The 121,896-nt window shown below is 38.4% G+C and overlaps 1 protein-coding gene across 1 annotated transcript; it reads right to left on the bottom strand.

The window, feature by feature from the left end:
* Positions 1-16,546: 16,546 nt before the first annotated feature.
* Positions 16,547-118,314, bottom strand: LRRC9 (leucine rich repeat containing 9). The gene is made up of 30 exons (XM_081090484.1): positions 117,205-118,314; positions 101,806-101,886; positions 101,323-101,541; positions 100,019-100,159; positions 99,438-99,501; positions 98,804-98,874; positions 94,110-94,292; positions 90,816-90,971; positions 87,952-88,148; positions 86,654-86,785; positions 82,648-82,824; positions 82,209-82,326; positions 75,958-76,090; positions 70,007-70,129; positions 69,264-69,379; positions 65,352-65,564; positions 60,699-60,818; positions 56,869-57,060; positions 55,516-55,641; positions 51,740-51,874; positions 50,548-50,725; positions 47,720-47,940; positions 46,278-46,400; positions 42,250-42,380; positions 40,167-40,275; positions 39,341-39,480; positions 35,524-35,660; positions 31,981-32,198; positions 22,673-22,813; positions 16,547-17,711 (listed from the first exon to the last, which is right to left on the bottom strand). Exons 2-30 carry the CDS (start codon positions 101,851-101,853, stop codon positions 17,415-17,417), a joined length of 4,359 nt encoding a protein of 1,452 aa, XP_080946610.1. The 5' UTR covers positions 101,854-101,886; positions 117,205-118,314; the 3' UTR covers positions 16,547-17,414.
* Positions 118,315-121,896: the final 3,582 nt, after the last annotated feature.

Below are 121,896 nucleotides of genomic sequence, written 5' to 3' on the forward strand. Positions count from 1 at the left end.
CCTTGACATAATGCTAAGTGAAATAAACCAGTCACAAAAAGATGAGTACTGTGTGATTTCATTTATATGAGGTAACTACAGTAGTCAAATTCATAGACAGTAAAATGGTGGTTGCCAAAGGCTTGGAGGAGGGGAGGTGGTGAGTTATTGTTTAATGTGTACAGAGTACCAGTTTTGCAAGGTGAAAAGATATCTAGAGATAAATGGTGTGGTGATGATTGCACAGTGTGAATGTACTTAATGCCAATGAACTGTATGATTAAAAATGGTTCAAATGCTAAATTTTATATGTATTCCACAATTAAATAAAAATGGTTAAAATGGTAAATTTTGTGTTCTGTATATCTTATTAAAAGTAATTTTTAAGTGTTCTTGAAGCTGTGGATGGATTTCTAGATATGTATCAGAAATTGAAAAGAGGGCTAGTTAATAGACTTAAGAGGACAGCCTGGCTGGCATGGCTCAGCAGTTAAGCATTGACCTATGAACTAGGACAGTGATAGTGAACCTATAACACGTGTGTCAGAGGTGACACGTGAACTCATTTTTTTGGTTGATTTTTCTTTGTTAAATGGCATTTAAATATATAAAATAAATATCAAAAATATAAATCTTTGTTTTACTATGGTTGCAAATATCAAAAAATTTCTATATGTGACACAGTACCAGAGTTAAGTTAGGGTTTTTCAAAATGCTGACACGCCGAGCTCAAAAGGTTCGCCATCACTGAACTAGGAGGTCATGGTTTGATTCCTGGTCAGGGCACATACCTGGGTTGCGGGCTCAGTACCCAATGTGAGGTGTGCAGGAGGCAGCTGATCAATGATTCTCTCTAATCATTGATGTTTCTATCTCTCTCTACCTCTCCCTTCCTCTCTGAAATCAATAAAAAAAATAAAAATTCTCTTTAGATTTAAGAGTGCAGTACAATGAAAAAATGAAATGCATAAAGCAATTGGAAAAAATAATTTGGTAATGAATATCACCAAATTCTATTCTGTGTTATTCTAAAATTTATGACTTGAAATCTGTTCTACTTATTTTTCATGCTTTGCTTTTTAAGCACATGTATGTTCATAGTAGCAAAAAATGTTATTGTCAGACTGAAATGAACCTTTAATGTTCATTCACAATTTTAGATTTGAAAGTGATGCTTGTTTGTGTTAAAGGTAAAACAAAACAAAACAGAGATCCAGAGAAGTTAGGATTATACAAATAGGTAATGACAGATCTGGCCAGAATGGTCCCTTGACTTTTATTAGCATGTTATTTAAGCTCTATACCACCTCACTCAGCCAGATTCTAATAATTTGAAAAATTAATCTTATGAAACATTCAATTATTTTCTTTTTATATTTATCTTCATTGTTCAAAGTATTACAGATGCCCCCCTTTTCCTCCCATTGATCCCCTCCATCCTGCTCCTTCGCCCTCCCCAGGCCTCACTGCACTATTGTCTGTCTCAGTGAGGGACTGTTGTCCCTCTGGAGATGGTATTCCCCTCCAACTTGTCAGAAACTGGATAAGTTGGTGACATTAGAGGATAAAACTGAGGAGACCTACATAAGGACACCCCACAAAGATGGGGAGTCACAGCAGATCTATCTCATACATAGAAACAAACACAAAGGTAGCAAAATGGGGAGACAAAGAAATAGGCCCCAAATGAAGGAATAGGGTAAACCTCTAGAAAAAGAGCTAAATGAAATGGAGGCAAGCAACTGATCAGTTATAGAGTTAAAAATAATGGTTATAAGCATGCTCAACAGTATAAAAAAGGACATCCTATATAATAAAAGGCTAATATGCAAATTGTCCCCTTGGGAGTTCGATAGCTCACTATGATGTGTGCTGATCACCAGGGGGTGGTAAAAACAAAGGAAGACCCCAGTCAGCAGCTGGCAGTTGAGTGAAGGTAGGCCCTGGCTGGCAGCCAGAAGGCCCCAATCAGCCCTGATTACTGGCCAGGCCTAAGGACCCTACCCATGCATGAATTTCATGCACTGGGCCTCTAGTTGAAACCATAAAAAGATCAATCAGAGATGAAGAATAGAATTATGAAATGAAAATATACTGCAAGGAATAAAAAGCAGAGGATTAAATCAGTGATTTGGAAGATAAGATAGAAAAAAATACCCAATGAGAGCAGCAAAAAGAAAAAAGAATTCTAAAAAATGAGGATAGTTTAAGGGACCTTTAAGACAACATGAAGTGAAACAGAATCTATATCATAGAGGTACCAGAAGGAGAAGAGAGAGAGCAAGGGATCAAAACTTATTTTAAAAATAATGATCAAAAACTTCCCTAATCTGGTGAAGGAAAAAGACACACATGTCCAGGAAGTGGAGAGAGTCCCAAACAAGGTGAACCCAAAGAGGCCTACACCAAGACAAATCATACTTAAAATGGCAAATGTTGAAGACAAAGATAATCTTAAAAGCTGCAAGAGAAAGACAATTATCTGTCAGCTGATCTTTCAGCAAAAACACTTTAGGCTAGAAGGAATTGGAATGAAATATTCAAAATTATGAAAAGCAAGGACCTGAAACCAAGATGAATTTACCAGCAAGGCTTTCATTTAAAATTGAAGGAGAAATAAAGAGCTTCCCAACAAGGAAAAGCTAAAGGAGTTAGTTATCATCAAAGCAGTATTACAAGAAATGTTAAAGGGCCTGTTTGGAGGAGGAGGAGGAAGAAGATGAAGAGGAGGAGGAAGATAGAAGGAGAAAAATAGAGGAACCAAGTTAAAAGAATAAATGCATACCTATCAATAATCACTTTAAATGTAAATGGTTTACATTCTCCAATCAAATGACATAGGGTAGCTGGATGGATAAGAAAACAAGACAACAAGACCTGTATATATGCTGTCTACAAGAGACTCACCTCAGAATGAAAGATACACACAGACTAAAGTAGAGGGGTGGAAAAAATATTTCATGCAAATGGAAAGGGGAAAAAAGATGGGGTAGATATATATATATATATATATATATATATATATATATATATATATATGAAATAGACTTTAAAACAAAAGCCATATAGTAAGAGACAAAGAAAGACGCTACATAATGATAAAGGGAGCAAACAAACAAGAGCATATAACCCTTGTAAACATTTATGCACCCAAAGGAGCACCTGAATATGTAAAGCAAATCTTGATGGACATAAAAGGAGAGATGGACAGTAATACAGTTGTAGTTGGGGATTTTAACACCCCACTGACATCAATGGATGGATCTTCCAGGCAGAAAATCACCAAGGAAATAGTTGCCTTAAATCAGATGGATTTAAGTGATATATTCAGAGCAGCAGAATAGATATTCTTTTCAAGTGCACATGGAATATTTTCTAGGATAGACCACATGTTAGGACACAAAACTAGTTTCAAATTAAGAATATTGAAATCATATCAAGCATCTCTAACCATAATGATATGAATCTTAAAATCAATCATAGGGAAAACACTGAGGAAACATACAAAGTCATGGAGGCTAAATAACATGTTACTCAACAATGAATGAGTTAACAGCGAGATCAAGGAAGAAATCAGAAGATACCTTGAAAGGAATGATAATGATAATACAACAACCCTAAATCAATGGGATACAATGAAAGCAGTCCTAAGACGGAAATTCATAGAATTACAGATCTACCTCAGGAAACAAGAAAAGTCTCAAACAATCTGACTTTACACTTAAAGGATCTAGAAAAAGAATAACAAACAAAGCCCAACGTGAGTAGCAGGAAGGAAATAATAAAGATCAGAGCATAAATAAGTAAAATTGAGTCCAAACAAACCAATAACAAAGATCAATGAAACCAAGATCTGGTTTTTTGAAAAAATAAGCAAGATTGACAAACTTTTAATGAAACTCATCAAGAAAAATATAGCACCCAGATAAATAAAATCAGGAATGAAGGAGAAGTACCAACTGATACTAAAGAGATGCTAAGGGTTGTAAGAAAATATTATGAACAACTATATGCCAAAAAATTGGATGATCTGAACAAAATGGATAAATTCCTAGAAACATACAATCTTCCACAGCTGAATTAGGAAGAATCAGAGAATCTGAATAGACAGATTACAACTAGTGAAATTGAATCAGTACTTTAAAAACTCCTAACAAAATTTTTGAACTGGACTACTTCACAGGCAAATTTTACCAAACACAGGAAAAAAGATCCAACACCTATCCTTCTCAAACTATCCCAAAAACTCCAAGAGGAGGGAAGGCTCCCAAGCTCATTTCCAAGTCAACATTATTCTAATTCCAAAACCAGATAAAGATACTACAAAGAAAGAAAATTATGGGCCAATATCCCTGTTGAACATAGATGCTAAAATCCTTAACAAAACATTAGCAAACTGGATCCAGTAATAGATTAAAAAGATCATACATTATGATTAAGTGGGATTTATTCCAGGGATGCAACATTGGTGCAATATCTGCAAACCAATAAACTTGATACACTACATAAACAGAATAAAGGATCAAAACCTCATGATCATATCAATAGATGCAAGAAAAGCACTTGATAAAATCCAGCACCCATTTATGATAAATACCCTCAGAAAAGTGGTAATAGAGGGAACATACCTTAACATAATAAAAGCCATATATGACAAACTCACAGACAATATTATATTCAATGGACACAAACTACAAATGTTTCCCTTAAAATCAGGAACAAGACAGGGATGTTCATTTTCATCATTCTTATTCAACATAGTACTGAAAGTCCTGGCCACAGCAATTAAAGAAGAAGGAGAAATAAAAGGCATCCAAATTGGAAAGGAAGAAGTAAAACTGTCATTTGCAGATGACATGATACTATATATAAAGAACCCTCAAGATTCAACCACAAAACTACTAGATCTGATAAATGAATTCAGTAAAGTCGCAAGTTACAAAATAAATATCCAGAAGTCAGCTGCATTTTTATACACCAACTAGAGGCTCGATGCACACAAATTTGTGCACTCGGGGGGTCCCTCAGCCCTGCCTGTGCCCTCTCGCAGTCTGGGACCCCTCGGGGGATGACCACCTGCTGGCTTAGGCCCACTCCCTGGGGATTGGGCCTAAGCTGGCAGTCAGACATCCCTCTGGCAGCCCAGGAGCCCTCAGGGGATGTGCACTTGCCAGTGGGGAGCAGGCCTAAGCTGCAGTCAGACATCCTTAGCACTGCTGAGGAGGTGGGAGAGGCTCCCACCACCATCTCTGTACTGGCAGCCATCAGCCTGGCTTGTGGCTGAGCAGAGCTCCCCCTTGTGGGAGCACACTGACTACCAGGGGGCAGCTTCTGCATTGAGCATCTGTCCCCTGGTGGTCAGTGTGTGTCATAGTGACCAGTCATTCCCAGTGGTTCTGCTGTTAGAGTCAATTTGCATATTACCCTTTTATTATATAGGATAGAGGCCTGGTGCATGGGTGGGGGCTGGCTGGTTTGCCCTGAAGGGTGTCCCAGATCGGGGGGGGGGGGGTCCCGCTTGGGTGCCTGGCCAGCCTGGGTGAGGGGCTGAAGGCCGTTTTCAGACTGGCCACACCCCCTTCAGGGTGGGGATCCCCGTTGGAGTGCCTGGCCAGCCTGGGTGAGGGGCTGATGGCCGTTTTCAGGTTGGCCACACCCCCTTAAGGGTGGGGGGGTCCTGCTGGGGTGCCTGGGCCATTCTGGGTGAGGGGCTGATGGCTGTTTGCAGGCTGGTCAAGCCCCCCAGTGGGGACCCTAACCCCATGAGGTTAGCCTAGGTGAGTGGCTGATGGCTGTTTGCAGGCTGGCCAAGCCCCCCAGCAGGGACTCTCAATCCATAAGGGTGTGGCCATCCTGGGTGAGGGGCTGATGGCTGTTTTCAGACTGGCCACGGCCCCCAGCCACCCAAGCTCCCAGTGGAAGCTGGCTGGAAGCAGGTATCTGGGATTTGTTTATCTTCTATAATTGAAACTTTGTTGCCTTGAGTGGAAGCCACAGCCAGCCAGGGTAGGCAGGAAGCTTGGCTTCCTCCATTGCCAGGGCAACCAAGCCTCCTGCTTGCTCCAGCTTTGTGGCTGCCGGCCGCCATCTTGGTTGGGTTAATTTGAATATAGTCATGCTGATTGGCTGGTGGGCATGGCTTAGGCGTAGCAGAGGTGCAGTCAATTTGCATGTTTCTCTTTTATTAGATTAGATAATGTATTATCAGAAATGGAAACTTAGAAAACGGTCCCATTCACAATTGCTTCAAAAAGAATAAAATACCTAGGAATAAATTTAACCAAGGATGTAAAAGACCTGTTCTTGGAAAATTATAAGACACAGCAGAAAGAAATTGAAGAAGATTCAAATAAGTGGAAGCATCTACCATGTTCATGGGTAGGAAGAATTAACATCATTAAAATGTTCATACTACCCAAAGCAATCTATACATTCAATGCAATGCCTATCAAGATACCAATGGTATATTTCACAGAACTAAAACGAATATTTCAAAAATAAGGTCCCGAATAGCATCAGTGATCTTGAGAAAGAAAAACAAAGTTGGATTCATCACACTACCTGGTATCAAACTGTACTATAATGCCATAGTAATTAAAACAGCATGGTACTGGTATAAAAACAAACATATAGATCAATGGAACAGAATAGAGAGACCAGAAATAAACCGCATTATATGCTCTCAATATACTGAAGCCCCAATATTCTTCCCCCCAATATCCTGAAAAGACACATAAATATTATGAATAAAATTATTTTTATTGATCTTTTGAATATAACTGAAAAAGTAATAGAAATCTATGCAGGATCAAATATTAGAAACAAATTCTAATTTTTAAAGGTTGCTTTTGAGTTACAAGAGAAAAATGGTTCCCAATCAAAACCTTTTTTTCCATTTTTATTTTCTCCACAAAAATAATGCTTTTTTAAAAAATGTTTTGCTTTTATTATTTTTAATAGTTTTTGATGATTTCTGAAATACTCATGCTGTAAGTATGTATTTCTACTCTTATTATAATGCATTAAAATATGAAAACAGCACCATATTAAAACAATTCCATGGTACTAGGCAATCTTCACTGTTCCTAAAGTCTATTGTAGGTGTTTAAATTCTTGATAAAGTCAGTTAATTAGTCAGTTGAGCTAACTCTTAAAAATATTAAATAGGTATTTACAACATTTAATAACAATTACTAAAGGATGACAATTATGTGGCTGACATTCTCATAGTTATTCTTTTTGAGAGTTAACAGTGGCACAGTCTGTTAATATTAACACATGTTTGGGTTTTAGTTTATTTAGTTTCTATGTATAGAGGTTTTAGATATATTTCTATACATATATTTATACCTCTATTCAAAGCATAATATAACAATATAATGATGCTTCCATTCACTGTACATGAAAATATTAGAACTTTCATCTAACTTGAAAAATTATTTCAGTATCTCAGTAGTTGAAAGAACGTACACACACAAAATAAGCCAGAAGACAAAAGCACAAATCAGGGACCTTGGCCATAATCAACTTCCAATGTTATATCCTCAATTCAGGACACATTCTACATTCTTTTCTTTAGCTATATTTTTTTTCTAAAATTGTAAATCATGTACAACTATCAGCCTGAGGCACTATATAAATAATTGAAAATAAAATTTAATTTATTCTACTGCTAAAACAGGAAAGTATATCAATGCATTTAATAAAAGTTTCCCCAAAATCTAGAAAACAAGTCTTCTGATTGACTTCCAGGTAATTAAAAACATTAAGCCAGTCAGTCATCTCAAGGTATCCTATTCTGTGAGTTATATGTGTTATCCAGGTTAATTTTCAAGTTTTTGTAACTGTACACCTGCAACTTTGCCGCTAACTCTAAATTACCCTTTTTTGTTATTGGAGGACGGGAAGTTTGACATACACAGTGCACTGACTGAGATAGACTACAATATTAAATTACCATAGTTATATATGAGACCTTTATATTGTATTTTTACTTCCATGTATTGTGTTTGTATAGCTAGTATGTATATATGAAATTCACAGATGTACACTATGTTGTTGCTTAAAAACTCCAATGGTGGCACTTTAAAGACTATTTTATTATTAATAAGGGCTTAATACCTAAAACTGAACAGAGTCCTTCACAAGATAAATTAACCAGGGAAATATGCCAATTTTGACTTCATTTCCATCCTATTGAATGGCTGCATTCATTCCCTTTAAATTTAAAGCTCTTCATTCTACGGTTCCTCAACACTCTATATAGAATTACAGCTTGCTTTTCACCTATCTTTTAACAGTTTAACAGAGATGGCTGGAACAAGTCCATTGTTCCAATTGTATGTAGCTTAAAAAGCTCTGCAGTATTTTACTCTTTTCATTGTATCTGGCTTCCTTGAGTGCTCTGCTCATTGCATTTTACTTGTACTCTTTCTGTTTTCTAAATCCATTTATGCCTATTCTTTCTGAGACACTTGTTTGTCTGGGAGCTCAAATTGACTTCTCCCCATTCTATTTCCTTAACTAAAAATGCACCATTAAGGTTGATTGAACTCTTTTAAAGCACTTCATAAAAAATGAAAGGCCATAAGAAAGTAGGCTACCATTGTTTGTAAATACCTGTTTTCAGCCAAATTGATAGTAATAAGAAATAATTGGAAACTTTAAAATGTTATTGATATATTTTTTACAGATTAGTCTTTTTTTGTTGTTCTTGAGAAACATACTTGTAAAACATTCAGGGGAAAGGTGGGTTGAGGAGCGGCATTGTGTTATAATTAAAGATGGAACAAATAGAGCCAAACTACTAAAATTATCTGAAATATTTTCTAAAAAATATGTTTTACTATAAGCATGATATACAGATCTATACCTTTTAAACCACATGACCTTATTTTTTTTCTATTTAAGATATAGATACTGTTATTTAAAAATAAATATAACCATAAATAGTTTATATAACCATAAACCATAACTGGTTTACAAAAATAGTTAGGTCATCACTAACCTTTTCTCTTATTTGTAATGTTTAATCATGGAACTCTGCTGGTATAAAAGATTTTTAAGCAAATTGGAAGTTAATTAGAATTATATTAAAAATCAGATGTAAATGTAGAATACTATTTGTAAAAGTATTGCACATTAATTTTTATTTTAATGTTTGATCAAAATGTTATTAACTTAAATAAGTTACCAAACTATATTATCCCAATGAACTTTTATTCAGGGCATATAGAAATACCTTTATTTTTAATTATACAGTATAAGGAAAAATCTATTCTAATTTTTAAATTAGCATTTCAGAATCACAGGTATTTTATATGGAAAATAATGATGTTAATGAATTGGCTTTTTGTTTTACCTAAAAGAGCATATAGTTAAGGTAAGGCCTAATAAATAGGACATAAATGATAAATAATTTTATTTCAGGTAATTAACAGTTTCAAAGCTACTTCTTTTTAAGTTCCTTTGAATGTAGCATTTTCAGGTTACAGCATTTCATGTTTTTGCCAAAAAGTCATTCATTTTATTTTAATTAGAAGGAAAAATAATTATCAAAATAAAATTTTAAAATAAAAATGCACAAATTAGATCTGAGAAATGTCTTTGCAGTAGTCTACAAAACAATTTTATTCACAAATGAAAAAAGGAGTAAGAATAGAATAGTATAATTCATATATTTATAAGATAAAAAAATTGTAGAAATAAAATATTACTAATAAAATAACTGTGTGCTTTTGGCTGTCAGCAAACTAAATTTGCAATTCGGTATAAATTTTCTTTAAAAATATTTCAATAATGGAGAAAAGTGCAGAGAGGAACAGGGAAGGTAATTAAGCACTACAGCATGAGTAACAGTAAGATCTAATGTTTTAAAACATTAAACACTTCACATAATGTATGATACTTATGAATAAGCAGTGAAATGCCATGTTAATTAAATATAAGGATTATTTTAAAACTAGTCATGAGTGCCTGCAAGCACACACAAAAATCTGTTCACAACCATAGTTTATTTTGTATCGTCAGAGAAATCCAGAACTATAAAAATAGAAGTAAGTATAGTTCTTATTGAACAATTAATTATAGTCCATCTTCATATATTAAAATCAAAAGATTACTCTGGCATCACCTATATTCAATTCAGCATAGTAAACACCTAATCTGTAGTTAAAGTGCCCTAATTTTTTAGCTTTCCATGTTGTTTATGGAATTGTCCTTGAATTTAGAACAAGTCATATAATCATGTATATAATCATGCAAAACAAATCCATCAAAATATTTGCTGGGAATAAAATACTAATTTTACTGTAGAAAATTTCCCTAAATACACCAGAAGAAAGTGAATAGTTTACAGTTTTTACATACACTAGGACTCTACAACAGTTGCTTAATGGCACATTAGTAAGAATCAAATGTCAATTTACTTGTAGTAACTGAAAGCCAATGAATTTAGAATTGAAAAAAATCTAGGATTTGGTGTGATATCTGCTCTTTTACTTTTAAAGCCAATCCTATATAATAAAAGGCTAATATGCAAATTGTCCCCTGGACCAGGGGTTCGGGAGTTTGACCAGGGGGCGGGGTTGGCCGCCAACCACCTGTGGCCCGATTCGGGGTGGGGCTGGCTGGACACCACCTGTGCATGAATGCATGCACTGGGCCTCTAGTCTATATATATAAAACCCTAATATGCCAATGGACTGAACGACAGAACAACCAAACAACCAGTCGCTATGACATGCGATGACTACCAGGGGGCATGCGTGGAACATGGCAGGCATCGGCAGCAGGTGGCAGTGTGGAACATGGTGGTCATCGGCTGTGGCAGGATGGTGGAGCAGGTGAGTGGGGGCACCAGACCAAGGTGGGGTGCCAGTCACTGTCATCGGGGCGAGCCTCTGTTGGTTACTGAAAATTCTTCGCTCCCGCGCACCCCGCGCACCATGGTCCCGTCAGGTGCTCGAACCCGTTGCTGGTGCTGGAGCTGATGCTCGCACCCATTGCCGGTGTCCGGCACCAGCCCCAATCACTCTCTAGGTGCCATCAGCGGGTGCAAGCGGCGGCTGCCGGCCCTGATTGCCTCTCAGGGCTTCTCCACCTCCCCCTGCTCCTAAGGGGTGATCAGGACCAGCAGCTGCCTCTCGCACCCGCTGATGGCGCCAGTCCCAATATCTCTGCACCATCAGAGGGTGCGAGCGGGGCCTTCGCTGTCAGTGTGTGGGAGCAGCAGGAGCGGGGCTGCTGGCAGAGAGAGGACCAGGGGCCACAGTGGGAGGTGCTGAGTGGGGGTGCAGAGGATGGGCCAAGTTACATTCAAGGTGCATACATTCGTGCACTGGCCCCCTAGTTTATCTATAAATAAAGACATTTCATATCTACTTCATATGGTTGTTATTGGGATAAACCATGTTAAAACATGGACTAGTGGTTTGTAGATTTAAAGTACTACCTGTCTTTTGTTGCAATGAGTTGTGAAGTGTGTTACAAATAATTTATAACTATAACTTTAAATTTTAGTCTGTGACTTACTTAGACAATTTAGAGCAAATCTAAAGTCACTCCTACAAAAGCATCCCTCATATTCAAGTACATTTTTATTTGTTTGATTGAATAAGAAAGGGTGAAGTTATAGCTATTGTTTTATGAGGTACACATAAACAATGGCTAAACCTATATAGGCATTCCCAGGGGAGTATGTTGTATATTATGTCAGTATCATCTGCCATCAGAATGACTGTGCTAAATTATGTTAGTAATCACCCCTTATAAATAAGTTATTTTATATAAATATTTGTATTAAATTACTCCACATAAATTATTTATTGTATATTTATATTAAATTATTTCTAAGATTGCATTTGTGTCTGTTTTCTGTACTTAGCAATGCTTAAATACATGTTTATTATTACTCTTAGTATGATTATCAAATTATGCAAATTTATCTTCAAGGAGAAATTCAGATGTGTTTTAAAATTTATGAAATAAGATATCTCAAAATTTAATAATGTGTACATAAGAATGAAGTTATATATCTGAAATATAAATTAGTAGGAAAAATAGCTAAAAAAATTTGGCAAATGTTAAGTGGATGCTGAATAATGAGTTAATTTTTTTCCTGCTTTATACTTTTCTATTCTTGTAAAATTTTCTCCAGTGAAAACATGTTACATTTATTTGTCTTACCCAGATTTTTATTTTAAAAAACACACTTTATTATAAAAGTAGAATGTATTTGGTATTTCATTTATACATTATCATAAAAGAAAAAAAGGCAGATGATGCCCGGTTAGTAACTAACAGTGACCAGCAGACCCTTATCACTACACAGTAATGTAAGCAGTTGTCAAAACTAATGGGCAACAAAGACATCTTCTGGACATCTTAAGAACTGCACAGTTGTTTTTTAAACAAAGGATCTTATTTATACCTAAGAATAATAGTTTTTTAAAAACCACACATTAAAAAGTGTAAAATCAATTTGTATTAGGTTTGAAATTTTAAATATTACATGATTTAATTACAAACGTACAGCCTTTAAAGAAGAAAAGATACACAGTTGTTGCATACACATTGAAATTCGTTTCCAAAATATCTTTAAAACTCCAGATAAATTAAAAAATACAAATATTTTAGTAAAATTAATTTATTTTCATGTGAAGAACATAAAATAGTATGAAAACTATCTGCAATTTTGAACCAATACTTGAAAAATTTAAAGAGAATAGGTCATGAATCATGGAGCTCATTTATATTAAAATCTGACTGGTAATTATAGTCATTAATTAATTTGAAGAACTGTATTTAACAAACAAGCACATTGAACATCATATTTGATTTATGATATGTGCTAGTACTATGCAATGTGATATTTTAGAAAAATTATTTCCAGTGAAATATAATTATTAAGTGTCCAAATTTGAATGTCTATTCAGTTTGAACATATGTTCTTTTTAGCCTAAAACTGTTTGTAAAATTATAACACTATAGGCAATTAACAAATTTTGTATATGAAATAGCACTCAGTTATTCTTAGAGCATGAATGACTTGTTGAACTCACAATTAGCCACCTTTAGGAAGAGCTAGCTATTGATGTCCATGTTTGCCTCTAAACAATTCTTAGAGCAAACCCAGTTTGAGGATTTTTTTCCCAAGTATAGTCCTAAAAAACTGATCTGTGATTCAACTGGTTAAACTCAGCTTGCTTTAGTAACAATTGTTTGGTAAGAACTGTATGCTTTAGTTTAAGGTAACTCTAAATGAACATATTTTACAAATGAAAGCATGCTTATTTCCTAAAATTATGTTTCTTAGTATCTTCATATGATAGACCACAACGAGATTTTATAACCAAAGGTTTCCAATACCAGGACTAAATATTTGAGCCTTTGGACTTTTATGTCACTTGTATCTTTTTAAATTGTTGTATGATATAATAGTTAATAATTTTTCTAATATAGAAATCTAATCGAATAATTAAGATAACCATAAAGAAAATTTAAGAGAGAGCCAGTGTTGCTCAGTGGTTGTACATCAACCCATGAACTAGAAGGTGATGGTTTGATTCCCTGCCAGGGCACATGCTCAGGGTGTGGGCTGGATCCCCAGTAAGGGGGCGTGCAGGAGGCCACTGAGCCTTGATTCTCTCTCATTGATGTTTCTATTTCTATCTCCCTCTCCCTTCCTCTCTGAAATCAATAAAAAAATATTTTTAAAAAGTTAGTAAATGAAATTCACTAAGGGTGACAAAGATTACCTTCACATGAAACTGAAGTGCTTTAGTAACATACGTAACATGATTATCTTCCCCCCCTACCCCGACATTATCTGCTAGTTTTTGCACAACTACTAAACAGAAAGAGGTTTCTTGGTGTATGTTCATTTCTCTTTAGGTAGTGCCATTCTATTTGATCTTGGGAAGTGTCTGCCAGGAATTCTGTCAGAAATAAAATATTTGAGTCAAATAATTATGATAAGTTCTTAATGGATCAGCTAACTTAAGATAATTCTGCAGTAAATAATTTCTGTATTTTATATGTGTAAAGTTCAAAAAGATACAAAAGAGAAAATGATCCTAATTTTTGGCTATCTAAAAATTGGGTTGTCCTGAGGACTCAATGAGACATGACTGATTACAGCAGGGAAGTCAGTTCAGCAAGAGCCAGGCCTAAGCTAGATCTGCTGCTGAGTAGGTCCCTCTAATAGATGACCTAGAGCTTGGCCACCAAGAGGCTGGTAGACAGGTAACAATTGGAAATCAAGGCAAACAGGTTTTGAGCAGCAGAGTGAGTTCTTAATGAGAAGTAGCAGGCTCTTAGGCATTGAGCTGGCCTCTAGGGCTAGAGTCCAGAAGGGGGAAGAGCAAATAGGAACTATAAGGAGAGATTTGAAGAATTTACAAAATTCTCAGTCTTTGTGATTTCAGAGAGTTGAAATTATTGTTTAAACGTAAGTGATCTGCTTTGCATATTCAGTGAGTAGAAGTGACTTGGGAGAGAATACAATTAAAAGTAGTTCCCATGTAATTATTTCAATTTTCCCTCACACAAGTACTAGGTGAGCACTCTTCTACCTTGATAGCCATTCTAACTAAGCCTTTTTGAATTATGATGCAAAAATACTGGACTTCAGGAAAGATTTGGTGAATGGGATAAGAAGTCCATGCTATGTGATAGTTTTTCTCAGTTCTCAGAATGAATATGCAATAGCATATAATAATACTTCCTATTTTTATAAATGAGTAGCAGATTTAAGAAAGTTTTTTTTAATGGTGAGAAATTATATTAAAGCACAGAATAGCTTTACCTTCCCTCATCTTGGTTGCTTTGGTACATTTGTGCCGTTGGAGATGCCATATTCTGATGTGATAAAAGAGACGGAGAGAGAGTTATTCCTCTGAGTTGCCGAAAAGCTATTTCTGCATGGATGCTCCGAGGATTATTTGTCAGAATTCCTGCATTCTTGGTTTTTTTTTCTGAAATTAGTAGTTATGAAACAATAGATACATTAAGTAATAAAATAAATGATAAAAATTTGTCCTTCAGCTGAATGTATGCTACACATATTTCATAATATGAATTAAAATTTTTAATAAATATAGAATTGTAATATATTTTTTAGCACTTAATAATGCTTAACTCTCTGAGCTAGTGAATCAATTTGATCCTTTCTAGCTTTTTTAAGTTGAATTTATTGGGGTTACATTGTTCAATAAAGTATATAGGTTACAAATGTACAGTTCTACAGTACATCATCCGCACATTGCATATGTGTTCAGCATCCCAAGTCTAGTCTCCTTCCATCACCATTCATCCCGTTTATCCTCTTCAATCTGCCCTCTCTAGGTAATTTTTAAGAATATAAATATCCAGAGCAGTGTACTATAATAGATGTATAGATAAAATGACCATAATTCTCAAAATAAAAACTGATAAAACATTCTATATAATAAAAGGCTAATATGCAAATAGACCAAATGGTGGAACAACCGGACAACCGAACAACTGGTTGCTATGACATGCACTGACCACCAGGGGGCGTATGCAGAACATGGCAGGTGTTGGCCACAGCAGGATGGTGGAGCAGGTGAGTGGGGACACCATACCAAGATGGGCACCGGTTGCTGTCAATGAGACAAGCCACTGGTGGTTACTGAAAATTCTTTGCTTGCACCTGCTGCTGGTGCTGGCCCCGCTGGCACCCACAGCTGGTGCTGGAGCTGCCACTTGCACCTGCTGCCCGCACCTGGTGCCAATCCCAATCGCTCAGTGCCATCAGCAGGTGTGAGCTGGGGCTGCCAGCCTTGATTGTCCCTGAGGACCTCTCCACCTCCCCCTGCCCCTAAGGGGTAATCAGGGTAGCAGCGGGGACACCATACCAAGGTCGGCACCCACTTGCACCCACTTGCACCCACTGCTGGTGCTGGCCCAAATCACTCTGCACCATCAGCAGGTACGAGCAGGGCTGGTGCCGGCAGCACGTGGGAGTGGCAGCAGTGGGAGCGGGACTGCTGACAGAGAGGGGACTGGGGGCCATGGCAGGAGGGGCCAGGCAGGGACATGGAGGATGGGCTGAGACCCACCCCTGTGCCCACTGTAGCCTCGCAGCCCACAGTTCCTTTCAAGGTGCATGAAATCGTGCACTGGGCCCCTAGTAGAATATAAGAAATCACAGGATCTTTCCAGAAAATCCTAAAAAATAGTTGCACAATGAACCTTGAAGAAAGATATCTGAGAAGGAAGTTATGGAGATGAATCCAGGGTTGAACTAATGCCACATACATTGACTAGAGGCTCAGTGCACAAAATCCATGCACTCGGGGGAGGGGGTCCCCCAGCCCAGCCTGCACCCTCTCGCAGTCAGACATCCTTAGCACTGCCGCGGAGGCGGGAGAGACTCCTGCCACCGCTGCTGTGCTTACCAGCCATGAGCCCCAGCTTCTGGCTGAGCGGCACTCTCCCTGTGGGAGCACACTGACCATCAGGGGGAAGCTCCTGTATTGAGTATCTGTCCCCTGGCAGTCAGTGCGATCATAGCGATGGGTCATTCTGCCATTCGGTCGATTTGCATATTAGCCTTTTATTATATAGGATGACTTTCCTGAAGATGGCATTATCTTGTGAAGGAGCCTAATAATTTGGTACATCCAGTTTTACAGATAGCTCTATTCATTGGATAAAAGCATAAACATTCTAATTATGATTAAAACCTTGAAACCATAAGTATGTAGAAGTATGAACAATAAATTAAAAATAATATCTTTACAGAGTAAATTATGGTGGGTTTCTTTTAACTGAGTTTTCTTGAAAAATAATCACATAGAACAATCTGTTATTCTTAGCAGGCTCTTAGATCTTTTTACAGTTATTGTGATGTTCAGTTTTATTGTCCAACAGTGGCCTGAGCAATGTGGGATATTAAAAGCAATGGAAGAGATGAGCCCCTCAGAGAAGGAGCAGCTAATCCTACTTTCACCAAATGGTCGTCAGTGAAGATCTGAAATTAGGGGAAAGATCTGATCTAAGCCTGAATTAAAATGTACATAATAGAATGAACCATTTCCATGCTCTGTCATTGTAGCATACTTTCTCCTTTAGAGCTCTACCTCTTAAAATTCTACACTAGTATTGTCTCCATGAATATTTATGGTTTCAAGGATAAAGTCTGATCTTTTCTTTCTAAGATATCTTTTAAACCACAGAAGTCTTATTATCAATATTTTTAAGCCTCTATTTTCTACTTTCAGCAGGATGTACTAATGAACTGGTATTATTTGTCATTTGCTATAAAATATACAAAATGAAATAAAAACTTTGAAAAAAAATGTCAGGAAAGAATTGTGCAAGTATCACAATGTTTGAAATGCAAACAAATGTTTAGTTACAGCGTATTAATAGTTGAGCAGAACCAAAAAATACTACAGACTTCTTTGAAATCAGAATGGCCAGATGAAACATGCAATTTTAAAGTGTAAATTTAAAACATGCAATTTTAAGTAGTCATAGAAATTAAACAGTTTTGTTTCAAATGAAGTGGGTTTTGTTATTTTTTTGTTTGTTGAATATTCACTTTGAAACTCTGTCAAAATACCTTCAACTTCAGGAGTTAAAGTGAAGTCAGATCCCAAGTAATGGCTAAATCCACCAGGCAGAATTATATTTGTTATCTTTATGGGAGATTTCACTTGGCCAAATGGTCCACCATCCATAGGAGCGTTGGTAACAGGAATAAACTATGTAATAAAATAAAAACAATTAAGAACCCTCACCTCCAAAACTCAAGTCAATAGGTTTAGTTCTACCACAAGCCCCGCTTGATAATAAAATTTTTTTAGGTTATGACTTATATATTTGTCTAAACTCAGAGTTAGTTAGAGGCAAAATCTGTTAAACAGTCTTTGGGTCTTTAACCTCCCACAGAACACTATGTTCTGCCTTTTCAGATGCATTGTATTCATCACTAGAATCCAATGTGATGGCACCGACCCATTTCCAAAAGTTCTTCACAAGAAAAATGTAGAATTAAGAAAATGAAAATTAAGCCTTTCCCCTTTGTAATGTTTGTTCTTCTTTTCTGAACAGAAATTTCTGGATGGTAGAAGTTATATCTTCTACATCTTCATATCCTCACAGTATCTCATCAGGAGCCTTGCAGTAAATTAGTTTTTCAAAACAAACGAACAAAATGAGGACTAAGAAAAGCATCTTATAACAATCACTTGTAATGATTGTGCTCACTCTCTAAATAGTGTTACCTTTTAAGTTAGTTGAGGATTAAGAGGCTTTTTAAAGAATTTCAGAATCAGTAAATAGAGGAGGGAGACTCTTGGTTTCCCTAGAAATTTGTGCTTTCTGTGCCTTCATTAAGACTGATCCTGTTTATACTTTTAAAAATGTAAATTCTGAATATATGACAATTTCTTTAGAGACATAGGCTTTTGCATTTGTAGAAAATAACTGATTTTCTTCATATTTCAGTGAGTGTTGTCAAGAATGCAGCTTTGTAATGAACACTAAGACATCAGGGCTTTTACTAAAGCTGGCAAGTCCCAAATTCCCTAAACCAATTCTTTTCTGGGGCTCTCTCCCATTACTAATCTAGAATGTTGTCAAATTTTCTTCTGAAACCAAAGCACCAAAAATGTGTTGGTTTAAAGTACAATTTTAGATTTCATTTATTCCTTCTTTATTTGCTGTTTAAAAAGAAAGAACAGCAGCAACTTCAACAAAGAAAAATACAAAGATAACTGATAAACTTCAAAAGTATTCTGTCTCCTAAACAGCTAAAAGAAATAATGGCTCAATTTTGTTCTAGGCATGAAAATAAAAAAAAAATTATTGAATTTTAAAATAGGTTTCTCTAGAACAGTGATGGCGAACCTATGACACGTGTGTCAGAGGTGACACACGAACTCATTTTTTTGGTTGATTTTTCTTTGTTAAATGGCATTTAAATATATAAAATAAATATCAAAAATATAAGTCTTTGTTTTACTATGGTTGCAAATATCAAAAAATTTCTATATGTGACATGGCACCAGAGTTAAGTTAGGGTTTTTCAAAATGCTGACACGCCGATCTCAAAAGGCTCGCCATCACTGCTCTAGAATAAAGACGTCAAATATCCCATTTATATTATTAATCATGTGTTGATAAATTTTTAAAAATTAAATGTTTACGTATAGAATAAGTTGACATATATAAGAACTTAATTTTTATATATGGCTCTGATTCAAATGGCAAGAATAGGTATCTAGAATCACTCAAGACAACATCATAGCAAAGTAATGGAAAATGAGTTCACTATATGAGAAACAGAGAAGAATAGGCATCAAGCAAACCCTCTAGTGAAATACTCATCATTGACTTAAATTTGACTTTATGTAATTTTTCTGCTATCTAAGTCAATAATATATATGAAAATTAATGATCTTTAAAGTTACGCCAAGTGATATCCTTATATGTAATTTAATGAATTTACATGTAATTATATGTAATTTTTCAAATTTAATCAACATTACCTTGAAATAGAATTTGTAAATTTTAAAAATATACTTGATTTTTTTTACAGAGAGAAAGGGAGAGGGATAGAGAGTTAGAAACATTGATGAGAGAGAAACATCAATTTAGCTGCCTCCTGCACACTCCCTACTGGGGATGTGCCCGCAACTAAGGTACATGCCCTTGACCGGAATCGAACCTGGGACCCTTCAGTCCTTAGGCTGATGCTCTATCCACTGAGCCAAACCAGTTAGGGTGAATTTATAAATTTTAATGTGACGATTTTTATAGTTCTCTCACTGGAGCCCTCACATATATGGTGTGGTAGACAGAAAACCCATCCCCCACAAAAATGTCCACACCCTAATCTCCAAAACCTGTAACTACATTGCCTTACATGGTAAAGGGACTTTTCAGTCATAATTAAATTAAGGATTTTGAAATGGGTAGATTATCCTGGTTTATCTAGGTAGGCCCAATACAATTATAAGATTGTATTTAGGCCTTAGAAGAGGAAGGCAGGAGGGTCAGAGTGAAAGAATATGTAATTTAATGATGGAATCAGAGGTCAAAGTAATGCCATTGTTGGAAGAGGGCCACGAGCCGAAGTTTGAAAAGACAAAGAATAAATTCTCTCCTAGAGCTTCGAGAGGAATGCAGCCCTGCCAATACTTTTGATTGTAGCTCAGTAAGACTGATTTTTTGGACTTTTGACCTTCAGAACTGTAAGATAAAAAAATTGTGTTGTTTCAAGTCACTAAACCTAAGGTAATTTGTTATAGCGGGAATAGGAAACCAAAGTTTTCCACTCCTGGAAGCAAGTAGTGACTTGCTCCAGAAATATGAAATAGAGAAAGGGAAAGGAGGCTTAAATCACTGAATTAAATTTTATTTGATTATTTGTTGAGCTTTGAAAGACTGGAACTTGTGACAATAATTTCAGTAGATGACATTAGATCATTCTCTGTCTTATATCATACAGATTAGTAACTAAGATTTTTTTTTCACAAAACATAGTTTTTAGAAAATATTTTTTGAGATATAACCCACAAATAAACCAGTTTCCTTGGCCTAATCTAGGTAATCTTTATTAACATTGTACACCATCTCACAGGCCTCCGTAGCTCCTTTGACTTATAATTGAATCTTCTTGGTTAATTAAGAAAAAGTCAAGGTTAATAAAAATGTCAGGGAATAATTAAGAATTATATATATAATTCATATTTCTCTTTAAGAATTTTAAAGCATAAAATACATGCATTCAGCAATGTTTTGATGAAGGGCCAAGGTCTTCTCTGTAAGCAGGAGTCCCTTGATTGGTATTTTATCTGATTGTTCTTGGATAAATCACACCTAAGGTTTTGCCTACAATGTCTAGTTTTGGTTTCTTTAAAGTAGCAAGAATTTAAAGACATCTGGAGAAAATTTGAACACAAGAATCTGTCTAGATTTAAAAAAGAATTTTCCCACATATTTTGTCTGAATCTATGTAATTTTCTCCCATATTTTGCCATTTTCCCCTCCTAACCTAATTTGACATTGTGTGTGTGTGTGTGTGTGTGTGTGTGTGTGTGTGTGTGTGTGAGAGAGAGAGAGAGAGAGAGAGAGAGAGAGAGAGAGAGCGCTTTATTGACCTTCCAAAGTATCCTGTTTGGTTTTCATAGAAACAGAGAAATAGTAATTTAAAATTTGCATTTTAGTGTATCTGCTTATTTAAAATAAGAGAACATTAAATCTTGAGAACACACACAGCCAACTCTTGAAAAATATATGAATATATTACTGAAAGTTAAAATGGACTGGAGAGGAATATAGCATATTCAGTGTGCTCTGAGATTTAGTTTGTTTTACAGAGGGAATGGAGAGAGTCGGGTAATCTAAGTGAAAGCAACTATAGTAAAGTCATATAGTAAGTCATATCTCTTTCTGCAACATAACTTTTAGAAGTAATCTTCATTTGCTAAGGTCTATGCTCTCTGGCTTTCATTTACATTAAAGGTTCACTTACCTTCTCACTGCCCTTCTCCCACCAACAATACCAACCAGTCCAGGTCTTCATAATCTCCTTCTTGGATTATTTTAAAAGCTTTTTAATGTGTTTTCCTGTCTTTAGCCTCTTCTTCCTAAACCCTTGCAAAGGCATTGCTCTAATCATGCTGCTTCTTTAAAAAATATATATCATAGCTTTTCTGTGTTAAATTTAGTCTTTGGAGGATGGTCAATGATAGAATTTCCTTATGATATACTTTGGTGGCTTCTCTAATTTCTTTCCTACCATTTTTAGGAAAGAATACCTTTTTAGGGTTCATGGGTAAAGGCCCAATTATTCTACCAATATACAGAAAAAGAGATACACATCTCTCTTGTTAGATGAACTACACAGTCCAGAGAATTGTGGTTAGAATTCCTTCCTTCCCTTCCTATCTGCTAAGTGGAAAGAGTTTTGCTAGTTTCTGTTTATAAAAGTGACTAGAGGCCTAGTGCATGAAATTTGTGCACTGGAGGGGGGGGGCATCCCTCAGCCCGACCTATGCCCCCTTGCATTCTGGGACTCTTCGGGGGATGTCCACCTGCTGGAAGTCAGACATCCCTCTCGCAGTCCAGGACCCCTTGCTCCTTACAGCCCGCCTGTAGTGGAGGCAGGAGAGGCTCCCACCACTGCTGCTGCCCTCACCATCCGTGAGCCTGGCTTTTGGCTGAGCAGTGCTCCCCTTGTGGGAGCGCACTGACCACCAGGGAACACCCCCTGCAGTGAGTGTCTGCCCCTGGTGGTCAGTGCATGTCATAGTGACTGATCGTTCTGCCAGTTGTTCCGCCATTGGGTCGATTTGCATATTAGGGTTTTATTATATAGGATATGTTGTAGTTTCTTACCTTAGAGCATTATCAGACATATTGAGCAAGAGGCACACATTTTAAATAATTAGCTTTATATCAAAGTATGTTATTAGAAAACGGAGCTCCCCTGGCTTGTGAGTGTGTGTGTGTGTGTGTGTGTGTATGTGTGTGTGTGTTGAGTGCTCTATTCACCAGTTCAAGTCTTTGATAGTAATCACTAAAAAGATACTAAATAATCTACAAAAACATCATAGCCTGGGTTTAAATATTTAAGTAAAAATGCACAAGATAGAATGTTCATTTACTAATAATATATATATTTTAAAAGAAAAAGTATAAATAATATAATTATTACCGAATTTTTCCTTGCTTGTAATTCAGAGAAGTGAAATTCAGCTTTTGCCTTATCATCTGAATTCACAGGAATTCCATCTAACATCTGTAAGTTAGGTAGTCGAAATATGAGCATATGGCGATGTACCATTTTTCTAGAAATCTGATTAAAGATAAAATAAATTTATTAAGAAAATCTTTTATTTCAAATGTTAACTTTTATAAAGAAGGAAGTTTAGCATGGGCAACAAAGAAGTAGATGATACAAATATGAGCTCCCTTTTTGAAAGATTTCTCAATTCCCTGTTACGCTAAATGAAAGTAAGAACTTTTCTTTTTTCTAACTAAGGCTACCATTTGGTGGTTTAATCTCTTTTTTTAGAGTACATCCATAATAATAAAAGCATAATATGCTAATTAGACTAGACAGCTGAATAACCATCCAGACGTCCTTCTGGACGAAGCCAGGGTTGCGAGGGCCGAACCCCTTGCCCGAATTTCATGCATCAGGCCTCTAGTATATAATATTGTTCATTAATTCCAGGCAATCCTACCTCAGGAATGGGATTGTATTATAAAAGTTCACTTGTAAGTAATTAGTTTGAAGCATATTTTCCAACAGGCACTATCCAGTTTAATTCAATACACATCTATTGAACTGTATAATCTATCACTTCATAGTACCAAACTACTCTTAAAAATATTTGCATATGTGCATAAGAAGGTGTGGAGAAAGAGTTAACATAGTAGGCATGAGGTTGTTATTTTTAGAAGGGTCTGCTTACAAGGATAGCTCTTGACTAATGTTTGGTACTTAGATTTTGGAAGTGTTTCCACCATCCTTAACTTTCACTGTACCTAGACTTCTTATACAATAATATTATTTATGCTCAACCTACTTTCCTTCTGAGATCCTAGAATTTTGGTATGTGATAGGCATAGGGTACCTATGTGACTAGCCCCCAACAAAATTCTTGAGTGCCAAGTCTATTGGGATTCCCTAGGCAGAAACATAGCACACATGTTGCTGCATTTTTGTTGCTGAGTGAAGAGTATGTATTGTGTGACTCCTCATGGGAGAGAAATAGCATAAGGAAGGCTGCACATGGATTTCTCCAGACTCTGCCTATGTCTTTTTCACTCATCACCTGGCTGTGTATCCTCACTATACCACTGTAATAAATCTTAGCCATAAGTACAACTATATGCTAAGTCCCACAAGCCAGTCCTTCTAGCAAATCCTTGAACATGGGGACTGACAACACAATCATGTGTTGTGCTATTTGTGATAACAAAACAGTCATCAAAAGGGATGAATAAACAATTTATTTCTTAAAAATGTAGCAGATACATATACATTAATGGAGAGAGATCTCTAAGACAAATAATTGAGTGAAAGGAAAATTATTTTTGGCCATGAAGCAAGTTTAATAAATACCAAAGATTATAATAAATAGGTTCCTCTAACTAAAATGTAATAATGTGGCAGGGTAGTAGGAAGCTAGGAAAATTCCTGGGCAAGTGGAATGGGAAACTGAGATAAGAAAATTAAGCATGGACAAACAGTTTGGGCAGCTTTCAGCTATCTTGTGAATCACAAGACCTTATCTTACCCAAGCACGACACTTGAGAGTAAGTGGTTTATACCTCTCCTTCTAACCAGAGAATACATAGCCTAAATCACCCTGGCCTGGGAAAATAGAGAGCAAAGGCCAAATTAATGTCATTTTTTCCAGCTAAACCCAAGGACACATAAAATCTGGGAGACAAATAACAAAAGCCCTAAAAACACTGGGTTGGTATCACTTAAGGGGGGAATGTTAGGCAGGACAGATTAGCTGCTAGGGCGGAAGGTGGGGAAGGGGGAAAAAAGGGGAGTTTATCTCACCCACTGAACAAAGAAGTCACTAGTCTTGGTACTTGCCAAGATAAAATCTCCAGGTGTTTTCTAACTTCTTGGAAAAGCCACAACAATGTAAAATGGAGATCTTGAAATCTATTCTATCTGGCAAGGGAACCTTGAAACCTATAGAGCAGCGGTTCTCAACCTGCAGGTCGCGACCCCTTTGTGGGTTGAACGACCCTTTCACAGGGGTCACCTAAGACCATCGGAAAACACATATATAATTACATATTGTTTTTGTGATTAATCACTATGCTTTAATTATGTTCAATTTGTAACAATGAAATTGGGCGTCACCACAACATGAGGAACTGTATTAAAGGGTCTCAACATTAGGAAGCTTGAGAACTACTGCTATGGAGGGTAAAGGTATAAAACCCTTATTCCCCCACCAGGCAGGGCACTCAGACTAGCTGAGTTGCTCACTTGTGCTTTATGGCAAGAGTATTCTTAATAAATTTACTTGCTTTGCTTCCTTAATAAATCTGCTTGCTTGCCCAGACAGCATGACTTAGTGGTTGAGCATTGACCTATGAACCAGGAGTTCACAGTTCAATTCCTGGTCAGGGCACATGCCAGGTTGTGGGCTCAATCCCCAGTGTGGGGCGTACAGGAGGCATCTGATCAATGGTTCTCTCTCATCATTGATGTTTCTATCTCTCCCTCTCCTTTCCTCTCTGAAATCAATAAAAATACATTTTCAAAAAAGGAACAGGAAAAACACTACATAGCAAAACTTTTAGAATGCTGCTAATGCAATATTTTGTAACCTAAAACTTACTCAGTTACAAGAAACATAAAAAATTAATGAGTGAGGAATCCACTTAAGCATCTTTTTAAAAGCAAATTCTAAGAAACTAAAAGAAAGAAATAATAAAGGGTGGAAATTAATGAAATAAAAAGAGAAATAATACACTTGATAAAACCAAAATATGTTTATTTGAAAAGAGTAATAATATAGACAAACTTTTAGTAAGCCTTGTCAATAATAAAAGAAAAAAGCAAAAATCAAGAAACTTAGGTATAAAAAGATAACAAATAGATATAATAGAGATTTTTTAAATTCATGAGAATACAATGATAACAATACATTTAAAATTCAGATGAAAAGGATAATTTTATAGAAAAATAAGACTGCTTAACACTGACTTTTGAAGAAATAGAAAACATGACTAGATTTGTAGTCACTGAAGAATTTGAATAAGTAGTTTAAATCTACTTATTAAGCCCAGATGGTTTTAGAGATAATATTTAATTATCCTTTAAGGAATATGTGTCTTCTCCTAGATAAGCTAACTCATAGACTAGAAAAAGAGGGAGAATTCCACAGTTAATTTCATGAGGCAAATAAAAAAGTTTGATGAACTTGAATAGTATAAGAAAATAGAATTATAGCATAAATTTACTTATTTCTGTAGGTACAGATATGTATGCTACATGAAATCTTAGCAAATTAAATCCAGAAAAGTAAAAACATGACTAAATAGTATTCATCCCAAGAATTTTAGGGTGGCTAAGCACTAGAGTCTATTTTTTAAAAATGTAATATATTTTTATTGATTTCAGAGAGGGAGAGAGAGCTAGAAACATCAATGATGTGAGGGAATCATTAATTGGCTACCTCCTGCAAGCCCCTCACTGGGAATCAAGCCTGTAACCCAGGCATGTGCCCTTGACTGGAATTGAACCAAGGACTCTTCAGTCCGTAAGCCGACCCTTATCCACTGAGCCAAACTGGCTAGGGCAGCACTAGAGTCTATTAATGTAATTTACATATTGACAAATTAAAGAGAAAAACTGTGTTACAAACTAGTCAAAACCCAATATCCATTCATAATAAACTGGAAAGAAAGGAATTTCCTTATAATGTTGAAGGTTATCTACCCATAACCTAGAGCAAACATAATATTTAACAGTGACAACTTAGACACATTCTTTTGAAGTTAGTAACCTACTATAATTGCCTCTATTCAACACTGTACCAGAGGTCCTAGTCAGCACATCAAGTGAAGTAAAGGAAATAAAAAAACATAAGGATTGGAAAGAAATAATTGAGTCATCCTATATAATAAAAGCCTAATATGCTAAGTCATCTGGTTGGCTGTTCAACCAATCAAAGTGTAATATGCTAATGATATGCTAAGGCTGCTCAACCGCTCTCTATGACATGCACTGACCACCAGGGGGCAGACAGTCGACCAGTCAACCAGTCACTATGATGTGCACTGACCACCAGGGGGCAGATAGTCGACTGGTTGACCAATTGCTATGACGTGCACTGACCACCAGGGGGAAGACACTCCAACAGATGGGCATGTTGGCCCATCTCGCTCAGTCCCAATTGGCCAGACATGCCCTGGAGCCCTCCTGCAGTCCCTCCCCAGCTGGCCAACCTCCCGCATCCCTTCTCGGCCCTGATAGTGCACTGGTGGGTTCCCTTGGCCTGGCCTGTGCCCTCTCACAATCCAGGACCCCTCGGGGGATGTTGGAGAGCAACTTTTGGCCTGATCCCACAGGCCAGGCTGAGTGACATCACTGGTGCACAAATTCGTGCACTGGGCTTCTAGTTTATAGATAGTATGATAGTCTACAGAGAAAATGCAACAAAGTTTACAATCCATTAGAACTAAGAACAGAGAGTTTAGCAAGGTTCCTGGATAAAGAAGAATATGCAAAAATCAGAATTTCTATACTCCAGCAATAAACAATTAGAAAAGTGTAAAAAGACATTGTTTAAAACAGCCATTAAAACAACAATAAATCTAATCAAAGATGATTAAAACCTTTAGGAGAAAATTAAAGGACATAAAAAATGTAGGGATATTTGTGTTTATGAATGGGAAGGATTAATGCTATAAATATTAGGGGAGACTGCTTATTGTTGTTGTTTTTGTTTGTTTTTTGTTTTTTTGGTGGAAATAGCTCTCTGATGTAACACTACTGGGCTCTCTCAATCATTTTACTTTTCCACTGGGGAAGTAGGGTGATTTGATAAATCTGGAATTAATAAATTGGGCTTGTTTAGTTCCCATCTTTCCTTTTGGAAAGAGCTCACTGTTGGAAAGAGCTCACTGTTCCTTCAGAAAGTCCTCAGTCAAGTATTTTCTGCTAATGGGTAATCATGATTGCTTATTTCTGGAATCTGTTAGCAGGCCCACTTGGCTTTCTCACTAAGCTAAGCAAAATATTTTCACCTCTCATCTGCCACTATCATATTTCTCAGTTTGTTATTAGGTGAATAATGGTGCTACTTATTAGATGGCTTCAATGACTCCAACAGGAAAGGTGGCAAATTTCTTCCAAAATTAAATTCAATGCAATTCTAATTAAAATATCAAGATTCTCATATAACTTGAGAAGCTGTTTGCTGAAACTCATAGAAAGAGGGCCAAGAATAGCCAAGACAGTGAAGAAAGAAAAACAGAAGGTAGAATAGAAGGAGAGGTGCTTACTCTATCAGACATCAAGACTTAATATAAAACTTTAGTAATTAACACAGGATAATATTGGTATACAGGAATTGGCAAATAGGCCAATGAATATAATGTAGAACCCTAAAACTGAGCCTCATATATATGACAATGGAAGTTTATATTGGAACCAGATGAAAGAAGACACTAGTCAATAAATTGTGCTTGGAAAACTGTCTGTGAATACATAAAACAAATAAAATTAATCCTTTCTCACTTTATATAAAAATAAATTATGTATAACTGTAAGTAAATTAACTAGTAAGTTAGAAAAGTAACATACTCACTGGATTGCCATAAATTGTAAGCTCTCTGAGAGAAGAGATACCATCAAGTTTTTCCAGTTCTGCTATATCCTATTTAAAAGTCAATAAGTTATTATTTGGTTAAATCCAACATCTTCAAATATATACTGATTTGAAGCTAATTGCAGCTAGCTCACGATTGAATCCTGTGAAGTGAGCTTGAGTGACAATGTTCTGTATTATTGATTAAAGACAAGTCTGTGAAATATTGATTCCAAATACGTGATTGGCAGAGATGACATTCTATCATGGGAAAGAGGCCATATAGCAGCAGTTACAAGAAAAGACAATTTTTTTTTCTCAGAAAAGTTATGATCTATTCTAGGACTCAGATTATAATTGATTACTTTCCTAGAGAATTGACTCAGAAGTGTGGAAAAGAAGGTGTATCAATCTAAACAAATTTCAAATGTATATATGCAATACAACCTTAACCATAAAGGAACATATGATATTGAGTGGACTGCATCCTGATATATTTGCTGGGAAAAACTATTTCTCTAGTTGAATTACTTGTCTTCCCTAGGATTGGATTATTTCTTATTTATTTAACATTGGTGAAAGTTTGCAAATGCTGTACATTTTAGTTTTTTGCACAGAAAGTCCCAAACAAGATAAATTCAAAGAGAACCACACCAAGACATATTATAGTTAAATGACAAAAGTTAAAGAAATCTGAAGAAAGCAAGAGAAAAATGAGTCACATAAAAGGAAACCCTATATAGCTATCAGCTGATTTCTCATTTAGCAACTTCATAGGCCAGAAGGAAGTGGCAGGATATCTTTAAAGTGCTGAAAGAAAGGAACCTACAACCTACAACCTAGAAGAATTTACCCAGTAAGGTTATCACTCAGAATTGAATGAGAGATAGAGTTTTCTTGACAAGCAAAAAAAGAAAGGACTTTATCACCATTAAACCAGCTTTATAAGAAATGTTAAAGGGTCTTCTCTAAGTAGAAAAGGAAAAGCCATAACCAGAAATAAGAAAATTTGAGAAAGGGAGAACCTCACAAAGCCAAATATTCAATAAATACAGCAAATCAGACATTTAAAAAGCTACTACACAGGTTAAATGAGATGCTTAAAAGTAGATGCAATTGTTGGATGTCAGATAGGGGAATCATTTAGACACAAGGACCAAGCAGGACTATAAGAATGAATTAAATAACATCTTTCAACTGTGATCCTGTGATTCTTCTTGCAGAAGCAAGACTATTGGCAACAATTTTCCAAAACATGATAGCTAAGTCAAAAGCACCAACTGGAATATGTTATCAAGAATATGCAGTGTATGAAAGACTTTAAAGTAGATTAATAAAGGACTGCATATACCTTTTTTGGAAGTACTATTTTGCTAATTTTTCAGTGCTTTTACCCTTCTAGGCTATAAATCCTTGTTAATTCAGGGATTATAATCTGGCCACTTGTGGTAATTAATGCTGGTGTAGTCTATCCATGTTGGTATGAATCTAGAGAGAATATCACTCCCAAAAAGAAAAATTGAACCGAGAGTTAAGAATTTTGAAGAACATAATATTTTCAGTAGAATTAAACAGTATCTCCAACTTAACCTTATTCTTCTCAGTTCATTTCCCCCCAGCTAAATGTATGGTCATATTAAAGTACTATAATTTGAATGGTTAGAAGAAGTGTAATGGTAAAATGATCAATTTAAATTCAATGAATAATACCATTCCAAGGACATAATAAAGAAATAAGGGCTGATAATTAAATAATAATCAATACCCCTTCATTCAATGTATAATCTCCCATGATTTATCCTAGTGGTTGTCCTTTAGCTATCTTAAATTTTGATAATAAATAAGCTTGACTAAGCATTATCCTGTTTAGGTTACTGGGGAGGAAGTTGCTATATCAGTTGATCTGCCTTTCATTCACTTTCTTTAGTGGATTAGTGGGGTGGGGAGGTGGGTTAGAGACACTTCTAGGGAAAAGCAGGTTACCTGGTCTAAACTCCTTGTGAGTACACTGATAACTAGATGTTCTGTCAAATAAACCAATGTTATTTACTAGAAGGTCCTTGTTTATTAGATGCTCTTAGTGGATCTCTCTGGTTAAGGACTGTTTATAATAAATAAACCTAGGATGTAAAGAATTATCAGGCATGGCTCCCTATAAAATGTCATATAAACTATAAATAAAACACTCCCTTGTTGTATGGGATCATATTGTTCAGAGAGCTCATATTTTATTCCAAGCTTGACAGTGTGCATGTGTGATGTGGAAATAAAGGACCTGAGAAGCCATGGGAATGTCCCAGGTCTTGTATATTCTTGAAATTATTTGTAAAGTGTGATACTGGGTAAGATCTTTGATTCATGTAGGTCTAACTTGATAATCCTTTGTGTTAACTCAGTTGCTATCATTGGAAAGATTGTTTATAGGATAGCAATTTTCCTAATTTATATTTTTTTGTGGATAAAACTTTGTAAGAATCATTGGGTTTTGCTGTCTTATCTCAGATGAATTTTGTTGAACCTTGATAAATTAATTGCATGATGTTTTCTTCTCTGAATGTATATTTTCTAATTGCTATGTAGAAAAGGGCACTGCTTATGATTTCTGTCTAGCCTCAGACACCTTCTAGCCTTAGGTCAACCAAGCAAAGGCTATCTGAACTGGAGTAAGTAGAGCCACAGACAAATATTGATTGTGTACCTATTATGTACCAGACACTATATATACTGACACAAATGTGGGCAGGACGGACTCAGTCCCTGCCCTTCGGGGCAGCCCACAGTTCATTTTGTCTTGTAGTTTGTTTTAGAAATATGGGCAGAGTAGTAAAATTGATAAAAGGAGGACTAACAGATCAACACCAAAGCACTGAGAGAAATGTTAGGGCTGTATAAAGTTATGTATACTTTTAACCCTCTCATCTGCATACTATCTCAGGAAAAAGTCTGGGCAGGCTCAGTTGAGGCAATGGCCTAGGTTGAATTTTGAGCAGTGAAAACTAAGGCAGGATCCTAAGGAAGCCTTGAGTAGGGGGAGATGGAATATTAAACCATAATTAGGAATGATTGAAATGTCAGGCAGAACAAGTCCATATGTGAAGTTCAAAGGACCAGAGGAAGTTTGGAATTGAGATGCAGAAATAGCATGGACCAAGAGTAAAGTAATCAAGAACAAAGGCAATCTCTTAGAGAGGACTGCTCAGAAGAGCCGTAGGACATTATATATATGTATATATATAAAATTTCAGAGAGGAAGAGAGAGATAGAAACATCAATCTGAGAGAGAATCATTGATTGGCTGCCTTCTGCACGCTCCACACTGGGGATCAAGCCCACAATGTGGGCATGTGCCCTGACCAGGAATCAAACTGTGACCTCCTGACTCATACTTTGAAGCTCAACCATTGAGCCACGCCAGCTGGGCGAGCCTTAGAACATTTAGACCTAACCTTTTTTTGTTTGTTTGGATGCATGTGGGTTGGTTGGATTTATGTCTAGAAGCAGAGTGGACATCTTTGCATCACAGGCTATTGATATGCCTCTGTATCACAGAGTATCTGGCATATAAATGATAAGTAACACACTAGCAAAGTTTTCATTGGTGTATTTGGAAGCTTTATGTTCAGAGGAGTTAAGTCTTGTAAGTCTCTTAACAAAAACAAAATAATGTTACCTGGATTTTATTATATCCTAGGAAAAGTTTTTCTAGTTTTACCAAAGGTTGTAAGTTGTTCAGCTCTCGTAGTCTGTTTTCTTCCAGGTGAAGTGCCAACAGGGAGCTTGGTTTGGCAAAGGCACTGTCATTAAATGCTCTGATGCGGTTATGGTCCACTACCAGTTCCTGAAGAACTAGTAAGTTGTCAAGCCCTTCAACTTGACTGATTTCATTCCCTGAAACAAGATAAGTCATGATATATCAGGTGAGCCCAGACTTCCTGAATGAAGGGTTATCTATCTTCATTTAAATATTTTCATACATTTATTTCTGAAAAAGTATTTAAAAGAATATATTTCCAAGGAGAAATAGAAATGTGATTTTTAAGAAGGAAGACATCCTCAAACAATATTTTGTAAAATTTCCTCTTTATGTTTGAAAGATTAAGATGTGACATACACAATATCTGTTCAGTAATTAAGTACTAAAATAGTCTTAATTACTGGTTTTGACAAAAGCAGATATATAAAAGTGCCGCAAAAGATATGCTCCTGAGTATATCTGATTATTCTAATAGGCATTCAAATAGGTACATATAATTATTTATTAAAATGAATTTTTTGTGTTAAGTTGAAAAAATACACCTTAATACACTTTCTCATAAAAACATATTTTATACTATAACCACATTAAAAATTAAGAATTCATTACATTATGTTAAAAACTCAGTCCTCTCTTTTTTAAAAATATATTTTTATTGACTTCAGAGAGGAAGGAAGAGGGAGAGAGAGAGAGAGAGAGATAGATACATCAATGATGAGATAGAATCATTATCGGCTGCCTCCTGCACATCCCTTACTCGGGATTGAGCCCACAACCTGGGCATGTGCCCATGATCAGAATCGAACCTGGGACCCTTCAGTCTGCAGGCCAGCACTCTATTCACTAAGTCAAACCAGCTAGGGCTCAGTCCTTTCTTTATAACCTATGAGTTCTCTCTACTGTCGCAATCAATAGTTTATAAATATTAATGATCATTTATATGAGAAGGTGACTCTTGAGTTGACAAAATACTTTTATATGTGTTTCCTATTAGAGTCCCCAAATAGGACAGGGTAAATATTGTTTTTTAATGATCATAATACTAAGGGTCAGAGAAGTTAAGTGATTTCCTCAAAGACATAAAAATAGCAACACCAGGTCTAAAACTGATCTTTCCATACTGCAAATGAGCAACCTTTCCCAATGACTTTATTCTGCTTTAATACCGCCTTTTGCCCAATTTCCTAATGAAATCATGAAAAACATATCCGACTATATTTTTTTTCTCCCCTAATATATCTAGTTAGTCATTAAATCCTAGTATTTCCTTCTTTTAAACTGCAGTTTGGATTACCTCTTACTTATTGTTCTCTCTGACACTACTATAGCCGGGGCCCTTATTGTCATTCATGTCCTTTGGAACCAGAAAGAGCATATGCTTGGATCCAGACCTGTGTTTTATCCTATACCATATCATTTACTGGCAAAAATTTAGATACATTATTTAACCCCACTGAGATTCAATTTCTTTTCTTGTAAAATGCTTATAAAATTACTATGCTGTGAAGGTTGAATTAGATAATCTATGTAGACAAGTACCTTAACCCATGACTCAATAAGTGACAGCTATTACTGTCAGAGTAAACTGCTTCACTTCCTGCGTAAGGCTGCCTCAGTGTAATTTGCCATGCTGGACACAGCAACACAACACACTGGTCCTATACATTGTTAGATTAAATAGACCTTCCAGGGGTAGGTTGTCTTTTTTTTTTTTTTATGTCAATGTATGTTTTAAAAGATCTGACATTGTTATGTTCAGTTTTTTGTTCTTTTAAGGCTAATTCTCCATGTTCTTGACCCAACTGACAAGGACCTTTGATAGGCAAAAATATGCATTAAAAACTTAAAAATGGTCTAGAAAAGTCTGTCTTTCAGAGAAAAATTATTATACTCAGATAAACTATGCAGTTATCTTCCTATATGTCTCACTGATGTATCTCCCAATCTTTCTTCTATGTCATTTAATAATTATATTTTGTTTTTAAATTAAGTTTATTGGGGTGACATTGGTTAATAAAATTATATAGATTTCAAGTGTATAATACTATGCTGTATATTGCATTCTGTGTTTACCACCCAAAGTTGAATCTCCTTTCCTTACCAAATATTTGACCCCCTTTATTGTTAGACTAATGTTCCAAACCCTGTTTTTTTTTTTATGCCACTTTTCTAAAAATTTATAATTCCTACCTATTTTCAACTACAAAATGAGCATTATCTATAAGATTGATAATATTTAGAAACTTTATAACTCACCCAGAGAACTATATGTTCTGTTTTAGTCAGGTTAGTGCCTTTCCAAGTGCTGGCCCATAGACACCATGATCTTGCCCTTATGACTCTCTCCTTCCCCCACACCCTCACTTGAAAAACTCTTGGTCATGCTCACTTTCACTCTAAATTCTTTCACTTTTTCAGACTCCTAGATACATAGAGGGGTCAATGTTTCAATTTCTCTAAACTTCTGTTGCACTTAAGTTAATGACACATATTCAGAACTTAATTTATTTTTGTTTCAGTATATTTCTACAGGTGGATCTTAAATTACTTTAGAGCAAAGATCTAAATTATACATAATAGCAATAATTTAGTATTTCTGTATCCTTTCCAGTACTTAGCACAATTCTGGGTTTAGTAAGTTCTTGTGAATTACTCATTGGTTACTTTTTATTGTTTTAAAAATAGAAAAATATATATATATATGCCTAAGCGACCGTTCGAACATTTGACTATTCAACCGGTAGCTATGACACACACTGACTATCAAGGGGCAGATGCTCCTACCAGTAGTATAGCTTGCTTCTGGGGTCCGGCTCATTGGGACTGGGTGAGATGGGGCAGACACGCCCTGGAGCTCTCCTTCAGTCCCTCCCCACCCTGATCGTGCACTGGTGGGATCCCAGATTGCAAAAGGGTGCAGGCCAGGCCGAGGGACCACACCAGTGCATGAATCTGTGCACTGGGCCTCTAGTATGATATAAAAGTAAATTATGTTGTAATACTATACTGTACATAGTCCTAGGATATTGCATTTTCAAGGGCTATAAAATGTTGCATTTTCTAGGGCAATATTCAGTAATCCTAGAATGTTGCATTGACATTATTTATGTAAATAACCCAAGAGAAACCCATTTGTGATCACTAAAATATTTTCATCAGTGAATCTGTTTTAAGTAAATGTTGAGGCTTGTATTTGCTTATCAAAAAGGATGATAATCAAGTCAGTTTTTTACAAATATATTTTTATTAATTTCAGAGAGGAAGGGAGAGGGAGAGATAGAAACATTAATGATGAGAGAGAATCATTGACAGGCTACCTTCCACATGCCCTGACTGGGAATTGAACCCAGGACCCTTCAGTCCACAGGTCAACGTTCTATCCATTGAGCCAAACCTACTAGGGCTATCAAGTCAATTTTTAATAACAAAGACTTATGTATTAACAGTGTTGCTACTCACCCTGTAGAAAGAGGAATTTTAAATTTCTTAGTCTGTTTAGTTGCAGCTGATTTAAATTACAAATTCCATTGTAGCCCAAATGAAGAACTTCTAAATTGTGCATTATTGGAGGCAAATTTTCATTGCTCATTATATCTCTGAAACACACATGTAAGTTTGATTCCATAAGCTTAATTTCAAACCAGTTATATTATAAAAAGGCAGCCTGTATGTACTTATCTTAAATTGAAGATTTTTTAAAAGGATGAATTTCTTAATGTATCTGAATTAAACTGTAATACATTGTCTTTATATTTTATATAATAATTTTGTAATCTTTAAAATATTTTCATATGGTAAAGTATAGAGTTACTTAAAATAAAAAGCAAAAAAAAGTGCAATTAGCCAAGAAAGAGAAAAGAATGTATCCAGATTAGAAAGGAACAAATAAAATTGTTTTATTCTAAGGTAATATGATCTTATATTTACAAAATCCTAAGGAATTCACCAAAAAACAAACAAAAAAACCCCAATCCCCTAACGTCCCCCCACATTACTGCACTAATAAATGAGTCCTGCAAATCACAGGTTAAAAATTTAGTATAAAAAAATCATTTCATTTGAATTTCTATAGATAAGCAAAAAAAAGAATGAAATTAAGAATTCTATCTACAATAGCATAAAAATAATACAATACTTCAGAAAAATTTAACAAAATAAGTGCAAAATGTATACACAGAAAACTATAAAACATTGCTGTGATAAATTAAAAAAGCTCTAAGTGGAGAAATATTTCATGTTCATGGATTAGAAGTTTAGCATTACTAAAATGGCAGTTCTCCACAGATTGACCAATAGATTCAATGCAATCTCTATCAAAAGCCCAGAAGCACCCCCTCCCTCTGAAAATAACCATCTTAGTCTAACAATTGTAAGGAAATTCAATGAGCCCAGAATATCCAAAACAATCTTAAAAAAAAAAAAAGTTGAAGGGTTTACAATTCCTGATTTCAAAATCTATATATATAAAAGCCTAAGCGACTATTACTATTGAACAACCAAAATGACCAGAATAACTGGAACTACTGGTCAACCAGTCGCTATGACACACACTGACCACCAGGAAGCAGACACTCAGTGCAGGAGCTGCCTCCTGGTGGTCAGTGCACTCCCACAAGTAGGAGGCTGTTCAGCTGACCAACCCATTCCAGCAGCCCACCAGCCTGGTGGTAGCCACCCACTCCCTCAGTAGCTCTGCAGGTCCAATCTCCGGAGAATGGGCCAGGCACTGATGGACCAGCACCACCAGCTGGATCCCAACAGCGCCACTGGCCTTCTGGAAGTCAGCCTCAGGCATCGCAGCCACTTCCCCTCCCTAGATGTTCCGCAAGGAAGAAACAATATAAAAGCGGCCGCCAGGTGGCTCCTGACAACCAGCACAAATGTCAATGGGATGGATCTGGATCCTGGCCAGCAAGGGTGTCCCACTGCCCACCCGGAGGGCCGATAGCGTTCCTGCCCCCCCACCCCTCCCATACATAAATTTGTGCACTGGGCCTCTAGTTTATTATAAGCTGCAGTAACCAAACCAGTCTGGTATTGGCAAAAGGATAGATACATAGATCAATGTAATAGAACTAAGTGTCCAGGCATAAACTTCTACATTTATCATCAATTGTTTTTCAACAAAGGTACCAAGGCAAGTCAGTGGGGGAAAGGATCATATTTTAAATAGCGCTGGAACAAATAGATAACCACATGCAAAAAGATGAATTTAGACTGCACATTTTACCTCACAATATGCACAGAAATTAAATGGTTCTTAGTCCTAAATGTAAGAGATCAAACATTAGACTTTGGCCCAGTGATTGAGTGTCAACCTATGCACCAAGAGGTCACCAGTTCGATTCCTGGTCATGTGCAGGAGACAGATGATTAATGTTGATGTTTCTCTCTGATTGATGTTTCTATCTCTCTCTCCCTCTCCCCTCCTCTCTCTCTAACATCAATAATTTCATATTTTTAAAAACGAAACATAAAACTTTGAAGAAAATGAGAAAAATCTTTGCGACCTTAAGTTAGGCAAAGAGTTTCTAGGAACAATTCACAAAGCCCTATGTGTTAGAGAAAAAGTTGATAAATTGGACTTTTTTAAAAAAAAAAAAAATTTAGACACCATTTAAGAAAATAAAAAGTCACACATTGAGAGAAAATACTTGTAAATCATTTATTTAATTATGGGCTTATATCCAAAATATATAAAGAATTCAATAATAGAAAGTCAAACAAACTAATTAAAATATAAGCAAAAGTTTTAAACAGTTCACCAAAGAAGATATAATAATGGCTAATAAGCACATGAAAAGTTGCTCATTAGCATTAGTCATGAGGGAGATGCAAATTAAAACTATAATGAAATTGCACTTCAAAACCACTAGAGTGGCTGTAATAAAAAATACAGACAATAGCAATTGATGGTGAGGATATGGAGAAATTAGAATCCGTATAAAGTATTGTTAATGCAAAATGGTGCAACCAATTTTGAAAATAGTTCGGCAGTTTCTTAAAAAGTTAAACATTAAATTACTATACAATGCATCAACTTCACTCCTAGGTGTCTACCCAAGAGAAACTGCCCAGGAGTTTCTCTGGTGGAGGTGTCAGGCCTGGGCAAGGGGCCGATCCGGCAATTGGAGGGTGATGGTGGTTGACGCCTCTGGCAGAGGCGTCAGGCCTGCTCAGGGGGTGGAGCTGGTAATCAGAGGGGTCTGGGGTTCCCCTGCCCAGGCCTGACGCCTCTGGCTGAGACATCAGGCCTGGGCAAGGGGCTGATCCGGTGATCGAAGGGTGATGGGGGTTGATGCCTCTGGCTGAGGTGTCAGGCCTGGGCGAGGGCGGAGCCGGCAATGGGAGGGAGATGGGAGTCCCCTGCCCAGGCCTAAAGCCTGGGCCAGAGGTGTTAGGCCTGGGTCGGGGCAGCCAAGCTGGCGATTTGTGTGAACTACAGAGGAAACACCTTTTCTGACAGCTCATTGGCTAAGCTCCCTGTATGCCACTGGTAATATTCTTAGTAACTTGGGTAATAAGAATCCAAAAAGGTGATCTAGGGTTTTTCACCACACTCCTGGTGAAAAAAATGAACATCCGCTGCTGGAGGGCTAAGAAATGTCATATCCTGCCCTAGCCGGTTTGGCTCAGTGGATAATGCCTTGGCCTGCTGATGGCAGGGTCTGGGTTCAATTCTGACCAAGGGCATGTACCTAGGTTGCAGGCTCCTCCCTGGCCGGGGCCCAGGTCAGGGCTCATGCAGGAGGCAACCAATCAAAGTGTTCCCCTCACTTTGATGTTTCTCTCTGTCTTTCCCTTTCTCTTCCACATTCTCTAAAAATCAATGGAAACATATCCTCAGCTGAGGATAAAAAAAAAATAATAATAAAGAAATTATTATTATATGAAAGACACATCTTGAAAATGCCTAAAGAAAGTTGTCATTTTTTCATGGTGAAGAGACTGGAGTCTGTGTTGATGAAAAAACCTTGCTGGCTGCGGTGACTGGCAGTGGCTGCAGCAGCGGGGTGATGGGGCTGGTGTCTTCCCCTGATCAGTCCGGTCACTTCCCACAAAGGGAGGCCAGACTGTGGCTTAGGCCCGCTCCCCAAGGGGAGCAGGGAGCGGGCCTAAGCTGTCACTAGGACATCCCCTGAGGGCTCCCAGTATGTGAGAGGTGGTATGTGAGAGGTGGCAGGCTGGGCTGAGGGACACCCCCCCCCCCCAGTGCACGAATTTTGTGCACTGGGCCCTTAGTTTATTTATAATTGTAAAAATAAAAGGAAAGTACCTGTTTATTTTTGAGTTTCCTTGCTGTCCATACCCACTTGAAGACACTTTCTGGTAGAGCACTTGTCTGTTGGTCAAGTGATTCTGAGGCCTTAGTCTGGGTATGATTGATTCAATATGATTATAGTTGAGGCATAAGACCTAGCAAAAGAATACCTTATTAATCAGGCTATATATATATTTATATATATATGTTTATATATATAAATATATATATAGTTTGAATTAGCATCTCAAAAGCTATTAAAATGGATGGACTGTACAACATAATTGAATAATATCAGTGTTAAAATTACAAATTTTATATAGCAAATTGTCTGGATTTGGCTTTGAATTTTTTAAAAAATTATTTGACATGCTGGGAAATGACATTAACAAAATAATGGAGACAAAAGAAAGCTGTTTAACTTTCTCAATCTGCACTGATTTCTCCAAGCCTGATTTAGAGGAAATAACTCTTTAGTTGGAGAGATTGCTATTTCCTTATTTTTAAAAGACCATAAGATGGCTCAGTCAAGCTATAGGACAGGAGGCCTTGAGGCTGCTTTGAGAACTGCAGTGTCCTCTGACTTCGTACCATACCCACTCACTATAGAGGCAGCCTTACATCCCCATGTCCTACACTGAGTAAGATTTACTGCTTATAAGACAATCACATAAAACTGAGGTCAACCAAAACAACTTTGGAAGGTAATACTTTTTCTTGTTTGGTGAAAAAAAAAACTTTAGGAATTGTTTTTCTTTAGTAATATGAAAATACATTTTAATCCAAAGTAAGGAAGATTACAGCTTTCACTGAAAACTTTGAAAGAAAATTTGTGATTTACCTTCACATTAGGCAGATAGATTAATCCACTGAATGAGGTAAGATTATTGTTCTGTAGGTTCACATTACACACATTTCTAAATTGGTCAATTGGAATCAAATCCACGGTTCTGAATTTAGACAAAGTAAATACAGTTACAATTTTAGTAGGAAAATTATTTAGGTGAATCCCTCACGTACAACACCAAAAGCATTTTAAAAAATCTCATCTGACAAATGCTATAAAAGGAATTGCCTTCATGTAAAATGTATGGGCCAAATGATGAGATAAATACATTTTTTGGAGGAGCACATATGTAAAAAATATGACATAGAATTTAATTGTTTTAAAAATGTCTATTACAACATAACACTATCATAAAAGAAACTTTAAACAACTAACATCTTCAGTTTCTTTATAAATTCACATGTTCATGAAATCATAGTGAAGTTGATATGGTAAATCATAAGATTTTCAGATTGTAAACTGGAGAGGCTATGAGTGAAATAGGTTGTTTCTGAAATGCCAGGCAGAGGTTAGGAATGGAAAAGAAAAGGTGAAAGCAAGTGAAATCTTTGACAGCAGGCTTTTTTTGTGAGATCTGAAAACTTTTATTGCATTCCACTTTGTAAGAATGTTTCAGTAATTAAACAGAATGCTTTACTCTTCCACCTCCTTTGAGTTGTGAGAAAGAGCATAAAGCTAAATAACCTTGCTACCCACTTCTTTAAACAAATTCGAAACCTTGAAATTATAATTATGACATACATTTATTCATTCAACATATTTTCATTACTATTTCATAAGTGCAGACAATATGCTAGGAAAGGTTACAGCAAATATGAAAAGACACTGTCTCTGCCCTCAAGGAGTGGGATCCAGAAAACTGAAATAAAGAAGAAAAATTGCTATAACAGAGTTAGGTGTAATGGCATTTTTAGGAAAAGAAAAGCGTATTTGGGAAAGTCAGGAATTACTTTGCAGGGGAGAAGGATCTTAAAATGAGACTTGGAGAATTTATAGGCATTTGTTAGGCAAATTAGAAAAGAGAGCTCTAGGCAGTGGAAGGAGGCATAAGCAAAAGCAGAAACATGACACATCATCTTATGGTTGAAATTGAAGAACTATAATATTTTAGGATTTCTGGAGCACAAAGAGTTATAGGGCACTAGAGGTAAGGATTACAAGAGATAAAAATAAACAGGTACTTACATCGTTTTCTGTGTTGTACAATGGGACTTTAAATGTTATTATGTAGACAATGGAAAGCCATTGAACAATGTTAGCAAGGGTCATGTTCTGATAAACCTTGCATCTTAAAAGGTGGTATGGATTGTAGATGGACTTTCAGGAAAGGTTATATATGACCATAAAAGGTCAAGAAAGTTTCTAAAATTGTTTCTTTCCCAACCTAGGCTAATGGTAGTGACTATGGAAAGAAGAGGGTAATTATGAGACATACTTAAGACATAGACTCTATAGAACATGGTGATTAATTAAAAACGAAGGACAAAGGAGAGAAATAACTCTTAGATTTTTGGCGTGGGCAACAATACGTAGATATTATTTTCTAGATGGTATCTAGAAAGCAATGGAATATTCAAGTGTGGAGCCTAGGTTTGGGCAAAATTTGGGGGTCATTATCATAAATTAAATTCTCTTATTACCTCTTTTTTTTCCTTATTCTGTGTGGGACTAGTGCAGAATAAGGAAAAAAGATAGGCAATAAAAGGATTTATTAACCAGGAGGACAGTGATGACATTCATAAGAATAGTGTCAGAGGAATGAAGCTAGATTGCATTAATTAGGGTGATATGATGTGAAGAGTAAACAGTATATTCTAACTTTTAAAAGCTTGGTTGTAAAAGAAAAGAGAAATACAAGGTCTTAGAGATTAATGACATTTTTAACCACAGTGTGTGATGATAAAAATTATAAGAGTATTTCAAAGGGTGGCAAAGTTAGCATGAGATTTTGAAGTAAGGTAGAAAATTTTCTGAATTATAAGGTATATTTGGGTAGATGTATAAATTATGAACCTTAAAAACTGATAATAATTACGTTTAATTATAATATCAAACAACATATAAAAAATGTTTTTACCTGATGGATGATGAGGTCCAATTTAATTCTTGCATTTGGGTGAAGTTTGAATGTCCTTGTCGTTCTGCGATCATGTCAGAAGTTAGTCTACCACCAAACAAATCTTTTGCACACTCAGTCTCTGGTGGGTCCTATATATGAGAACATTTAGAAAGGAATGTCTTCCCATACAGATGACTAAATGACAGTCATTCTTTGGTTCCCGGTCAAAATGGAGTGGACTCATTTATTCCTCCTATTAAGTACAACTAAAACCCCTGCACATGGTATCCTCCTATATAATAAAAGGCTAATATGCAAATTGTCCCCTAGGGAGTTCGATCCCTCGCTATGATGTGTGCTGACCACTAGAGGGTGGTGTGGAACATGGCGGGGGACCGGGGGCGATGGTGGGGTGCTGAGGGAGCAAGGGAAGGAGGAGGCAGGGAGGCCAGGAGGAATCAGATTGGCCCTGATTGTCAGCCAGGCCTAGGGACACTACCTGTGCATGAATTTCATGCACTGGGCCTCTAGTATAAAATAAAGAAGGAGACTGAAAGGTACAGTGAAGACAGACCGACCAGCTAGGGACCTTGGGACTTGAGGAATGACATTGTGGTGAGTTCCCTTGTGCGTTTTATTTATAATAAAAATATATGTGTGAGGTCTTCATCCATTGTTCCTGGCCAAACCATATGATCAGGCAAGAGGGCAATGGAAGCCTGGCCTATTAAAGGGATGCCCATATGGGGCATGGCCCTATGGAAATTTGAGGGATACATTAAAGTAGGTCATGTTAATACCCATTAGAAATTCCTTCTCGGTTTGGAAAGTAATTGGAATTGACAAGCAGATATCACCCTATGCTTAGTTAAGGTGGCCATATGGGCCCACGAAGTAGGTGAACATTGGGAGGTCTATAGCAATGCAGAGATGGACCTAATCTGACAAAGAATGCCAATAATACTGTTCTGTCTGCCAGCAAGAGAGAGACTACAGATGGACAAGTTGTAGATTCCCCTGGGGGAAGGCCCTGAACATAGCTGGTAAGTGTTGTGAGTGGGATAGTGATGTAAGAGTAAAGGAAATACACAGAAGTGAATTTTTCCTTTAGACCTGGGTTTTCTTTTTTCCTCATGTATGCTGAACTAGGTGTTGGAGAAGCTAGAAATCCAGAAATGCCAATAAGAGAAAACATAAAGTCCACAAAAAGCCTGCTCTCTGTGGTCACAAGACTAAGAAAAGGGAAGCCAATTAATCAGAAAATTTAGACAATAATGGGTTTTTTCCCCTCCAAACACTACAAAATAAATTATGGCCCCAAACAGAATGGGAGCAATGAAAAAGAACTTGAAGCCCTACCTGGCTTGGTTCAGTGAACAGAAGGGGTCAGGGTTCGATTCTGGCCAAGAGCATATACCTCGGTTGCAGCTCGATCCTGGCACATTTATAGGAAGCAACCAATTTATGTGTTTCTCTCTCTCTGTCTCTCCCTCTCCCTTCTACTCTCCCTAAAAAAAATGAGTCAATGGGAAAATATCCTTGGGTGAGGATTAACAAAAACAACTCTAGAATTATATTGCTCTTCTATCTCCCTGGGCACATACTTCTTATGGCTTCTTTTCCTCTGTAAATTTCCTAAATGGAAGTTTTAAAGCCTCACTTGGATTTATTTACTTTCTCTACTCTCTTAATTTAGACAATCTTACATATGCTTTTGGTTCTAACTATCAACTTTCTTCAAATTACTTCCAAATCTAAACAAATGTAAATTAAATTTCCATAATTAAAATTAGTCCTGTGTATTCAACTACTTGCTTGGCCTTTGCAGTCAGATAATCCACTATCATATAAAACTTAGTGTGTTCAACATTAATAATCTTATTTTTGAAAAGTGCTTTTCTTCTTATATTCATATTCCTGTTATAATATCTTTTACTAGTATAGACTCAAACTTTGTAGACATCTTTTACTCTTCCCTTTCTTTGTCCTTTAAATCCAATTGATTACTAAATTCTGTTAGTTCTCCCCAGTATTTCTCATACCTTTCAGCTCTCCATTTTAAAGTCAACTCCCCATGCCCTAGCCAGTTTGGCTTGGTGGATAGAGCGTCGGCCTGCGGACTGAAGGGTCCCAGGTTCGATTCCGGTCAAAGGCATGTACCTAGGTTGCGGGAACATCCCCAGTAGGGGGTGTGTAGGAGGTGGCTGATGGATGTTTCTCTCTCATCAATGTTTCTGACTCTCTATCTCTCTCCCTTCCTCCCTGTAAAAAATCAATAAAATATATTTAAAAAAGTAAAGTCAACTCCCCTTGATTCAGGTTCTCCGTACCTCACATGTAGACTATTCTAATAGTCTTACTGGTCTTTCATCTATGACTGTAAACACTTCTGTTAGATTAAAGTTCCTAATATATAGTTTTGAATATGTTACCCCCCCCCCCACTCAATCTTTTGCCTTCCTATTATGCCTCAATTAAAGTCTAAATTATTCAGTCTGGTCTTCATGTTCCATTATTAATTCATATACTTATACTCTATCTCATCCCACAGAGAATGTTTGGCAGCTTACAGGAAGCACATATAATTCAACAGTAAAATGAAAATAATAAATAGTGGAGATGGGGTCCAAGAATGATCTAAGTGAAAATAGATAAAAACAGGGTAGGGACAGATAGACCATAAATCCTACAGGGTTTTCTGTTATTGAACCATAAATTGTCCCTGAACTTTTAGGTAGTCAAAGTGAAAGGAACAATAGTTAAACAACACTCATTGTCAGTGAGCAGAGCATAACTTTTCCTTGGGGAAAAAGTTTTCCCACACTTATTTCTAAAAGCACTTTCTCACGTGATCCTTCAATGAGGACACAGAGAGATAGGAAGGATAAGATCTTTGCCACTATCATTTGAGCACATGAGTTTCCTAAGTCTACTTTTAAAACATCCCTCAATGAAAGCCAATATCTAAATAAAACCCAGTACAAGATTTTAGAGAATTTGTTTGTGTTAGAGGAGAATGTTTTTGATTTTCTATTTTGAGGAATAGATGATCTGTCCACTGTGCCAAACCGGGGAGGGTTTCAAGGCCTTTCTCCTTGCTCCCATTCTGTTTGGGGCCATGATTTATTTTGTGGTGTTTGGAGGGAGTAAACCTATTCTTGTCCAAAAGTTTTCTGATTAATTGGCTTCCCCTTTTCTAGTTTTGTGACCACAGAGAGCAGCAGATTAGAATTAGCAATCTTCTCAGAGCATCTCAGAGTCCCAAACAGTCATAACTATCTCTCAATTTTCTAGAATAATGAATTTTATTGTTTGGCAGGAGCTAGGCAGTGTTACACAGGAGCCCTGTATTAACTTAGTTGTTATAGAATTCAAGTTTCTAAATATTGCTTTCATATTTAGTCCTGTATTATTTTTCTTTACAGTTTACTGGTAATGTTGACATATCATTTGTTGGCTCATTTACTGGTAATGTTGACATATCATTTGTTGGTTTAAATATATTTTTCTTAAGTATAATAACTGTATTTTCCAGGAAATAGGAAGCTATTTTGGAGTCCAAGGGGATGGTAGGACTCCAGAGCAGTTTTTTTGGTAGGGTTCCAGAGCAGTTTTTTTTCTATCCTGTTCTATAAAATTGTGCTCTTTATTTTTTAGGCATTGAATTAGTGGGTGCAAATGTAGCCAGCATTTTTCTTTCCTGCCACCTCAATTCAGATGATTAGAATTGGCCAGAGGAGGAGGATGAACACACAATACAGTGTATAGATGATGCACTGTATAATTGTGCACCTAAAACCTGTATAGTTTTGTTAACCAGCGTCACCCCAATACATTTAATAAAAAGGGGGGAAAAAGAATTGGCCAGAGGAAAAAATTTGAAAACCCAGGTCCATAATGTGTTTTGGAAACCTAGATGTTAATAAGCATAGTAAGTTTGGGTATCATACTAGAGATAAAGAATGTTAAATATAATTATGGCCGATGGATATGTGAATATTCATATATTCCATATGGACCAAAAACTGAGTCATAAAACAACTTACAATTGAGATTCCATCCAAAGCTTTCAGTTCTGGAAGATGAAATATTACAAACAACCGGTAATTTTCTTGATTCCATACAATAATGTTTCCATACACATTTAGAATGACCAAGTTGCATAAACTCTGGGTAATAAAAATACATACATTTAAAGTTATATATATATATCTCAAATTTTTTCTCCTTAAGAGTTTATCCTTGAATTTTAATATTTGAATTACTCTATCATTTTATAGTGATTTGAGTGATTTTAAGCATACTTTTTAGTACAAGTGTTACCCATTCAGACCATTAGCGTCCAATTTTGTACAATATGACCAGAATCCATTTTTGGATGCTGGTGCTAAATGTATGATCTTTCAGTGGTAATAATTTGGAGGGAATTAAGTAAGTTTAAAAGAGTATATTTTGTTTATGGAATAATGGCCTATTAAATAGTACGTATATGTGCATAGAGATATAACTGGGATGGAGAACACTGCCTTCTGATGAGGGATAAAACTAAAGTGCTCTTACCTTCTGAGAGTGTGGCAGAATTCATTTTAAGGAAAATGTGCTTTCTTGTTAGAGAAGACATTTTAATGTGCCCTTGCTGTGAAGAAAGGGTCCTGAGTGGATGTGGCTGGGAGAGGTTAAGGTTAGAGGGAATGAAACTATTTTGTATCATAATGTAAAATGGTTTATTTTGTTGCTGCTATTGTTGATTAGGTTGCCTCTGCAAGCTTTAGAAGAACTATTTATATTGAGGAATAAGATGGGGATAAATCTGAACTTGAGGGAAGATTGGAAATGGACCTACATTTTGTTAGGAGATAAAGTCCTAGAACTATGGTATAAGAAAAGGAAAAGGGGCCAAGGTGAGAGTTCCCGTGGTAGGAAATGGCCATTGAACTTTATAAGCAATTAAACCACACATTACATTTGAAATGAATTCCTATTCTGCATTGTGGTAAACTCCCATTTTATTCAAACTTTCAGTAAAGCCTATTATACAGTAGCTTGAATGAGAGGTTTCTTTGGGAGAACTACAGAGAGCAAAGCTAGGCAAAGTTGACCTGAAAGACAGATCCACCAGTAGGAACCAGTAAGGAAGTGAGAGATAATTAAGAATTGTTCTGAGAACAGGAAATGTTAAAGAATCTTACTCTCTATCCAGGTTGGGAAATCTTTAGAAGTACTGAGTTAGGAGGAATGGGGTTTGGGTTATTTTATTTGAGTACTAAAAAAATTTACCCATGGAGGTTATCAACCTGGGGACATTGTGGTTAGACACACATTTGTTTGTATGTATATACATAAATGGGATAAACTGTGTTATCCTTGATTATTATTTTCTTTTTACATTTTTCTGTATTTCCCAAATCTTGTACAGGGAATATGCATTACTTTCAGAGTACAAAGAAACAATATTTTTAAAGACAAAAACATTACCCCAGATAGTCACCTTTAAATTGTAGATCTCCTGATTGAGAGCAACATAGTTATTGCTTATGTATAGTTCAATTAGAGTAAAAGCTTTTTGTAAACCACTCAATGAAGTAATCCTGTTGTTCTCAAGAGAAAGGGAGTGAAGATGAAGCATGTTATTAAAAGTATGCTTTTCCAAACCAGTGAGGAGATTATTGTTTATGCTGAGGCGGGTTAATTTAGTCAGGTTGGAAATGCCTAGAAAAATAAGCAAATTCAAGAAAACATTCAGACAGCACTGAAAGGTTAATTTAAAAAATAACCATCTGGTCATTTTTCTGTTTCTCTTTTTCTAAATTCAAGTGGCTTTTCTGATTCTGTAATAGTAACCATCACTGTTTTTCCTTTTATTTAAGGATATAGTGTGTATGAGGTCCTAGCTAATGTATTAAATTCCAGTTTTGGAATTCTAAGTAGACTCATTCTTCTTAGCTGTTAAAGGAAGGTATTACATAGTAGGAAATAATAAATTTTTCTTTCAAATAAACTTCAAGTGATATAATTAAGATTTTTCACCATCACAGTAACACAGCGGTTCTCAACCTGTGGGTCGTGACCCCTTTTGGGGTCAAACGACCCTTTCACAGGGGTCGCCTAAGACCATCGGAAAACACATATATAATTATATATTGTTTTTGTGATTAATCACTATGCTTTAATTATGTTCAATTTGTAACAATGAAAATACATCCTGCAAATCAGATATTTACATATTTATGATTCATAACAGTAGCAAAATTACAGTTACGAAGTAGCAACGAAAATAATTTTATGGTTGGGGGTCACCACAACATGAGGAACTGTATTAAAGGGTCGCGGCATTAGGAAGGTTGAGAACCACTTCAGTAACACAAAGCTCTACACAAAGGTAAAAATAATTACCCCATTTAAAAAGAGGGTAAGGAACTGGAATACAATACTCTGGAGCATATTCCTCACTGTGGTATTATTTGCATTAAAAAGAGTCAATTAGGCTAATTCCACTTTTGTATGATTAAAAGTACTCTAGACAGAACTTTTAAAAAAATGCCACCTCTCACCACAATCTAACTCCTGTGTACGTTACATAGTGTAGGCACTTTATAACTGTAGATAGGAAGGTACAGTTGAAAGATAAGAGCTTTGGAGTCAGAGTTGGTTCCAAATGTATCACTACTAGATTTGTAAAATGATGTGACCTCTGAGCCTCATTTTCCTCATCCACAAAATGGACATACTAAAATCTACTTCTAAAGGGCTATGGGATTAAGTGGCATGGATTTGAAGAACATCAGTTATAGCTTTTGGCAAATAATTGGTCCTCAGTAAATTTTACCCACTTCCCTTTCCCACCAACTTTTATCACAGGACTATGCAATGCTGAAAGTAAATCGATCTAGGGTCTGTTAAGATAAAACCATCCAAGCAGAAATTCTTAAATGGATATTACACCTATCTGTGTCTGGAAAAATGAAGAGAAATATCTGTTAAAGTTTAGCGGGGTAGCTATCTTCTCTGAGAAGTAGGTATAGGGAAAGTGAGTATAGGTTGGAGGATTCTTCCCTTTAGTGGGCTTATGAAAGGGAATAAAAAGGAAATGGGGTTCTCAATTATATGTACAAAGCTAAACTAACACCCTATTGTATGGGAATGGAAGACTAGTGATGGTTTTCAACACAGATGCCTGTGCTACCCTCAGGCGAACTAACTGAAATCTACAGAGAGACCTGTGCGTCTGTATATTCAATAATTAGTTCAAGTGATTCTTATGCTCAAGCAAGGTTTAGAAATACATTGTTAACAGCCATTAACATAAAGTATAACCAGTGCTATTCATGCTGTTTTAAAAGATATTTAATATTTGCTTCTGCATATAGGATTTTTTGAAATAAAATGTTCTATTTTATGTAAAAGGTAGTACACACACATGTGCTAAAAATAATCCAAGAATTCAAAAGTGAATAAAGTATAAATTAAGTCTTTTTTCCAACCATGATTTCCAATTTTTACCCTTAGTCCTTGCCAAGGGCCTCTCTGTTACTAAAATGCACATCCAGAAGTGTTTGATGCCCAGATGTGTGTGTGTGTGTGTGTGTGTGTGTGTGTGCATACCCAGACATTAGTGAAGCTGCCTAATTGTACTTGCATATGGATCCATATGAAAGGTTACATAGTACATTTGATTTTCAATCTCTTATGAATATTTTCATTTTTGTTAGTCTTCAATTTCCAAATGTAACCTTAATTCCATATTTTGAAAAACAAACAGGGCTGTTTTATCTTTTTTAAAGCACCTCATTCATTCATTTTTTCAACTCAATAAATATTAATTACTGCCTCGTTTGTAATGTGTTAGGTTTGGTAAGAGTTGGTAAACACTGGCATAGAGGAGAGGAGAGGGAAGGGGAGGAGGTGAAAGTCAGCTACCTGGGCTCATGATATTCAGCAGGTGGTCACTGAGCCCACTAATACAGTGGTTCTCAACCTTCCTAATGCCGCAACCCTTTAATACAGTTCCTCATGTTGTGGTGACCCCCAATTTCATTGTTACAAATTGAACATAATTAAAGCGTAATGATTAATCACAAAAACAATATGTAATTATATATGTGTTTTCCATGGTCTTAGGCAACCCCTCCAAAGGGGTCGCGAACCACAGGTTGAGAACCACTGCACTAATAGGTGTTTAGAATACTCTGCTCCTAACCTTCTTGGCACTTCTCTAGAGCTTTTCCTCTTCAGGAATGGTACCCTCAGTGTCATTCATTTTTTGCTCTTGTCAATTAGATATTCATATTCTGACTTTCAATTTCTCAAATACTTTACCTTCTATCTTTGAGATGCAGTTTCCATCTAATGTGAGCTCTTCTAAGTTAACACAGGATTCCAAGCCTTCCATTTTAGTGAGATTGTTGTTGTTGAATGATGCCCATTTCAAATTTTCCAATTTTTCTAAATTTGTGATTTCAAAGAGATGTTGCCCATCTAAATTTAAGGCAGTTATCTGTAGAATAATGAGTAGTTTATCTTACTTTTGAATTTCATCAATAAATTCAGTGTTATAAAAGGAAATGATTAGTGAAATGATTCAAATATGGTAGCATCCAAGGAATTCCTTCACAATATTATGAAGCCCTTAGTAAAATTTGACAACATTTTAACTCCAAGAGGGACTTATATGGAATTTGGTCATTGTGCTGTGCCAGTCAGACGCCCACTGCAATGAAAGAGTTGTCCCAGCTGCTAGGAATGCTGTTGGCAGAAAGCTTTCAGCTTTCAGCCCCTTCAGGGACAGCCAGCCTCAGCTGCAGAGAGCTGCCTTGCCCAAGGTCATGCTCCAGCCCAGGTTGGCCCACATCCAATGACAGAGGGATATAAAGGCCTGGCCAACTCAGCCCAACTTGGAACAATTTAAAGGGCCATTCTAATTCCAGAACTCCCTGTGTCCCAAGGCTGTCACTGGGCCTGCATCAAAGCTAAATTATCTGTATATATTCCATCATAAAAATAATGCCACTAATATCTTCCATTTTCAAGGCGCAGCTTTTCTTAACCCAGTTTCCATCTTTGGTAAGATATTGAGGGTGCTCTATGCAGCAAGAAGCTGCTGCGGCTCCAGAACCTTTCCTTTAACTGCAGCTGAATTCTAAGGAGGTTCCCCTATGCCCACGACAGGACTTTACATCCCTTTTACCTTGCCACCCAAACTTTTGGTTTGATCTTTGGCTCTGAGCTTTAAAGTTTGCTTGCTTATTTTGACATATTATCAGAACCTACTCTTTGATTTTGTAGTCTACCTTTAGGCAAAAATCTCCAATTCTGTGGTGACTACTGTCAAGGCCTAGCCCCCATGACATAACTATAAACAACTTGATCTCCCTGTTTAATTTTAATTCAGCTCTTCCACTTTTCTGACACCCATCTGTGTTTCCTCTATGATAGGCAGACCAAAGCTAACTAAAAATCTATTGAAATTAAACTTTTTTAAAAAATGGAGTTTAATAGAATTAGCCTTTACCTTCAAGTACCAGTTTACATTCAGATGTGCATGCGGTCCTAACTTCGAAATCTGTGTCAGGATTTTGGCAGAAGGCCATATACTGAGTATCCGCGGTCTCTCCTCCTTACTGCTAGAATGCCGTAAGAGAGATAACTAATACAATAAAAAACACATGATGAGTACAGGAAATGACATGTAGAAGTTTATTTATACCTAGTTAAAAGTACAGTTTCCTAGCCCTGACTGGTTTGGCTCAGTGGATAGAGTGTCGGCCTGCGAACTGAAAGGTCGCAGGTTTGATTCCAGTCAAGGGCATGTACCTTGGTTGTGGGCACATCCCCAGTAGGGGGTGTGCAGGAGGCAGCTGATTGATGTTTCTCTCTCATCGATGTTTCTGACTCTCTATCTCTCTCCCTTTCTCTCTGTAAGAAATCAATAAAATATATATTTTTTAAAAAAGTACAGTTTCCTAGAGGCATGGCCCAATGAATAATTTTAAAATATGACATTTCCGTTGCCTTAAAATGTTTTCAATGTGTAGATAAACCTTAAATTATGTACTTTATTTTTGTTTTAGCAGATATTTAACCATACAAATCATACTTATAAAATTGTGAAAGGAATACTATAATACAAACACCATATAATCCATCCTGAAACAAGCTTAAGAGCTAGAATATTCCTATTACCCATCCTAATCTTTCCTCTTTTTCCTCACAGGCCATCACTCAAGTGTATCAGTTGATCCCCTAAGAAGTGATCAAATGATCTTAAATTTTGTATCTACCATTTACTTACTTTATTGTCCTGTTTGTATATCATTTAGTCTGCAAATATTTGAACTTTATGTAAATTGAATAATATATATGAAGTTTTCTATGACTGGCTTTTTTGTCAACATTATATTCAAGAGACTCAACTATGCTGTTGCATGTAGCTGTAGATTATTCAGATGTCATTGCTGTGAGGGAGCATTTCCTATCAACTCTTCTGTTAATGAACATTGGAGCTGATTTCAGTTTTTTGCTCTTATAGACATTTCTGTCATGAATATTATTGTGCATGACTCCTGGTGTATACAGTAAGAGTTTATTTAGAGTATATACAAATATGTACCCAGTATATATGCTGGGTTGTAAGGTATATTTATATTCAGCTTTACTAGATAATGCCAAATTGGTTCTCCAAAGTAATTGTACCACTTGTAACATTAATTCAGATCTTTGCTAAAACTTGATATTGTCAGGCTTTAAAATTGTTGCCAAGTGGTGGCTATAAATTGGTAAATCACTGCAATTTTTTGTGTTGTTTTTTTTTTAAATCCTCACCCGAGGATATCTTTCCATTGATTTTTAGAGAGAGTGGAAGAGAGAGGGAAAGACAGAGAGAAATCTCTATGTGAGAGAAACACATTGATTGGTTGTCCCCTGCACATGCCCCAACCAGGGCCCGAGCCGGGGAGAAGCCTGCAACTGAGATACATGCCCTTGGCCAGAATTGAACCCAAGACCCCTCGGTCCACAGGCTAACACTCTATCCACTAGGGCAGTCACTGAAGTTTTAATGTTCATTTTTCTTGAATACAAATGTGGTGGAGCATCTTTTCCTAAGTTATTTGGCTGTTCTGATTTCCTCTCCAGTGAAGTATCTGTTTAAATCTTTGGACAATTTATTTCTGTTTGATGGGTTGTTATTTTCATGAGTCTAGTTATATAAAAAATTATCTGTTGTTAGTTAGATGTGTTGCAAATTTCTTTTTCTAGTATGTCTTTTCATGGTATCCCCTTTGAGGAACAGATGTATTAATTTTACTGTAAACAAATCCAATCTTTTACAGTTTTATGCTCTGTTTCTTGTGTAATAAATTCTTTTCAAATTCAAGGTCATAATGAGAATCGTTGTTATTTTTTTCTAAAACATATTGGTTTTTCTTTTTACAGTGAAGTTCTTAATGCATTTGTCTCTGTGCCTTTTTAAAAAATATATTTTATTGATTTTTTACAGAGAGGAAGGGAGAGGGATAGAGAGTTAGAAACATCAATGTAAGAGAAACATTGACCAGCTGCCTCCTGCACACCCCCTACTGGGGATGTGCCCACAACCAAGGTACATGCCCTTGACCAGAATCGAACCTGGGACCCTTCAGTCCTCAGGTCGATACTATCCGCTGAGCCAAACCGGCTAGGGCTGTCTCTGTGCCTTTTATTGACTAGCCTCCCTAATCTGCAAAGGCAGCTCTGTTATTTGCCAAGTTTCCATGCATGTGTGGGTCAATATTGAGTCTTTATATTCTACTAGAGGCCCAGCGCACAAAATTGTGCATGTAGGGTCCCTAGGGCCTAGCCTCCTGCGATCAGGGCCATGTTCTGCCCATTTGCCAGTCCCCAGGCCGAACGCCGCCTCTGCCACAGGGCTGTCAAGGTGTTTGGGATCACCAGCTCATCCCCGGCTGCTTAGGGGCTCAGGCCTGCAGGAAAGCAGGTGCTGGCGAATTCATGTGCATGTGCCAGGCCAGCCACTGATGGAACACGCTGCCCGCTTGGGGCTGCTCACGCCGGGGCGGGTAGGCATGAGCATGCCCCGCAGCTTCCATCAGTACCTCAAGCCCCAGCAGCAGTGGCAGTGGCGGTGGGGGCAGCACCTGCGTGAGCAGCCCCAAGCGGGCATCATGTTCCATCAGCGGCCGGCCCGGTGCACATGCATGAAGGTGAAGTCGCCAGCACCTGCTTTCCCACAGGCCTGAGCCCCCGAGCAGCTGGGGATTTAGCTGGTGATCCCAACGGCCTGACAGCTAACCTGGTCCTCCTGCCACCTACCCCTATTCCCCTGTTCACCATCGCTGATCCATCAGAGCCTGTGGGCAGGGGGCAGGGACCAAGAGGTCAGCCGTTCAGCCCGCTCGCCAGTCCCTAGTCCCGCCCCACCCTGCTTGTGGACCAAGAGGTGCTCAATTCACCTCATGGTGACTGGTCATTTGGTCATCATGGACACTGGCTTTTTATATATATAGATTCTTTTTGGTCTATTTGTCCAACTCTGCACAAATTCCACATTGTCTTAAAGCAGGGATGGGAACCTTTTTTCTGCTAAGGGCCATTTGGATATTTATAGCATTATTCTTGGGCCATATAAAAATTAGTCTGCTATACTTGGTCAAACACTTAATTAACTCACCCCTGATGTGTTGGCAGGGCCAGACCAATGATTTCACTGGCCTTATACAGCCCTCCGGCCAGATATTCACCACCCCTGTCTTAAAGGATTTTAATAAGTTTTGATATCTGGTAGGGTAAATCCCCAACTCTTCTTCAGGAGTTAATTGTATTTTTAATCAACAAAAAAGTATCTTTCCTTCATTTTGATAGATCCAAAATTAACTAATATTTAAGTGCCTTACAAAAAGTAAATAGATAGAAAACTAGACTGGAGATATTTAAACTGTTGAAGCGACTTTGTCCAAAATATTAGCATTATTAATCTGGGAATCATAGACCTCTCCCCTCCTTCAAGTTAATAGATTTTGTTTTTTTTCCAAACACAAACATATAATACCAATACTATGTAGCTAATTCACTAAATGATTTCTCATGGCCTCTCAGCTTATCTTATTTTATAGAAAGTTAAATGGGATACATTTAAACAGAAAAAAGTTCAAGGGATATGATTGTTATATATTAATTGCTTTTTTATTAGCATGCCAAGACAATATAAAATCTTAATAACAAAATAAGAAAATGGGAAATGTTATTTGTATATTCAAAATATCACAATAAGTATAAATAGTAAAATCTAACCTGAGTAATCTTTGTGCCACTGATGAATTTCATAGCTGCTGTAGCTTCTGCCTCTGAAACTAGAACCCCATCTAAGTGAGTCAGGGTCTTCAGTCTGCCAAGAACACTCAACCTTAATGTGGCTGGCTGGGGAAAAATAACAGAAAGTTAATTTTTACAAAATACTACACCTGTTATGGCATGGAAGGGGGTGCTTCTTCATTCCTCCCCAATATAACTCAAAATTATGCATCTTTTATTTTATTATATATCTAAAAATAAAGGCTTAACTTATCTATAATAATAATAAAGGGGCCGAGGAAGAAATGGTTAGGGGCAATCAGGCAGGTAGGCAGAGGTGGTTAGGAGCGATCAGGCAGGCAGAGGGTTAGGGGCGGTCAGGCAGGCAGGTGAGCAGTTAGGAGCCAACAGTCCTGGATTGCGAGAGGGTGCAGGCCGGGCTAAGGGACCTCCCCCCCCCACCCCCCCACCCCCACCCCCCCGCATGAATTTCGTGCACCAGGCCTCTAGTTCTTTACATAATAGTTGAAATTAAATTATATTTATGAGTTAATCTGTCCTGTTTGGAGGTGGATGGTTCTATTCTTATGAAGGGGGAAATCCCATATGCTGTTGAAAAGCGACTGTGGTGAAAGTGTTCAAAGAACAATGGCCGTGCCTCCTTTTAATCTAGATCAGCAGTCAGCTAGTAGTAAGAGAGATGATAAATTTGTTCCCCCCTTTGTAGTATGTTTCTTTTACTATACTCTATTATTCTTGGTCCCTTTGCTTCATTACAATAAAGTTCTAGCACACTGAGCTACATAAACTCTCTGAAGTTTTATAAATGGCAATGACATCTAACATTCTTAAAACCATACTACTATCAAACTATTAGATTACAAAAATGTCTGGCATGAAATTATTGCCTTTTATAGGCTATAATGTTACTTCTTATAGTAACATTTGATTCATTTGATAACTATACTAAATTTAACTTATGAAATACTTAAAGAAATTCTAGCTCAACTGGTATGGCTCAATGGTTGAGCATTGACCTGTGAACTAGGAGGTCACAATTCAATTCCTGGTCAGGGCATATTCCTGGGTTGCGGGCTCAATCCCCAGTGGGGAGTGTGCAGGAGGCAGCCAATCAATGATTCTCATTATTGGTCTCTCTCTCTCTCTCTCTCTCTCTCTCTCTCTCTCTCTCTCTCTTTCTCCTTTCCCTTCCTTTCTGAAATCAATTAAAAATATTCTTTAAAGAAGAAATTCTAATACAATGAAGATAATTTGCTTATTTTTGGCTTTCATTGAATAGTAGTGAGAAAATGGCTCTGAAATAATTGCTTTCTTATTGTATCTGTTGCATACCTTTTGCCATGGATTATGTCGAATATCAAGAATGAGAAGGCTTGTGGTGTGTTTGCATAATATGTTTATTTCATCACCAGATTTTTTCAGTTGATTCCAGCTCAAGTCTAACTGCTTCAGTTTCATCAGACCTCTGAATCCCTCAAGGGTTATCACATGGTTATGGCTTGCATCCAAATATTCAAGGTTGTACTGCAACAGATGCAAATAGAAGCGATGCTGAAGGGATCATGGTTTGTATTTATGTAGTTCCTTTCTCTACGATCCTCTAAGTATTCTACATGCTTTTTGGTAATCCTCACAGAAACCTAACCATTAGTTATACTGCAATCATGGTATCAATATATACATTCACTATAGAGCTACAGGTATTTTATTTTAGTCATTCTCTCTTAATTCACACTTTGCCCTTGTTAACATAGAGTGGCATTGCTTGCTTTCAGAGAAAAGAAGGCAAAGAGGAACTGGGAAGATAATTTGTCCCCCAAAACAAGGAATTACACTTCTTAAGATTTAGGCTTTTGCTTTAGACTATTGAACATGGTTAAAAGGTTGATCTTCAGAGGTACAAACCTAGTTTATGGTTTTTCTTATTCAAAAGTGCATGAATTTTAATAATTTTGAAAAATCATTAAAGTAACATATTCTGTGTTAGAAATTTGGGAACTACAATAAACAGATACAAAGAAAATATAGAAAACATATAATTCTATTGTTCACAAAGAATAATTGAAATTTTTTTTATTATATGAACATATATATTTTTGTGTAAAACAGATTATATTGTATAGAATTTTGTATCCTTTAACATGCTCACATATCATTAAATGTTCTTCAAAATTATTTTTAATGATAGCATAATATCTAATATGTGTATTATTCGGATAGTTTTATTTTTTTATGTTTTTTAATTAATCTTTATTGTTGAGATTACTACAGAGGTCTATTTCCCCCTCCTCCATAGCTCCCCTCCACCTGGTTCCCACCTCACCCCAGGCCCTCGCCACTCTATTGTCTGTGTCCATAGGTAATGCATACATGCATATAGGATCTTTGTCTAATCTCTTCCCACACCCCCCACACACTCCATTTCCTCTGAGAATCATCAGTCTGTTTCATTTCCATGCCCCTCATTCTATTCACCAGTTTATTCTGTTCGTCAGATTTTTTTATTCATTCGACTTGTATATTCAATGGTTGATAGATATGTTGCCACTTTGTTGCTTATATTTTTTATCTTTACCTTTTTATTCTTCCTCATCTTAAAGAATACCCTTCAGCATTTCATATAATACTGATTTGGTGGTGATGAACTCCTTTAGCTTTTTCTTGTCTGGAAAGCTCTTTATCTGAACTTCAATTCTAAATGATAGCTTTGCTGGGTAATCTTGGTTGTAGGTTCTTGCTATTCATCACTTTGAATATTTCTTGCCACTCCCTTCTGGCCTGCATAGTTTCTGTTGAGAAATCAGCTGACAGTTGTATGGGTACTCCCTTGTAGGTAACTAACTGTTTTTCTCCTGCTGCTTTTAAGTTTTTCTCTTTGATTTTTGCCTTTGGCATTTTAATTGGTGTGGTTTTCTTTGGGTTCCTCTTGTTTGGGGTTCTCTGTGCTTCCTGGAATTGTAAGTCTATTTCTTTCACCAGGTAGGAGAAGTTTTCTGTCATTATTTCTTCAAATAGGTTTTCAATATCTTGCTCTCTCTCTCCGTTTGGCACCCCCATAATTCAGATGTTGGTACACTTGAAGTTGTCCCAGAGGCTCCTATACAATCTTCATATTTTTGGATTCTTTTTCTTTTTGCTCTTCTGGTTGGGTGTTTTTTGCTTCCTCATATTTCAAATCATTGATTTGATTCTCTGGATCCTAGTCTACTGTTGAATCCCTATATATTATTCTTTATTTCAGTCAGTGTATGCTTAATTTCTGACTGGTCCTTTTTCTTTTTTCTTTCTTTATTTTTTTTGGCATTCTCAGTAAGATCCTTAAAAGTCTCACTGAGTCCCTTAGAGGTTTGTAGAAGATTCTTGAATAACCTTATAACTGTGGTTTTGAACTCTATAGCCAGTAGTTTGCTTTCTTCCATTTCTTTAATTTGTGACATGCTTCTTTGTCTCCACTTTTTGGCTGCTTCCCTGTGTTTGTTTCTATGTATTGGGTAGAGCTACTATGTCTCCTTGAGTTGATAGAGTGGCCTTGTGTAGTAGTTGTCCTATAGGGCCCAGTGGCTCAGCCTTCCCAGTCACCTGAGCTTGGAATTCTAGGTGCACCCCTTTGTGATCTGTGAGCACAGTCTTGTTGTAGTTGAGACTTTATTGCTGTTAGTGTCACTGGGAGGAAGTGACCTCCAGGCCAATTGGCTGTGAGGACCAGCTGAGACTACAGTGGGGGAGCTGCTGTGTAGGAGACACCCTTATAGAGCAGAACTTGCTTCAGTATAGCTTTGGTGTTCACTGAATCTGTCCCTTGAGTGTGTCACTAATGGATGTGTAGAGTTGTAATCTGGTATGGTCTGACACTGACCACTGGGTACACTGGCTCTTGGTTCTCCAGGGAGGTGCAAAGTCAGACACTGCCTAGGGCCACCCAGCAGGAGCTACAGAGAGATCTGTAGATTCCTCCTCTTTGTATCGGGTTTGAAAGTGCCTAGATAAGGCCCAGCTGTGAAGCAAGGCAGGATAGTGCTGGTGCCAGGTCTTGGACCTTTTATTGATAGGTTTGGGACTCCCTGATCGAGCTGCAGCTTGTTTGACGGATTTTTAGCCTGAGAAAGGACAGACCATTCATATGCAAATGCTTCTGCCCACAGCTTGGGTGGGGTTGTAAATTGGGAGGAGTGGGGTCTCAAGGAATCACCAGGGCAGAACAAACAGAAATGGGCAAAAAGAGGAAAATGGGGACTGAAAGAGACTTTGCTTTGGGCAATGGGTGCACGATGCAGTATGCAGATGATGTTTTGTTGAGTTCTACACTTGAGAACTATATGGCTTTATGAACCAATGTCACCTCAATAAATTCAATTTATAAATGAATGAATTAATAAATAAATAAATGGGACTTTGGCTTACCATAAAAAACAAGGAAGGGGGCTTAATTAACACTGAAACCAAAGGCCAATAAACAAAGTAACTGCTCCCACATCAGTGGTGGAAGCAGCAGCGCAAGGACTTTGATATGGTTGCTAGGAGGTAGAGAATGAATAAGAGCTGAGAATGATAGTCTGAAAAGGAATGTCAATGAGCTGGGACCCACAGAAACTTGGAATGATGGATTGGAGTTATGAAATCACATATGTAATTAAATTTGCTATATAATATATGACAAGGAAAGCAAAAACCAGACAAGATCCAAACTAATATGTATATGAGCATTACTATATTTGTCCTATGAACTACGAGATGACAAACATGAGTCAAACAAGAGCCATGCATGTGACATTCAGGTAGAGATGACAAGGCAGAGAGAAAAAGAAATAACATGGATAATGAATAGATGGGAGGAACTGACAATATTAGATGTGAAGTAGTAAGAGCAGAACAAAATGAAAACAACACTTTCCAAAGGATATTTTAAAAACAATCTGGAATTGTTTTAATAAATTTTTTTAAAGTAGCTAGAAATCTGATATGACCACAGTTGTATATTTGGTTTTCAAATGGAATCTATATTTTAGAGAAAGTAAGATAGTGCAGAGTATGTAGGTTTTGTTCCTGATCTGGGCTGTATAATCTTGAATATGGTATATATGAGGTCATAATTACAAACACAATTTATCCATCAAATTAATAAGTCTGTTTTACTTAAATAATTTTGAAAGAACAGTTCTTACCAAGTGGTATACATCATCTAAACAAGTAAATTCATTAAAACTGATATTAAGTTTTCGAAGTCCTGTTAACTTGGAGAGATCTCTCAGTCTACTCAAGCTGTTTCCGTGTAGATTCAGATTCTGAAGTAAAATAAAACATAAATTAAAAATAAGACAGATTATACTCTACACCATAGTTACTTAAATGACATTAAGATTGAGCCAATAAGAAAAAGAAATCTGCCCAGCCAGTGGCTCGGTGGTTAAGTGATGACCTATGAATCAGGAGGTCATGGTTCAATTCCTGGTCAGGGCACATGCCTGGGTTGTAGGCTTGATCCCCAATGTGCGGTGTGCAGGAGGCAGCCAATCAATGATTCCCTCTCATTATTGATGTTTCTTTTTTTAAAAAAATATATTTTATTGATTTTTTACAGAGAGGAAGGGAGAGGAATAGAGAGTCAGAAACATCGATGAGAGAGAAACATCAATCAGCTGCCTCCTGCACTCCCCCTACTGGGGATGTGCCCACAACCAAGGTACATGCCCTTGACCGTAATCGAACCTGGGACCCTTCAGTCCGCAGGCTGACGCTCTATCCACTGAGCCAAACTGGTTAGGGCATTATTGATGTTTCTATCTCTCTCTCCCTCTCCCTCTCTGAAATCAATAAAATATATTTAAAAATCTAATGTATGGTTTTTGGAAGGTATAGTTTATTATAGCATCATTAGATCTGGTTCTTGATTAATTTGACTTTCCACTTGGTCCAAGTTTATCTATAATTGGCATGAAATTATTTTACAAAAATAGTTTAATACTAGAGGCCCAGTACACGGATTTGTGCACCAATGGGATCCTTCAGCCTGGCCTGCGGGGATCGGGCTGAAACCGGCTCACCAACATCTCCCAAGGGTTTCTGGATTGCGAGAGGGAAGTTCTTGGGTGATGCACCCCAGAATCGAGCTCCCTCCTCTCTGGTTCCAGGTGCGTTACCCAAGAACCCCAGCTGCCAAGTCACCGCAGCTCAGCAGCTCTTGTGTTGAGCGTCTGTCCTCTGGTGGTCAGTGCACATCGTAGCTACCATATGGTTGGCCAGTTGGCTGGTCGGCCAGTCATTTAGACTGCATATATAGATATTGTTGAGTTATTTATGAGGACAGATATATTGCTTAGGCTAGCCAGTGAACAATATAGGCCCTAAAGATTTTGGATATTAGCTGGGTAACTCACAAGAGAGAGGGGATGGCAAGGATATACCTTGACTGCAAGAAACCCTGCGAGAGCACTGGACTGAGGAAGAAAGGCTGAATGAGGTGCTGAAGTAGGAGGACAGAACATCAAAGAAGGAGGTGGAAGAGTGGATAAGACAATTTCTATGTCAGGATTTGGCCCAGACTTCTCCTGTCCATTTTCCTGGGCTATATAAAAATGATTATTATTATATATTTTTATATTTGGGGGAGACCCTGATATCTACATATCTTTTTGTCTTTAAGCTACAGCATTGTGAATGGTATCAAGGAAAGATTATGTTTATGTATAGTCTACAAAATAAACAGTGGCATAAGAAATGTATTAATACAACTTACTGCAGTAGTCACAATAAATTGGTATTATGATAAAATTAGGTGTCTACCTCCCAATCTTCTTCACTTACCTCTACCATCTAATACCTTATTATATATACTATGGACATAACTAAATTCCTGGTAGGGAGAAACAAGTAAATGTCAAATAGTTGTCAAAACTTAGCTAAAATTAAGAAGGGCCAGTTTATGCATACTAGTTTATTCCACAGGTCATATGTAGGTATCAACCATGATAAAATCTACAGATACCTTACACCTAATATGTCCACAACTGAATTCATCAACTTCCCTATATATTTGCTTGATAGTTTATGTTGTCAATCCTGATTATGAGTTTCACTATCTAACAGATATTGTTGATCACCCCATTTCCCTCTTTTCCACATTCATTTGATTCTAGAAATGTTTCTCAAACCAATCACTCCATACTATCACTATCATCAGTGCTTTAGTTCAGACTATTATCTGTCATTTGGACTACTACAATAGCTTTTACTGGATTTCCATACCACCAGTCTGACTTCAATGAAATCTAAACACAAGCTGCCAAAATTAGAGTATTTACAGAGAGCCAGTTTCTTAAAGAATCTAAAATTTTAAATTTGCCTTTAAAAATCCATTCTAATCCTATATAATAAAAGGCTAATGTGCAAATAGACTGAACAGCAGAACCTAATAGTCACTATGATGTGCACTGACCACCAGGGAGTGTGTGAGGAACATGGTGGGCGTTGGCTGCAACAGGATAGTGGAACAGGTGAACAGGGAACCAGACCAAGGCGGGGGTCCAGTCGCTGTCATTGGGGCAAGCCTCTGGTGATTACTGAAAATTCTTTGCTCCCATGTGACACTCACACCTGCTGCCAGTGCTGGCCCCACTTGTACCTGCTGTCGATGCCCGGTGCCAGTCCCGATCACTCAGTGCCATCAGCGGGTGTGAGCAGCGACTACTGGCCCTGATTACTCCTGAGGGCTTCTCCACCTCCTTCTGCTCGTGAGGGGCGATTGGGGCAGCAGCCGCCACTCACACTCGCTGACAGCACCGGCCCCAATTGTTCTGCGCCATCAATAGGTGCAAGCAGGGCCAGTGCCATCAGTGTATGGGAGCAGCGGGAGCAGGGCTGATGGCAGATAGGGGACTGGGGCTGCGGCGGGAGGGGCCAGGCAGGGTCACAGAGGGTGGGCCGAGACCCTCCCCTGTGCCTACTGCAGCCTCGCAGCCCACAGTTCCTTTCAAGGTGCATGAATTTGTGCACTGGGCCCCTAGTATGGCTATAATCTCCTACTCTTGCACCTATTGTTTCATGTTGCTTCCTGTATTCCAATTGACACCTCTACCTTCTACCATCACACATCCTATGTTCTAGTCACACTGAGTTTCTCTGTGTTCCCTGAAGACACCATGCTCTTTCAAAACTATGTGCCTATGGGTAGAGTATTTCCTCTGCCTGGAATATGTAAACAACTAAATTTCACTTAACCTTCAAAAAACTGCACAAAACTCACCTCTTTCTGTGGAACTCTCCCAGCAACTCCAAGCTTCCTATGTTTTTTACATATCTGTCTCCTCCACTAAAATGATGTCCTTGATGCAGGAAAAATAATTTCTTCATTCTGAACCCCCAATACTTACCTCCTTGCCTAAAACATAGCACATTCTCAGTAAATGCTAGATGAATAAATCAGTGCAAAAAAACAGACTATAACTGACAACCCTAATTTTTTGGTATGTAATTGTGCTATTAGAGAATATAAAATTATGTTACAAATCTGGGGGTTTTATTTCTAAATAATTTATTTTTATGTACGTTTTCATAAAACTCAATGCAGTGGGGAAGACTGAAAGGAAAATAAGAGGTATGTACCTGAGCTCATAGTAATGACACGAAGGAAGGCAAACAAAGGATGCGCTCTCTAAACGTTCTTGTGACATCTAGTATTCTTCCTAGAAGCTCTAGAAAGTTCGCTGGCTTTTAAGCAGTATAAACAAATTTAAGATGAAAAAGCCTCTCCATTCTTATGTTATGGGTGTTGATCAAATTAATGCATCCAGGCTGAGGTCATATCAGGCTAAGGCATTCTGAAATTGTATTCTCCTCCTCCCTGTTTTGTTTGTTTTTTTCCTCCTCTCTGTTTTTTATCTTGCAAATCACAGATAACAAAAAGACCTATCTTCTGTTGTGTATTTTTAACTTTTATTCAATCCCTTTAAGTCTACAGGAATACATGTTATAGAGTTTTAATCCAGTCAAAACACACTCATATATTATACCTTGCATTACTAAAGCTTTATTATAAAAAATTATTACTCAAATATGACATCTTGATATTATAGTGCAGAAACAATGAATTGCAGACACCAGGGGGGTGAGGGCATGAGTGGGGGGATGAGGGGGCAATGGGGGTATAAGGACACATATGTAATATCTTAATCAATAAAGAAAAAAAAGAAAAGAGAAAAAATGAATTGGAATGTGCTGTAAAACATATTCCAGAATTCAAATACTTATTATGAAACAATTTGATTAATGAATCTTACTATCCGTTGTATTTTGAAATGATAATATTTTGGGTATGTTAGATTAACTAAAATATATTACTAAACTTAATCCTGCCATTTAAATTTTATTATCTATTTATTGATTGATATAGAGAGATGAGAGAGAGAGAGAGAGAGAGAGAGAGAGAGAGAGAGAGAGAGAGAAAGAAACATTAATTTGTTGTTCCACTTATTTATGAATTCATTGGTTGATTCTTATATGTACCCCGACTAGGGATTGAACCTGCAACTTTGGTGTATTGGGGCGACACTCCAACCAAGTAACCTACTTGACCAGGGCCAATTTTTAAAATACGTTGTAAATGTGAATATAAAATTTTAAATTACATGTATAGCTAATATTACATTACTACCAGACAGCACAAATGTAGTCCACATAGAAGGGTTGGGTACTTTGGAATTTGACCACATGATGCCTAGCATGATCAGATAGGTGGTTTAATACCTTTAGATTTCATGTGATAGATTCTGATTCCAAATTCAAGGTTCTTGTCCAAAAATGTTATTCATCATAATACTTACTACAATATGACTGTATACGTTAGTCTTGGCAAGGGAAAGTATTGTTTTATCATCCAAGCTAATAAGTTTTGGTCTTGGCTTGATCCTGGGGTCCATTTTTATAACTTCATCATCAAATTTCAATTCCTGGGACAATACTGATCCTTCTGAACTTTTTTTGCTTTCTTCTAGAATAGCATTGTTGACTGAAGAAAATAAAGAATAAGTCTTGACCTAAAAATTTATTTAAAATATTGAAAATTTGGTTGCTGAGTTTATCATTTTTGAAAAAGAAATAGGCTATTTAGAAAAGGTTTTTAGTTATATAGTAACTAGAGGCCCAATGCACGAAATTTGTGCAAGGGGCTTGGCCCCTGCCTGCTGCAGCAGCTGCCTTTGCCTCAGCCCTCTCAGCTCCAGCTTTGTCCGGAAGGACATCCAGTCTAATTAGCATATTATGCCTTTATTATTATAGACCAGAGGCCCAGTGCACAAAATGCGTGCATGGAGGTGGGGGTCCCTCAGCCCGGCCTGCACCCTCTCCAATCTGGGATCCCTTGGGGGATGTCTGATTGCCGGCAGTCAAACATGCCTCCTGCAATTCGGGACTGCTGGCTCATAACCACTTGCCTGCCTACCTGTCTCATCGCCCCTAACTGCCTCTGCCTGCTGGCCTGATGCTGCTAACTGTTCTCTCCTGCCCACCTGGTTGCCCCTAACCACCTCTGCCTCGGCCCCACCACCATGGCTTTGTCCGGAAGGTCGTCGAGAAGATGTCTGGTCTAATAAGAATATTACTCTTTTATTAGTATAGATACCTATGATGATAAGAATCACATTAGGCAATGTATGAGAGTAGATTAAAATTGTGGGCTAAGAATAAGTGATGTATTCATCCCCTCCCACTAAATATTCCTTAAAATAAGCAAAAATTTATATAACAATGGATAGGGCACAGCAAAAGACTAGAAATTGTGAGACATAAATCAGAGGGGACTGAATTGACAGAGAAATAGGATCAGAAAGGTAACCTCTAGTCAAAACACATGCAGGAGATAACCACTGCAGAGCAGGTCCAGAGAAACTTGGTGTTCTGAGTGGACAAGTAAAACAGCAGGAGAATGCTCCAGGTAATTGGTAATCAGATAATTATATAATTATGGTAAGAATTACATATTGATAAGCAAGAACAACATGAGCAAATAGAAATGACTCTAGAAAAAAACAAAACAGTCTATAAGAGAATTTTCAAAAACCTAGGAGAATAAAGCATCTGTATTAGAATAAAGCATCTACTATAGGAAAAATAGGATACAAAACTTTGAAATAAAAACAATAAGTGGAATTAATAAATGCTTTGACAAACCAAATGGATATGGCAATAGATCAAATTAGCAATGTGGAAGCTGATATTGTGGAACTCATTCAGAACACAAAATTTTAAAAATGAAGATATAAAATATGAAAGAAAAAATTTACAAGATGTGGAGGATAATTTAGAATGTCCAATGTTTAGTTTCAGGGAGCTTGACAGAAAATAGAAGAGAGGAAATAATCAAGGAATTACAAGAAAACTTCCCTAAACTAAAGAAAAAACTGAATCTTCAGGTCAAAAGAGTTCATGAAGTGGCAAGCAGAAGAATGATGGAGTTACTGTCTTTGCTGACATCCCTGAATAGTCAGGAACTGCCCACCTCTCAACTACTTATAATTTGAGTTTTTTTTCTACTTTGTCTGGATTTCTGTATCTTTTGCTGAAAGCATACTTGACTAATACAATCCCATTCATAATAACAATATAAAATATACATGCCCAGAACTATACTTAACAAGAATTAAGGCCTATATAAAGAAAACTGTCAGAGAGGACTTGAGTAAATGAAATAACTTATCATGTTCCTGGATGAGAGGCCCAATACTGCAAAGTATTCATTTTACCCTAAATGAAGTTTTAAATTCAATGCAATCTCAATGTAATCCTAATAGGATTTTAAATAGAATTTAGCAAGCTGATTCTAAATTTTATTTAGTAAAGAAAATACTCAAGAGTTAGCTGAGAATTTTTTTTCTTCAATGAGTTAGGGGCAGGGGAAGGGAATTTGCCCTATCATTTATCAAAACATATCATCAGGTTATAATAACCAAAACAATGTAATAGGGGTCCAAGATTAGACAAGATGATGACTAGAACAGAATAGTAAGATCTATAAATCAGCCCCTTATATATGAAAATAATTTTAAAAACAAAGATGGTATCTTAAAGTAGAGGAAAAAAGATGATGTTTGTCAAGTAGCTATTCATCTTTAAGAGACAATTTATTTGATCACCATACCTCCTTCACACAATATAGAAAAATACCTAGATGGAACTAAATATCTAAAAGTTTTAGAATAATCTATATAAGATTTGGAAGAAAATAAAGAATCCTGTCTAATAAAGAAAGAATATGCTAATTGACCCTCACACCATCGCAAAGATGGTGGCACCCACAGCCAATAAGGAGGGATATGTTAATTGACTGCCCCACCCTAAAAAATGATGATGCCCACAGCCACATGATGGCCAGCAGGGGAGGGCAGTTGGGGGCGACTGGGCTGGCAGGGGAGTGGTTAGGGGGTGATCAGGCTTGCAGGCAGAAGTGGTTAGGGGCAATCAGGCAGGCAGGCAGGCAAGCAGTTGGGTGCCAGCAGTTCCGAACTGTGAGAGGGATGTCTGATCGGACCTAAATTGGCAGTCAGACATCCCCTAAGGGGTCCCAAATTGGAGAGGATGCAGGCTGGGCTGAGGAACACCCCCCACCCCCAATTCACAAATTTCATGCACCAGGCCTCTAGTATTTATATAAGCCTTCTGAAAATGAGACATATAATTTAGAGTCCATACTGGAAAAGAAATATCTGACTTCTTAAATATTAATGTGTAAATTACAAATTAAAATGAAAGGTAAGTCTTTTGCTACAAATAAAAAAATACAAGTGACATAAAATATTTGCAACATATAGACATGATAAAGGATTAATATCCAGAATGCATATAAGAATTTTTCCAATCAATATGAAAACAATAGAGCCCAATAGAAAATGGTTAAAGGATATTATAGGTGATTCAAAAAATTATAAATAACCCATAACATATGAAATAATAAAATATCCTCTTTTTTTCCCCCATCAGAGTGAGGAAAAAAAGATTGGTAATATTTTGTGTTGGTAAAGATGCAAAAAACAAACACTATAATACTGTTCGAAATTTATAAAATAGTAAAATCTTTGAAGAGAATGCTCAAATTATCAAAATTTAAAATGCATATTCCCTTTTACTATCCAAATTCTTCTTTAAATCTATGCTGCAGAGAAACATCTACAATGATGTTCACTGAAATATTGTTTTAAATAGTAATAATACTGAAAGAAACCTATGTTTCATCAATAGGGTAGTCAAATAAATAAGGTTATTTCTGAATAGTATGCACCTACCGAAAGACTGATGTATAGACCTATATGTACTGAAGTGAAAATATGTCCAAAACATATTGTTCAAGGCAAAAATCATCACACAATACTTAGAATTTGATTTTACAATGTAAAATGGTATGCGTTGTTATATTTGTAAATGCATAGAATAAGTCTGAAAACAAACCTACAAAGCTGTTAATAATGGATGCCTCCTGAAAGAGAGTGGGGTTGAAGTGAAAGAAGATTTTCATGTTTATTCCATATTCTTCAATATAGTTTGAATCTTTTCCAGTGGGACTCCAGCCATATGTTACTCATGTAATATATTTGCATAATTAAAATATTTAGGTGTCATAGTGATTTGTTTTTAAAATTTAAGTATATATACATATACATATGTATATGACATAACATTATTAGACTTCAAATTAATGTTATGTTCTCATTTAAGAAACTCTAGTATTAAAAATACATCCATACCACTGTAACAAACTCAAATTCAACGATGTATTCTGGCAAAACAAGGTCATGATCAAAGACAAACCACTTGCACTGCCGAAAGCTGCAATCACAGTTTCTTTGTCCCACTATAGAATCTAGAGTAAAATCAGAAACAAAAACAGGCAAAATAAACACTCTTCAACATGACACATAATATACTTATTTCATTCTTACATAGATTCATGAACAACAAATTCAGCAAGTTCCAACTATTATTTTAGTGTGTGGAGAGTTTTTTTTCTTATATCTTCCCACAATACCTAGACTGTTTGTTAATTCTATAAGTACTCACTAGTCACTCTGTCACAACATAGACTAGTAGGATTTACTTTTTTCATATTATTTCCCTTTTCATACTTTTTCACTTTTCTATTCAATATGTGATCATATAGTTTTGACAAATGTATTTCTCTAAAACCTTTGTTGTTAAAAGGGTTTTTATCTTTTATCATGTTATATATATACACATGTATTTATATATACACATATATGAGATTATATGTGTGTAAAATATAAAATGTTACAAATAATATATTTGCACACATAAATGACATTGAAGTAGGGGTTAGAAAAATGGAAGTTCATTAGTAGCTAGGAACATTTTTTTGTAGAAAAGTTTACAAACTACTTGAAATAGAGGTTAAATTGTAAGCATCTGTATTAAATACAAACGTTTTGTATTCAGAAAAATGAAAGCACATTTCTCTTTATGGTAGACATACTTAGTGCACATTTTCGAGGGATGAACACTGAATTAACCATTGGATAGTTGGCCTGACTGATGGAGTCCTGTTCACGAGCCTGAACACTCTGGCCAAGGAAAACCTTTGTAATGAGGAGAATGCCTAAGTTGAAAAAACAAATAATTTTTAACAATTCATTTTAGTAATTTTCCAATATCACAATTCTTATTGGCCCCAGACCTGACTGTCTGTTCTGTAAAGGCAGAGATCCTGCCTAACTCGTTGCCACTGGATAGCACAAAGCACATTGCTTGATCTAAAATAGTAGCTCAAGAAATACTTGTTGAATAAATGCAATGGTTATAAAAGGAGATTCCGGTAATTATATCAAGCAAAGCTTTACAGAAAAGGAAGAAAAGGACCCAAAAATTTAGCAATGTTTTTGTTAAGTAATTTAAAATAAGAAATCTGTTGTCCTTAATGTTAACTGTTGTAAAAATTCATCTCTGCATCATTAGTATTTAGCATGTGGCTTGGAGCATAGGAGGCAATCAATAAATGTCGACTGATGGCTGAATATTTCTTTTCCCTTTAGATTTTAGGGAACCTTGAGATTCACTAAATCCTAAGTCTTTCCAGGAGTCACTGAATCATATAGAGTAACTTCTAATTATAATGCATAAAACATTCAGATGACTTTTTAAAGAACTACATAGCCTATCTAATAAAAGAGAAACATGGTAATTAGCCATACGTCCGCTACCCTTCCCATTGGCTAATCAGGGCGATATGCAAATTAACTGCCAGCCAAGATGGCGACCGGCAGCCAGGCAGTTTGAAGCGAACATGAGGCTTGCTTGCTTCAGTGACGGAGGACTCCAACGTTCCCCGCCTGCCGCTGCCGGCCTCTGAGCTTTCAGTTTGAAACATTGTTACAAATATAGAAGCTAAACAAAACCCCAGTAACCTGCTTTCAGCCACCTGGGATCTCAGAGCTGGAGTTGAAACAGTGTTTCGATTATAGAACCCAAACAAACCAGATACCTGCTTTCAGCAGTGGAGACCTAAGAGCTGGAGCCAAGCCTCAGAGCTAAAGCTGGCCCAGAATAAAAAAGAAAAAAGAAAAAAAGGAGCAGTTGGGAGCTTCAGTCACCCGCCAGCCTGAAAAAAGCCCTCAGCCCCTCACCCAGACTGGCCAGGCACCCCAGTGGGGACCCCCACCCTGAAGGGTGTGTGACCAGCTGCAAACAGCCATCATCCCCTCATCCAGACTGGCCAGGCACCCCAGTGGGGACCCCCACCCTGATCCAGGACACCCTTCAGGGCAAACCAGCCGGCCCCCACCCATGCACCAGGCCTCTATCCTATATAGTAAAAGGGTAATATGCCTCCCAGCACCAGGATCAGCATGACAGGGGGCAGCGCCCAAACCCCCTTATCACCTTGCGGCTCTGTGTGTGACAGGGGTGGGGCCACAACCTCCCTATCCACCCTGCTCTGTTCATGACAGGAGAAGGCACCCCAACCCCCTGATCAGCCCTGCTCTGTGCCTGATAGGGGGGAGCTCCCCAACCCCCTGATCACCCTGCGGCTCTGTGTGTGACAGGGTGCGGTGCCCCAACCCCCTGATCGCCCTGCAGCTCTGTGTGTGACAGGGTGCGGTGCCCCAACCCCCACCCCCTCCACAGAGCCATAACCTCCCCATCGGCCCTGCCCTAAGTGTGACAGGGTGCGGCGCCCCAACCCCCTGATCCGCCCTGCTCTGTGTGTGACAGGGGGCGGTGCCCCAACTCCCCTATCGGCCCTACTTGTGAGTGACAGGGGGGAGCTCCCCACCCCCTGATGGGCCCTACTCTGTTCATGACACGGGGGAGCTCCCCAACCCCCTGATCGACCCTGCTCTGTGCGTGACAGGGTACGGAGCCCCAACCCCCCTGATGGGCCCTGCTCTGTGCATGACAGGGGGCAGCGCCCCAACCCCCTGATTGGCCCTGCTCTGTGCGTGACAGGGGGTGGCGCCGCAACCTCCCCATCGACCCTGCCTTGAGTGTGACAGGGGGCAGTGCCCCAACCCCCCAATCGGCCCTACCCTGAACGTGACTGAGGGTGGCATCGCAACCTCCCGATCCGCCCTGCTCTGTGCATGACAGGGGGCAGCGCCCCAACTCCCCAATCAGCCCTGCTCTGAACCCGACCAGGGGCTGCACCTAGGGATTGGGCCTGCCCTCTGCCACCCGGGAGCAGGCCTAAACCAGCAGGTCGTTATCTCCCGAGGGGTCCCAGACTGCGAGAGGGCACAGGCCAGGCTGAGGGACCCTCCCCCCTCCCCCGAGTGCACAAATTTTTGTGCACCAGGCCTCTAGTCCTATATAATAAGAGGGTAATATGCAAATTGAGCCTAATGGCAGAACAACTGGTCACTATGATGCGCACTGACCACCAGGGAACAGACGCTCAATGCAGGAGTTGCCCCTGGTGGTCAGTGCGCTCCCACAGGGGTAGCTCTGCTCAGCCACAAGCCTGACGGCTGTGAGCTCAGCAGTGGTGGTGGGAGCCTCTCCCGCCTCCTTTGCAGCCCTAAGGATGTCTGACTGATGGCAGGTGGCAGGTGGACATCCCCTGAGGGGTCCCAGACTGCAAGAGGGCACAGGCCAGGCTGAGAGACCCCCCCCCCAAGTGCACGAATTTTTGTGCACCAGGCCTCTAGTAAGCTATAAAATGTTAATCAGTAGAAACTAATTTCTTTGGAAAGCATATGCTAGAAAGATAGAAAACACCATCCTTAGGATAGGAATGGAGAAGGATGAAAAAAAAAAGATTTAATTATTTTTTTTAAATAAATAGTTCTTTCTAGGTTCAATAATCTGCTTAATTTTCTGGAACCTAGAATATCACTCATATAAATGAGTTAACCAAATTTCTGACTACTCAATCTTCAGTAGGTTGGATAGTTAAGACCAAAGAATAGGTGTCCCTTACTCCCTGAACTAGTCAATTCTCATTATGATTGATACTATGCATTAATACTTCATCTTTGTGGCTCTTACGATAATTATAATTCTACATTAATTTGAATAATTAATGCTTGTGAGCACCATAAAAGACAAGACTGTCTAGTTTGCATTGACTATCCCTATCACCTACCAAGTGCCTCATTGTGTGTAAGCATTCAGTAAATACTGGTGGAATGAAAAATGAACTGTGGGAGAAACCAAGATGGCGGCATAGATAAACACCGGGAAATAGTCGCCTCCCACAACAATTGAAAATTAGCCCAAAGGACGGAGCAAACATCGTCCAAAACAACAGGAAGGCTGGCTGAGTGTAATTTCTACAACTAGAAGAAAAGAAAAGCACGCTGAGAGCCAGAGGAGCTGCGGAGGCTGAGTGCAGAGGTACGCCGCGGCTCGCGCGCGCGGAAAGGGGGTGGCACCTGAGGACGCGGCTGTCTTTTGAATCACAAGCTCCCGACTGCTCTGAACTCCGGTTCTGGGAAGTCTCTGGGGACTTAGGACTCATACGGGCAGAGGCTGCTCTCTCAGGCGGCAGCGGGCGAACTTGGGGGCAGATTTCACTCGGAGGTGCTTGCAGCCATTGCCGGGACACTGAGACGCGCAACTCCGGGCGCGGAGAATCAGCCATAGCTTCTTTCCCCGCCCTTTTGACTCCCTGAGACCCCGCCCCACCCGGGCTGCGGCAGAGGCTTTTGCATGTGAATGCCCCAGAACTTTGCAACCTGATAATTACCTAACTGCAGCCAGGCCAGCCAGACCCGGAACTTCCAAGAGAAGGCCCAAGGCCCCGCAGCGGCTTGCATTGCTTCACAGCTGAGCCTCTTCGTAGTTCCTGCTGTGTGGCCTCAGGCAGGGGCTGAATTAGCACCTCCTTAGATCCAGGAGCCACTGTACCCAGTGGTCAGAGGGGGTCCATTCTCCCACTTCAGACACAGCTGCTTCCCACAGCCAATTGGCCTGGAGGTCAATTCCTCCCAGTGATCCTACAACAAGCGAGGCACCAAGAGTGCACCAAGAGTGTCCACCCCAGGTAACTGGGGAGGCTGAGCCACTGGGCCCTACAGGACACCTGGCGCGCAGGCCACTCTATCAACACAGGGAAGCAGCCAAAATGCGGAGACAAAGAAACAGGTCACAATTGGCAGAAACGGAGGAGGCCAGACGACTGGATATAGAGTTCAAGGCCACGTTTATAAGGTTTGTCAAGAATTTTATGGAAACCGCCGATAAATTTAATGAATCCCTCAAGGAGTATGGTGAGACCATGGAGGTCATGAAAAAGGACCAATTAGAAATTATGCATACACTGACTGAAATAAAGAATACTTTACAGAGCTCCAACAGCAGACAAGAGGATCCCAAGAATCAAGTCAAAGATTTGAAATGCAAAGAAACAAAAAATACCCAACCGAAAAAGAAAAAAGAAAAGAGATTCAAAAAATATGAAGATAGTGTAAGGAACCTCTGGGACAACTTCAAGCGTACCAACATCAGAATTATAGGGGTACCAGAAGGAGAGAGAGGGCAAGATATTGAAAACCTTTTTGAAGAAATAATGACAGAAAACTTCCCCCACCTGGTGAAAGAAATGGACTTACAAGTCCAGGAAGCGCAGAGAACCCCAAACAAAAGGAATCCAAAGAGGACCACGCCAAGACACATCATAATTAAAATGCCAAGAGCAAAAGATAAAGAGAGAATCTTAAAAGCAGCAAGAGAAAGACAGTCAGTTACCTACAAGGGAGTACCCATCCGACTGTCAGCTGATTTCTCAACAGAAACCATGCAGGCCAGAAGAGAGTGGCAAGAAATATTCAAAGAGATGAATAGCAAGAACCTGCAACCAAGATTACTTTATCCAGCAAAGCTATCATTCAGAATGGAAGGTCAGATAAAGAGCTTCACGGATAAGAAAAAGCTAAAGGAGTTCATCACCACCAAACCAGCATTATATGAAATGCTGAAAGGTATTCTTTAAGAAGAGGAAGAAGAAAAAGGAACTCTTACCATTTGCCACAGCATCGATGGAACTGGAGAGCGGATAAATACCACAAGATCTCACTTATTTGTGGAATATAATGAACAACATAAACTGATGAACAAGGACTGATCCAGAGACGGAGAGGCTTTGATTGGACTGTCGGGCCTTGGAGGGAAGGTAGGGGAGGGTGGGGGCAAGGGGGAAAGATCAACCAAAGGACTTATATGCAAGCATATAGGCCTAACCAATGGACACGGACAACGGGGGGGTGAGGGGGTGAGCGGGGAGAGGGGGGGGTAGAGGGTACACATATGTAATATCTTAATCAATAAAAAATATTAAAAAAAAAAAAAAAAAAAAAAAAAAGAAAAAAGAAAAATGAACTGTGTAAGAGGGCGAGGCAAGAAAGGACAGGATGAGCTGGTCTTTTCCCCTAATCTGTAGGTACCAAGGAACCTCTTCTAGAAGTGTCCTTCAAATGGGTCATGTACTTTTATTTATATCTACTCAAGATGCAAATAAAGTTCTGATGATTGAATAAATGAAATAACAAAAGTTTATCTTTAAAAAGGCAACTTATAAAGCAATCCATTTGGGGTATGTGTAAGTGTAAATAATATATATATATATATATATATATATATATATATATATATATACACATTTATATGTATGTATATATGTATATTTAAAGTTTATTTTAGGACACAATGAACAAAAGCAAACTTTATATTAGATAACATGGATTAAATATGAGTAACAAATGAGTCTCATCCTATTAATGTTGACACATAAAAATCACTCAGTAATATTTGTTGACAACCTGACTAAAGTAATAGATCAGAAATTCATGTATCACTACACTGATAAATACTAAATAAAATGGTTTCAGAAAATCTCCTGAGTTGATAAACCAAGTATCAAAAATGATATGAAACTGATGAATTTGAAGACTTAGAACTTAAAGGTTCAGGAATAGAGTATATTTGTATTACCATGTTTAAAGAGCTCATGGTCAAAAGAGTTTTTCTTATCATCCTTGTGCTTTTGCTGTAGAAATTCAATTCTGGGACATTCACACATGCTTAGGCTGTTAGCAAGAGTGACAGCTTCCTTTCTGAGAGGCAGCTGTAATGAAAAAGAAAGTCAGTTTTTTATAAAATTAGTAATATGTCAACTTCAACATAGTGGGTTTATTATTTTATGTTTATGTGGTGTAGGATCTAAAGTTTTATACAAATTCAATGATACCCCACTAATAATCGTGCATATTCCAAAAAGAAAATACTATGGGAATGAGATATTACATTAGTGAAGGTTCTTATGTATGTATATTTTTTTCTAATAATATATCTAGTCTAATAATCTACCTCGTTTTTCAGATACATCTCACTATGCTAGTGCATGAAAATTTTAGTTTGCATTGTGACTTGATTTCTTTCTTCAAAGTGTTTTATCAGAAATATTTGTGTTACTTGTTGTGAAAGCAACTCTAAAGAGCAATAAATCTCTAGTTTTAGCAGTCACAAAAACTAGAGCTAGGAGAAATTGTATAATCTATCCAAAGACAGAAGTAGAAGTTGGCAAAGCCATGATCTAAACTCAGTTCTACTTCTCCATGTCACTATCACAGTTTTGAAATTATTATTAGTTTAATGTTAGTAGCCAAATTATCTAGAAATATATATTTTTTATAAATGCTGAATTACCTATATCTTTTTTTTTGTATTGAAATCTGTTGTCCAAAGAGGTTTTATAAAATAAATGCTGAAATGTGGCTCGTATGACCACAATTTCCACATTCCAGTAAGTACAACCTTCTTAGATTTCTAGGGAACATCACTAAATATTTATTAGATGCAAGCTATTTGTATGGCATTGTGAGACTATAGCATAGTCTTGGCCGTCAAATAAGAGAGGGGCTGGAAACTATACCCAATAATAAAAAATACAGGGGCCCTGACCGGTTTGGCTCAGTGGATACAGCGTCGGCCTGCGGACTCAGGGGTCCCGGGTTCGATTCCGGTCGGGGGCATGTACCTTGGTTGCGGGCACATCCCCAGTGGAGGGCGTGCAGGAGGCAGCTGATCGATGTTTCTCTCTCATCGATGTTTCTAACTCTCTATCCCTCTCCCCTCCTCTCTGTAAAAAATCAATAAAATATATTTTTAAAAAATACAAGGCATCACTATATGCATCAAATAAGATATCCCTTTTTAATTGAAGTGGTTAAGATTAGACATTATTCCAATAATCAGAAACTTTATAGAGGAAAGTATTTTTAAGAGGAAGAAAACATATGAAGGCACAGAAACAGGTGTGATTGCCATTCATCCATCTGCCCAACTGCCCATCTTTTATTTCTCAGACTTCAACTAAGAATCTATAAACAGCCTCTATCCTCAAGGACTTTTGGAGAAATCATAGAAATGATTACATTTCAGTATAACAAATGTGCTCCAATTGCTTGCCACTTAATCAATTTCCACTTAACCAATTCACAGCATTAACCAATATTTTCCATTCTCTCTATAACCCACAGTATGGTGACAGTCAGTATAAGAGGGTACTTTTAAAATTACTTCTAATTAGATGTACTTCTAATTTCATCCAGTCATGTTGTATGCTTATCAAAAGTCAGTTAATTTTATTCCTAAACTTGTTTATACTGGTTTTATTTATTATTAAAATTATGTGCATTATATAAAGCAATTAAATATGAGATATTTTCCAGCCAATATGTCCCCGCATTTCTAAGATCTTAACAATGAGAGTAATTGATGATGGGTGTAGAAAGAAGGGCATGTTAGTAAAATTTAATCTTTGGGTATTCTCATGTTTTGAAGCAAGACAAGGAACAAAAAGGAAACAAAGATAGGGCAATCAGAAAGATAAGAGGATAAAAATAGTGCAATATCATGGATGCCAAAGGAGAGTTTCAGAAAGGAAAGATCAGTCAATAGTATCAAATGTTTTAGACAATAGTAGTAAATATTATAAAAAAATTCTTATGTGCCAGGAACTGGTCCAAAACCCTTTTGATAAATTTTAATAATACATTTTAGTTAATTAAATATTTCCAAAATATTATCATTTCAATAAGTAATCAGAATATAAGAAATTACAGTCCTGTTTTCTGTACCATGTCTTCAAAAACTGGTATATATTTTAAACTTAGAGTCCATCTCAGTTCTGGCTGGTAGTCCTTCAAATGGTCAGCAGTCACATGTGGGTAGTGGCTACTGTACTGGACAGAGCAGTGCAGAGGATTAGAGATATCGCATCTCCTTTAGGAAATGCAGGAGTTGAAGCACTAGGACAATGTCTGGCAAGCAGAAATGTTAGCCCCATCCTTCCCCCACCCTCTGTGCCCATGATGGTTCATAGTTCTCTGAAATGACCCTGAGCACTTTACCTTCTAAAACTCTCAATTTCTCACCTCCTACATACTTCTCTTCCAGAAAGTACGGGGGGTGGGGGCACCCTCACCACACCACCTGCTGAAGCCACCACCACCTCTGGCCTACGCTGCCTACCACCTCCTGCATAGAGTGCCCTTGTTATTTGCTCCTACTCCCTTCAATCCATTCTCCACAGAGCAGCTGGAAGGTGGTTGTTTTGTTTTAAAATGTTGGTAAAAATATGGTAAAAGCTACCATTTTGAACATTTTAGGCATAAAATTCATTGGCATTAAGTACAGTCATAATATTGTGCAACTATCACCACTATCCATTTCCAGAACTTTTCAACATTCCAAATAGAAGCTCTGTACTCATTAAGCAATAACTCCTTATTCCCCTATCCTCCCCACCCGCTTTTTCACCCCTATTCTACTTTCTATCTCTATCAATTTGCCTATTCCAGGTACCTTATATAAGTGGAGTCATATAGTATTTAACCATTTGTGTCTGGCTTATTTCACTTAATATATATTTTCAAGGTTCATCCATGTCATAGCATGTATCAAAATTTCATTACTTTGTATGGCTGAATAATACTATATATATATAGTATATATTATTTGTTAATATTATTTGTTTGTTTACCCACTCATTGGATTGTTTCTCCTTTTTGGCTCTTGTCAAAAAATGATGTTGTGGACATTGATATGCAAGAACTTTTTTAATGCATATGTCACTAAATCCTGACCACAACTCTGTGAAGTAGATACTATTATCATCTTCATTTACAGATAGGAAGAAACAGGCACAGAGAGGGGAAGTCCCACAGCCGGCGAGTACGGAAGCAGGATTCAAATGCAGCAATGTTTTTGTTTTATGTGTGCCATATGTGAAAAGGGTTAGGAAACACTGCTCTATACCAGAGTGCTACAGTTGCCTCAACAAGAAGGTAGAGAACTGAGAAGGGTTGATGACATTTTGGAGCTCAGGAGTGACCAGGAATAGAGCAATGTGAGCATCAAGGTGGGGACAGTGAAGTAGAGAATAAATAAATGGTGTCAGTAAAAAGAAAGAGAAAAATAGGATGACAAAAAGCACCAGCAGTGTTAAGTGAATGTATTTTTTTTTCAAGATGGGATGGATCTTGAAAAGTTGAAAACAGACGAAAGTAGACTTCAAGGTCATCAACAAAAGGATCACAACATAAAAAGTAAAATACATAGAAAGATTAAATAGTCATGCAGATAAATTAATGGACTTATTCTTGTGCAATCCAAAGAATGAGGATGCTGTACTTTCTATGATAGCACTAAACCTTTTGTGAAACAGAAGTTTCCTATCTTATCTAATAAAATAGAAACATGTAATTTGACCATACCTCTGCTACAGTCACAAGCCACGCCCACAAGCCAGGCCCACAAGCCAATCAGAGTAGCTATATGCAAATTAACCCAACCAAGATGGTGGCCAGCAGCCACGGAGCTGGAGCAAGCAGGAGGCTTGGTTGCCTGGGTGATGGAGGAAGCCAAGCTTCCCCCCAGCCCTGAACCAGCACACAGCCATTAGACCCTCACCCAGGTTGGCCAGGCACCCCAGCAGGACATCCCTCCCTGAAGCAGGTGTGGCCAGCCTGAAAATGGCCCTCAGCCCCTCACCCAGGCTGGCCAGGCACCCTAGTGGGGACCCCCACCCTGATCAGGGACACCCTTCAGGGCAAACCAGCCAGCCCTCACCCATGCACCAGGCCTCTAATCTAATAAAAGAAAAACATGCAAATTGACCACAGTGCCACTATGCCCCAGGCCACACCCACCAGCCAATCAGAGCAACTATATGCAAATTAACTCAACCACGATGGCGGCCAGCAGCCAGGGAGCTGGAGCAAGCAGGAGGCTTGGTTGCCCCGGCGATGGAGAAATCCAAGCTTCCTGTCAGCCCTGGCCAGCTGTGGCCTCCGCTCAAGGCAACAAAGTTTCAATTATAGAAGATAAATAAATCCCAGATACTTGCTTCCAGCCAGCCTCCACTGGGAGCTTGGGTGGCTGGGGCCTGTGGCCAGCCTGCAAACAGCCATCAGCCCCTCATCCAGGCTGGCCAGGCACCTCAGTGGGGACCCCTACCCTGAAGGGGCTGTGGCCATCCTGCAAAGAGCCATCAGCCATTCACCCAGGCTGGCCAGGCACCCAAGCAGGACCCCCCTCCCTGAAGGGGGTGTGGCCAGCCTGAAAATGGCCCTCAGCCCCTCACCCAGGCTGGCCAGGCACTCCAGTGGGGACCCCCACCCTGAACAGGGTGTGGCCAGTCTGAAAATGGCCCTCAACCCCTCACCCAGGCTGGCCAGAAACCCCAGCAGGACCCCCACCGTGATCCAGGACATCCTTCAGGGCAAACCAGCCGGTCCCCACCCATGCACCAGGCCTCTATCTTATATAATGAAAGGGTAATATGCAAATTGACCCTAATAGCAGAACGACTGGGAATGACTGGTCACTAGACACACACTGACCACCATGGGGCAGACGCTCAGTGCAGGAGCTGCCCCTGGTGGTCAGTGCACTCCCACAGGGGGAGCTCTGCTCAGCCACAAGCCAGGCTGACGGCTGCCAGCACAACGGTGGTGGTGGGAGCCTCTCCCGCCTCCTCAGCAGCGCTAAGGATGTCCGACTGCAGCTTAGGCCTGCTCCCCGCTGGCAAGTGGACATACCCCAAGGGCTCCCAGGCTGACAGAGGGATGTCTGACTGCCAGCTTAGGCCCAATCCCCTGGGGAGCGGCCTAAGCCAGCAGGTGGTCATCCCCCGAGGGGTCCCAGACTGCGAGAGGGCACAGGTCAGGCTGAGGGACCACCCCCAAAGTGCACAAATTTTTGTGCACCGGGTCTCTAGTCCTATATAATAAAAAGCTAATATGCAAATCAACTGAATGGTACACTAACCACCAGGGGGCAGATGCTCAATGCAGGAGCTGCCCCAGGTGGTCAGTGCACGCCCACAGGGGTAGCGCTGCTCAGCCAGAAGCTGGCCTCACGGTTGGTGAGTGCAATGGTAGTGGTGGGAGCCCCTCTTGCCTCTGTGGTAGCGTTAAGGATGTCTGACTGAAGGCTTAGGCCTGCAAGCCATCAGTTGGACATTCCCTGAGGGCTCCCGGACTGTGAGAGGGTGTAGGCCAGGCTGAGGGACCCTCCACCAAGTGCACGAATTTTGTGTGCACCGGGCCTCTAATATATACATATATATATATATACATATATATATATATATATATATACACACATATATACATACATACATATATATATACATATATATATATATATATATGATTGCCTGGCTGGCATGGCTCAGCTTGGTGATTGAGTATCAAACTATGAACTAGACAGGGGTGGGCAAACTTTTTGACTCGAGGGCCACAATGGGTTCTTAAACTGGACTGGAGGGCCGGAACAAAAGCATGGATGGAGTGTTTGTGTGAACTAATATAAATTCAAAGTAAACATCATTACATAAAAGGGTACGGTCTTTTTTTTTTTTAGTTTTATTCATTTCAAACGGGCCGGATCTGGCCCGTGGGCCATAGTTTGCCCATGGCTGAACTAGGAGGTCATGGTTCAATTCCTGGTCAGGGCACATGCCTGGGTTGCAGGCTTGATCCCCAGTGTGGGGTGTGCAGGAGGCAGCCGATCAATGATTCTCTCTCATTATTGATGTTTCTATATCTCTCTTTCTTCCTTCCTCTCCAAAATCAATAAAAACATTTTTTAAAAAGGATTTAGGAAAAAGTACATGCTTAACCAAAACTTTGTTCATGAGGTAGAGAGCATTGTTCTGAATGACATTTTTTCCTTACCTTGCTTGTTTCATTGTCTTTGAATCCTTTTTCAAGTATTTGTAGCAGATGTTTTTTCTTTAACGCAACTTCAGGATCAAAAACATAAAAAAGGCATTCCAGCATCTTTCGATGGCTCCTTAACAATAGAGAGGGGGACAAATTGAAACCTGATATTAAAAAAGCTTAGCTGTAGATAAGACAATTGTTTGTCCTGCCCAGGACTGTCCTAATTATATTAGGTGTTCCAGCGTCATTATTAAACTTCCGTTTACCCTCAGTCTCAAAAGGAGCCCAAAGGTGGATAAACTAGGTCATCTTAGTCAAGGGAGATGCATGGAAAGGAAATATTTACTAAGAAGTTATATTTTCAATATTGTAAACTTTTAAAACAGAAAGACATTTTTACAAAATAAAACCAGACTTTAAAAAATGTTCCTTATGGAATTTAACTTCTTACTCTGAATCATGTATCTCTTCATTGTCCAAAAATGTTTGGAATTTATCTTCAAATTTTAGTCTCAGAATACGGTTATTAACTTTGATGACGCGTTTTACTTTCACTCCTGTAATACCATATGTTCTGAAGTCCCATGAACAAAAACGTGCTAGAATTAATTCATAGCAGGAATTAAACCTAGGTGGGGATACAGAATATATACAAAGAAAATAATAGATTTTCCTCAAAATGTTGAAGAACACGAAGTTGCATATGATAATAGTTATAGCCCATATTTTATGTCCCCTTCCCCCACAAATATACATCATCATATAGTATCTCTATGTTGGTTCAAACTGGGCACACTTATTCAATCGATAAAAGAGATGCTAAACTTTGAAACATAAAAATAATAGTTCTCTTCTTAATCCTTATGTATTTATTCTGACTAAAAGATATATTAGTAGAGCAATCCTGCATTTCTGAAACACTCTTTCTTTTGGCTTCAGGGAAACTACATGTTTCTTGCTTGCTTCTTCTTGGCTGCTCCTTCGTGGTTTTCTTTGCTCCTTCTTTTTCCTCTGACACTCTTGAATGTTGGACCGACCTAGGACTAAGTCTTTGGCTCTCCTCTTGTTTCCATGAACACTATGCCTAGATAATTTCATCTGTTTCTTTGGCAATATATAACTATATATATATATAATGTCACTATATATATATATATACCCCAAAATGTATATGCATACTTTGAATAATTATAAAATGGTGTTTATGAAAATACATTCCATTTTCAAAATTGAGCTACCAGCTGTTAAAGTGTGCATACATTTGGGGGATATATATATATATATATATATATATATATATATATCTCCCAATGTTTTATTTCTAGACTTTATCTGTACTCAACTTATTGGATATACCCAGACCAGATATATGCAACTACCCACTTAATATGTTCACTTGCATATGTAATAGGCCTCTCAAACGTAACTTGACCAATGCCAGCCCCTAAACCTGTTCCTTCTGAGTGTTTTCCATCTCAGTATATGGTACCACTATTAGCTTAGGTTAAAAAAATCAGGAATAAACCTTGCCTCCTCTCATTCTCATCAGTATCCAACTCCTCAGCAAGTCTGTTTGGCCCTACATCTAAAATACATCCTTAATGTGACCCTATTTTATCAATGCCACTGAGGTTAGACTACTCTAAGTCACTGCCATCTCTCAGTGGGACTCTTGCAATAATTTCATAACTAGGGATATAGAAGTGAAAGAGGCAGGATCCCTGCTCTCATGGAACCTATATTACAAGGGGGTTGCACAGAGAAATAAATAAGCCATAAATAAAATCATTTCTAAACGGATAAGTGCTTTGAAGAAACAGAGGCTTTGGGGTAAGGAATGGAGTGGGGGCTATTTAAGAAGGGTTTTGAATTAAGAATGAGAGAGGAGGAGGAGGGGCGGGCCATGTGAAGAGCCTAAGGAAATGTACTGAAGCTTCTCTCTGCTGCCCTCATCTGGCCATACTCACAATAGTTCTGGTCCTGTCTTAAACAGAATTTAGACTAAGAGATTTAAAAATGGATCAATTTGAAAGGAAATTAAGTGATCCTATATGGTATATATTTGCCTTTGATTATGAGATGTCTGTTCTCACTAGCACAGGATCTGAGCATGGGTGTGGACTAAGATCACAGAGGTTCCTGATGGATGGTCTCTCCCTAAGACTAATATCTGAAGGGTAAAAACCACATGATCATTTCAATAAATGCAGAGAGAGCATTTGATAAAATCCAGCAACCGTTTGAGATAAAATCTCTCAGGAAAGTGGGAATAAAGATCATATATGACCAACTCACAGCCAACATCATACTCAATGGGCACCAACTAAAAGCTTTTCCCTTAAGATCAGGAACAGGATAGGGATGTCTGCTTTCACCACTCTTATTCCACATAGTACTGGACATTATTTCTACTTTATATAGGCTGTGTATCATATCATTCCTGTTTTTACTATGTTAGTATTATCTTAGGTTTTGTGTATTAAATGATAGGATTTCGTGGATTGTTTTGGGGGTTTGGGAATGCACAAAAATTTTCCCAAATAAGGTAATGGTAATTGCTTCTTCACTTTACACCATTTTGGTTTATGAAAGGTTTCATAGAAATGCTCTTCTTTGAAATAGTGGGGAAACCTATATGTGAGCTCTAGCTCTATTCCAGTTCATGGGCTAAATCACTGCCTTTGAAAATATTAATAAAAGAGAAGCCAGTGCAATTTAAAGCACTTTAGTCAATATTTCTTAACATACATAAAAGATCAGGACTAAGGTGGCCAAGTTTGAAGTGTACTATAAGTGAAAAACAGTCCTTGGAATTCTGCCAACATATACTTGATTTTCTCCTTAAAATGGATCAAGGTTATTTTTATTAAAACCAAGTAAACAATTGCTAACACTTATCACAATCCATCAAGGTATCTAATTTACTATCAGGCTGACATATTAACCTAAATGACTTTATGCACAGCCCATGGACACACACAGTGTGTATGGGCCATTTCTTTTACATATTTTTCCACTAATCTACCTGTTTCATAAAGAGCTTACTTTATAATGAGTTAAAAATAAACAGATATAAAAATTATGTTTAGACTGAGTGCATATAAGTGACAGGCTGAAAAATTATTCATGCATCTTGCAAAGACACACCATTCAGGTTTTGCACTTGAAAAATTAAGGCCTCTACTTGTTTGCATGGGAACTGGGATGAACACCTTCTATATTTTGCACATAAAAATAAAGTATGGTGGTTAAGCAACCATTGGTAACTGCTGGGCAAATGGATGTACTGATAGAAAAGAAAGATTTTAAAAGGTCTCTTTCTCCCTTAGGCAGAGCTTCTCACACTTTCCCACCAAGGTACCCACAAGGTTCTTGAGAACCACATCTAATAGAAACCAGGGGGCTTGGTTGAAAGTAACCCCTAACAATCACACTTTTTTTCCCCCTGAAAGATTAGTACAAATTTTGCATTTGATTCCACAAAGAATCACAGATCATTTCAACCCTGACTGCGAGTAAAGGCATCCCCTGGGGTGAAGTACCAAGTCCATTCGATAGCTCTATGCGTTTCTTGGTCTCTGTCCACACACCCAAATGTGCAGTCTGCCCCTAGAGTTCTAGGGCAATCTTTGGCTATTTCATGGGTTTCCCAATTTTGAGAAATTGATTACAGAAATGTGAAAGTAATAATTAGTGATACTTTTCTGTAAAGGCTTTTTTTTTTTTAAAAAAAAAAAAAGATAATTATTTTTTTGGTTGTACCCTCTAGTTGAGGCAACACAATCACCTAATCACTTCCTTGTGTGTACCAGGAGGCCTTGTTTCTGAACTGTGGATGCTGGATTCTGCTTCTGTTTCTGGCAGCTGTCTCTATTTTTGTCTAAATACACTGGCCATCTGGATTCCTGGTTTTCAAGTGTATGCCTTACTTTAACTTGTATAGTCTATGTGCACCCGGACTCTAGCTAGCTCTAGACAGCTTGGTTTGACTTTGATCATGGAGCCTCCAGGAAATTTCTTAGGCAGCCTTCTCTGGTGTTTGTAGTCTGTGGTTGCCAAGCCTGCTTTGCCATTCCTTTTCTGTTCTAACTTCTCACCCAATATTCAGAATCCAGCACTACAATCTGTCCAGAAATAATCAGTATAAACATACATAAAATTAATACTTGACCGTGAACTTTTAAATTATATTCTTCTTTTGGGGTAAGATAAATTGGGTAAAGACCAACGAAATACCATTAGGATATTTTCAAGGTTAGTTCATGGCAATGATATAAACAGAAAGATGTATAGATGGTAAAATAGGTAACTGTCAATTCTCACTGAATGAATATTCTATATAAGAACAGTTTTGAAAATAGGGTATTTTAACATTTTTATAAGTTGATATTTTTATTGATGATCCAAAGCACTTAGAATTATTTTTAAAGCTATAACTAAATTTCAAACAGATTTACCATTCATCAGATCGAGTGCCTTCTTCAAAGTGGATATTGCCTACAGTCTCCAACTCAATTGACAAAAATGGGATCAATAACCCACTACTTTTCTTCTTTCGCTTTGTTTCAGTGCGATAAATTGTTTCAATTCTATTTAAGAAAAAAATGTATCAAGCTATTGAAATGATCTACAAGTCACAACACTGAAATTCATGATTGATTTTTTAAGAAGCTGATGTTAAAATACAAGACTTTTTGTCAATGGATAAAGACAATGTGGTGTTACTAGTTAAACCATGTAAAATACATTATATTTTTGACAACTAAAATCACCTTAATATTTGTTAATCTCAGAACAAGTGAAGGTTCACAGACTCTCCTGGCTCTACCACTTGCTCTCAGATCTTAGACAAGTCACAACATTGTTATGCTGCAGTTTCTCAGTAAAATGGCAATATTAATGGTACTGATACCTGAATAGGCTTTTTTTGCGGATTATATGCAAAATGCATGTGAAGCTCTTGGCAAAGAATTTGGCACTGAGTAACAATAAGAATTCAATAAATGTTAGTTATTATTTTGTTAGCATTATTACAGGGCATACTAACTTACACACTTGGTGCCCTAGTTAAAAAAAAAAAAAAATCACAATACTTACTGAGTCTTCTTGCTTTATATTTCTAGTTAACATTCTACCTGTATTTGTTTATACATTATTCCACGCAACTGTGTATGTGCTTTGCTCAGTCTCCTCCGTGCCATGAGCTTTTGCACTGGTAGCAGTTAGTTTGAAAAAAACACATAAATGTTTTTAGTTTGCAGACACTAGAGTAGTGATGTGACAGAATGCCACTCAGTGGACGTTCACTGTCCCTAATTAAATATGGCCTCTTTAAAAATCTATATGCCAGCTTGCCCTGGCCAGTGTGGCTGAGTTGGTTGAGCATCATCCCATGTACCAAAAGGTTGCTGATTCGATTCCTGGTCAGGGCACAAACCCAGGTTGTGGGTTCAATCCCCAGTTGGGGCATGAATGGGAGGCAACTGATTGATAATTCTCTCTCATATTGATCTTTCCCTCCCACCCCCTTCCTGCCTCTCTCTAAAATCAATAAAAACATATTTTTTTAAAAAAACAACTATATGTCAGCTTTGAACCAATGATGCCAATCTCTACCAGGAAACACATTCCATGTTTTACTTAATACTATAATTCTTTCCACTCCTGAAGGGGACACTGAGATCAACTGATGGCCCAGAACATTATATTCTCTCATGTTTTAAATTTGAACAACTAGATAATTCATTAAACATACTCATCTAGTTTTTTGTTCCAGAATTTTACTCTTTCATTCAAGGCATTTAGTTTGGTCTGTATCTTCTGCTCAAGGCTTGGCTCTTCTGAGACAGTTTCAGAGTTCGTTAATATTTCAAGCTCAGTTACTTGATTGTTATTGGGTCTTTCAATTTGCCCTTTGCCAGGTCCCTTGAGTTCAGCCAGTTCCCGTTCCAACTGTTGAAATCAATGTACCAGATAGCAAATTTTTTAGTGGACTCTATTAAATATGTAGTTAATTTAAATGAACAAAGTAGAAATCTAGATAATAAATAGACCAAACTTCATAAAACATGGCCAGCATGTGATTATAACTTTGGTATAAATTCAGTCGGCCAATTTCTTTCAGCTAAGTGAAAGACAGCCTTAAATATTAGGATTAAGGTTAGGGTTAGGGTTAGGTTTAGAAAAGCAAAGAAATTGCTTTGAAAATATTGTCCATTTTCAACACTTCCTCTCTTGTTAAACATTTAGGTGATTTCCAGAATTTTTGTTGTTGTTAATGGTGCAGTAATGAATAGCTTTATATAAAGAACTATATCCAAATCTTCAGGATAGAGTGTTAGAAGTAGATTTACTGGGTCAAAGGCTCTGAGCATTTTTAGGCTGTTACTATATCTGACCCAATTATACTCCCATCAGTGGTGTAATAGTCTCACACTCATCTTCACCAGGCTGAGTACTATCATGTGTTATACTTGGACTATTTTACAGGTGAAAATGGTTGCTCATTATCTTAATTCACATTCAGAGATTAATAATTGGCTGAGGTTCTTTCAAATGTTTATTAGTCATTTTTAATTTCTTCTTTTATAAAATGACTACTGGCCGGGTACACAAAATTGTGCACATTAAAAGGGAATTAATTAGAGAAAATATTTTAATATTGCTATTTGCCCTTTCTCTATAATAAAAGTGTCAGAGATCAAAGAAAATTAGTAAAATGTATATGAAAATCTCCCTCCTGACAGAGTCTGGGGTGTGCCGCGGGACCCAGAGTCAAGTCCCCGCCCTCCCGCACACGCTTCAAAATTGCAGGAGACCCAGACCTGGCCAGCCCCAGAACCAGCCAGCCTCACCCCCGTCAAGCCCCTCTGGGCGGGGGGTGTGCCTGAGGTCCCCCAGCCCAGTGTTAGGGCAGGGAGCATGGCATGAGGTTCCCCGGCCTGGCGCTGGGGCGGGGGGTGCAGCCTGAGGTCTCCTGGGCCAGCACCGGGGTAGGGGGGCGCAGCCTGAGCTACCCCTCCCCAGCTAGGTGCCAAGCAGCCTCAGGTCCCTGCTAATTGGTCGTTACATGATGACATCCCAACCAATTTGCATATTATCATATTATTAGATAACTAGTGACCCAGTGCACGGATTCATGCACATTCAAAAGAAATTAGTTAGAAGGTGGCCAGTGGGGTGGAACTGGGCAAGATGGGCGGGACACGCTCTGGAGCCAATCTCCCACGGTCCCTCCCTGCTGTCTGTGGAGTGAGCTGGGGCCCCTCCGGCAGGTGGGGTCCCTTGGCCTGGCCTGCGGGGATTTGGCCAAAACCGGCTCTCCAATATCTCCTGAGGGGTCCCAGAGTGCAAGGGTGCACTCTGCAAAGTTGCTGTCTTACAGAGTGTGGAATGCAAATGCAAGTGTGCAGTAAACCAGATTCAGGGCTGACAGTGCCCCAGCAACAACATAACCCACGGATGAAGGTGGAATTGCATGGCCCTGCAAGGAATTGGGCTCCCTCCTGTCTGGTTTCAGGTGCATCACCCAAGAACCACCACTGCCAAGTCACTGCAGCTTGGCAGCTTTTGCGTTGAGCGTCTGCCCCCTGGTGGTCAGTGCACGTCACAGTGACCGGTCAGACAGTTGGACACTTAGCATATTAGCCTTTTATATATATAGATTGATGTACTTTGATCAGTTTTTCTATTTACTTTTTTCTTGTTTTATTTATGGGTACATTTATACTAAGGATATCATGTTGTCTAACATGTTTATTGAAAACAATTTTTTCAGATTATCATTTGTTGTTTATTTTCATTAATTATGCTTTTGAGTACAAAGGTATTTTACCTTCTTTTTCAAACAAATCTATATTCTGTTCCTTTGAGATTTCTAGTGTTTCTTTTATTTGGTAGGCTGAGATAGTTACATCTATATATTCTTAAATTTTTTCATGGTAACATTTAAATATTTTTCCCATTGTTATTTACTTTGGTAAAATGTGAATTAAGGGTCCAACTTCCCCACCCCAAGTAGTTCAACTAGTTTTGTAACACCATTTGTTAAATAACCCATTATTTTCTCATACTTAAAGAATATATAGTTCTTTTATATGCAAAGTTCTGTTTTGAGGAAATAATCTTTAATTTTTCAGGATCTACTTTTAGTAAAGGAAACCTAATTTATTCTAAATAAAAAAGGTACACACAATATAACTACTAAAGTATGGCTTGAATATTAGTAAAGGGATATTTCATCCTTTTAGACAAGAAAATGAATTTTGAGTGTAAACTAAAGGTATCTAATAAAACCGAGGCTAAAATAAGTCTAACATATCTCTATAACTCTGAATCATATTGAATTAATTACTTTAAAATTCTTATATACTAAAAATTTTTAATTTTTATATATTAAGCCTATACCTGTTTTGAACTATATATTTATAAGCACAGAATGAAGCTTAATAAAAACACCTGGAATGAATACATTTTTGGGAATAAGCTTGACTTGAAATTCAATATTAATTAAAATAACATTATATGTGTATATATACATAAAATGAAAATATAATGCTATCTTATCCACCAGTTTCCTTTCAGATGTGGCCACTGAAATTTTACAGCAGTATATCTTACATTTTTTTTCACAAAGCTGAAGAGTTTTATTCGTTCTTCTGGCAACTTCTGTAATTTACATTTTCGATCAGCCAGTTTTTCAAGGTCTTCGTGAAGATGCCTCTGAACAGTTTTTATACGCATATTATAATACATTATCTTTTTCATAGCTGTGGTCTAAAAGTGAGAAAAAAGGAAAAGATTAACTGAAATAAAACACATTATAGGTAATTATTAGCAATATATTATGAGTGCAATATGTTCTAAATAACAATTTGAAAGATATGCATGTTCAGTTACTAATAATGATGATGTTGAAATGATAATGACTACACAGAGTCCTATATTTAAACTTGATAAGCAAAATATAAAATTCCAAAGATTTTTCCTTGTGGATGATATTTTAAATGTGAGGCATATTCACATTTACTTCCAAGATAACAACATAAAGAGATAGAATTTAATTTATAAAATAGTATCATTTATCTAAAGATAGTATCATTTACTAAAGTAAATATATAACTACATTTTTTCTATCTGATTAACTTATGGAGAAAGTAAGGAAATTAAAAATAATTAAAAGCAAATGTAATATTAATTCATTTTTAAAAGCATGGCTAAGAATAGAATTTCATGTAGGGTCTTTTTTTTTTTTTTTTTTTCCCCAAATCTATAAAAGGATGCTCTAAGTCAGTGGTTCTCAACCTTCCTAATGCCGCAACCCTTTAAAACAGTTCCTCATGTTGTGGTGACCCCCGATTTCATTGTTACAAATTGAAAATAATTAAAGCATAGTGATTAATCACAAAACAATACATAATTATATAAGTGTTTTCCAATGGTCTTAGGCGACCCCTGTGAAAGGGTTGTTCAATCCCAAAGGGGTCGCGACCCACAGGTTGAGAACTGCTGAAGTGACCTCATTTTATTTAAAGTGAGAAAATTACTAAATTATCAATCTAATCCAATGCAGGCAATTCTATAAAAGAGCAGACTCATATATCCAGCTATTTATTGGATATACTCCTTGGATGTACAAAAGGTTATTCAAAATTTATAAGCTTAAAATTAAACCATAATTCTTCCTTCTAAACCTACTCCTCCCATACTCGTCCTCGTTTCATGAAATAGCAATTTCCTCCCCTCTCTCAGTTGTTTGGGCCAATAACTTGGACTTATTCTGTACTACTTTTCTCTGTACTTCACATCCAATCTATCAGCAAATCCAGATGAGTTCTACCTTCTAACTACTACCAAAATCTGACTGCTTTTCACCACCACCTCTACTAAAACCCTGTATCAAACCATCAACATCTCTCATCCACGTTGTTGGAATTTCACTGGTCTCTCTGCTTTCACGTTTCCCCCTCTAATTCTGTATTGTTAATCCATTATCCAAAAGGGTCCCTTTAAAACATGTCATCTCGTCATCCCTCTGCTTAAAATTTTCCAGTGGCGCCCATCTCACTCATTGTAAAAGCCGAAGTCCTTACAACTTTCTAGTCTCCCATGATCTGCTCCCCACCACTCCTGTCTTTATCTCTCACTTCTCTCATCCTCACTTTCTCCGGCCACACTAGCCTCTGTTGTTCTTTAAATATGAGGCATGCTTCTGCATCAAGGTCTTTACATTTGCTGATCCCTGAACAGCTTGCTTTCTTCCTTCCTTCCAATCTCTGCTCAGATGTCACCTTAGCTGCACATCCTTCCCCAACAATTCTATATAAGAGAGTCAACACCCTGTCTTCTGCCCCTACCAGCAGTCCTGTTTTCTTCACCCTTGTTTCTTTTCTCCATAGCGTTTGTCACCATCTGATGCACTACTTGGTTCCTTATTTAGTTGCTTATTATCCGTTTGCTCTCAGTAGAGCTCCAAGAAAGCGGGGATTTTGCCTGCTTAGGTCACTGTATGTCTCTAGTGCCTTAAATTGTGCCTGGAATGCAATTTGTTAAATGAATGAACCAGCCAAGTAATATCATGAATAATATTCACTCTGCTCACCTCTGCAGTAACAGCCTGATGTCAAACTATAGCCTGATGTAAAAACATGGTTTTCACTGCAAAGCTTTGCTGTTATTTTAGACTTAACATTGTTAGAGAAGGCATTCCTCCTTGGCCCTTCAATGATTCCAAACATCTGCTACTAGACAAGAACTCTAGCCCTTTGCTTAATATTGTAAGACAATTTATTTCTCAGATGGGGATGGGAAGGATGATAATCCCAGTTTGGGCGGGGGGGCGGGGCAAGAATGAAATTTTAGAATAAATTCACAGACTAGAAAGAGAAGAGAAAGAAGTTACGATAAAAGAATAAAAACATTATCTATTTGAGATGATGGATGAGCCACAGCAAACAATGGGAGGGGCATATGTGAGGGCATCCACATGGTTGGCACATTCTACATACCCCAAAACTATGTATTGGATGGTTAATTTAATGAACAAATGTGGCAGGAAGAGGTAGAAATATAATGTGGAAAGACTATTAATAAGCATGGTGACTCCCTATGCACTCTATTCTGAATTACAGACCCTTGAGAACAGCGGTTCTCAACCTTGGGTCGCGACCCCTTTGGCGGTAGAACGACCCTTTCACAGGGGTCTCCCAAGACCATCCTGCATATCAGATATTTACATGACGATTCACAACAGTAGCAACATTACAGTTATGAAGTAGCAACGAAAATAATTTTATGGTTGGGTCACAACATGAGGAACTGTATTTAAAGGACCAGAAGGTTGAGAACCACTGCTTTAGAAGCACATCAAAGTAGACCCTCTACTGGGTGGTTCACCATCAGTGGCAGCCCCGGAATAATTTCTCTTCAAGATTTCAGAGATTGTCAAGATTTTGGCAGTGTAGGCGGTTCCCCAAATCATCTTAAATTAGATTAAAATTGACCTATCCTAGCATACTACCATCCACCATGGATTTTTTCTCATTTTTATACATAAAATTTCAAATGAGAGGAAGTTACTTGATTCATTTCTACTTTATTTAGGCTTTATTAATGTTTGTGTATATATAGCACTAGGGCAATTATTCTTAACATTGATGATAATTTTTCAGATTACCTTGTATAAATTAAAATGTTTATTATTACTTCACCTTTCAGTACTGTCATAAAAATTGAGATCTTAACACTAATTTTATTAATGGTCTATATTGGTGTGAAAAAGCCAGCTCACTGGGGCAAAAGTAGAATTGGTGACAAGAACTGACAAGATAATACTACCTGCCATATGTGGACACAGCCAAAAAGAAGGAGTTAATTAAACTTAAGTCACAGATACCCCATTAGGGATGCACTTACATCTGCCAGTTCCTTGATTGGCTTTGCTGACACATCATATGTGTCAAGTCTTTGAAGGCAAGGCAAGTGGTACAGTACATGTGTGGAATAATTACACAGCAGACAAACCGGGTTGGTTTTATATTGAGGATCATTCAGACATAAATCCTTTAAGCGACGAAGCCTGGTTAAGTTGGTAAGGTCCTAAAACAGCAGCAGTAATAATGTTTAATTAATTGCAACTGTCCATTTCTAAAGGAGGCTCCTGAACACTCAAGGTCACTATACTGTAATGTAATGCATTCTAATTATCTGCTTAAATATGCTAAAGTGATTTCGATGGATAAAATGTTCTTGTCTAATGAAAACCACGCTAAATATATGTAGATCATCGATAATTAAATAGCAGACTCTATGTAACTATGCGTGTAAATTGTACTTTCTAAAAAAGGCCAAAGAATATTTACTAATTCGTGTATTTCACCCGGAGCCAGTCACTTGAGCACATTTATTCAGTAAGAGGGTTCCTCTGTGCGCAGCTCCTGTGTAACACCGCCCCCTTGTGCCTGTGGGTCTCCTCCTCCCTTCACCAGCATTCCCCACACTTACCACCTCCGCACACAGCTCGCCATTTCCTTGGCCTGCAGATGGGCTCTTCTCATCAAAGGCTAGGGGACCCTGGCTCTATTACAGTCACCATTAAATTCCTGATTTTTAGTTGTTAATTTTTTTTTTCCTGTAAATGCCTTTTCTACCTATTAAGGACATCTGAAACCTAGCTTTCTCCTGAGGCCTCATTTTCCTCACAATGTATGGAGGCAGAGGGGTTGATAATGCACTTCCAGACTGTTTCTCCTTAACATCTTTTATCCTAAAGTTTCAGCCATCTTTCCACCTGCCTTTATTTGGCATCTGGCCCTTGCTTCCCCCTTCAGTCTTCTTTCTTTCAATTTAAACCCTGACATTTTATGCTTTAGCCACGTACTGAAAAACTAGAAATTTCATAATGTATCAGACCCTACCTTATCTTTAGACTCTCACTCAGGCTGTTGCTTTTGAGTGGATTGGACTTCACCCCAATTTAACCTCTTAATCTGTCAAGACTTAACCTAAAATTCTTCTTCTCTAGGAGCCCTGTTTCATCACCCCAAGCGTGGGGTAGATGCTCCTCCTATGAACTCTTAGCCACTGGCTTACCTTTGCTTTAGAATTTCACACCCTTCTGCCAATTGCTTGTTCATCCATAACTCTATAAGCCAAGGGTCTATATGGACTTTGGCCCTAAGAACGGTGACTACATTTTTAAAGTGTTGTGGAAAAATAATTTAAAAGAACACATTACAGAGGCTATATGACCTACAAAGCCTAAAATATGTCCTACCTGGCCTTTATAGAAAAAGTCTGGCAATTCCTGAGATAAACTGTTTGAGAGCAGGGTTTGTGACCTGTTTAACTTTACATCCCCAGCACTCAGCATTTCGGACACAGTAGGCACTAAATAAACATGTGAATTGAATTGAATGATTATTACTTTCTTCCAACCTCCACAATATCCTCATAGTTTCCTCAACAATAGCATTACTAGGGTGGTTCCTGGGGTAGGAGGGTGCTATGGTGGGATTGGACTTAAAGGGATGCAATGCTACCTAGGAGCGTCAGAATCAGAGTTAAGGGACATCTAAAGCAAGAACCAGGAAACATTAGTTCTGAAGATAAAGCACCAATGGAACAGGGAAGCAAGCAGTGAAGTCAGACTGTAAGAGGAGAAAGTAACAGGGCTAGGGAGCCTGTGTGTCTCCAAACTCTCTCTGGAGAACTGAGACTTTGACTCTACAGGCAGGAGCTGGGTCCATGAGAGGAGTGGCGCTAAGCAGAGTTGCTCTGAAAGGGCACTTTCTGGTCAGAGCTGTGCAAATAGTTACTTGGTGTAATTCTGCAGGAACAAGGGAGGCAAATCTCAGAGCGTTCTTGTAAGTAAAGACCCCCTTTAATTTATGGGTGGCCATGTTGCATTTGACCATCAGTCTGGGCTAGGAGACTGTGAACTCTGAAGTCTTACACAGGAACCCTCCTCCCCACCCCCCACTCAAAAGGCAGATGATATTGAAGTCATTTCATCACTGAAAATCAGTGTTGCGCTACCTGGTGTGGATGGAAAGTGGCACAGAAGTTATTCCATCATTACCAGGATAGTATTTTTTAGGGTGAATGGAAAGATTAGCGATAAAAACTCAAAATAACAGTGTTTCAAGAATATTCTTAAGATGAGACTAGCAAAAGTTGCTGTGAATCATGTTCAATGCTTTTATAATAAATAGCCATCATTATTATAGGGAGCCTTTTTAATATTATGCCATACAACAAATTTTCACAACAACCCTATTTTCTCCTCAGATTGAAAGAAAATATGTTAACATAAAGTGATATAATAATAAATTAGCATATCTATTGAGTGTCTACTATTGAGATCTTTACATTATCATTTCACTTAACTTCATGTTACCACTGCGTCTGGTTTGTGGCAGGGCCAGAACTGACAGATCTTTCCGCCTGGGAAGCCCATGCTTTTGGCCACATGAGGCCGCCACGGCTAGCCAGCGCAAGGTAACCCTCCATCTGGCTTCTTGGCAGGGCAATCCCTTCTCCTCCCAGCATTCTGCCTCATCTTCTTCAGCCTCAACTCATGATTCTCTCCCTCACTCTGTTCCAGCCACACAGGATTTTTAGTTTCTTGAATTTGCTATATCCCTTTCCACCACTTAGGCCATTTCACAAATTTGTACAGAATGCGCATTCCTTAGGTAACTCCTAGTTTTGGTAGCTTAAACATTACCTTCCATGGCATTCTGGATTTCTCTTTCATAGCTTCCTCTGATCAAATACACCCTTTGATTTCTGACCTCCATGCCTTTGTGCATATTGTTCTCCCCATCTTAGAATGCCTGCCTGCCACTGCCTGGAAGATCTGCCCACAACGCCTGTCAAAATCCTGTCAACCCTTCAAGGTGTGACCACATCAAATATTCCCTCTTGATTTTGACCAAGAAGATAAAATTGTGCTTAAATTTCTTTTTAAGGTGCTTATAACATTCTGCCTCAGTCCATAGCTTTTTGGTGTCCTATATTCTTCTCTGAGTAAAAAAAATGTCTATTTCAATACTGATCAATTCAAAACTATTTCTATAGTAAATTTGCTCATCTTTCTTCAGTATTGTATAGGGGAAGTGTTGGAATATGCACCTTCAATCTGACACTGTCAAAATTATGAATGTCATGTTTCCACCCACATTATGTGCCATAAGCATGAAATCTTTTTATGTTTTTTTTTCTCTTTCATTTGAGTGCTTGACAAATGTTTGTTAAGATTTATTACATGTCAAGTACTGTTTTAGGCTTGCGAAGATAGCAGTGAACAAAACAGGTGAAGTTTCTGTATTCACGAAGCTTGTATTCTAGTAAGGGATGTGGATCAGCGCCAAGACAAAAAATAAAACAGGGAAAGAGATATGGGAGTGCTTCAGGATGGGGAGGGCAGTAGAGTAGGGGCTGTTGATATTTTATCTAAATTGTGCAGGAAAGACATCATGAAGAATATAATGTTTGACCAAAGTCCTGGAAGAAATGAGGAAATGAGCAATGAAAATATATGGGGAAGACTATCCCAGCAAGTGCTAAGGCCCTAAGGTGAGTATGTGCAAGGAACAGTGAGGAGATCAGAATGGCTGGAGATGAGTAAGCAAAGGGGAGAGTGGTCAGAGAGACAGTTGGGGGACTAGATTATTTAGTGTCTTGTGGGCCAGTGTAACCACTGATTAATGGCTTTTACTCTGAAAGAGATGAGAGAAGTCAGGGAAGGGTTTTGAGCAGAAGAGTGATTTGATCTGACATGTTTTTAAAGGAATGGACTGCTGTGTGGAGAACAGACATCATAGCAAAAGGGTTAACACAGGGAGACCTGTTGGAGGCTTTTTTTTTTCTTCCCAATAATGAATGTTAGGGATGATGGTGTCTTAAACTAGGTCAGTAGTGATACAGGTGGTAAAAAAAAAAAATGGTCAGACTCTGGACATATTCAGAAGGTGGAGCCAACAGAATTTGCTGATGGATTGAATGGAGTTGAAGGAATAGGGGGGTCAAAAGGACGGTGAGTACTAGTATTTGGCTTATGTTACTAGAAGAATGAAGATCTCTTTAGAGAGGCAGAGAAAGCTGCAGAAGGAGGAGGTTCACTGGAGGGGAAATCAGTTTGAGTCAGCACAGGTGATATCTATAGTTTGGGGAGTTGTTAGGGAAAGCAGAGATGCCAATCTAGGAGGCATTAGCGGATAAAAGGTATTTAAAGTCTTAGACATGATGAGATTATTTACAGAGTGAATGCAGACAAAATAAGAAAAGACCCTGGGACTGACCTGGGGCAGTTCATTTTTTAAATGTTATGAAAGGATGAGTAACCAGAAGAGGTATAGCTAGAAAGACCAGGGGGAAACTAACAGAAATTAGTATCTTAAAAGCAAAGTAGTTATTTGTTTGATTTTAATAGTGTCAGATCATTATGGTCAATTTAGTCAACTAACTCTAAAATTCTCAGGAGCACTGGATAGTCCAACATGATCAAGTTATTTCTTAAAAGGGGGCTGGCTATTTAGTCCATTTTCTGCAATAAGATGGTTCATGATCCAGGTTGGTAAATAAAAATTCATTCCACTGAAACATACCTTGAAAGAACATATTTGATTACCAGAAAGGTTTAATTTTTCCAGTTGTTCATTGGGATCAAGACATCGACCTTTAATTTAAAAAAGCAAGATGAAAGAAAAATTAAATTTCTTGTTTTACCTCCTATTCATATCCTGTCTTATTTCTGAATTGTATATGGGCATCATTTCTTGCAGGTCAATAAGATAAACAACACCACTATAATTATTAACCTCTGATTTAGAATCATAGATTCAGAAATGCTTTCCAAAGATATCATGCAAAAAGGTCTAAAAGAAAGGAATGTACTTTTTATACTGATAAAATATTATTGTAGCACTAGAAGCCTGGTGCATAGATTCATGCACCAGTGGGATCCCTCGGCTTGGCCTGCAGGCTCTCTGACATCTCCCGAGGGGTCCTGGATTGCGAGAGGGTGGTTCTTGGGTGACGCACCCTGGAATTGGGCTCCCTCCTCTCTGATTCTGGGTGCGTCACCCGAGAAACGCAGCTGCCAAGTCACCGCAGCTCAGCAGCTCCTGCGTTGAGCATCTGCCCCCTGGTGGTCAGTGTTCATCATAGCTACCTGTAGGACGGTTGCTTAGGCTTTTATATATATAGATTACCTTACATTCCAAATAAAACAGTACATACCAATGCTGCTTATTAGATTTCCAGCAAGGTTGAGATCATTTAAGTTCTTCAAAGTTTGCAAGCCCTAAAAATTTAGACAGTATATAATTTAGGAGAAATCATTAAAATCTATACTTATAAACCATCTGATCAATCTGGTAGTTCTCTGGGTGTTCTGAGCATTGAGCCCAGAAGTAAGTGGGAGCCTCAATGAAGCCATCTTTGTTTCTCTGGCACCTGGAGAGAGTTATTGGAGGAGGGAACAGGGAAATGGAGAGGAAATGAGGAAGAGAAAGGGGAGTAGGGAAAAAGAGCACATCACACAAAGTGTGCTTATAATCTTAGGCAAGTAATGTATAAAACTTCTTTAAATCTCTTTTTTTTAAAAAACCTCCAAAGAGGAAATAACACTTTACCTCTCAGGCTTTGTGGGAGGAGTAAAGAAAATAATGTAGATGAAGTTCTCTTTGTTAGTTCTTCTTAACAACAATAATTAAACTAATTATAAGTATTTTGGCTCTTAAGCATAATAAGATCTTGGACATTCTGGTTTAAACTCCATAGTAGTAATTAATTTTACATATACAGTGAAATTATCTTACCTCAATATTCTTAATTGTATTGTGGTTCAGCCAAAGAACCTCCAGTTTCAATAATTTCTCTAAACTTTCTATTTTAGAAATTTTATTATAATATAAATACAGTTTTTCTAAATTTTTACATTCTCGAAGACCTTCAATTTTCTGTTAAAAAAAAAGAGCAGACTGAGTAGTGTTAGCTTATATTTTACCATAATCCTTATAATAAAGTACATATCAAGTACATTTTCTTTTAAAAGTCAAATTTTATTGCAAAATAAATATCCAGCAAAATTAGCTAAATTTTTTAAATCCTCACCCAAGGACTTGTTCATTGTTTTTTTTAGAGGGGGGGGGGAGAGAAAACATAAATTGGTTGCCTCCCCAACACACCCCGATTGAACCCACAACCTAACTATGTGCCCTGACTGGGAATTGAACCCATGACATTTTGGTGTATGGGACAATGCTCCAACCAACTGAGCCATACTGGCCAGGGCTAACTAAGTTTTTTAAAGGAAAAACATATAACTTCTGTATCCATGTACAACTATTTTCAATTTTATATTCTCTTTTTATTTAAATCAACTCTGCACCTAATTTTATATGGTTATAATCATAATATCTCTACAGATTAGTGTTTTGTTAAACTTAAGACTATCTAAAATGTTTCCATAATTGTCAAATATTTAATAATTTTCAAATATGAAAATATTTAATAATTACAAAATATTTCAGGAAGTTTATAATCATTTTCTTTAAAGTAACCCTATATGTGGCATATTTATATTTCAAAATTTTAGCTATTATAAATAATAGTGCAATAAATAACTTCATGAATACAGTTGTTTTCTGCTGCTGAATTACTTCTCTTGGACAAAATCTTAGGATAGGAATTTCTGAGTCAAATAGTGTGTACCTTTGTTTGGCTCTTCACACATTCTGCAATATTTCTTTTCAATATAAATGTTATAATTTTCACACTACCAATAGTATCTAAGTGAACTGATTTAATTCCTAAGCAATACTGGGTATTATTTGGTCTGATTTGGTTACTAAAAAGTAGATATGTCTATGTTTTAATTCTTTATTTCTAGTTTTTCCCATGTATAAATCTATTTCTATCTTTTGCCCATTTATCTGTTTTGTGTTTTGTTTTCTTTTACTGGATAACGGGTATTATTGCAATTCATCATGTATGGTCTCTTTTTCCCCCTCACTCATCTGTTTTGATCCATGTCTTAAGCAAATATCCCAATGAATTATTTTTCCAAAGCCACAGAATTCAGTATAAAATATTTCATGTAAAATGAAATGTTTAGACTTACCTCTAGATAGCATTCAGCAATCCAAAGTTCTTTGAGTTGTAAACAAGTCTCTAATCCTGAAATTTCTTTTATGTCTTGAGCAACGATTGTGAGACTTGTTAAATTAGGAAATAATGATAATCCGACTATACAGGGATACCCTGAGAAAAACATCTCCAGTTTTGAAGTATCTGATCCTTCTTGTACAACCATCTCATAAGATAAACCATTGCATAAACACTGTTTTCAAAAAAGAAACTGGGTTATTACCTATTTAAAATAATAAAAATGTGTTTTTGCCATTAAAAATTATAAACTGTCAATTGCACTGATGCCATGTTTTATTCTCACAAGAAGGAATGTTGTACCATATGTATAATTTCTCTCTGATTCCAAAGGTCACGCTGTAGAAGAAATATCTAGGTAAACTCAAGAATGTAGTGTAAAGTATTCTATTTGATATTCTTGCAGATATGGTTGGAAATAAATTTGACCCTCACTCACCAGTTCTTTAATTATTTCTTCTTGGTTTAGATTTTCACATTCAATCATCTTCCATTAAAAATAATGGTGACAATATATTATCTGTTAAGGAAAATAAAAAATTAAAATAAACACTAGAGTGATGTCATTCCACATTGAAAGGGCTCTTAAACCTACTTAGGTGCAACTGCCCACCTGTGGCTTGAAATCTTCACACAGTACATTACCAAGCATCTGCCTGGGCCCCAAGACAGTCCATTGCATCTATAAAGTTTCTGTTAGAAAGTTATTTTTTATTTTGAATTTAACTGTCTCTTCATAACTTCTTGCTATTTGTTGCCATTTTACCTTCTGGATTCATATAAAACAAGTATAATTTTCTTCCTCAGTATGAGCCTAATTTACCACTTGAAGAAAATACTTGAAGAAAATCTACACCCTTACCCTGCCTCCAGTTCATGTCTTTTAGTTTCCTAAGTGTACTTACAGAGCAAAGAAAAGAATCCATGGGCATAGCGACATATCTGTCATGTTAATAAATGTTGATTAAAATGAATTAGCCAACTTCTTCATTTTAGATGGTATGAATTAATTAATAACTAAATAGATTTAATACAATTTAACCCAGTTTTTCATTATTTTTAATATTTTCATTATGTTATTCCAGATACGAACTATTTAAAAAACAGTTTGGTTTTAATATTATGACATGATAAAAGAAGATGCAGAAATGGTATATATTGTGATCCCATCTTTTTAGAATAACTCCCCAACACATACATGTGTATGCGTGTATATTTATGTGTAGGCATGTGCATGTGTGATTATGTAAGGAAAACATATGGAAAGATACATGCTAAGTTATTAACATGCATTATCTTTGATGCAGGTGAAAGCTGATGTAGTTATAATAGGCATGCCAGATTGGATGGGGTTAGACCTAAAAAATAGAAAAGAAAAAATCCACACTTTTTAAATAGAATGTTTAGTAATGTGTAACATGAATATATGACCATTTATTTATTCATCCTACTGTTGGTAGACATTTGAACTGTTTCCAGTTGGAGCTAAATAGTGCTTCTCTGAACATTTTTGTCATACAGGTACACATTTCTACTGGGTGTATGCCTACAAGTGGAATGAGGAAGAAACTATTGTTTCTTCCAATGTAGATGACTCTCACAAACACAATGCTGAGCAAAGGAAGCTACACAATGAATATATACTGCATGACTCCATTCAATAATATTTGAAAACAACTAATCTCTGGTATCAGACGTCAGGATGATAGTTACCTTTCAGGGGTGAGTGACTAGGAGGCAGCATAAAAGGGCTCTGTAGTGCAAATGAAGATATATTTCTTGATCTGGGTTCTGGTTAAAGGGATATATGTTCACTTTGAGAAAAATAAAATTAGATTCCTAAGATAGATGTTATACATCAATGAAATTTTACTTAAATGTTTATTTTATTTATTTATTTTTTGGGGTTTTTTTTTTTTTTTTTTTTATTGCTTAAAGTATTACAAAGGGTATTACATATGTGTCCATTTTATCCCCCCGCCCTAGACAGTCCCCCAGCCTCCCCTATCCCCCAGTGTCTTATGTCCATTGGTTATGCTTATATGCATGCATACAAGTCCTTAGGTTCATCTCTTACCCCCCTACCTCCTGCCCCCCAACCCTCCCCGGCCTTCCCGCTGCAGTTTGACAATCTGTTTGAGGCAGCTCTGCCTCTGTATCTATTATTGTTCAAAAGTTTATAATGGTCTCTATTATCCATGAATGAGTGAGATCATGTGGTATTTTTCCTTCATTGACTGGCTTATTTCACTTAGCATAATGCTCTCCAGTTCCATCCATGACGTTGCAAATGGTAAGAGTTCCTTCCTTTTTAGAGCAGCATAGTATTCCATCGTGTAGATGTACCACAGTTTTCTAATCCATTCATCTACTGATGGGCACTTAGGCTGTTTCCAGATCTTAGCTATGGTGAATTGTGCTGCTATGAACATAGGGGTGCATATATCCTTTCTGATTGGTGTTTCTGGTTTCTTGGGATATATTCCTAGAAGTGGGATCACAGGGTCAAATGGGAGTTCCATTTTCAGTTTTTTAAGGAAACGCCATACTGTCTTCCATAGTGGCTGCACCAGTCTGCATTCCCACCAGCAGTGCACAAGTGTTCCTTTTTCTCCACATCCTCTCCAGCACTTGTCGTTTGTTGATTTGTTGATGATAGCCAGTCTGACAGGTGTGAGATGGTACCTCATTGTTGTTTTGATTTGCATCTCTCGGATGATTAGTGACTTTGAGCATGTTTTCATATGTCTCTTGGCTTTCTGAATGTCCTCTTTTGAAAGGTGTCTATTTAGGTCCTTTGCCCATTTTTTGATTGGATTGTTTATCTTCCTTTTGTTAAGTTGTATGAGTTCCCTATAAATTTTGGAGATTAGGCCCTTATCAGATATGACATTGGCAAATATGTTTTCCCACACAGTGGGTTTTCTCGTTGTTTTGTTGATGGTTTCTTTTGCTGTGCAGAAGCTTTTTATTTTGATGTAGTCCCATTTGTTCATTTTCTCTTTAGTTTCAAGTGCCCTAGGAGCTGTATCAGTGAAGAAATTGCTTCAGCATATGTCTGAGATTTTGTTGCCTTTGGATTCTTCTAGAATTTTTATGGTTTCCTGTCGTACATTTAAGTCCTTTATCCATTTTGAGTTTATTTTTGTGTATGGTGTAAGTTGGTGGTCTAGTTTCATTTTCTTGCATATATCTGTCCAATTTTCCCAACACCATTTATTGAAGAGACTATCTTGGCTCCATTGAATGTTCTTGCCTCCTTTGTCAAATATTAATTGAGCATATTGGTTCGGGCCGATTTCTGGGCTCTCTATTCTATTCCATTGATCTATATGCCTATTCTTGTGCCAGTACCAGGCTGTTTTGAGAACAGTGGCTTTGTAATACAACTTGATATCTAGTATTGAGATCCCACCTACTTTGTTCTTTTTCAGGATTGCTGCAGCTATTCGGGGTCTTTTTTTATTCCAGATGAATTTTTGGAGAGTTCGTTCTAGATCTCTGAAGTATGCCGTTGGTATTTTAATGGGAAGTGCGTTGAATTTATAGATTGCTTTGGGTAGTATGGACATTTTAATGATGTTGATTCTACCAATCCATGAACACGGTATGTTCTTCCATCTGTTTATGTCTTCCTCTATATCTTTTTTCAACGTCCTGTAGTTTTCTGAGTAGAGGTCTTTTACCTCTTTAGTTAAGTTTATTCCTAGGTAGCTTAATTTTTTTGGTGCGATGGTAAACGGGATTGTTTTTATAATCTCTCTTTCTGAAAGTTCACTATTGGTGTATAGAAATGCCTCAGATTTCTTGGGGTTAATTTTGTATCCTGCTACATTGCCAAATTCATGTATTAAGTCTAGTAGCTTTTTGATGGAGTCTCTAGGGTTTTGTATGTATAATATCATGTCGTCTGCAAATAAGGACAGTTTTACTTCCTCTTTTCCAATTTGGATGCCTTTTATTTCTTCTTCTTGCCGAATTGCAATGGCTAACACTTCCAGTACTATGTTGAACAGGAGTGGTGAGAGGGGGCATCCCTGTCTTGTTCCTGTTCTTAGGGGAAATGGTGTTAGTTTTTGTCCATTGAGTATGATGTTGGCTGTGGGCCTGTCATATATGGCTTTTATTATGTTGAGGTATGATCCATCTACTCCCACCTTGCTGAGAGTTTTTATCAAAAATGGGTGTTGAATTTTGTCAAATGCTTTTTCTGCATCAATTGATATGACCATGTGGTTTTTTTCTTTCAGTTTGTTTATGTGATGTATCACGTTTATTGATTTGCGGATATTGTACCATCCTTGCATCCCTGGGATAAATCCTACTTGGTCATGGTGTATGATCTTTCTGATGTACTGCTGGATCCGATTTGCTAAGATTTTGTTGAGGATTTTGGCATCTATGTTCATGAGGGATATTGGCCTGTAATTCTCTTTCATTGTGTTGTCTTTACCTGGTTTTGGTATTAGGGTGATGCTGGCTTCATAGAATGAGCTTGGAAGTGTTCCTTCCTCTTGAATTTTTTTTAGTAGTCTGAGGAGGATAGGTTTTAGTTCTTCCTTGAATGTTTGGTAAAACTCCCCTGTGAAGCCGTCTGGTCCTGGGCTTTTGTTTGATGGAAGCTTTTTGATGACTGCTTCAATTTCTTCCATAGTTATTGGCCTGTTGAGATTTTTAGATTCTTCCTGATTGAGTTTTGGAATGTTGTATTTTTCTAGGAATTTGTCCATTTCCTCCAGGTTGTCTAGTTTGCTGGAGTAGAGCTGACCATAGTATTTTTTAACAATCATTTGTATTTCTGTGGGGTCTGTTGTTATTTCGCCTCTATCGTTTCTGATTTTGTTTATTTGGGTCCTCTCTCTTTGCTTCTTGGTGAGTCTGGCTAGAGGTTTGTCAATTTTGTTTATCCTTTCAAAGAACCAGCTCTTGGTTTCATTGATTTTCTGTATTGTTTTTTTGGTCTCTATGTCATTTATTTCTGCTTTAATCTTTATTATCTCCTTCCTTCTGCTCACTCTGGGGTTTTCTTGTTGCTCTCTTTCTAATTCTTTGAGTTGTAGAGTTAGCTGATTTACTACCATTTTTTCTTGTTTTTTGAGATAGGCCTGTAGAGCTATAAACTTCCCTCTCAGGACTGCTTTCATTGTGTCCCATAGGTTTTGGATTGTTGTGTTTTCATTGTCATTAGTTTCCAGGATGTTTTGAATTTCTTCTTTGATTTCATTGGTAATCCAATCAATATTTAATAGCATGCTATTCAGCTTCCAGGTGTTTGAGTATTTTGGGTTGTTTTTATTGTAGTTTATTTCTAATATTATGCCATCGTGGTCTGAGAAGATGCTTTTTATGATTTCAATCTTCTTGAATTTGGGGATACTTTGCTTGTGACCCAGTATATGGTCTATTTTTGAATATGTGTCATGAGCACTGGAGTAGAATGTATATTCCGTGGCACTGGGGTGAAGTGTTCTGAAGATGTCTATTAAGTCCATCTGATCTAGTGAGTCATTTAGGATTGCTGTATCTTTGCTGATTGTTTGTCTAGAGGACTTATCCAGTGCTGTCAGTGGTGTATTAAAGTCCCCTACTATGATTGTATTGTTGTTGATCTCTCCTTTGATATCTTCCAGGAGTTTTTTTATGAATTTGGGTGCTCCTGCATTGGGTGCATATATGTTTACCAGGGTTATATCTTCTTGTTGAATTGATCCCTTTAGTATTATGAAGTGGCCTTCCTTATCTCTTGTTATGGCCTTCACTTTGAGGTCTATTTTGTCCGATATAAGTATTGCTACCCCAGCTTTCTTTTCCTTTCCATTTGCCTGAAAGATATTTTTCCATCCTTTCACTTTCAGTCTGTGTGAGTCCCTTCTAATGATGTGGGTTTCTTGTAGACAGCAGATGTATGGGTCATGTTTTTTTATCCATTCAGCCACTCGATGTCTTTTGTTTGGAGCATTTAGTCCGTTTACGTTTAAAGTTATTATTGAAAGGTACTTATTTGTAGCCATTTCTTTTTTTGTGTGTGTGGCTGTTTTCTTTCTGAGCTTTTTATTATTTTTATACCAGTCCCTTTAGCATTCCTTGCATTGCTGGCTTGGTGGTGATAAACTCCCTTAGCCTTTTTTTGTCTGTGAAGCTTCTTATTTCCCCTTCAAGTTTGAATGATAGCCTTGCTGGATAGAGTATTCTTGGATTCAGTCCTTTGCTTTGCATCACTTTGTAAATTTCTGTCCATTCTTTTCTGGCCTGATGTGTTTCTGTTGAGAAATCATTTGACAATCTAATGGGAAATCCCTTGTATGTAACTTTCCGTCTCTCTCTTGCAGCCTGTAAGATTCTCTCTTTGTCCTGAACATTTGCCATGGTAATTATGATGTGTCTTGGTGTGGGTCTTTTCGGGTTCACCTTGTTTGGGACTCTCTGGGCTTGTGTGACTTTTTTCTTCCCCACCTCAGGGAAGTTTTCTGATATTATTTCTTCTAATAGGTTTTCTAATCCTTGTTCATCCTTCTGTTGTTCTGGTACCCCTATTATTCGTATGTTGTTTCGTTTCATGTTGTCCCAAAGCTCCCTTAGGCTCTCCTCCTGTCTTTTAATTTTTTTCTCCAATTGCAGTACATTTTGGGTGTGTTTTGCTTCCTTGTCTTCTAATTCACTAATTTGGTCCTCCGCTTCTCCTAGTCTACTGTTGATAATTTCAATGGAGTTTTTCATTGCAGCTATATCACTCTTCATTTCTTCTTGGGTCTTACTTAAGTTGTTGATTTTTTCATCTGTTTCTTCTAGCTTCTTCCATATGTTATCGATTTTTTCATCTGTTTCTTCTTGCTTCTTGCAGAGGATGTCGATTTTTTCCTCCATCCGGTTTATGCACTCTAGGACCCTTATTCTGAATTCTTTGTCTGTCATGTTGCATGCCTCTGTATTACTTAGCTGCTTTTCTGGAGAGTCCTCCTTCTCTTTCCTTTGGGGGTTTCTTTGTCTACCCATGTTTGATCTCACTGACATATCTAGACGTTGAGTCGTTCAGTGGTTGCTCCCTTGGTGGCAGTGACTCCTTGGTCTGTGGTTGCTCTTCGGGCGGTTGCGGTAGCAGCTGCTCTTCAGTTGGCAGCAGCTCCTCTGGTGTGTGCTGTTCACAGCTGAGGTGGCTCTTCTGGCTGGTGGGGCGAGGCTTCACATACAGCTGCTGTTCCTCAGCAGAGGGTGTGGAGCTCTGGAGGTTGCTGTAGTTTCGATCTGCTGCATTGATTTAAAGGCACAAAATACAACACAACAAGGCACCACGTACCCGGCAGTATACACAAATATATTCACGATATTAATAACCCCAAATAAAGGTGACCACCCGAATTAAGAGAATTAGGGGATAAGGAGGATGGAAGGGAAAAAGATAAAAGAGAAAAAAGAAAAGAAAAGTAGGGACCAAAAAAAGGAGTGCAAAAATGGGAAAAAGGAGGGGGGAAAATAGCGAGAAAAGAAAAGACAAGAAAAAAAAAAAGAAAAGAAAAGAGTGAAAAGAGAGAATGAAGTGGAAGAGGGGAAGAGACTTTTAATATGAGGAGAATACTCCTATAGAACCGCCATTAATCCCAACAGATTCCAGCAACAGCTCCCTGGAGATGAATGCAAACTAGAAACAACCAATAATATAACGATGAAAATAGAATGAGAACACTAATCCCAAAATAAAATAAAGAGAAAATAAAATGGCACTTTAAAAAATGGTAAAATGGTAGCAGTAATAATACTGGTTAAAAATAAGAAGGTAGTAGTTAAAAGGGTAAAATGAGGTGATGGAAAAAGAAGAAAAAAAAAAGAAAAGAAAAAAAAAGAAGAAGAAAAAAATTGGTTTCTTAGTTAAAAGGTGAAAAAAGAAAAAAAAAAGAAAAAAAAAAAAAGAATTGCAGTAGTGAAGGTCCTTCGGTTCTTCTATTCTTCAGTGTGGCTCACCTTAGACCTGCCAGGTATTCAGGAGAGTGTTGGGTTTCCCTGCGATACACTGTTCCTCTGTGTTGTAAACCACAGTCCTTATTTTAAAGCAAGCCGCATTTGTTTCCCAGACTGCCTTATTTTGTGTTTAGCAAAGAGTCAGTTTGTGGGTCAGCCTCTGGGTGGCAGTGTTCTGGGGTTGGCCTCTGAGGCTATAGGGCCTCTCTGTCCAGTGGAAGTTCACTGCCCAGAGCTGGCTGCGTAATAGTTAGTTACCGGCGCTGTGTTGTTGCTGGGATTGAAAATCCCTCTATAGGCCAGACCCTGTTAACTCCCAGGGATTGATCAGATTATTTTAATCCTTGATCTCCTACAGGGTGGAATCTGGGTGTGGCTGTGCTCCTTGCCTGGGGGCTGGGGGGAGGAGTCTCACTCTCCGGAGAGAATGGCTGCCCCAGACCTGGGCTCAGGGGTGTCTCAGCACTCAATTCGCTGCCACCTCTCCCGGCCCCCCTCTCTCTTCAGTCTCTCCCCAGATTCTACTCCACCGCACACTCTCCCTCTCTTCAGCACAAGTGAGTGTCTGTATCCGAAATGTCCCATGAACAGGATTCAGTGAAAACAAACAAACAAACGCCGGCCGCGGAAACGGGAAAGGCTCGGTTTCTGTAAGCTTCTTCTCCTACCGGGACTGCATGGTCTGGTCAGCTCTTCAGGCTGCCCCCTTTAGGTTCAGTCCTCCGTGATCACAGAACCCAGCTCTCAATTCCCCCGGCGGCGCCAGGAATCCCGCGGTTCTCCTTTCCCCCCTGTCAGGGGCTGTGCCTGTCCCAAGGGACGCGGCTGTCTGCCACGCGGTCTCACTCCGACTCTCTGGGCTCAGAGGTCTGGCAAACTTTCCTGCCCACAACCCTGGTTTTTTTTACCTTTCCAGGGGAGTTCTGCTCTTCCTGGCTGCAAACTGTCTCACCAGCTGAGCAATTTCGCCAATTCGGGGTGGATGCTATTAGTTTCAGCTGCTCTCTCCATTTGCTCCGGGACAGGACCTGGGACGCGTCTGCCTATATCGCCGCCATCTTCTCTCTCCCCTTAAATGTTTATTTTAAAAGCATTTATATGCTCATTTTTATTCTTTTACACAAAGTAATGTAGGAGCCATGAAGATACATGAGGGAAGACCCAAGGACCTAAAGTGAGTGTGTGTGAGGTACAGTCAAGAAACAGTGAGGAGACCAGAGTGGCTGGAATGGAGTAAACAAAGAGGACAATGGTAGAAGCTACAGGCATATACATAAATTAAAAATCTAGGCAAAAAAAAAGGTTGCTAGCATCCATTTAGTTAGCTAATTTCTCACCCCCAAATCCCACTGGAGTAATTAGGGAAATCTACACTAATAAAAGACAAAGATGCAAATTGACCATACCTTCCCTATACCTTAAGCCATGCCCACCAGCCAATCAGAGCAACTATATGCAAATTAACCCAACCAAGATGGCAGCCGGCAGCCAGCAGCCTCGGAGCTGGAGCAAGCAGGAGCCTTGGTTGCCCCAATGATGGAGGAAGCCTTGCTTCCCAGCCTGCCGCGGCAGCTCTGAGATTCACTCAAAGCAACAAAGTTTCAATTATAGAAGGTAAATAAACGCCAGACACCTGCTTTCAGGCGGCTGTGGCCACGGAGCTGGAGCTAGCAGGAGGCTTCCCTCCTGCCCGCCCTCTCAAGGCTACAAAGTTACAATTATAGAAGGTAAATAAATCTCAGAATAAAAAAAAGAAAAAGAAAAAAAGGAGAGGCTGGGAGCTTCCATCGCTAGAGGGGCTTGGTCAGTCTAAAAACGGCCCTCAGCCCCTCACCCAGACTGGCCAGGCACCCCAGTGGGGACCCCCCACCCTAAAGGGGGTGTGGCCAGCCTGAAAACAGCCTTTAGCCCCTCACCCAGGCTGGCCAAACCTCCATGGGGTGAGGGTCCCCACTAGGGGGGGCTTGACCAGCCTACAAACAGCCATCAGCCCCTCACCCAGGCTGGCCGGGCACCCCAGTGGGACCCCCACCCTGAAGGGGGTGTGACCAGCCTGCAAACAGCCATCAGCCCCTCACCCAGGCTGGCCGGGCACCCCAGTGGGACCCCCACCCTGATCCAGGACGCTCTTCAGGGCAAACCAGCCGCCCCCCACCCATGCACAGGCCTCTATCCCATATAATAAAAGGATAATATGCAAATTGACCCTAACAGCAGAACGACTGGGAATGACTGGTCACTATGACACACACTGATCACCAGGGGACAGATGCTCAATGCAGGAGCTGTCCCCTGGTGGTCAGTGTGCTCCCACAGGGGGAGCTCTGCTCAGCCACAAGCCAGGCTAATGGCTACCAGCATAGCAGTGGTGGCGGGAGCCTCTCCAGCCTCCTCAGCAGCACTAAGGATGTCCAACTGCAGCTTAGGTCTGCTCCCTGCTGGTAAGTGGACATCCCCCGAAGGCTGTTGGGCTGCCAGAGCGATGTCTGACTGCCAGCTTGGGCCTGATCTGCCAGGGAGCGGGCCTAAGCCAGCAGGTGGACATCCTCCGAGGGGGTCCCAGACTGCAAGAGGGCACAGGCCGGGCTGAGGGACCCCCCCAAGTGCACAAATTTTTGTGCACCGGGCGTCTAGTATGAAAATAAGAAAGAAATGTGTAGTAGTGCTAGGAAAGTGCATTGATTGCCAAAAATGTTGGAAAAGGACTTTTCAATGAAAATGAAGCAAATGGCATCAAATTGAGAGAAAAGCTCATCAGCACAAACCAGCCCAAAATTTGAGGTACTAGAGAAAGCTTCACAAAGCTAACCTAAAAAAAACTCACCAAACTCAGAGCAGCAGTGATTGGGAAAAGGATGGCTGTGGCCATCCAAAGGGACCAAATCAAAGGATTTTGATATCTATATCACAGTCCTGCACACAATCTGTATTTGTACTCTGGCTTTGTAAACTGGAGACATAGTTCCACCATGCTGAGTCAAGGAGGGGAGGGAACCCAGCTAACATCCCAAAGAAAAAAATCCTAATACACTAGACTTTTTGCTCATTCATTCACTCATCCATTAACTGATGTACTGAGGGTCTAATACCTACCTAGTCAGAGAATGATGGGGTGGGAGGAAAGAGAACACTTCTCTGGTTAGTAAGTATCTGGGCAAAGAGCTCAAAGAAATCAGAGAGTGTGAGTTATGAGAAAACCCCTGGTAAATGCACCAAGCAGAGGGAAGAGCAAATGCAAAAAAAAAAGGAGTTAGAGTGTACTTGGCATGTTTGCCAAATAGCAAGGAAAATGATGTGGCTGGAGCACAGCCAGGGAAATGGAGATGGTAGGAGGCCAGGTCAGAAAGGTATTGCAGGGCCAGGCATGTGCTATCTTGTGAGGATTTGGGATTTCATTATGAGTGAGATGGAAACTATATGAGGATTTTGAGTGAAAGAGTAACATGAGCTGTTTAAGTTTTGAAAAAGATCACTCTAGCTACTCTGTTAAAAACAGACTTGTAGGGGTCAAGGGCAGAAGCAAGGAGACCTGTTAAGGGACAGTTCAGAGAGGATGGTGGTTGGAGTAGGGTGGTAGTAGTCGGGATGATAAATAGATGATGGATCTATATTGAATCATAGAGAACTTGAGAAGAGTGATGGAAGAATGGTATTAATTATACTGATCTTGCTTTCCCTGCTTTCCATTGGCAATTGTCTCATACCCCATTCTTGGACAATTCCAAGTTATTACAGCATAGGCGGCAGGAGTGGCCAGGCAAGGGAGTGCTTAGCAAGGAACAACCTGAAAGAATTTAGATTCTTTCAGAGTCCAAGACATAGATGCAGGCTATAGTCTTCCTTCCATAGGCTTATTCAGATGGCACACCAAGTAAGGGCGGGCTTGTAGCACCTCTTCTCATCAGAAGAGAAGCCCCTACACTTTGGTTTAATGTCTGTGAACACCAAAGGAAAGCCTGCCTTTCCACCACCACCACACAAGGGACAAAGCCCGCCCTCAGGACCTCACAGTCACCAAATGGTGATACAAGTTATCGAGCCTGTGTCCAAGAGAGCTTTTTCAGAAGACATTGACTGTTCCCTTTGTTATTCACTAAATTATCACATGTACTTGAGTCTAATGTTGGACTTTCCAATCTGCACTCTCTTTCAGTTCTATTTCTATTGTATTATCCTGTTTTAAGCACTATGGTTTATATTGTGAGTTCCCATATCATATTCTGTTTTGAAAAAATCCTGGCTATTCTTTAATATTTACTTTTCCAAATTTATGATTATTTTGTATTTAGTTTTTAAAAATTCGTGTGCAGTTTTGAGACTCCATTGTAAAAATTAATTTAGGAAGAACTTTCATCTTTACAATATTTAATCTTTCTTGAGAACAAGGTATAGCTCTCCTTTTAAGAAGACTATGTTTTCTTGATAGAGAAAAATATACATATTTGTGATACTAACTTAACCTGGCATTCACCTTGTTTTCCCTTCATCAATGCTCTCATTTAGGAAAAAATATTGTAAATCATAGTTAATTGGCAAAAAATAATAATTTTAAAATGCCAAATTCTATGATTTTCATAATTAAACATGAGTTATGAGAACCCTGGAGTTTTCTGGTACTTATAAGCTTTGTGTACTTTTTCTAGTCACAAGGAGGCTCAAGGCTTCCAGCTAAAGCTTCTGATTCCATCAAGACATGTGTTCTGTTGGCCAGCTTGTACTCTCTCTCCTGCACTTTGGGAAAGCGCTTTTCAGGACCTGCTCATCTAAGGGCCCACAGGTCTTCTCTGGTCCCTCCAGGGAATCTGGAACTCCTAGGAGCTTCTACAGCGTTCACCCTTCAAATCTCAAATCTCTGACTTATTCCATCACCTCTCTCTTCTGCTCTGGAATGCTGCCGGAAGACTTCACATAACCAGCGTGGAGTTTAAGTTACTACAAATGCATGCCTCTGACTTCAGCAATAGATATTTATATTTTCATCTTCAGCTTCATTTCCTAAGGAGAGTAGGACTAGAGCTACAGACCTGGGACTCATGACTTAGGGACTATTCTAAACTTCCACCACTCTTCTCAAATTCTCTTTTCCAGGAGATAATCTTGTCCCAGAGAACAGTGATGCCATCATAACACGCATTCTAAATTCCAACTCCTCCTAAACATGTATTTCTTCCTCTTCCTGATTCCTGTCTTAGTAAAAGTATTCCTTTTTTTTTGGTCCAAAATTAATCTCTCTTCTTGTGTACTGATCCCATCCTCTTATGTCTCTTTCAGAATATTGCTCTGTCAGCATTTCCTCTTTCTCATGTGTTCTCATCTTTTCTTTTCTAGCGTCTCTTTTCTCTTCAATATATGAATGTTAGATGGTTACTAACTTTTAACAAATCCTCCTGCCTGTATTCTAAGAATAGCTGGTTTTAGATACCTTCACAGAAAAACTTCTAGTCATTACAAATACTCCATTATCTCTATTAGTTCTTAGCTCAATGCAATCTGATTGGGGACACCTTAGGCCTTATAGTTTCTTTTACCAAGAACAATAATAATCTAATTGCCAAAGACATTGGGCATGTTTCAGCTTTCAACTTGACTTTGACATGGCATTTGACAATTCTGATGACTCTCTTCTTTAAGTTGTCCTCTTTGGTGTGACTTTTTCTTCTCGGCTTCTCTCTACTTGTTACTTCAAACCTACTTTTCTGAGCAATTGTTTCCTTCTTGGTGAAAAATTACTAATCTGTATCTCCCTCTTCCCTGTGCAACAAATCCAACTACCCACGTGGAAAAGGCCAACTGAATGTGTCACACACATCTCGAATTCAGTATGCTCAAACTGAGCTCACTATCTTTTCCAGCCAGCCTGCTTCTCCCAATGTGTGCCTTCTCTTAGTAAATAACACCATCCTTCAACTCATCCAAACCAGAAACCTGGGACTTACCCTCAGCCACCCTTTTCCATTTTCCCCACATTCACTCACACATGAAAATCCTTCTGCATATACCTCTTAAATTGTCTATCAGTTTTTTCTCTCCTCTCCATTCCAATTGCCTCTTCCTTAGTTCAGGCCCTCATCATTTCACCTTAATTGGATTCCCTCCCTATCATCCCACTTCCCTCCAATCCATTCTCTACTGTGACAGCCAGCTTCCTGAAAGGTAAATTTGTTTACACTAGCGACTAGTCCCCTTGGAAGGTATTCATGGTCTCTGTGCTCCGACTCCTGCCTACCTCTCAAGCTCATCAGTCACAAACTCCCTAGACCAGTGGTAGGCAAATCGCGGCTCGCGAGCCACATGTGGCTCTTTGGCCCCTTGAGTGTGGCTCTTCCACAAAATACCACATGCGGGCGTGCAAGTACAATGTGATTGAAACTTCGTGGCCCATGCACAGAAGTTGGTTTTCAGCCTGGGCGAGTCTAGTTTGAAGAAGTAGAGTTAGAAGAAGTGGGGGGTGTCGGTCGGTCGGTCAGGGGAGGGGAGACGCAGCGCAGGCAGGCTGTGAGCGATTCATGCACAAGTTGAGTGAGCCAGTCAGTCAGCAGTCTCATTGTGCAGTGGTTAGTGCTAGTCGCGTCCGCAAATCGCGCGTGGGTGACAAAAGTACCTACTCGAAGCATAAAGTTACCTGTATTTTTCCAACCAGCTGCAAATCCTACAGGTATTTTTGTCATCAATTTAAGAATTGTAATTCTTTTGTGTTGGTGGCTTTATTATTATAAAACGAAACATTTTTTAGGTGCTCTGTTTGAGATGGCTACAAAGAAGAAGCAAAGAAAAACAGAAGATGAAAACCGTGAATTTAAAGTTGAATGTACCTACCTATATAGTTTAAGTTTAAAAAATTTGGCTCTCAAAAGAAATTTCAATCGTTGTATTGTTGATATTTGGCTCTGTTGACTAATGAGTTTGCCGACCACTGCCCTAGACCACCTCAGGCTTTGGCCAAGAAATATAGAAATAACTATATTTCTCTGAACAGGCTGGGATATTTTTATACTCTGGCATATGCTGTTTTTCCTAACCTAAAATGTCTTTTCCCTTGACTTCATGGTACACTCTATACATCCTTAAAGGTTTAAATTGAGAATTTTCTATGTGAAGGCTTTCGGTCTGGCGGTATTATAATCACTCTCTTCCTTGTGACTCCATTTAAGGCCTGCATGCATATATGCCCCATATATGGAACCTGCCTCACTGTATTGTGATGCTTGCAGGTCTTTCCTCCCTATAAGGTTACATGTTCATTGAAGGCAGAGACCATGAACTTATCACAGTGCCGGGCACACACATGGTGTTTGATAAAAGTTTGTTGAATGGTTTGAATGAATTGTCATACCACAGGGTCCTTTATGGTATAAATTAAATACTTGCTGTACCTGACCAATCAGAGTGTAAAGGACCATGTATCTGTCTGCCATGAGAGTCGGGCAGAGTGTCATTCTGAGAGGATCAAATTCCTTTTCTACAAACTAGAAGCCCTGTGTGATCATATTGTTTCCTCCCTTGGGTATAAAGTGGTCAGAATCCATCCATTATCACTGATGGGCCAAAGGCCCTTGTGGCTGGAGGGGAGCCGTACCAAGTTGGTTTCTCCCTGCCCAGCACCTCGACCGGCGCAGTAAGGGCTGTACAGGTGGCTCTGGGCCACCCGCCCTTTCCTTCTCCTCTTACCAGTAAACTTTGCTCTGGTCACTGATGGCCTCAGATGAAGCCACGACACTGTCTTATGATTATCTCTCGCACCATTCCCAGATCCTTTGCCTTCAATGTCGCTTCTCTCCTGTCTTACTCCGAATGTGGCTGGAGACAGACAAGAGGGGAGCCGAAACTCCAAGGGTCAGACTACGGGTAAAGTGCACCCAAAGGCCACCAGGTGACAGACACTCACCAAATCCCAGAGAGAAGATGGAGTCCGAGGCAATCGAGACAGAAGAGTCCGCTCCAACCTCTCAATCCTTGCCTTGCAGCGGCAGGCAGGGCACCCTCTCTAGCTCCTGGCCTGCTGTGGTCACTCCACCCTAGCGGTTGCCCGGGAAACGCGCTCAGCCTCGGGGCGACTTCTGGGTGGGGAGGGGTGGGAGGGTGGGGAAAGCAGTGGCGGACCGTTTCTGGATCACGTGGCGGCACCCTCCAACCAATCAGCAGAAGTCGGGGTCCACCCGGAAGACCGGGCTGGTGCTGCTTGGAAACTGGTGGGGTGCTTGCGGCCCGCGGGTCCGTTCACTTGCCGTCGCTGGGTCAGAGGACGGGACTGGAAGCCGTGGGTTGTGAGCATCGCTGCGAAGACCTAGTCGTTGCCTCCTCGAGCCCCTGCTCGTTCTCATTGAAAATCCTTGGACCTCAGGGCCTGGAAACCCGCAGGCTTGGTGGGTTTGGAATCCCTAAAACACGGCGCTGTGATGTCACAAAGATGCCCGACGTGACAGTCCCTGATCCCCAACGGCGTGGCCTCCCTTTTGCAGCCCGCGACTGCTGCCTTCCATGAAAGCAGCTGAGCGCTGCACAAAGCCGCCGAGCGCCATGCAGCCTAACGGAAGGGCAGCGCGGGCAGACGCCTCCCAGCCCCGCTTCGTGCCCTGAGAAATGGGCCCTCCAAGTGTCTTCTTGAGTTCTTGTTTTCGGACAAGCTTTCGAGGGTCGTTTAAGTATTCTAAAATGTTCAGGAGGCAAAAAAATATATATATATTTACAAAATAAAGTAAAATTGAAAGAGGGAAAAGGAGGAACTTTTAAAAGAGTGGGCAGAGGAGAGGGGCTGAGGAATGAATGAACTTCGTTAAAAGCAAATGGCAGCTCTCCTTTCCTTCCCCAGATCTGCTCTGTCCAGCGTGGTAGCCACTAGCCATCGCCACGTGTGACTTTTGAATACCTGAAATGTGGCTGGTCCGAACTGAGATGTGCTGTCAAATGCACATCCCATTTTGAAGACCTACTATGAAAAAATAAACTATTTTTTGTATTGTTTACATGTAGAAATAATATTTTTATATATTGGGTTAAATATAAATGTATTATGAAAATTCCTGTTTCTCTTTACTTTTTAAAAGCGGTGATTAGAAAATTTTAAATTACATGTGTGACTTACATTATGTTTCTGTTGGACAGCGCTACCATTTTTTGTGTGGTTCAGATGGTTTGTGTAGAATATGACATTAAATTCATACAAAACAGTGCCTGTAGTGCTCGTTTCCATCACCAGGTGGCCACCTCATTCAATAGACTACAGTTTTAAACTGTATTCTCAAGAAAAATAAAGGAGTGAAGATTTTAAAAATATTTCCATTAATCTAACAACTACCAATGATTCAATATATTTGTCATGGTTCAATTAATATTGACTGTTGTAAACATACATAAACATATAGAAAAAGGTAAGTTTTTCCTATACATTTTTTTGTTTGTTTGTTAATCCTCGTCAAAGGTATTGTTTACATTGATTTTTAGAGAGTGGAAGGGAGAGAGTGAGGAGAGAGAGAGCAACAATGATGTGAGAGAGACACACCAGTTGCCTCCCACATATGCCCCGAGGTGGGGGTTGAACCTGCAACTCAAGGTACATGCCCTTGACAGGGAATTGAACCCTTCACCCTCAGTGCACAGGTTGACACTCTAACCACTGAACAACACTGGCTCCTCTATATTTTTTATTTCACAGAACTTTTAGTTTTCATGTTATTAATTGATTATTTAAAAACAAATTAATTAAAATACTTGTTGTTTCTGTATGGGCTTGAAACAAATACCAATGAAATTTGATACATAACTGTACTTTTAATATTATCTTCTCTGAAAATCTAGTTGAACAAGATGACCTATCTGGACAAATTTTTACCTTAGCATATAAAGACTAGATAATAACAGTTTAGAGAACTAACCTTTTAGATTAAAAAGTTGGCTCAGAAATCAAGTAGTTGAATTATGTGCATTAAGCTTTTCTTTTGGGAGGGGATGCAGGTCTTTTGGATAAAAATATAGTAATTGTCATAGTATAGTATTAGAAATCTGTTGTGACTTTCCTACCCAGTACAAGACTGGGAGAGAGCTAACACAGATATATATATATATATATATATCTGCTAATTGTCCCTCCAACTGTTTGACCGGTCACTATGACATGCACTGACCACCAGGGGGAAGATGCTCCAACTGGTAGGTTAGCTTGTTGTAGGGCTGGGACTGGGTGAGACGGGCTGGACACACCCTGGAGCCCTCCTTGGGTCCCTCCCCGGCCCTGATCGTGCACTGGTTGGGTCCCTCGGCCTGGCCTGCACCCTCTCACAATCGGGCACCCCTCAGGGGATGTCAAAGAGCCAGTTTTGGCTGGATCCCCGCAGGCCAGTCCAAGGGACCGCACTGCAATGAGCCTCTACTATTATATAAACAACTTTAAGAATGTTATTTCTAGGTTAAGCTCAAGGATTTGACCAGCCAACAATTAAGTCAGAGTTTCTGTAACCACTGGTGATTTGCCAAACTAAAGCCTTTGTCCTGAGTAATTCTTAAAGGAAGAATGTCATTAACATATTCCAGATAGTATTTGGAGCAAAAGCCAATTACAGTTAAAAGCCATAGGAGGAATACAAAAAGAGTGATCAGTTTCGGTTATCTCCTTTTCTCACTTTAAAGTTTCTGATATAGTTTTATGTGTCTATTCAAGAAACAATGGAAGTTGAAACCACTAAAAATCAAGCAAACTAAATAAACATTGTAAGTGAAATAAAACTTCATGTCATTCATCTCTTTCTTTGTACTCCTACCTAGACAAAGGACAAACATATAAATGTAATCTCTTTATTTATGGGTAAAGGTAGCTCCAATCTGAAAACAATTGGGAAGGTCTATTTCCACTGAATGTAACAAATTAATGGTCACTGCCTGATTTAAAGAGGATTGTTTAAACAAAATAGAGGTGACTTTACAAACCTAGATAAGAAAATCTTGAGTTGCATAATAATTTGTTAATTAAAACCTTTTAAGTTGATAAGTTTATTTCCTCAGAAGCTCTATGCTTATTGCTAGAGAACTCTGGAGACTTTCAGATTACAATTTGGCTTTGGAATGCCTTTAAATTTAATTCCAGAGAACCAAAAGTCTGGAGACTTCAAATGCTAATTTAATTTTTCTATTACTGTTAACATTAGATCCTTATGCAAATGAATACTTTCCAGTTAATGATTTTATTAGATTATCTGTGAAAATTCTATGTCACACATTTGAATTTGATACATCACACAAAGAATGAATGCAGCACAACTTAGGGTTTACTTTGACAGTGGAAGAGATAATTATGTGGCACTTCTAAAGTCATCAGCAGAGGGCCTCTGATTATTGTCTGGCACTGAATATATATCATTCAATTAAAGTTAGGAATTGTTCTGAAGTAAAGTTTTTAAAAATGTTTTTGTTGATTTTAGAGAGAGGAAGGGAGAGGAGGGGATAGAAACATCAATGATGATAGAGAATCATTGATCAGCTCCCTCCTGCGCACCCCCTGCTGGGGATGGAGCCTGAAACCCAGACATCGAACCATTGTCCTCCTGGTTCATGGGTTGACACCCAACCACTGAGCCACATGGGCCTGGTTAAAGTTTTAATTAGACCAACAGAATGCTATTTCTGATGGGTCTATCTAAGAAAGTTAAATAATCTTTGTCCATGATTTGTTGATATATAATTAGTAGCTTTTCTTAAAAGGCAGCCAGAATGGAACTGTAAGAAGCACTAACTCTCAGACAATAAAACCTCCTCATTTTACCGGTGCATTTATATTTGCATTTAGCTCTAAGGAGAAAATAGAGGGACAGTGAATTTAAAAAAAAATTTTTTTTAAGAGAGAGAACATCGTTTTGTGTGTTCCACTTATTTATGCATTCATTGGTTTATGCTTGTATGTGCCCTGACCAGAGGATGGAACCCGCAACCTTGGCATGTCAGGATGATGCTCTAACCAACTGAGCTACCTGGCCATAGCCTAAATATAAGCGGAGGTGATAGTCTTACTTCGCTAAAGAGCTGACCAGTTCTTTGTGTGGAGAATTATTTCCTCTTTCTCTCCTTTTCTTTGTGTCTTTTACTTATACTGCAGGCTCAGAAAGGTGATTGTATTCCTCAGCCACAACTCATTATCATCATCTATCCATTTAAGGTCCTCATTTTATTTTTATCTCCAATTTTTCCTCCAGTTCTACCACCACTCCAACCACAAATCTAATGTAGCTTCTAAACCTTGATTTACTCATTTATCTTTGAACGTGTCTTCGTACATTGTCTTGATGTGTCTGTTAGTACGGCCTCTACTAGATTAGCCTGTTCCTTGAATTCTTCGGCTGGGTGCTGTCAATGCCCTCTTTTTCCCCTAACTGTCTTCTGTATCTCCCTAACCCCATCTGTCTTAGCTCTTCTAATACTATGCCTTGCTGCAAATACCCAACCAGCTACCTTCTAGTATTAAATGCTCCCAGCTCCACCTGTCTTTCTAGGTTCTTTGTTATAAATACTTCTCCCTAACCTACCTGACTACCTTGCCTGTGGCTAGCTGCTCATTGCTGTCTCTACTTGGCCTAGCCTACTCTGACCTTGG

This window comes from Myotis nattereri (assembly GCF_964212035.1).
Source record: "Myotis nattereri genome assembly, chromosome: 1".
Lineage (NCBI taxonomy): Eukaryota > Metazoa > Chordata > Mammalia > Chiroptera > Vespertilionidae > Myotis > Myotis nattereri.

Bases quoted from the DNA above. Each gene is read 5' to 3' on its own strand.
- LRRC9 (XM_081090484.1), bottom strand. From the start codon at position 101,853: ATGATTGAATGTGAAAATCTAAACCAAGAAGAAATAATTAAAGAACTG. The intron at 60,819-65,351 runs GTAAGTATTATG...ATTTTACTTCAG, and splicing joins ACGTATACAGTCATATTGTA to AATCTGAATCTACACGGAAA. The intron at 40,276-42,249 runs GTAAAAACATTT...GTCTAAATTCAG, and splicing joins TGGACCTCATCATCCATCAG to AACCGTGGATTTGATTCCAA.